The sequence below is a fragment of the Thamnophis elegans genome, chromosome 6 (assembly GCF_009769535.1).
Source record: "Thamnophis elegans isolate rThaEle1 chromosome 6, rThaEle1.pri, whole genome shotgun sequence".
Classification (NCBI taxonomy): domain Eukaryota; kingdom Metazoa; phylum Chordata; class Lepidosauria; order Squamata; family Colubridae; genus Thamnophis; species Thamnophis elegans.
In genome coordinates, this window is record NC_045546.1 from 68,976,900 (window position 1) to 69,121,078 (window position 144,179).

At 40.5% G+C, this 144,179-nt stretch overlaps 1 protein-coding gene across 1 annotated transcript; it reads right to left on the reverse strand.

The window, feature by feature from the left end:
- Window positions 1-49,399: 49,399 nt before the first annotated feature.
- LOC116510773 (protocadherin alpha-C2-like) lies at window positions 49,400-113,465 on the reverse strand. Its single transcript, XM_032220421.1, is given in 13 exon segments — window positions 49,400-49,754; window positions 49,757-49,819; window positions 68,581-68,669; window positions 71,986-72,044; window positions 110,850-110,930; window positions 110,932-111,027; window positions 111,030-111,220; window positions 111,223-111,494; window positions 111,711-112,280; window positions 112,282-112,814; window positions 112,816-113,106; window positions 113,108-113,213; window positions 113,215-113,465. Coding segments are annotated over 13 exon segments (2,847 nt in total). The 3' UTR covers window positions 49,400-49,509.
- Between the last annotated feature and the right edge of the window lie 30,714 nt (window positions 113,466-144,179).

Here is a 144,179-nt window from a genome sequence, read left to right on the forward strand (position 1 = left end):
GCCATTAGGTTGATATTGAGACATGGCATCTGTAGAACAAGATCCACGTTGTAAATTCCGTCTTTGTTCCTTTGCACATGAAGCCAAAAATATTGATTGGTGCTGAGTGTATCGTTTTGGATGCTGTTTTCTCCTAGATCCTCATCATCTGCAGATCCTAAGGGAAGTACCATATTTGCAGGAACATTTTCAGGCATTTCTATCTCAAATTCATTTTTAGAGAATTTGGGAGCGTTGTCATTTATGTCTTCTATTATTATTTCAATATTGTACGATTCCAAAGGGTTGTCAAGCACAATTTGAGATGTAAGTATGCAAGCATCTGTCTGGCTACACAGAATGTCAAGGGAATATCAAGGGAGAAATACTGCTTAGTGCTTTCAGAAATGAGATGGGCTCTGCGATCAATGAATTCCTGTACTTCCAGTTTCAAATCCTTCAACACTTTTGGTTTCTTCAGGTGTAGAATAGTAGACTGAAATACATAAGGCTCCAGGCAGACAAAGCAACCAAAAAAGATACATACCTTGTATACTCCTGATGATTCAGGACTCTCCTTAATTCTTGAACAGAATATAAATCTCCTTACTTTCATCCAGTTTTTGTCTCTCACAAAGAGATAATTTCCTGCTGCTTTACCTGACAGTTTTCATCTTTTCGTTGGTTAAATTCTTCTTGTCTCTTTGCAGAACCCTACTCTTTGTTCTCTTCCGCTCAAACCAAAATTCTGAGTTCCCAGTAATATGTTTGTCTATTCTGCCACCATGTGGCTGTTTGAGGAATCTGCCTCTAGGACTGCTTTCATGAATCTGTTCTAAAGGCAGTAAAGGCCTTACTGTTAAAGCCAGAAAATCATAGTTTTAAAGGCTCTCTATCTATTCAAAATATGAAGATTCCACAGGAAATGGTGGCTCTTAAGGTTGGTGTGATTCCAGTTACTTCATCCACAAAAAATAATATTATTGTTCAACAGGACATTGAGAGAGAGGGATACAACTCTAGCATTGCAATATAATTTTCCCTGAGGGTGCCTAGAAATAAATTATTTAAATTATATCAGAACAGAACAATAAGAGGAAAGGATCTATGTTAATAGATTTAACATAGATCGCATTTTACATTTAGATTTAACTAATTTTAGTCACAGAAAAATATGAATGAAGTCCTTATATGTAACTATAGGGAATCCTTACTTTGAAATTATTAGAGTTTTAATTTTTTTTAAAAATGAATGTGATCATAGTATTAGATCTAGGAAGAGAAGATAGGATGGATTATTTCTGAAGTAAGAGTTACTTTATTCAAAGCCTCTATGCTCCCTATCTGTTGCACTTTTCTTTCAAAGTAATCTTTCAAACTCAAAGAATCACATGAAATATGATTATGACTTCCTCAAAAATGGACAGGAATGAAGATTACAAAAGCAAAATATAGAGAAACAGTGAGAAAGGAAAAGAAAAAGGCAGCAAAGCAAAGCAAAGCAAAGAGATTTATTAAGAAATGCATACCAGACAAAGCAATCTTCTCAAAGATAAATCTTTTGTAGAATTAATCACAAGAAAACTGTTCTATAGTTGACAACATATTCAAGTAATAAAATATTATAAATTAAAATGTAAAACTGTTTGAAATGCTTTAATACTATTCCCACTTTGGTCATCAGTTTATCTTCCTTAATATGAGTTTTGGTTTTATGGGAATCTGTAGAATTTCTTGTATGCATTTGGATGCAAACAGGTTCCATTAAAAAAAAACCTAGGAAACAGGCCTCATTAAAAATCAACCAGTGAAACCTATCTCATAGTTGTATCAGAACTAGGATCGCCACCGTTTTCTTGCAAGTTGTGTTCCAAAATTACATTAGATATAGAATTAGTGCTGCCCATGAATTTCTGACCTTTCTGAAATTAGATTACAATTAACAATTAAGAAAGACAATTATGATAAAATGATTCAGAAAATTAAGAAAGATTTGGAAAATTGGAGGAAAATAGCAATAGCAATAGCAATAGCAGTTAGACTTATATACCGCTTCATAGGGCTTTCAGCCCTCTCTAAGCGGTTTACAGAGTCAGCATATCGCCCCCACAGTCTGGGTCCTCATTTCACCCACCTCGGAAGGATGGAAGGCTGAGTCAACCTTGAGCCGGTGAGATTAGAACCGCTGAACTGCAGATAACAGTCAGCTGAAGTGGCCTGCAGTACAAGTATTAATGGGAAGAATTGCCATTGTTAAAATGAATATCCTACCAAAAAAATTATTTTTATTTCAAGTGGTACCGATTAGCCTAGGGAAAAACTTTTTCATAGATTTAAACAAATTAATTGCACAATTTATTTGGTCAGGAAAAAACCATGAATTAAATCAATTTTTCAACAAAAAAATGGACGCTGATTTCTTCTCCGATGTTTCTAAGGGGTTTCTCTCATCCAGTAGGGAAGTTGCTTGCCTCCTCACCATCACTCACGCTCCCCCTCTCTCCTGTTGATCCCTCCAGGTTCAATTTTGTCCTTTTTTCAGGATTTTCACCACAGAAACTCAAGCAAAGCTAGTGGCTCTACCATTCCTTTGCCCGCTCCACCATGACGTCACCGCAGGAAGTCTACTGTATTTTTTCATTTCAATTGTTCCAGCAGTTCTCAATATTTCTGTGTAACTGAAATGATCTGAGTACTCTTTCTGATATTTGGCCAAAAGAATATGTAATATGATCATTGGTTTTGATGCCTGTGTTGCCAGCTTCCACTTTAGCAACAAAGATATCCAATTGTTTTCTCTTAATTTCACTTAGTAACCTGATTGTTCAACATAAGGACAATTATCATTAATGTCTAAAACATCAAGAGCTATGTTGTTCCAGTGGAAAGTCTCCATCTACAGCATTAAAACCAACTGTGAAATATTCTTACAATTTAATGATTTGTCTAGTATCAATTCTGCATATTTATTACCATCACTGTTATTTTGTGCTTCTAACCTAAAATATTCATTTTAATTAAATCTGTAGTTCTGAGCAGAACTTTCTCCTTTGTCTGAATCTTCAGTCTTTTCTGACAGCAAACAGGTGTTGGTGGAAACCAGCTCAGGTAACTCAAAAATGAATTCTTTTTGGGTGAATTTGGGGTAGTTATCCTTCACACCATCTGTTTCAACATCAATTCTGTAGCTGCAATAGATAGTTCAACAATTTCAGAGAGTAGAATACAAGGGTCAGTCTACCACATAGAACCTCTCAATTAATGTTATTCTTTATTATCACATTTCTTATATGAGGATCCAGATGAAAATACTGTTTGGAACACTTAGATCTCAGTTGGTTTTTCTGAAAAGAAAGATCCTTAACATCCACTTTAAAATCTTTTAATATGTTAGTTATCATAGAATAACATAGAATAACATAGTTGGAAGGGACTTTGGAAGTCTTCTAGTCCAATCCCCTGTTCAAGTAGGAGACCCTATACCATTTCAGGCAAGTGGCTCTCAAGGCTCGTCTTAAAAGCCTCCAGTGATGGAGTACCCACAACTTCTGAAGGCAAGCCATTCCACTGATTCATTATCCTCACCCTCAGAAAATTTCTCCTTAGTTTTAGATTGCTTCTTTCCTTGATTACTTTCCATCCATTGTTTCTTGTCTTGCCTTCTGGTTCTTTGGAAAATCAGTTGATCTCCTCTACTTTGTGGCAGCCTCTCAAATAGTGAAATAATGCTGTTATGTCTCCTCTAGTCCTTCTTTTCAGTAGACAAGATAAACCCAATTCCTACAACTGTTCTTCATATGTTTTAGTCTCCAGTTCCCTAATCATTTTTGCCGCTTTTCTCTGCACTCTTTCCAGAATCTCAACATCTTTTTTATATTCTGGTGCCCAAAACTAGATGCAGTATTCCAAGTGTGGTCTTCCTAATCAAGAATCCAGTTTTTGTTTCCTCGGGTACTGAATACATAATGGATTCACACATGGCTGAATACATGCAAAGATAAAGAAAAAAAAGCTGCTAAAACTTGCCTGCTGTTGAGATACATTTCCATTGTTTCAGGTTCACCTCATAGCAGATGGTTGAAAGAACAGGTTTCTAGGTTATCCTTTTGACATTTTATCTGTCCAGTTTTTACATTTTATAATAGGATTTTCATCAGTGTAGATTTTTTTTAAAGTAAATTCAGCTGTCTTTTTGTTGCTGTTGTCTTATGCCATTCCTTTTGCCATCTGGCTACAGTTCTTTAAGAGGGCAAGTACTCCCTAATCTGTTATTCTGCATTGTGATAGCACCACCTTGTGCTTGATTTGGATACAACTTCCATTAATACTGATCTACACAGAAATATAGTTTGTCTTTTGCAATAAATGTTTTTATAATATAAATGTTACAATGTAAACTTGTAATAATTAAGTATTAAACTACCTTTCTCAGTTTAGCTTATTTAATATGCAAACTCACTAGCATGGTATCTAATGTGGCCTCTAGAAGGAACCAAATGTTATCATTTAAATATAACAAAATTCATAGCATTAACTTGATATATATTTATTAATATGCATCCCATCTCTCAACTATATTTGCCTGACTGGGACAATCAGTTCTGCTAATGTATAAAACTGCCATCAATGCCAAGCTTGTCTCCACAACCCAGATTCTAAAAAGCAGCATAAAAAAGCAGCTACTGACAGCACTGGCTCCTGTACCATTAGGCATTGTTGACCATAGGTGAGATTGCCATTTGCCATGCTTCATATGATGAAGTAGTAGTATTACCTAATTGTAATTTAGGAGCTTTAATATATTGTAATCTATTGTCAATACCCATAAAGTTCCTAGTTCCATGCTTGGAGGGGTAGGGGAACTTAAAATGGCGCAGCCTTTGAAGAATATTCGGAGACTACAACTCATCCAGAATGCAGCCGCGTGAGCGATTGTGGGTGCACCTCGGTACACCCACGTTACACCTATCCTCCGTGAGCTGCACTGGCTACCGATCGGTCTCCGGATACGCTTCAAAGTGCTAGTCGTAACTTATAAAGCCCTTCATGGTATTGGACCTGGGTACTTGAGAGACCGCCTGCTGCCAATTATCTCCCACAGACCCGTTAGATCGCACAGGGTCGGCCTCCTCCGGGTTCCGTCTACCAGCCAATGCCATCTGGCTACCACCCAGGGGAGGGCCTTCTCTGTTGCAGCTCCGGCCCTTTGGAATGAACTCCCCGCGGAGATTCGGACCCTCACCTCTCTTCAGGCCTTCCGGAAAGCCGTCAAAACCTGGCTGTGCCGGCAGGCCTGGGGTTGATGAGTTCCCCTCCCCTCTCGACTTGTATGGCTGTATGACTCTTGTGTATTTTAATTACGTGTATTGTGTTTGTATCCCCTTTCCCCTTTTGAGTTGTTCACCGCCCTGAGTCCCTCCCGGAGAAGGGCGGCATACAAATAAACTAAATCTTAAATCTTAAATCTTAACAAGTAGGTAGTGATATTGTATACTCTTGGCTCTGCAATCAGACTGGAACATCACAGTAGCTGTTATTACTACTGAAGCAATGAGAACCCCCAAAGTCCTTCAAAGGAAGTGTAAACTCATTCAAAATAGGTAGAAGGTTATCCAGAGAAGAAATGAATTCTAAAAGAAGTTACTTTCCCATCATTACTATTTCTGAAAATGCTGCATTTAATTAGGAAAAATACTGTCAATTCTAATCAATGAGAGGTGGAAAGTAACAAGGGAAAAAATCAAGAAAAAGCACTATTTTCTCCGCTTACAATTCTATCTTGTCTGGATTTAAACTGGACTTAGAAATATCAAGCTGTATTGCTGGAAATCATCAAGTTGAAGAATATGGAGCCATTTGCCAGAGAGAAGAACAAAGAACAAAGAAAGTAAAGTGATTAAGATGGCTCCCCCTTCTCTTCATCTCCATTTTAGTTGAAATGGAATATAAACTGGATCAGAATTCCGAAATAAGAAGAAACTGTGGAACTGAAATTATAATTAACTGTATAACTAATCTCGGAACTGGACATTATGGAAAGGTGGGAATTTGAAGAATTATGTGAAATTATAAAACAAAATATGCATAAATCATTAAAGCTAAGTTTAAATAGAATCTTGAAGTTAGAAACTGAGGAGAGGCAGGAAATGAGGGAAGAAGAGGGGGAGGATAATGAAATGGTAGAAACGATGGAAAATTTAAAAAATAGACAAAAGATTTCACTGGGTTTGACAGTGGCATAGGGAAAATTGAAAAGAGGGATATGTCCCAACAAAGAAAAGGAAAGAGATAGTAATCGAAAAGAAAAAAAGGAGTGATAAGAGAAAAGAGAAAGAGAACACAGGGAGACAGAGGATATGCCAAAAATGCAGCAGTGGATGGAGAAGAAAGAAGACATACCCAGTAGACTTGCATTCCTTGACACAGCTAGAAGTGTCAACCCCATTGTACAAAAGCTGCCCTATAACTTACAAAAACAGTGAATCACACATGGCTCCAAATACAAAAGAGAGTACAATGTTCCAATTCTCCTTTCCTCTGTTTTTGTGGACTTCATGTGCCAACAAGCTAAAATAAGAAATGACCCCCAGTTTCACCATATCCTTTTCTTTCAATAAAGCATTCAGATCTATGCACACAGTCTGTTTTAATGGAGGAAAGATGGATTTAGCTGCATGTCAAACTGCACACAGAGTAATGTGTAGTGAGGACAGAACAGCTTGCTTCAACCTTACTGAAAGCTCACAAAAAGTGACATCAAACATCTAAAAAAAGAATTGGCACAAAATATTGGATACTATAGTTTTCCTTTTTACCTTCACTGGCTGAAAGCTCTCCTTTTGGAGCCATTGCCGTAATGATCATGGGACTATTTCTCTGCTTCCTCCACCAGTGTATTTCCCTTGCCCCAGTAGTCTGAAAAATTGCCTTCCATCTCAACAGACACCCAAGTAAGGATGCCAGCCAAATATCCCTCATGATGTGTCAGGTAGACAGGAAGTACAGAGACCATTCTGATAGGGCATAGGTTGGTCAATATATGTAAATATATATATAGCTCAAAAGGGAGGAATTGTGGGAAGCCCCCCCTCAGAGAATGAAATATTTTGGGGAATATTAAGAGGCAGAATATTATATTTCCCCCAAAGGATAAGAGAAGAAAAATGTTCTTAAAAGCAGAAGGCTCTAGGAAAACAGCCTCAAGCAGAAGTCTTTGGAAATGGACATTTTGTATCCATTAAGAAAACCAGGCCACCCTATTCATAAACAAAAAGCCTTCAACCACAGCTCCCACAGAAGGCTCAATCTGATGGAATTAAAAAGTAGAAAAACAAAGTCTCCTAAAATCTACGTTCCCCAACCACCCAGCTCCAAGGACAGGGCAAGACCTCCCAGCCACAGTGAAAGTCAGCCAACAATAATTAGAATATTAAAAAGGCACACTCAAGCACAGGTCAAAGTACATTTCACAATGAACAGACATCTCAATCATGAAGCCCCAAATAATGTGTAAAAGCCCACCTACCTCAACCCCAGGGATGTGCAGTCAGGGGAGGCAGGGGAGGCAGAGTCTCACCACTGTCATCATGAAAAGAAAAAAAATGTAAAAGGAAAAAGCGAGAGCTGAGGTCAGGCTGAGCTAGTTGCTGCCAGAGTCACCGTGGATGACCCTGTTTAGTGCTTAACTGTTTAAAAAAGCCTCTAAAAAAGTGCCCTCTACAGGAGGAGGCAGGAGAACAACATGCCTCATCTAGTCTGGCATTTTATGATCACTCGAGCAGAGTTGGGTTAAAAGCTGAAAAATTCCTGACGTAGATGAGGCACGTGGTTCTCCTGCCTCCTCCTGTAGAGGGCACTTTTTAGAGGCTTTTTTAAACAATTAAGCAGAGTCATCCACTGTGACTCTGGCAACAACTAGCTCAGACTGACATCAGCTCTTGCCTTTTACATTTTTTTTCTTTTCATGATGGCAGGCAAGAGCAGAGTTGAAATCCTCTATGAAACAGCTGGAAAAGGTATGTGTGGGTCGGAGGGAGGGGGAGGAATTCAAACTTCATCCTCCTGGTGTGGGGCTTTGGGCAAAGGCTGGAGGAAAGTGCTCTCCCTCCCCAAGTGTAGTTTGATTGCAGGCAGAGCAGGCAGAGCGTTGTCTTTTCAAACCTGTAATCAGTGAAGCTGGGCTTGATCCTTTCCCCTAGGGAAACGTATGTGTGCTGTGCTCCAGTATGACTCTTTGACTGGCTTCCTACCTCCTCCTGTGATCTCCCTGATTCCCTCCAATCCAACTTTGTGTTTGCGTATTTGAGGGGGGGAGGGAGGGAGAGAGGCAGAAAGGAGGGGAAAGGAGAAGAAAAAGAAAAAGAAAGAAGGAAACTTATTTAGCAAAGGAGGAAAACAAATGCTGTCGCTTTAAATTGGAACTGAGCATGCCTGGCAGTGGAATTCTGGGAGTTGAAGTCCACAAATCTTAAAATATTGCTGCCTCACCAGCCATAAACCTTACCGCACGTCACTGCTCAACCCCATTTTGTTGGCCACCCCAGAAGCATTCTGCTGTCACTGAAGTGCTGGGCTATCAAATAAACAGAGACTTTCTTTCCTGCAGCCTGCTTCCATTTTATTTCCAGAGTCTTTCTCCCACCTTAGAACCAGACTGGATTTTTCTTCCAACATCACTGATTTCAGTTCATTTGTAGTTTTTGCTTTCCTGACAAAGTTCTACAGCTTTGGGCTTCCTATCTGTATAGTATATATATATCCTTTCTATTTTTAGATCTTCACTAATTTTTTAGCTTCTTTTGCTGTTCCTCATCCCCCCCTTCATAGGAGTTGTTTACAGTTGGACTTTTAAGAATTTTCTTCTTTAAGAAATTCTCCTCCCCCTGCCATTCCATTAGCTTTTCTTGTCTGTCCTGGGTTCCTATTCATTGTTGCTCTGAGTTCATTACAAGCAGAGTTTCAATTTTATTTTCCTCTAATAGTTTTCCTAATACTGCTTCTGCAGCTAATCATCTCTGTTGATTAATAATTGATTAATATCAAGGATAGTGGATTCTCAGTATTCCTCATTGTCAGCAAGCCGAGTCAGAATTTCCTGGAAAGGACTATCTGTGAATATGACTGATGGTTGACAAGCCCAGAAAAACATCTTTTTCTGGATTATTGGTTTTATTTTCAATTTACTAACAGAAGGAACAGGCTTTACTTTCATTTATATGACTTTCCTAGGTTAGGGAGAGTCCTAGAATTATCCCACAAGATCCTCCATACAGCGATGGTTTTCGAGTAGCTTTAGGAGTTGTGCTTCAGAATAGCTTGTGAACTGGCTGCTGGGGAGGCTGCAACCACTTAGTTGATGGGAAAACAGCTATTCTGGAATTTATTTTTCCAATGTACAATAAGATGTTATTTTCATTTCCTAATCAATTTATGGGACTATTATCTTTATTAGCTAAAAAAAGCTCTCTTTAGTCATAGCCAATTGCTCCTTTTTGATGCTCTGAGCCATTTTTATTGTTAAAGGACAAGGAAAAAGATTGCTGGAGGCAAGCTGAAATAAAGAAGTGTGGTGTATCTATTCTTCTTAATTCTAAAGGAGAAACATAAGGATAGAAAGATGCGGTTCTATTTCACTATTTTCTAAAACAATATGTAGCTCCCGGATTGCTTTGTTGTGGGTGGCCTGTAATTCCCTGATTTTCATGAACTCTGACTGGCAAATAAGTAAACAAACAAACATGCTTTTTGACCACTAGAAGGTGCTACAAAGATGCTTAAACCTGAGTTTGAGTTTGTTATTAGGGAAGCCCTTGAAAATTATTTACATAGAATTACACATTTTGTAATGAATAGGTATTAAATATATCAATGATATTTATTTTTTTTTAAAAAGAGCAAGATGTGCAATTAGATATAGAAAATTGTTAACCCCCTGAGACAATTTCACAAATATCTGACAATACAAATAAGTAAACTGCAACTTTGGAATAAAAATATGACACCTTCTATTATGATGATGGCTTGAATACAACCCTCTGAGTGCATTTGAAACAAGATTTTCAAGTAAATTCACAACTCTTAAAAGGACAAGTTTGGAACATTTTCTTCATGGATACTAACAAGGTTGAGAATTCTTTGAAAAAAAGAGATCTGATAAACATCTCAGAGAAGATTATTTTATTCGTTGAGAAATGCTCCAAGTTAAACTAGAATTTTTAATAGAATAAATTAAATTTCTTGGTTATTAACAAGATCGATAATTTCTTGAGAAAAGGGACTTGGTAGATATTCCTGAGAAGAAAAATATTTTATCCTATGAGGGTAAGCTGGATTGGATGACTTAAATTTAATGAGTTAATCAGAGCTATGATAGATTTTTATAAGTCTGACATATGTATTGAATGAAAGCTTTGGTGTAGTTTGGTGTCTAAAAATGGGTTTGTATACAATGTTTGAATAATTCTCAAAGTTTACAAAATATTATTGAAATCATATCTGAAAATATGAATGGTTAGAAATACTTTTAAAGAGAACAAAAAAGCTAAACTGGAGAGAGAAACTTAAACTTAATGAACTAACTGGAGTTAATTGAATTTCTATTGATGTGATATATATAATTGAAAGACAACTTTAATTCAGTTTTGGAGTTTGGGTTTATAAAGCAGCTTTGAAAATGAAGATTTCTTTCCTTTATATATAATGTTTGAGTAAATTTTGTAAAATATTATTAAAAGAAAAAGATGTATTAGAACTTATTGATTTTAAAAATATTTTTAAAGAAAAGTTAACTTTTAAAATTTAGAAAATGTGTTTTCCCCCTTTATGTTTAAAAATTTGAAAAAAATATAGAATTCTATTAATATAAATTATGACTGTTTAAAGATTGATCAAACAGAAATATATCCTATTTCCCACAGCAAGGAAAAGCAGAGGTGGTTAAATTTATTTCTTTATCCAAAGAAGATAATATATTAATTTTGTTTCTATTTGGAAATTGCTTCTGGATTTTGTGCTTGTGATGGGAAAAATGAAAATTTGATTTTGGTTTTGCTGATTAGATAGGTTTATTATTATAGAAATGGCTAGTTTATTCTATTGTGTACAAGTAAAAAGTTGAGGTTGTATATGGTATTATCTAGAATAAAAGTCAAAGCTTTTATTTTCTTTTTGCCTTGCTATTCCACATTTTCTCTTTTTTCCTTTTTCTTTCTCCTAGTTTTCCATTATTTATTATTTTCCTTTGTATTTTATATTTTGGTAAACTAATAGCAATAGCAGTTAGACATATATACCACTTCATAGGGCTTTCAGCCCTCTCTAAGCAGTTTACAGAGTCAGCATATTGCCCCCACAGTCTGGGTCCTCATTTTACTCACCTAGGAAGGATGGAAGGCTGAGTCAATCTGGAGCTGGTGAGATTTGAACCGCCGAACTGCAGCTAGCAGTCAGCTGAAGTGGCTGCAGTACCGCACTCTACCCACTGCGCCACCTCGGCTCTAAAATTTGTAAACCACAGGAAATTCCTAGAAATACTAGGATGACTAATTAAAATCTCCTATTGCTATGATTTCATCTCTCGTTGAATAATCTGCTATTTGTTGAGGAAAGGCATCATTGAAAGGCATCAACCTGTTGTAGGGTTTTTGTTTCTCTTCATTTTAATTCAAATCCCTTTATAGCATTATCAAGTTCTTTTATTTGGATTTTTGAGCAAGAACTCACTTTTGTAACATAAAATGCAACTTCTCTTCCTTTTCCATTATTTCTGCTTCTTTGAACAGTTTATATTCCAATCAGTTGAAGTCATTCTGCTAGCATTCCATAATACCTAATCACCACACTATATGTGTATATGTACTGTATATATTGCTTTTCCACAGTAAGAACTCAAGCTTGTTTATTACACTAAACATAGCTATATATTTCATAAAAGTTATGAACTTCACCCAATAATGTTTTCCTCCTTTCTACTTGTTTTTTATATTGGAGCCACAAAGGATTCAGTATATGAATGGTTATTGAACAGAACAGCTCTGAGGATTAAAATATGGCTTCTAGGCTCAGGTATTTTCCAATGAAACAAACTGAGACAAGAAGATAATTTTATTACAATATATTCAGAACTTTCTGATTAAAAAGGATTCTTCTCATTCAAAGAAACCGGAAATCCAGCTTTCAATCCCTTTTATAGTTAATGTATCAAAGGAAATTGAGAAAAGAGAAAAGTTGATTGGATAGGACAAAAGTAACCCTTCCTTAGCATAGAAGACCAGTGTCAAGGCTGCCTCCATTCAAAACTCAAGAAAGAAAACCCCCAATTCCATTGAATTAGAGAAGTTTGAAATGATAGCAGCAAAAGTGAGGCAAGATCTGAATCACAATGAATGAAAGTTACACACTGAAAATCAACCCAAATCCCTCCCACCAGGGTTCAGCACAGAGAATCCAATCAATGTCCAGTATGATGTTACGGGAAAGCTCCTCTTCAGATATTTCTCGCATCTGAAATCTCAGGGTGGTCGGCCTTGACAGAGTATAAGCAATTCCTCTCAGCAGCACCATGAGTACAAACCTCCCTGCCAATTCTCATGAGACTACTATACATCAGCTTGCTTCCCATCCCAAATGTCTCCTCCTTGTTTCTATGACAGCTGATAGCAAACATGTTACAGAAACCCATGCTGGAGATCTGGCTGACAACCAGTTACATGGTGTTAAACATATTACATGAGACCACACCAGAGATGAGTTGCTCCTGGATCGGCCCAGATCGGGTGAACCGGCAGTGGCAGTGACGGGAGGCTCTGCCCACCCACCCGGACGCTTCTGTGCATGTGCAGAAGTATCACGCGCACATGAGAGTGCCTGCGTGAGTAAACCAGTTTAAAAAAATGGAAACCCACCACTGGACCACACATAACTCCATTTACATGAAATCTAATGTAAGCAGGGGTGTAAAATTTAAGATGTTAATGAGGGGAAAATATCATGTTAATAGAAGACGAACAAGATACCAATTAGCACTGACAGGCTATCTTTTATAAGGAGACAAATTCCAGATATTCCATTCTATGCTAACCTGGAAAACGAAGACATTTTTTCATTTGAAATTTAGGAATGTTAGAAGTTATCAATCAACCCATTAGCATCATGTAAAAAGAAAAAAATAAGTCAAATTAAAATACAAAATAACTGTTTGCAAGTACAATAATATTACAAAGTCTATGTTGGTACTACAAAGTCCATCCTTTGTGACCTCAGCTCTCAATGTAGCGTGTCCCTAGATTTGGGGAGAAGGGGTTGAAAGTCAAAATGGTGGCTGAACAAAAAAAGGGGCTGGGTTTCGATCAAGTTGTCATAGATATCATCTAGACCTCTTGACACATATACCCCAGAGATAATCTTGTGGTGAGGGTCATTCCACAGTGGGTTATCAGTTGAGCACAGGATCAGCCAGCTGGGTAAGAGGACTCCTCTGACATTATTTTATCTCCAAAATGAAAAACTGAAACTTTCATACCACCGTGCTGATAGAAAGGAAAGGAAAACATTTGTCCTTAAGGTTATGGGAGAATAAAGTTTTGGATATTTAGTTCTTGCCTAAAAACGTCTTTGAATTTACTGAGTTCCAATTCAGCTAATTTCATAGTTATAGGTTGACTTCTGAATAGTTCTACTTTCTACAATATCCTTTGAGGAAATAAAACTAACAGCAGGAAAAGCAGAAGAAGAAACAAATATTTATGAAAGCTGCATATGCCCAGAAAGTTTTTGTTTGAAAATATGCATAAAACAGTGTAACAACATACTACAATAAGTAAATATAATATGATGATATAAGTATGATTGTGATAAACACATATACTGTAAAATGTAATGTAAATTTAAAATGAGATGTTCTGTATTAGTCTGTGGTGTTATAATTTAAATTGAAATATAAACCAAACACTTTATGAATGGATGAATGAGGGGAATTAGTTGCCTCTTGACAAATATATAATTGTACACAAATATAGGCAAATATGAAGATTGTGATCAGAATTTATCAAGAATGCATTATCAACAAAAGCCATTACCTCTACTGCAGTGGTCCCCAACCTTTTTATCGCCGCGGACCAGTCAGCCTGTGATAATTTTACCGTGGCCCGCTGAGCGCGCGCAGGGGTGGGGGGGCGTTGTTCGCGACGACACATTGATTGTTTATATATCAGATTGTAAATATATGCCAAATAGATTGCAATCGCTTTCTGGACTTCCTCTAAATTTGCAGGTAAATGCTGCAATAGATATATAGCTCCCATCAGATTGATGATCACCCAAAAATGTTATTCATTGAATTCACTGTGAATCCTTTCTTAGTAAGTGCATTCAAGCCAGCCTACTACTAGCTGGTAGCCTCTCTGTCCATTCACCAAATTATCTGGGACAGGGGTGTCAGAGTGACATCGAAAATGTCAAGGTAATAGCCATGACTATGAAATTAAAAGCCTATTTATTCTTTTATTTGCATCACATAAAAACCAAGATGGTTCCCATCTTGAATTTTTCTAAATACATCCTACATACAACCATGATGCAGGAGTTTTCATTCAGCAAGAAAAAGGAACCGGTGACTTGAGCCAAGTCAACATCTGGAAATCTTATCCCAGTCATATCCAACCTAGCTTATTTTTTTGAGATCACCTCAAGGCGAGCTGGAGCAGGACGCGCTGCGCCACGAGTTGGAGAGCTTGGAGAGGCTGAGCGCGCAACTTGGAGAGCTGCGTCTCCGCCGCCTGGAGCCCGAGCTGGCCTGGCGGCAGCAGCAGCTGGAGGGGCTGTGGGCCAACTGCGCCGCTCTGGAGGCGCTGCTGGAGCAGCTCCTGGCCGAGCACGAAGGGCTGCAGGAAGCGCGCAAGCAGCGGCCGGCCGCGCTGCTGTCTGCCCCGCGCGTCCTCCGGGCCGGGCGCTCCGAGAAGCGGCAGCTGGCCTCCGACTACGCGCTGGTGCTGAGCTGGAGCTGCGCGCAGAGCCTGGAGCGATACGAGGCCGAGTTGCGGGCGCTGCAGGAGCTGGAAGGGGGCCGCCTGGGCCAACAGGACCTGCGCAAGCTGCGCACGCAGAACCAGGAGAGCCGCCGGCGCCTCGAGGAGCTGTGGCGCCGCTGCCGGGAGCTTTGCGCGCTGGGCAAGCGGCTGGAAGAGGAGCGGCTGGCGCAGCAGGAGAGCCACGGCGCCCAGCTGCAGTGATCATGGCCCCCGGCCGCTGCGCGGCCCGGTGCCAGGTACTCCGCGGACCGGCACCGGTCCGCGGACCGGGGGTTGGGGACCACTGCTCTACTGGATTTGAAGTCTGATTGCTGCATAGAGTAAAATCCAGTAGTGAACCACAAGGTGGCAGGCACATTTCCTGACTTCACTAATCCAGTCATAATACAGCCGGAGGTTTACACTAATTGTAAAATAAGTCAGTTCTGTCTAATTTATATAAAAGTATTAAAGATAATCAACATTTAAAAATAGTAATTAGGAAAGTATTTTAAAGATGATTACCATTCTAGCTCTGAACTTGTGCTTATATTTTCCTAGTATATAGTTTCCTAGTATGATTTGATTGCTTATTTAGTATCCTATGACTATCACTAAATGTTACATCTTATGATTCTTGATCAATGTATTTTTATGTACACTCAGACCAAAGACAAATTCCTTGTGCGTCCAATCACACTTGGTCAATAAAGAATTCTATTCTGTTCTGTTCCATTCCGTTCCATTCTATTCTATTCTATTCTATAAAAATAAGTTATGAAGGAACAACATGCGTTTATTTCTGCTTTCTGCAATTATATTTATTAAAAACTTCAGTTCCTTTAAGGAAAAACAGCAAAATAAAACTACAAAATTAGAACAAAGGAAAGATGAGGGAAAGGTACAGCTACTTTGGAAGGGGCAAAAAGGAGACCACTCAGTGGAGATGAAGTGAGGTAACATTCTCCTGCTTTTCCCAATTACTGCTTTGCCAAACCCATTGTTTCTGCCCAGATACATCACAGTTATGTGCAGTACACAAAAAGATGTATTTTGTGATACAGATTGTGAGTTTGATGTAGTACAAGTAATTGAGTTATACAGAGGATACACATGCACACATACCAGGGGTGGGTTCCTGCCAGTTCTAACCTCTTCTATAGAAGAGGTTCCACAAATCTATAGTGCCGTTTAGAACCGGTTCCAGCTCCCTCGCCCCGCCCATCTGCACATGATCAAGATGAAGAGTGAGAGGAGGAATTCTGGGAGTTGAAGTCCACAAGTCTTAAAGCTGTCAAGTTTGAACACCCCTGGGTTTTTTTTCTAAAGGGTTGGGGGTGCAAGGGTCTTGTAACTTGACAGCTTTAAGACTTGCATGCTTCAAATGCCAGAGTTTCTGAGCCAACATTTTGGTTGCTAAGCAAGAGCGTTGTTAAGTGAGTTTCACCACATTTTACAAGTTGGCCACGCCCACCCAGTCACATGGCTGGCAAGCCACTCCTACCCGGTCTCATGGCTGGCAAGCCACTCCCACCTGGTCACATGGCCAGCAAGCCACTCCCACAAAGCAGGCCACACCCACAGAAGAGGTTCTAAACATTTTTGAAACCCACCACTGACACATACACACTTATACACATACACACACAGAGACGTAGACACAGAGACAAAGACAAATATACAACAAATATACAATTTCCTTTAAAGTCATACTGTTATTTCTACAAGTTCTTTCCTATTGTTTAACCATTTTCTACAGCTTGTTGCATAGCCTAACAAAGCAGGTCATATATAAATAGCTGTGTTCCTTATTCAGAAGAAATATCTAAGAGGCTAGATTTTCTGAAGAAAAAATACACACACACACACCAAGACAGACACATTTAATTATCCTCAAATTGGTCTTTCAAACACAGCAAAATGTCTCAAGGGAGCAACAGTAGACTTTACAAAGCAAAGCAAACAGATATAGGACAGGAATACAGATTTGGTAAGCTACTTGGTGTCACTCCTGCCCTAGCTGGCTCTCTAGGAAAGAAAAATACTTGACTCCATCAGAAGGTTACAAGACTCTTTTACTAGAGACAAATGTGTACACCGAAAGCAAGGCCAAATCCAAAGAAAACCTGTGCAAATTATTACATTGTTTTGAACCCTTTTTCCATTTCCCAGTTCATTGGTGTCCAATAGGATGGTATCTGGATGTTATGAGAACAGAGCACTTTGAGAAGCAGTTAACATTCTGTCCTAACTCTGGGTGCCCAAAAGTCCTTAAAGTGGCAAGATGTTCGCCCACATAACACCTATCCTCCGCGAGCTGCGCTGGCTACCTGTTGATCTCCGGGTGCGCTTCAAGGTGCTACTTACCATCCATAAAGCCCTCCATGGTAGTGGATCTGAGTACTTGAGAGACCGCCTCCTGCCGATTACCTCCCTTCGACCTATTAGATCACACAGATTAGGCCTCCTCCGAGTTCCATCCGCCAGTCAGTGCCGACTGGCGACTACGCTAAGGTGACCAGATTTTCAGATTGGAAAAGAGGGACGCCCTTGACCGGGGGGGGAGGGGGGGGGCTTGATTTTAAAAAAAAATTTTTGTCAAAAGGTCACCCCAGGACACTGAAACCAGCATAAATACGAATCTGTTGCCAAACAAAATTTTGATCACGTGACCATGAGGATGCTGCAACGGTCGCTAAGTGTGAAAAATGGTCGCAACGGTCGCTAAGTGTGAAAAATGGTCATCAGTCACTTTTTTCAATGCCATTGTAACTTTGGTCACTAAATGTTTTCCCCCTCCTCGAGACTCCTCACTTAGCGACCATCAGAAATACGAATCTGTTGCCAAACATCAACATTTTGATCGCGTAACCATGAGGATGCCACAACGGTCGCTAAGTGTGAAAATGGTCGCTAAGTGTGAAAAATGGTCATCAGTCACTTTTTTCAATGCCATTGTATCTTCCTGATTATTAAAAGTGCAAATTCACTCAGTGTCAATCATGACTCCTGAGTCCATTTCAAAGTATTGTGCATAGAAATTTTTAAAATGGCTTGTTTCAATTTATTTTGGATAGAATCTTTTTTTAAATAGTCTAAGACAATTTAAAAAAAGAATCAACACAGAATACCACTATTTTAAAAAATCATATGCACAATAAATAAAATATTATTTTAAAATACATTGAGCCTATACTCCTTACAGTAAATGACTCATCTGGAAACAAGCCAATAGCAGTTTTGTGCTTTAAAATTTACAGATTTTCCAAAATCAGCTTAAAGTCCAAATATTTAAAGACCACCCCCCTCAAAGCTATCTTACCAGAGCTTTAAATATCTTCTGGGGAGGCCCTGCTAGTAATCCCATTCATGACAAAGGTAGGGCTTTCTCAGGAGGAAGGTCTCAGCTGGTGCCCATCCTTTGGAAACCTCCTCCAGAGCAGGGAGCCCTAACCTGCTGTCCATTCAGGAAGGCTGTACAAATTATTCTGTCTTCTAGAATCTAGAGCCATTGGGATTTAATATGGTTTTATCACTGGATTTTCTTTTTATTGTTTTTGTGGAATTGTTACAATGATTTTATAATAATATAATTTTATTTTGCATTTTTGTTGCTGTAAACTGCTGAAAGCCCCTGATAGAATACAAATTATTTAATAATAAATTAGGAAATGTGTAGCTGTTTTCTACACATTGGTTTGTTTGAACAGCTGAAATCAAGCCTGTTCACCCAAGGCAATTCTAGAGTAACATGTGCTTCAGGACAACCACCCTCTTAGACTGCTTTTTAAAAATGAATTATGCCTTGCTTTTTCTATATTATCTTCACTGACACTGTTAGTTTTATTGTTTTCTTGAAGAGATATTTTATTATTCTTTTGTAAATCCTTTTGGATTTTTTCATGAAGAATTCCAGTATAAAAATAAAAAAACAACACCATAGAGTAAGCTATCTTTTTCAAATACACTTGCAGTGGCAACCTATTACATATTACCTGGCAAAAGAAATCAGTGTTTCTTAAAATCTCTCCTTGGAGTCCAGAGGGTCAGACCCAATCAAGGGTACTCAAAATTCAAATTTGCCAGCCTATGTTGAAATCCCATCAAACAATTGTGAGAATCCACAGTAGCAGTGAATACTTAGATTTCAATATTTAATGCAATACATATTGATAAATATAACCCATACAAACAAATACCATTTTGGGATCCTGAGAGAAAATTTTTAAAACAAAGACAGTAATATAGATTCAGGCGGCTAACACATACAACTGTAATGTTTTGAACATATTTTTCTCTCTACACTATACAGCCTTCTGATGCATGAAATGAAACTCTTACTCTTAACTCTATAGGCACACAATCTTTCCAGTAGTTCACATACTAGTTGGTAACATCTTAATTTGAGGCTTGATTGGAACATTATACAGTTATTGAAAGACAGTAAAATGGACATCAACAATCTCACACCCTGCTCAAAGTTGTGACAGCAAGTTTAAATTTTTGACCTTAACTATCAAGAAAAAAAACAATTTTAAAACTGGCATGTCAGTGACTTCTTAAAAGTCAGGATGCCTGGTCAAGATTAAATTGCAGGTAGATTTCTTATCACTTTCTAAAAAGAGAAAAATTCAGAACATAACAAATAAAAGGTTGTGAATTTCACAGATGAGACAGAAAACCACAAATGGGCAAATATGATCTAGAAAGGCATGACTCTCCCATATTATGGGAATCCCATAAACCCTGCAGATGTTCATAATGAAATTATATTTAACTATTTGGGACAGAAAGACAACACAGACTATTTTTTTAAAAAATTCACCAATATCACACCATAAGATTCTTTATCTTTTCTTTGCAACAATTCCTAATGGCACAAGAAATCTCCATCAATATCTATCCCCAAGAAGAAAACTCTTCTTTGACAGCAAAATAATGTAGAAAAATTACAAACAATAACTCTTTTCAGCTTTATGCACCACCCCAGTAAACACAAATGTTTGATCAGAAAAAATATGTCCAAGATAGGAGCAATAAGCTATACACCATGATTTAGGAGTTTGATTTTTTTCAAAAATAAATGCTAAAATACTAAACTGTATATATGCACATTTAGGTAAATAGTGTTCTGTATACCCTCTCGGAGGCGGCGATGGATCCCAATCACGAACGGACGCCGCCAGCAGATAACTTCCACGCGATTCAGGGGCTTCTGCCAGGCGGCGGGACCCCCGGAAGCGAGAGGAAATTGTCTGCGGGCGGCTGGCAGTGCCCCAACCTCTCCTCCTGCCGCGCGGATCCATTTTGATTCACGAACGGATTCCGTGGCGGTTCAGGGGCTTCTGCCGGGCAGCGGGACCCCCGGAAGCGAGAGGAAGTTCCGGAAGCGAGAGGCTGCCCCGGCGATCGATCCCAATCACGAACGGACGCCGCCCGCAGATAACTTTCCATAACTTTCCGGGCGGCGGGACCCCCGCACGACGTTCTGTGCGGGCGGCAGCCGCTGCGCCCATGCTCTCGGAGGCGGCGATCCCATTCACGAAGAGGCAGCTCCTCGTGGGCGCAGCGGCTGCCGCCCGCACAGAGTGAATTCAATTGGGATCGCCTGCGGCCGCGAGGATCCCTGTACAAATGGACTCCTCGCGGCCGCAGGCGATCCCAATTCACTCAGCCGGGGCGGGCAATTTCTGCACAAACGGACTACTCCTCGCGGCTGCAGGAGGAGAGGGAGGAGGAGGGGGCAGCCGAGCCGCCCGCACAGAGTGAATTCAATTGGGATCGCCTGCGGCCGCGAGGACTCCTACACAAACGGATTACTCCTCGCGGCCGCAGGAGAGGGAGGAGGAGGGGGCAGCCGAGCCGCCCGCACAGAGTGAATTCAATTGGGATCGCCTGTGGCCGCGAGGACTCCTGCACAAACGGATTACTCCTCGCGGCCGCAGGAGGAGAGGGAGGAGGAGGGGGCAGCCGAGCCGCCCGCACAGAGTGAATTCAATTGGGATTGCCTGCGGCCGCGAGGACTCCTGCACAAACGGATTACTCCTCGCGGCCGCAGGAGGAGAGGGAGGAGGAGGGGGCAGCTGAGCCGCCCGCACAGAGTGAATTCAATTGGGATCGCCTGCGGCCACGAGGACTCCTGAATGAATGGAGTAGTCCTCGCGGCCGCAGGCGATCCCAATTCACTCAGCCAGGGCGGGCAATTTCTGCACGAATTGCCCGCCCTGGCTGAGTGAATTGGGATCGCCTGCGGCCACGAGGAATAGTCCGTTCGTGCAGAAATTGCCCGCCCCGGCTGAGTGAATTCAATTGGGATCGCCTGCGGCCGCGAGGACTCCTCACAGCCACAGGCGATCCCAATTCACTCAGCCGGGGTGGGCAATTTCTGCACGAACAGACTACTCCTCACGGCCGCAGGAGGACAGGGAGGAGGAGGGGCAGCCGCCCGCAGACAACTTCCACGAGGTTCAGGGGCTTCTGCCGGGCGGCGGGAGCCCCTGAACCACGTGGAACTTCTCTGCCGCGGGCGGCTGCAGCTGCCCCCACCCTCTCCTCCTGCCGCGGCGAGCGGAAAATTCAATTAGAATTAGATTACTCACCAGTCAGCGCAGCTGCAACCTCTTTCGTCTTTTGTCGAAAGGAAATGGAGACTCGCGCAGGCGTGCTGAAAATTTCCCATCCCAGCCAGCTCACTGATTGGCTGGAGTCCAGGCCAATCCAATCAGTGAGCGGCAGGCTGGGCTGGCTTAAATTTGTAGGTAGTAGGTAAAAGGCTAAAAGCACGCTTTTTTTGGCGCTCGCAGCTCCCGCCCATCAGCTGCTAGCTTGCTGGGCTGGCTCATCTGGTAGGATAGAGAACAGAACGATGAGCCAGCCCAGCAAGCTAGCAGCTGATGGGCGGGAGCTGCGAGCGCCAAAAAAAGCGTGCCTTTTAAAAAGGCGGGCGGGACGCGGGAAAATGCATTGGAAAGCGGTTGTGTCCCGCCAAAAGCGGGACGTCTGGTCACCTTAGACTACGCGGAGGAGAGCCTTCTCAGTAGCAGCTCCGACCCTTTGGAACGATCTCCCCGTGGAGATTCGCACCCTCACCACCGTCCAGACCTTCCGCACAGCCCTTAAGATCTGGCTATCCCGTCAGGCCTGGGGATAAGATTCTAATTCGCCCCACCCGAATGTTGAATGAAAGTTGTGTTTTATTGCTTTATTTTTTCCTCACTCACGTATTGTCTTATGTTTTGTCTTGCACTCCCCCTCCCATGAATTGTAAGCCGCCCTGAGTCCCCTCGGGGAAAAGGGCGGCCTATAAATCACAAATAAAATCTAAAATCTAAATCTAAATTCAAACCTCTGCTTCCTGTTCATGCTGGTCTCCCCCCTTTCCCCCCTTTTACAACAAGCATTCTTACTCCCCATCCCACTCCCTCTCAGGATTGTGGAAGGCTGCAGCACAAGCAATGTGGGGGGGGGGGGGCAGACTGACATGCTGTCCCCCTTCACAGGGACATTAGTCCTGGAAAGAGATATAGAAAGTGGTTAGTTTATGTTCTGTGGTTTATGTGGATATTGGTTATGGAATAACCAACTCTGGAGTAGTTTAGGAGCAGACACATGCTGTGTATCCATCTATTCAGTTTTAGAAGGGTAAAATGTTTTCAGATTATGAGATATTGGATTTTTCCTCTGTGCCTGTGGGAGTCAAGAATGTCTTTAATTTCAAAATGCTTTCCCTCTTCAATTAGTGTAGGGATTAGGGAGGTGGGGGACTCATGGTTCCAGCCCCCACCTCCCTAATCCCTACACTAATTGAAGAGGGAAAGCATTTTGAAATTAAGGAACCAAAGTGCCCTGCTATTTTTAAATCATGACTTTTCCCCAGAATCATAGTTGGTTGGCTCTTAGCGATGTATAGTTTCCCTCTAACCCACACAAGATGGTCACATAGAGTGAAGTCATTTTTATGGTTGTTAAACCAGTCATCGCCTTTTAGGACTCTTTTCAGAGTTTTGATTACTTCATTAGGTGTGTCAGTTAGTTTACTTTATTGATTTGCCCTTGAGCCACATCAAAGTACAGAGTTCCATACACAAATTATTACTAAAATCTGATAAAAACAATTTAAAATGAAATTGGAATAAAATGCAATAATTTACTATATAGATAAATAAAATATGATAAAATTATATTTCAGGATCAGCTCTATTATTTACCCCAATCAGTCCCACATTTGCCGATCTCAACCAAACCATTTTGCTCAAGTACTTGCTGGGTTAAATGTTACTTTCAGATTCTGGCTGCACATAAAGTAAGTCATTTTGATATGGGGATCCCAATGGGTCCTTTGTTTAATATATACTGAAGATCAAGGTATCTGCCTCTCACCCTCTTATACAGGCAACAATCAAATAGGATGTGAGCCAGGTCTTCTCCCTCTGCCACTCTGCATAGGCAGGGACCTCCATTATAGGGTACAGAATGGAATTTCTCATATCTGACCATTTGGTCAAGCTGTTTGTATCTCACTCATGTAAATATCTCCCTAAGATGTTTGGGCACTTGTAACTTTAAATAGCTGCTATTTGAAAAGTACGTTTGTATTTGTTCATCCATTTCAAGCAGTGGTGGTATGAAAATTTTTTACTACTGGTTATGTGAGTGTGGCTTATTTAGTGGGTGTAGCTTAGTGATCATGTGACTGAGTGGGCAGGGCTTTGTGGTCATGTGACTTCGTGGGCGTGGCCAAGTAAACGACCTATCAAAAGAAGAAACACAAAAAGTTAGTTTATTACTTCATGCACTTGCTACTTACATAAGAATAAAATAAGTACACAAAACAATAAAAGAGCTACACACTTAGAGAAGAAAGATGACTGTCTTGCCTGTCTTCAACAGTGACCACCACCTTGCTCTAATGAATGACCTGTACAAAGAGGAGATACAGAAAGGAAGTCTTTAATTGCATGCACTACGTAAGGATGAAACCAGCACACAAAAGAATAAAACAGCTACACACTGATACTTACAGAAGAAAGATGACTGTCTTGCCTGTCTTCATTGTCACTGACCACCTTGCCCCAATGAATGACCTGCACAAAGAGATACAAAAAGGAAGTCTTTAATTACATGCACTTACACCTTACATAAGAATAACACAATAAAAGAGAAACTACTTACTTGTGTTAATAGTCTTTTGGTTTAAGATGTTTCCACATCATTCTTTTGTTTGTGGCTTCCTCAGTTGCACTTTTCTTACTCTTCACCCTTGGATCATCGGCCATGTGATGTTGTGCTCTGAGCCATTTTTTGATGGAAAGAATTGGGTCCTCTTTGTTACAGGTGGGCCAATCACGCTAATTGTCAGCAAATTGCTAATGTTTGGAATAGTTAGGCAGGTTCTTTGTTCTGAACAAATGAGGTTCATTTTTGAAAACCCCCTTTCTGTCTCTACTGAATTCACAGCAATTGTCCTGACAATATCTCTCGCTTTTTTGATACTGTCAGGAATTGCATAGTTCTTTGAATCTTTTAGTACGTTTTCCACAAAATCTCTATAGATATTCAAATTAATTTGGTAATTTCACCAAATTCAATCAATTGTTCTTTAGCTTCTGGAATAACTACATCTTCAATGTTCCAGTAATCTGGCCCCAAAAACATGAGAAATCATAATTTATTTGAGTCTGGCAATTGGCTACCTATTTTTAGATGTTCACAATCCTTTAGTCTTTTCTTCAAATTGGTTATGATGCTTTCCAAAAGTTTTTCTTGAGGAAGTCCAGCAAACTGTTGATTTTGAACAAATGTTATATTTTTGAAGGCTTCTGAAGTTATCATTCCACCAACCCTTTTTTCATATGGGCCTGTCAGATCCCTTATGTGATACTGCCATTCAATTGGGAGGAGGGGGGCCTCGCAGTTAAATTACTAGCAGTACCTGTAACAACTGAGATTTACAACTGGTTTCCTGTTGCTGGAAGGCTGGAGGTCCCAGCACCTCTGGAGGGATGTTTATGATGGCCATGGGGGATATCTTACTTTAATGTCTAACTAGAGATAGCCATGGGAACGTGTGCTTTATTTGACTCTCATGGCAGAAGAGTTAAGGAAACATCTTCACACTTGTGTATTGGCCAGAATCTGCATTCTGACAAAGGGGAGGTGTCATTATCAGTTTAATCCCACTTGCATTGCCTAAAGGGTTTCAGATGCTGCTTTGCCTCTAACAGTTTGCATTCTGCTTAATTAAAGATTCCTTTTGAAATAATCCGTTTCAAGAGTCTTTACTTTCTTAAGTTAGGAGAGGAGCCATTACAGGGCCCTTTCCCTGTCTTAAGCATTTTAAGTGCTTTAATTGATCTCAACACAATTTTTTCGGCCTCAATGATGCCTGTATTTCTCCCTTGCAGTGCATTTGACAGAAAAGAAATTTCATTTAGAATGTCAATCATCAGGGCCAAGTGAGTCAAAAAATTTATATTTTCAAGATGGGCAGCCATACCTGGGTATTTTTTATTTCCATGAAAAAACTGATGTAGCACTGGATAAGCACGCTGCACAAGTATGGTTGACCTTAAACTACAGGCAACCCATCTTGGTCCCAAAACTCTGCCAATCTTCACGATTTCTTTAATAAAGTTTTTTATTTTTATACATTTCATTGCATGAATTATTTGATTCCTGGGAGTCATACAGTTCAATACCAATAAACATAACAGTATTATTCCTAGTAATTACATTTCATTTTCTTTTTTAGTTTTACTAACGCGAAATTTCTACTATCATCCTTCAATTCTAAACCTTCTCATAGTTCTTCTATACACTGTATCATCTTAACATCCATTTTTGTTATTTTCTCCATCTTATTTCTACCTCTATTTTAGCCCCCCTTTCCCCTCTTCCCATATCATTCTAATATTCAAAGAAATGATCCGTCCTTTTTTTCATTATTCAATATTTCAATATGCACTTCTAGAATCAATCATGATCTTTCAAGCATTTATCAAATTACTTAATCCTAGCTTTTCACTGTTAATCACATTTTATACAATTTAATAATAATCTTATACAAATTCTGTTTATCTAATTTACAAACTATTTTTCAGTCTCTATAATTCTAATACTAATATACATTACATTACTACCTTACTAATATATATTCCAAAATGATTTTTGTCTCACACCACATAAATAGCAGTATCCAACTTACATAGTTTTAATATTCATATACATTATAAGGTATTTTCATAAAATGTTGCTTTACATTCTTTTCCTTTCCCTTTATCCCTCATCTGCCAGCCTAAAATGGAGGCCTCGGGAGGCCAAAAACGGGCCCATTTTGGGGCAACAGAGTGATACCAGAAGCTGGGCAGGCCAAAAATGGGACATGCGGAGGGCTCCCGAAGCCTCCATGCATCCCATTTTTTGTCTTCCCTGGCCTCCAGAAGGTGGGTGGGGGCAGTGGGCAGGTGCGGCAATGTGGGCAGGGCAGCCTTGTGGTCCCACGCGGGCTGGATTAATGGCTTCGGCAGGTCATATCCAGCCCACAGGCCATAATTTGAGGACACCTGCTCTAGTACCAGTGTCACCACCCTCACTTTGGTTGCTATGTTATCCTGTATTGTTGCATGTAGGTCCAGAAGTGGGCAATGAAAAGTCCTAGGCCCTGGGGTCTCAGTTGAATTTCACCAGCAGAGGTGGGGCTCAGCTAGCCCGCCATCTGGGTTTGCTGTCTCATGCTGGTATGGCAGCTGCAGCTATTGGAGTAGCTGCTGGATGGGATACGGGCTTGGACTTAAGCTCTTGCCAGTCCCACTGCCATGCCTGCGACAGCCACTACTACTCCATCCCCCACTTGATCTCTTGGCACTGGAGCAACCTGCAGGCCAGGGCTTCTCATGCTTGAAGGTTGTCCATGGCGATTTGACCGGAAGTTCTTCAGCTGGAGAGACGAGGGAGGTGTGAGCTCTGAAGAGCCTTACATGAACTCTGTCTGACAAACCAATGCTGAGATCCTTTTTGATCAGAACCTTCCTGGGTGGGGCGGGGTGAAGAAGGGGGCAGTGTCTCATTAGACCCAGAGGGAGTGCAACAGGTCCCTCATAGGTCAGAGATTTTCTCTCTGAATTGGTGTCGGGGAGGCACATGGCAACAAGAGCTGGCTTCTGACAAAACCAACTGAACAGGAGTGTATAGGAGACAAGATGAAAAGCCTGGAAAGAAGATTTAATTAACCAACAGTCATAAATCAGAATGTGGAAAAGGCAAAGAACCTTGAGAGTATAAATAATATTGATGGACAGATCGGGATTTTGGAAGAAAGAAAGAAAGAAAGAAAGAAAGAAAGAAAGAAAGAAAGGAAGGAAGGAAGAAAGAAAGAAGAGGAAAAATGGAGGGTTAATTCACAAGCCCAAAAAGAGCAATTTGTTTCAAACAACTTGGAAAAAGAAAGGAGAAAGCAGAGAAGTGACAAACCCATTCAAACACAAACTTTGAATTTGGATTTGAAAAGATTGTGTCTTTAAAAGAGATTAGGAGGGTGAAACGGAAACCAAAAACATACCGAGATTTGCTTCATTTGAGTTTCTTCTAACTAACATATCTTAAGCAACTCCAATTAATGAGAGGTGGAATATAACAAGGGGGGGGGGTCAAGAAAAAAGCACTATTTTCTCACTTATAATCTAATCTTGTCTGTGTGGCAAATGGAATGTAAAACCCTGAGCAGGAAGTTTTAATTAATCAATTGTCATAAATCAGAATTTGGAAAATGCAGGAGGTGAAGAGAAACATACGAAGGAGATTAGCTATATTCAAGTTTGTTCTAATTGATATATTTTAAGCAACTCTAAGCAGTGAGAGATGGATAGTAACAAGGGGGGAAAATAAAGAACTGGGAAAATATAAAGGGGTTTTTTTTGCCAGAGGAAAAACAAAGGATCAAGATGGCTCCAGCTACTCTTCTTCTTCATATTAGCTGAAATAGCTAAATTTAAGGTGGGCCAGTACTCTGAAATAAGAACTGTAAAACTAACTGTAATTTTTGAACTGGACATTAAGGTAACAAAGGGGGGGGGGGTTTAAATAAAAAAATGGGAAAATAGGAAGGGTTTTTTTTGCCAGAGGGAGAACAGAAGATCAAAATGACTCCCACCTCCCTTCCTCTTCACGTTAGCTGAATTAGCTAAATTTAAGGTGGACCAGAAATCTGAAATAACTCTATAACTAATTGTAATTTTGGAACTGGACATTATGGAAAGGTGGGAATTTGGAGAACTATGTGAAATTATTAAAAAATATGCATAAATCATTAAAATAAAGTCTAAATAGAATTTTGAAGTTAGATATCGAGAAAAGCAGGAAGTGAAGGAATAAAAGGGAGGATAATGAAGGGGTAGAAACAGTGGAAAATAAAGAAGCAGACAAAAAACTTCATTGGGTTTGACAGTGGTATAGGGAAAATTGAAAAAGGGGGATGTGCCCCAACAAAGGAAATAAAAAGCAGACAAAAGATCTCACATAGGGAAAACTAAAGAGGGGAGTTATGCCCCTACAAGGGGAAATATGAAAGATTTCACTGGGTTTGACAGTGGCTTGGGGAAAATTGAAGAGGGTGGACATGTGAAAACAAAGAAAAGGGAGAAGACAGGAATAGAGAAGTGGGACAAAAGACTTACTAGGAAAAGATCAGACAATTAAAAATTATATGGGAAATATAAAGTTAAGCTATGTGGTTTACTCCTATATATGATAATTAAACTGCTAACTGATTGAATATGATAATGGAAAGATAATTAAATAAAGGTTAAAATATATGGAATATGGACAAATATGAAACTGTTATGTGGAGAATGCAAAATAGAGGTATGTGCTTCACTTTTATACATGATAATTAAACTGTTGCTAACTGATTGAATATGACAATGGAAGGACAATTAAGTATAGGTTAAAATATATGAAATATGGATACATATAGAACTCTTAAGATGATAAACAAAGGGAGGTGTGTATCACTTGTTATTCTACATAGTAGATTAATGGAATTGTAATGAACGTTGAACAGTATTAGGATTATTATTTAAAGACAATTAAGCTTAAGCTAAGTCAAGATATGGAAAAATGGAGGGGGACATGAAATATACTTATAATGGAAGATTATTGAGATTATAAAGACAGAACTACAAATTGGGGGCGTGTAAGAATGCATAACTATATAAATATAATGATGAGAATAGTTGGGATCATAACCAGGTCTACATCTTGGCCAAAAATAGGCTTGGGGGGGGGAATTAAAAATATAATTACTATATATGTCTACTTTTTTCCTTTAAGTAGACAAGAGAAGGATGACAGAGGGAAGAAAGGAGGTAGGGAGGAGGAGAGAGGGAGAAGAAAGTGATGGATGGGGTACAAATACGGTGTATGGAGAGCAGAGAGGCAATAATCATTTTTTGGGAGTTGATGGTAAGACGAATAGATGTAAACATTTAACAATATAATACATTGTTTGTTTATGTAATAGTATACATGTGGTTATTTGTTATGAAAATGAAAAAAATAACAAACTTTATAAAAAAGGTTGTCCACAGTCCCCCTCAAGGCTTCTATGGCTAGCTTGTTCAGCATGCCATCATGGTATGAGTCATGGAGGCCTGATTCCTCTTCAAACTCCATGCACAATTCTCTTTGATTGATTCCTCTGCCTCCCCAGAATAGGGTATCTCCAGAGAATTTTTCTTCTTTCTGGCCAATCCCCATCAACCACCTTGGTTTTGGTTGCTCATCATTAACCTCCACCTCTCCTGCCCACTCTGGTTGTGGCAGTGGTAGCTGCCTCTCCCCAAGCATTAGCCTCCTCTTGGTCACTCTTGTGAGACCAAGTTGCATGGTCCATACTCATTCCACATTCAAGTCTTTCTTTAACTTCTACTTCAACACTTCCAGTAAAGAGGAACCAATTATTTCTTTGGGTAATTTGTTCCACTGTCAAATTGCCTTTACTGAAATTTTTCTTTACATTCAACTAGAATCTACTTTTCCTTAACTGAAGTCTATTTTTCTGCTTCCTGTATTTTTCTGCTGGGAGGACAGAGACCTTTTGTGTGTCATTCTTTCAATACTGTCATCTGCAGAGTTCTATGATATCCTCCCATGCCCTTCTCCTCTCAGGACTAATCACCCACATTCACTTCTGTCCCTCTTCCAAGGCTATAGATGAGGCCTAAACAATTCAGTATTTAAAAATCACTTTTTTAGATAAGTAATTTGCTTAACAATTACTGAATGTATTTTGGAAAGTGGGTCTTAGTTGCATGGTATATATCTTTAAAACCCCTTTTTTTAGGCAGAATCTCTCTCCCTTTCCTAATTAAATGTGATTCTTTCACGGATTCAAACAGACAAAAATAATACCAAAACAATACAAAATTATGAACAAAGATTCACATCATATGGAATTCAGATGACGGATCAAAGTGAGTAACTTCCAATTTTTTTCATATCGAAAGATTTTTTTCAAGTTATCAATTGATCCACCAACCCAATCCGGTTGTCAGGACACACACCTACAGAAATTTTTAAAAAACCAAGAGTAGGTCAATTTCTAACTACCGTATTTTCACGACCATAAGCCGCACCGGATTATAAGCCGCAGTATCAGTTAACGTTAATTTTTCAAACTTTTTCCATATATAAAGCGCACCGGATATAAGCCGCACTTTTTTTTGCAATTACTAACGAAATCGCAACCTGCCACTCCTCGCACTCCGCACTACATGATACACCCCCCCCCCACCGTTCGTCCAGTAAGGTCGGGGAGGCGTTGGGCAGAATTGGGAGGGAGATTTTCAAAGAAGCGCACCAAATATCTCCCGCGAACTGAATCGGCTTTAATAAAGCAATTACCTGCTCAGCTTTAGTTCCCTTTGTGAAAGTTAGAATCCGCAGCTTGAACCCGAGAAACTATTAATCCTTCTCCCATTAAGCGCTATTCCATCGGACCTCCCCATTAAAACCAATCGGAGGAGAAAGCCTGGGCGCTGGGGAGGAAAACTGCTCAGACGGTGGAAGGGACGGGAGGCGCGAACGGAGAAGAAAGCCTGGGCGCTGGGGAGGGAAACTGCTCCATATATAAAGCGCACCGGGTTATAAGCCGCACTGCCGGTTTTTGATCAAATTTTAGGATTTTCAGTGCAGCTTATGGTCGTGAAAATACGGTATATGAATTGTCAGAATAGTGGTTACACACTCTGCTTGATAACTTGTCCTCTATAATAACTTTAGAAAACAAAAACAAATAGGGACTCATGCGTCTTTAGAGGAGGACATGGCTTCCTTGCACCTCCTTCTGCTCAGTCTTATGGTACAGAAGTACAAGGTCACCAAACAGCTCTTTATGCACTGGTGAGCTGTAGGTTATCATTAGGATATTTTGTCAATGAGTTTGATTGCTCTCAGCAAGCTCTCCCAAATCTTACAGTTCCTAACATTGACTATACTACTCATTGATCTAGCTATAAAATTTATTTGAAGCATGCCTTTATAATTACTGCAACTAAATCTTGATTTTTTTAAAAAAATGTTACTTTTTACTTTGGTAATATGATAATATTGCTGATGATATTGCCTAATACATACAGTGTTCCCCAAACCCCAGTTTCTAGTCCTATTAGAAATCAGGCCATGCAAACGGCAGGTGAGTGCACAAGCAAAACCATATCCTCTGCCCCCCCATTGCCACCACCACCACCATCACTGCCGCTGATCTGCAGAGACAAAAAGGTTGAGGACCACTGGTATAATATATGTTTTAAAAGATGAAAGACTTTTAATTAATTATTCATTTTATATTTTCTAAATTTTAGTTAGCCTGTTTTGTTCATTCTTATAATATTCATTTCAGAGTAAATCAGATGCAGCATATTGATCAGCTGGAATCAATGAAGAGAAAGAATTGCAGGAGATAAACAGCTTGAAGGAAATTAAATAAGAGAACAGGGAGTGAAATAAATATAATCTGGGGAAAGGAAGATGAGAGGATAAGGTTGAAGGCTAAAGATATAAATAATTTGTCAATGGTTACAAAAGGAGGAGAATAAATGGGGTAAACATAGGAAGACTGAAGGAGAATCTAAAGGATTGCAGGCCAGCTGGAAAGATTGTAGAACAGTCCGTAATGAGTTTATTTATAAACATTGATTCACTGGACATGTTGAATCAGAGGTTTCCAGGTATCAAGAATGTTTTAATTTGAATTCCAGTAATGAGCAAGAGGTTGGATCTGATCACCTAAATAATTACAAAGTCGCTTTGTATGAAATGTTTTTTCTGTTGTTCCCCTAGTTCTATATGTCAGTCTTGAACCTCAACTCTAAACTATTGCTTGACTAGAGTTTGCTAGAGTTGCATGTCTCCTTCTTTTCATTAAACTAGACATACCCAGTTCCCACAACCTTTCTTCATATGTTTTAGCCTCCAGTCCCCTAATCATCTTTGTTGCTCTTCTCTGCACTCTTTCTAGAGTCTCCACATCTTTTTTACATCGTGGCGATGAAAACTGGATGCAGTATTCCAAGTGTGGCCTTACCAAGCATTATAAAGTGGTATTAACACTTCATGTGATCTTGATTCTATCCCTCTGTTTATGCAGCCTAGAACTGTGTTGGCTTTTTTGGCAGCTGCTGCACACTGCTGGCTCATATTTAAATGGTTGTCCACTAAGGACTCCAAGATCCCTCTCACAGTTACTACTATTGAGCAAGGTACCACATATACTGTACCTGTGAATTTTGTTTTTGTTGCCTAAATGTAGAACCTTACTCTTTTCACCATTGAATTTCATTTTATTAGATAGTGCCCAATATTCAGGTTTGTCAAGATCCTTCTGTATCTTTAGCCTGTCTTCTGGAGTGTTGGCTATTCCTGCCAGCTTGGTATCATCTGCACATTTGATGAATTCCCCATTTATCCCCTCATCCAAATTATTGATGAAGATGTTGAAGAGTACTGGGCCTAAAATAGAGCCCTAGGGTACTCCACTGCATACTTCCCTTCATGTAGATGCAGTTCCATTGAGGACTACATGTTGAGTGCGGTTGGTTAGCCAGTTATGAATCCATCTGGTAGTGAAGCTTTCTAACCCACATTTTTCTACTTTATCTAGTAGTAGATTATGGTCTACTTTATCAAATGCCTTACTGAAGTCCAAGTAAATTATATCGATGGAGTTCCTCTGGTCCACTAATTTTGTCACTTTGTCAAATAATGCAATAAGATTAGTCTGGCATGATCTGTTTTTGACAAACCCATGTTGGATTTTGGTTATTACTTTTTTACTTCTAGGTGTTTGCTGATTAGTTGCTTAATAATGTTTTCCAGAATCTTCCCTGGTATTGAGGTCAGGCTGATAGGTCTGTAGTTTCCTGGATCTATTTTTTCCCCTTTTTTGAAGATGGGAACCACATCAGCTCTTTTCCAGTCCTCTGGCAGTTCCCTGGTGCTCCAAGATATCGTTCAGTGGTTCTGAGATCTCATCTGCCAGTTCCTTCAGAATCCTGGGGTGTAATCAGGAGTGGGTTCCAGCCAGTTCTAACTTCTTCTATAGAAGAGGTTCCACAAATCTACTGTTTAGAACCAGTGCCGTTTAGAACCAGTTCCAGCTCCCTCCCCCCACTCGTCCACACATCATCAAGATGAAGAGCGAGAGGAGGAATTCTGGGAGTTGAAGTCCACAAGTCTTAAAGCTGTCAAGTTTGAACACCCCTGGGTTTTTTTCTAAAGGGTTAGGGGTGCAAGGGTCTTGTAACTTGACAGCTTTAAGACTTGTGTGCTTCAAATGCCAGAGTTTCTGAGCCAACATTTTGGTTGCTAAGCAAGAGCGTTGTTAAGTGAGTTTCACCACATTTTACAAGTTGGCCATACCCACCCAGTCACATGGCTGGCAAGCCACTCCCACCAAGCAGGCTACACCTACAGAAGAGGTTCTAAAATATTTTGAAACCCACCACTGGGTGTAATCCATCTGGCCCTGGTGATTTGAACTCTTCTAGGATAGACAGGTGCTCACTTACCATTTTCTTCCCTATTTTAACTTGTGTTCCTAATCTGATTTTTGTTTTTGATAGATTGAATTGTTTTTTCCCTTTGTGTAAAGACAGATACAAAAAATGAGTTAAATTCTTGCCACTTTCTCCCAGCAATGGACCAATTGTTTCCTTGACTTTTTTCTTGCTTTTAACATGTTGGAAGAAGCTTTTTTTAATTATTTTTTTACTTTTGTCACAAGCCTTTCTTCATTGTGAGCCTTAGCTTTCCTCACTTCATCTATACAGGCTCAGGCTATTTGCTGATATTCTGCCTTAGTTATGTGCCCCTCTTTCCACTTTTTATATTTACCCTTTTTGTCTTTCAATTTGTCAGAGAACTTTATGCAGCCATGCTGATTTCTTTTGGGAGCTATTATTTTTCTTCTTCATTGGTATTGTGCTAGTCTGAGCTTTTATAATCTCACTTTTCAAAATTTCCCAAGCTTCTTGAGTTGTTTTCCCCTTGAGGGTTCTCATCTATGGAATCCTTCCCAAGTTCTCTCTAAGTTTATTGAAATTAGCTCTCTCAAAGTCCAGGACTCTAGTTTGACTTTGTTCTACTTGTGTTTGCATAATGTTGAATTCCAATATTGCATGATCACTTGCCCCCAAGGTTCCTTCAAAACCAAGGTAGCTTCAAAACCTTCTATCATTTCCTCTCTGTTAGTGAGAATTAAGTCTAATATGGCTGATCCCCTTGTTCCCTTCTCTACTTTTGGCAAACAAAGTTGTCTGCTAGGTTTGTTAGAAACCGGTTGGATCTTCCATTTGGTGCAGAGTTTGTTTCCCAGTTGATGTCACGGTAGTTAAAATCCCCATTACTATTGTGGTGTGCTTCCTGCATACCTTAGTTAGCTGACTAGCAAAAAGTTCATCTGTTTCCTCTGTTTGGTTGGGTGGCCTATAGTGTAGACCTATGGCAATGTCCTTCCCCCCTCACTTGAATATTGACCCCCAAAGCATTCAAGATAATTTTCATCATTGTTGTGCTCTATTTCTGTAGGGATGTAGTTATTTTTTATATATGGTGCAACTCCATCTCCTCTTTTATTTGGTCTATTCCTTTTAAACAATTTAAATCCTTTTAGCTGTATGTTCCATTTATGGGTTTCATCCCACCAAGTTTCCGTAATGGCAACAATATCATATCTGCCCTCATTTACTTGAATTTCTAATTCACTCTGTTTATTGCTCATACTCTGTGCATTAGTATATAGACATTTGAGTCCATTTTGATTGACCCTGTGCTTACTGTCTACATAACCTGTGTGTGCCTAACTACCCCTATTTTCTTGCCACTTGTTTGATTCATGCACATTTAATTCACTATTAAATGCTTGGTTTTGCTTGACAGCAGGGCTGATAATCTTTCCCGCACAAACATCTACATTACATGCACTGATAACCCTATTAATTTTAGATTACTGGGGACAGAAATGTTCTGTACCAATTAATTCTCTGTCCCCACTGTTCAGCTTAAATGTTTATCCAGAAAATCTGTGAATTTAATGCCAAGTAACTCAGTCCCTTTTTTGGATGGATGCAAACAATCTCTTTTGTACAGTTTTTCATTGGACCAGCTGCAGACATCATAATTAATACAACCAAAGCCTTCCCTTTTACACCACTCCTTTAGCCACACATTAAACTCCACTACACACTGGTTCATACCCCAAGCTCTGGAAATCATTCTGCACAGAAGGTACATCTTTTTGGGACAGATCATTTGTGCCAAGATGTATAATAGCATCAACATCACAGTCCTTACTTGAATTCTTGACTATCTTAATAATACGACTCTTGCCTCTGCTGGCAGTAGCACCTGGCAGACACATGACCTCTTTCAAAACCTCCATATCCTTTCCTAAATTTACATCCCTTATGATTGAATCACCACCCAGAAGGTGACTTCTCTTTTTGGATACCTTGCTCTTCTTGTGCAACTAATGTGTAATACCTGATTCATACTTTTGCCTTTCCAAAGTAAGTTCTTCATTTCGGACCACAATCCCCTGCTTATTTGAGACATCATTATCACAACAAAAAGCCTATGTATGGGGCACAACAATAGCGTATATGGTGTGGAAAAATAAGGAGAAAAGGAAACATAGATGCTATTAGAGGAGAAACTTAAAAAATTGGAGACTGCACTGCAAAAATAACTGCAGAATAATAAAATTATTTATTGGATTTCTACCCAAAAGACAATAAAGAAATAATACAAGAATTATAATGAACATACTAGAGTACTATGAAGCACATCCAGAAAAACAATTATTGTATTTTTCAGAGTATAAGACGCATTGGAGTATAAGACGCACCAAGGTTTTGAAGAGGCAAAAAAGTTTTTGCACTCTGCAAACCTCCCGAAAATGCCCATTTTTTACGAAAATGGGCCCGTTTTTTTTAAAGGCATGAATAGCCTTTAGGGAGCTTGCAGAGTGCTCCTGGCTGAGGGGGGGGGGCAAAATGAGCAAAAAATGGCCCATTTTTCACAAAAATGGGTCCATTTTCTGTCAAACAAATTGCATGCATAGCCTTTAGGAAGCTTATAGAGTACTCCTGGGGGGAGGGCAAAATTGAGGAAAAAACAGCCCATTTTTCACTCATTTCTGCCCTCCCCAGCCCCCAGGAGATCTCTGAAAGCCTCCTACAGGCTCTGCATGGCCATTTTGGTGAAGGAGGCAGGATTTTGGGAGGCAAAACATGCCATATTCAGTGTATAAGATGTACCCAGATTGTCAGCCTCTTTTTTGAGGGAAAAAGGTACGTCTTATTCTCTGAAAAATAGGGTAGCATTAGTATTGGTAGAGACACAAAAAGCTTTTGATAGTTTAAATTGGCAGTTTCTAATTACACAATTATCTACTATGAAATTTGGAGAAAAAATTATTACAATGATCAAGGCAATATATTTAAACCAAACAGCTAAAATAATAGTAAATGGAGAACTAACAGAGAAAGTTACTATAAATAAAGGGGTTAGGCAAGGATGTCCACTATCTCCTCTCCTTTTTATTCTCTCATTGGAGGTCTTATTAACACAGATTAGGGGGGGGGGAGAAGTAAAAGGGTTAAAAATCAAAAAGGAAGAGTATAAAACACAGGCATTCGCAGATGACATAGTTTTTATAATAGAACACCCCCTTGAATCAGGGAAAATATTAATTCAGGAAATAGAGGAATGTGGAAAAGTCACAGGGCTAAAAAAATAAATAAAAATAAAATGAAGATAATTACCAAAAATCTTACACAAAGGCAAAATGAGTAGAGTGGTTATTGGAAATACAGTTAGTAAAAAAAGTAAAATATCTTGGAATTTGACTGACAGCTAAATGTTCTACTATAAAAGAAGATAACTACTCAAAATTATTACAATAAATACAAAAAGATTTGGAAAATTGGGCTAAATTATATATAACTTTGATTGGAAGAATTGCGACCATAAGAATGAACATTTTACCAAAAGTTTTATTCTTATTTCAAACTGTTCCAATAAAATTGGGGATTTTGTTTTGTAGAATTAAATAAAATAATTTTAAAATTCATTTGGCTGGGGGGGAAAACCTAGGATAAAACTAAAACTTCTACAGGACTCTAGAATCAAAGGAGGGTTTGGCCTCCCAGATTGGGAACTCTACTTTGAGGCAGCAGCTATAACATGGCTTAAAGAGTTAAAAGTTCTCAAAAATAAAAGAATATTGATGTTAGAAGGAATGATTTACAGCTGGGCTGGCACGCCTTCATCTGCGAAGGAAAGCCCATAAATATTTTCAGAGACACCAGGTGAGAGATGCCTTATTAGAGATTTAAATGAAAATTAAAAGAAATTTCTACACTAAAATTCCTAGGTAGATGTCAGCCATGGAAGCAATGATTTATCCCAACATTATAAATTTGAACAGGATACTGACTTGCATAGAGTTATTGGATGGGCAAGGAAAAACCAAAATCAAACCAAGAGTTAAAATTGCAGGGAATTGAAATAGACTGGTGGCCGTACATACAGATACAAACAAGATGCAAAAAGGATTTGGAACAGTACATGTTTCAAAATGAACAACAAGAATTGGACAAAATACTAACAGGGACAGAAGAACAAATGATCACAAAAACATATAATTGCCTTTTAAAATTCAAAATAGTGGAGAAAACTGTGAAGGAAACCATGGTAATTTGGGCAAATTACCATCCCGGACCTAGGCCCTGACCATGTGGCATCCGTGGCCCGACCCAGCTACTCTCTGGCTCCCTTGTCAACTTTCTTGACTCCCCAGCTGTCGCAGCTCACCTAGGCCCTAAACCATGCAACATTTGTAGCCCAGCTGCTCTCTGGTTCCCTTGCCCACTTTGCTGACTCCCCAGCAATCGCAGCTCACCTAGGCCATAGACCATGTGATGCCCGCAGCCCAGCTGCTCTCTGGATTCCTTGTTCCCAACCTTTCACTGCTCCCTAGTTTTAGGTAAGTAAGTTGCTGTTTTACATGGTGTGAGTCAACCCCAGGGCCATTGCATGCATTCCCTCTGGAAAATATATGCTCGCTGCCCACGCTTGCCTAGAACCCCTGGCCTCAAACTATACTCCCATGGACCAAAGCAAATTATCCAGCCTGTGGCTTGCTGCACTCAGCCAAAGGGCCATGGGTCGGGCGGGACGTGACAAGGCTCAGCCTCGTTTTGGGCCCAGCCAAGCTCTCAGGTTCTGCACGGTCGCTGGCCAGGAAGCCCAAGACAAAGTGCCTGGTCTGGTGCTCCAGGAACCACTTTTGGGGAGCGGCCAGGAAGCTCATGATGGGGCTGGAAATCTCTGCCGTAGAGGGTGGTGCAAGGAGTAGCACAGCCCTTCCGGCCAGAGTAAGGTAATGGCACTGTTCCATAGAGCAAGGTAATGGAAACCCATAGAGATCTCTCTCCATAGTGCTGATGGTTTGGCTACTGTTTGCAAAAGCCCTGGAATTTTTCCCTGCCTTCTCTTTGCAATTGCACAGACCAGGCAACTGGCCACTTAGCTTTCTATGTCTTTTTTAAAAGAAAGCCACCAGATTGCCTTTTTGTCAAGTGCAGTCTTTTTATAACTTCGGCTAGTTTTGAATTGTGGCAAGCTTTCATGGGGTTGAGTTTCTGGCTAGCTGGGACATACAGTTTCTCTCCCATTCACACTAGGCCATCTTTTAGCAAGCAAGCGTTCTTATGAGCCTGGAACCATCGGTGAGGCGTGCCTGTTTGAATGCTTGTGTAGTAACATTGTCAGTTGGCAGATCCAGTTTTCCTTGTGCCCTGGTCATTACTTTAATGGCTAGTTGGGATGCCAAGAGCGCCTTATTAGAGATCTCTATGGGGGTGTGTGTTCCCTACCTCTGACTTGGTGCTATTGTACTGGGGCATTCTGGATAAGGCATCAGCCAGGAAGTTCTTCTCCCCAGGGAGGTATTTGAGAGTAAAGTCAAAGCTCTTGAAGCACTGGGCCCAGCATCCCAACTAGCCGCTAAAGTAACCAGAGCGCAAGGAAAACTGGACCTGACAATTGGCTAGGTCAATTTCCACTTCTTTTGTCAGAATATACCAATCGTGGAGGCGGCTTGGGGCTCTGCAGGCCAGACAGGCATGGTAGAGGTTATCATTTAGCCTGTCTTTAAACCAGTTCACCAGGATGTCTTCTGGCCAGTCTACTCAGCAGGCGAGGTCTCGGAACTCCTCAGTGTACTTGGCTACCACCCAGCAATTCATAGTTCTCATCCAGTCATGGGCCTTCCGATCTGCTAGTGGTCTTCGAAGATGATATCTCCCACTATGGGACCTGATAGAAAGAAGGAAAGAAGGAGCTTCTCAGGCTCTCAAGTTAGATGAATTAACAGTTGAGTGAGAGAGAGAAAAACTGTCTTCAGAACCTAGCCTTAAACTGATTGCCAACCATCTGTCAGAAGAATAAGTTGGGGTTCCAACTGGAGCTGGGGCTGTATAAGAATAAATAAAAAAGAGACTCAGACAGCTGTAAGAAAAGAAGAAATATTTATTCCTAAAAGCAAAACAGTTTGCACCCAAGAGCAAGCTACAGAGAAATGGGGTACAGTAGCAGATTTTTATAGGGGGAGCTTGTCCAGGGTGTCATGTCCTGATTCTAGAGTGACACTTCAGGTAGGTGTGTGTGTGGGTGTGTGTGTTTATTCTTTGAACATGCAGTTTTTTTGGGAGACATAATTTAAGTAACTGTGTTTGCAGACATTATCCTTTGATAGTTGGATTAGGTCTGGATAATTTATTTGGGGGATTAAGAACATTTCAGAAAGGGATTTTCCCCTTTGCTATTTTTACTTAATTAATTTAATTTTAGCTTGACTGTCAATTTTCTAGTGGAAACACTGATTCTCAGACCATTCTGGATTCCGTTAATATTTTAAAGGAAAATGGAAACAGTATAACGAGTAAAATATATTTTGATATAAAATTTCTCACACACCTGTTAAATCTTCTGGTCTGCTTATTAACTGGCAACTGTGTGCTTAATATTTTTATTGCAGCCTTGCATTATTACTACTGCCTTTCCCTTCCTGTTCTGTTTTTCCTTAGGTGATCACTATTCACCTTTGACCCAAGCTAATTTCTCTCGACCAGCTAAGACTTCCTGTCTTAGTTTCTTTTTGCTCAGAGCATTTTCCAATTATCTAGCTTGTTGCAGCTTCTCCCACTTTCCCTGTGTCAATTTCAAAGAAACTGGGTGATTGATTGAGCTGGGGAAAGAACCAGATCATAGTACATGGCAAATGTTGTTTGCATTAGTTTTGTTGGCTTCTGCACAAATCTATCTGAAGTTTTTTTACTGATGAAATTTGACCCCCAATAAAAATTGCAATTCCCCCCCCCCCGCCACAATTATCCAGAGAAATATTGGATGAGTTATAAAGAGAAATATTCTTCCTGTTTTAGTGGATAATGAAAAAGTATCATGGGAGGGGGGAAGTTTTTGATAAATAGAATGTTAATGGCTTAAGCAGAGAATTAAATTTTCAAAAAAAATGGGATTATGTAGATTTGATGAAGAGTATATGCTGTTAAACAGTTAAAAATTTTATTTTCTTTTTAACTGTTGGCAATTAAGCTTTCAATTATTGTTAAAGTATTTGAATAATTTATCACTTACAAATGTTATAATAAAATGTGGACAGAACTCTACTCAAAAAAGTATTGAAAATTTAAGACTCTCTTTAAAAAATTACAAACAAATCCCCTTGCAGGAGAGGCTTTGTTTGGGGGCACCAAGGCCAATTGGGTCTGATAGGATTAGGAAATTACTGTTTAAACCTGATCATGTCCAAAAGACAGAGAGGAAAAGGTGCAACCTCCGTTTTGCTTCTGAAATGTACTGTATTATCTCCACTCCATCTGGTAGCTTCTCTTGCAACAGAAACCACCTATTTCTTATTTTAGATTAGTATCACTTTGGTGATATTTTAAAAATATTTTATAGTATCAATAGGGCTTAGCACTGCAAATATTGAGTGGTTTTGATTAAAATTTCAAAGGAAAAACTATGTTGCTACACAAATCCTGTTCAGTTCTCACATTATTCTTTTTTTTTAAAAAAAGGTTTATTTTTGAACATACATGACCAAAAAATTAGTATAGGAAAACTATAGTAAGATTTATATAATCTGAAAAGAAACCAGAAACTGTATAAAATGAGAAAACTTTGCGACGGACAGGTGAGAAAAATCCCAAACTACCGGTATGCAGAATTTTAATTCTTTCCAGTGAGGTTTGCATGAACATATCTGGCAAGCAATATCATATATGACAGACTGGATCCATGTGCTGCAGTGATTAAAATATTGGAGGAAGACTTGTGTGACACTAGACCTCAAGAATGCACTCAACCCTGATCACCTTTAGGTCTGTTGTTCACAAAGCTCCCCTCGTCCGGGACTTAATTGTTGACGAGAGGGCAGACCTGGCATGTATTACTGAAACCTGGCTGGGCACAGAAGGAGGAGTCCCCCTTGTAGAGATGTGCCCAGAGGGATTTCAGGTGCTTCATCAGCCGAGAGCCCAGGGAAGGGGTGGCGGTGTGGCTATTATTATCCGGGAGTCTCTGTTACCTCGTAGGATCCCTGCTCCGGAGCTTGCCGGGTGTGAGTCCCTGCTGATAAAGTTGGACCTCAAGGGTCAAGTGGGTTTGCTGCTAACGTACCTGCCTCCCAACTGCGTTGCAGCATCCCTCCCCTTGCTCCTCGAGTCAGTAGCCGAGCTGGCAGTTGAGCTCCCCAGGCTTATAGTCCTGGGGGACTTTAATTTGCCATCGCTCGGTGAACGCTCTGACGGGGCGCAGGAGTTCATGGCTTCCATGACAGCCATGGGCTTGACCCAGGTAATCCGGGGCCCAACTCATACAGCGGGTCACATGCTCGACCTCGTATTCCTCTCGGAGCAGTGGATGCGTGATCTTGGTCTGAGGGGTAATGAGATCATACCCCTGTCGTGGTCAGACCACTGCCTACTGAGGCTTGACTTCCGGAGGCCAAACCCCCACCGTAGGGAGGAGGAACCGACCAGGTGGTTCCGCCCCAGGCGACTTATGGACCCTTTGAGGTTCCAGACGGAGCTTGGGGTAATTCCCGACACTCTCGCCCACAGTTCGGCGGAGACTCTGGTTGCCGCCTGGCATTCGGCGGCATCGGAGTCTCTTGACCGGATTGCGCCACTACGGCCCCTCCGGGTCAGCGGATCCCGGAGACCTCCTTGGTTCACCGAGGAACTCCGGGAGAAGAAGCGCCGGAGGAGACGCCTAGAGCACCTGTGGAGGTCCGATAAGTCCGAGGCGAACCGAGCACTTTTGACTACCTGCACCAAGGATTACATCCGGGCACTAAGAGTTGCCAAAAGAACGCATATCTCCGCCTTGGTAGCGTCCGCCGAGTCACGCCCAGCCGCCCTGTTTAGGATCACCCGCTCCCTCCTCAATAGGAGGGATGTGGGAGACCCCTTGCAGGGTAGGGCTGAGGACTATGCCCAGTTCTTGGCGGACAAAGTTGCTCGGTTTCGGTCGGACTTGGACTCCACCGCCGTAGATCCAGCCGAGACACAGGGGGATTACTTGGCAAACCATCTCTGGGTTGAGTTCCAGGATGTTGCCTCTGGGGATGTGGACAAGGCCATTCGAGCTGTAAGTGCCTCCACCTGTATTCTGGACCCGTGTCCCTCCTGGCTGGTTGCCAACAGCAGGGAGGTGACACATGGCTGGATCCAGGCGGTTGTGACCGCCTCCCTTCAGGAGGGGCACTTCCCCGCCGCACTTAAGACGGCGGTGGTGAGACCCCTCCTGAAGAAACCATCCTTGGATCCAGCCATTTTAAACAACTATCGTCCTGTCTCCAACCTCCCCTTTATTGGGAAGGTTGTTGAGAAGGTGGTGGCCTTCCAGCTTCAACGGGCCTTGGAGGAAGCTAGTTATCTTGACCCCTTCCAGTCCGGCTTCAGACCTGGCCACAGCACTGAAACCGCTTTGGTCGCATTGACTGATGATCTCTGGAGGGCCAGAGATGGAGGCCATGCGTCCATCCTGGTTCTCCTTGACCTCTCAGCGGCTTTCGATACCATCGACCATGGTATCCTTCTGCGACGACTGCGGGAGGTGGGGGTGGGAGGCACTGTTTTCCAGTGGTTCTCCTCCTACCTCTCGGACAGGTCGCAGTCGGTGTTGGTCGGGGGGCAGAGATCATCCCTGAGGCCCCTAACATACGGGGTGCCGCAGGGTTCGGTCTTATCCCCCCTACTATTTAACATATACATGAAACCGCTGGGCGAGATCATCCGAAGGCACGGGATAAAATACCATCAATATGCGGATGATACACAACTGTATCTGTCCGCCCCGTGCCAACTCAATGAAGCGGTGGACGTGATGAACCAGGGTCTTGAGGCCGTTAAGAACTGGATGAGCGCTAACAAACTGGTACTCAACCCGGACAAGACCGAGTGGCTGTTGTGTTTCCCTCCCAACAATTTGGCTGATATCCCAACACTCAGGCTGGGGGGTCAAATTTTATACCCCTCAGATAGGGTCCGTAATCTAGGAGGCCTCCTGGATCCACAGCTGACTTTTGACCATCAGTTGTCGGCTGTGACCGGGGGGCATTTGCCCAGGTTCGCCTGGTCTGTCAGTTACGGCCCTACCTGAACCGGGAGGCTCTCACAACAGTCACTCGAGCCCTTGTGATCTCTAGGCTGGAATACTGCAATGGGCTCTACATGGGGTTGCCCTTGAAGTGCATCCGGCGACTGCAGTTAGTCCAGAATGCAGCCGCGCGAGTGATAGTGGGCGCACCGCGGTTCGCCCACATTACACCCATCCTCCGCGAGCTGCACTGGCTACCTGTCGATCTCCGGGTGCGCTTCAGGGTATTGATGACCACCTTTAAAGCACTCCATGGTAGTGGATCTGGGTACTTGAGAGACCGCCTTCTGCCGATTACCTCCCTTCGACCGATTAGATCGCACAGATTGGGCCTCCTCCGGATTCCATCTGCCAGTCAATGTCGACTGGCGACTACACAGAGGAGAGCCTTTTCTGTTGCAGCTCCGACCCTGTGGAACGATCTCCCCGTTGAGATTCGTACCCTCACCACCATCCAGACCTTCCGCATGGCCCTTAAGACCTGGCTCTCCCAGCAGGCCTGGGGATAAGTTCTTAAATTACCCGCCCGAGTGTTGACTGTTGAATGCAAGTTGTGTTTTATTATTTTATTTTGTTCACTCACTGTTTGTCTTTTATTATTGCACCCCCTTCCCTGTGATTGTAAGCCGCCCTGAGTCCCCTCAGGGAGAAGGGCGGCCTATAAATCTTAATAAAATGATAAAAAATGATAAATGATAATCAGTTTTAGCCCCTTGTACTGTAATTTCCTAGGATTGTTACAGTATTGTTACAGTGCTAAATTAGCATACATGCTGCATTGAGTTCCTAAAATACAGGTTGCTAATTAATGCAATAAATATGTATATACAACCATTATATCAGTGGTGGGTTTCAAATTTTTTGGATACTGGTTTGGTAGGCATGGCTAGGTGGGGGGGATGTGACTGAGTGGGAGTGGCCAATTTGATGTCACTCAGGCCCATGCCCACTCAGCCACGTCCATAGGGAAAGGTAGGAATTTTTTTGAAATTTTGCAAGGTAATTAACAACTTCTCGCACTTGCAAGAAGTTTTTATTTACTGTGCAAGGGCCAGGAGTTGCTCCAAGACTCCAGGCTCTGAAGGGGGGAAAACACTGCCCGATTGTCCTCTCCCAAAGCAACCTCAGTGGTTTTCAAGCTCGTCTGGAGAGGCGTTTTTTAAAAAGAAAACCCCCAAAAAGTCACAAGATCCAGAGTTGCCAGTCTCCAATAAGATGCGCATCTAACGGTCTGTCCCACCCCACTCCATCCTGCCACCCCCAAATTGTGCTCCACTGCGAGAGTCTCTCAGCCATTGTGTGCAGAGAAAAACCTTGCACAATAAAGAAAAATTTCTCACGAGTGCGAGAAGTTGTTAATTGCCTTACACTCATGAGAAGTTTTTCTTTACTGTGCAAGGTGAAGCGAGTGAGCAAAGAGGTGGAGGAACTGCGGGGAGCCTCCCGTGTGTTGTACCCCATCCCAGCCTTTGCCCATGCCTCTGTGCCATTTTCAGGCAACCAGCTTGCCAGGCTGCCCTCATCCCCGCCGTGGCTGCAACAGTGGCAGCTTCGGAAGATGCTAGCCCAGCGCGGAGGGGCCCGCCCGGCACAGCAAGCTTTGTAGCCATATGGCTGTGAAACTTGCCGGGCTGCCCCCATCCCTGCTGTGGCTGCAATGGTGTGGGAAGGGGGGGGTAGGCTAGCACAAATGCTTACCTGGGTGTAGGCAGGAGGAGGCAGTTCTGTGGATGCATGTGATGAAGACAAGGCAGGGAGAACATCCGAGCTGGTTCGGGGGCATGGCCAGCTTGCTGTCCCTACCGGTTTGGCGACCCAGGCCCAATTTCCATTACCGGTTTGCCCAAACCAGTGCAAACCTGTAGGAACCCATCTCTGCATTACATATCCTCTAAGAACATACAATCACACAGAGATTGTGCAGATTTGGGGGACCATGTGACTGAACAGATTGATACTGAAAGGTTCAACTAATGTAAACATGTCATGTTGCAGTAGGTTATGTTGTTTATGTTCTGTTTAAGTCCTCTGGTGGTCTATTGGATTCTGAGGAGCATTTCTGCCCTTTGAATGCCAGGGTCCTAATTTAGATTGGCTTCACTTCAGCGTGAAGATGCAAAAGTATAGAGGAGCTCTAAAAGTTATACCACTGTGACTATGATAATGGCATGATGTTAAATTACGAATACAATGTTATGGAAACTTTAATTAATGCAAAGGATACCTCTCATATAGTATCAACTCAGGTTATCTGAACTTGAGATCTTAAGAGCCGAGGTGGCACAGTGGTTAAATGCAGCACTGCAGGCTACTTTAGCTGACTGCAGTTCTGCAGTTCGGCTGTTCAAATCTCACCGACTCAGGGTTGACTCAGCCTTCCATCCTTCCGAGGTGGGTAAAATGAGTACCTGGATTGTTGTTGGGGGCAATATGCTGGCTCTGTAAACCGCTTAGAGAGGGCTGAAAGCCCTATGAAGCGGTATATAAGTCTAACTGCTATTGCTATTGCTATAAGTGAGGGAAAAAGGAAGCCTAATAAGATAATTAAAGGAAACCTAAAAGTACTTCATTGTGGATTTACTTAAACCAAAAAAGGAAAATTGTAAGATGGCCAAATATAAAAATTCATTGCACAGGGCCCCAGAGCCTATATTTAAATAGATAATTAATTTATTTAAAAAACTTTTTTTGAAATGGCTAAATTAAATTTCAATTGGGTAGTAAAAAATAGTTTGGTAAAATATATATCTAAAAACTGCAGGAAATGTTTGGTGAATGTGTTGGCCAAGAGAGGTATGGTTTCACCTATTACTATCAATTATTAATAGACATGCACTTCTGTAATAGTAACAGTACAGGTAATCCTTGATCTACAATCACAACTAAGCCCCAAATTTATGTTGTTAAGTGAGAAATTTGTTAACTGAGATTTGCCTCATATTACAACTTTTCTTGCCACTTAACAAATAACCAAATCACTGCAATTGTTAAATTAGTAACACGGTTGTTAAGTGAACCTGGTTTTCCCATTGACTTGGCTTCTCAGAATGTTGCAAAAGGTAATACATGATCCCAGGATGTTGCAACTCATAAATGTGAGTCAGTTGTCAAATATCTGAATATAAACCATGTGACCATGGGAATGCTGCAATAGTCAGAAGTGTGAAAAAGTGTCATAAGTCTACTTTTTTCAGTGCCATTATAACATCGAATGGTCACTAATGAACTGTTCATTGTAAGTTGAGGAGTACTTGTATAGATTTCTCATATTTTATTAATGATATATTTTATAGAGGATTCTTGCCTTCCTTGTGGATTTTTAGGCAGCTTTATGTGCAGCATAATATCCAGGAAATTTATTTTGTTTGCTGTTTAGTTTACAAAATAGTCACAGTTCATATAATGGTCTGAGCTCAAAAAAGTACCTTGCAACTTACTGATTTCTTGATTTAGGAAAGGTATTTTACTTGTGTTTCAATTCATACACAAAAACTGGTTACTAACAGTGCTTAAAATATTAACGCTACTCCACTTGTTCACAAATGTACAAAAAATAATAAATTTACATTCAACTACTAAAGCTTAATGTCCACACTAGATAATAGTTGCATTGACATTCACATACATAAGCACAGAATAAATATTTTAGGATACTTATAAGAGCATGTTGCATACATACAGTATTTTAATTTACATAATAAGCAATAATTTGAAGGGTCAGAAATTCATAAAATCTTAGAGAAACTAAACCCAAGATCATGTAGGCAAATACATCAAGACACTGAACAGAGCTAGCAGATTAGTAAAGTTGCTTGGTGAGAAAGAATTTATTTCCACTTCCCCTGATTATTATTATTATTTTACAAAAGGAGTGTACTCGAAAGTGCAGAATAAGGAAAGCAAAATGAGAGCAAGAAAATCTTGTATTTCTTTAATGCATGCAAGAGGCAGTCCCCCATTCCCAATCTAGTGACCTGATATAATAAAGCGGTGATTGGCAGATATAATACAGTGTTTCAGGCATTTTTTCTAAAGCACTTTATTAGCAGCAATTATATTTTCTAATGGCTGTAAATTTACTTCGGTTTGGGGGTAAAGGACATAATATTTCTTCATTTACAGCTATTCTCCCTTTATAAATATATTAAATCACTAATAGCATGGATAAGACTACTTCCTTCTATATTTTTGCATATGTTTTATGGAAATACTCTGATATTTTCAGAGATGCTCTGTGCAAAGGAATGTTAAATAGAGTGGAAACAAGGGCATAAAGGAAACATCACAGTCATTTACATTCCTGAGATGCCAGCCCTTAATTCCTTTGTTAAACTCTGAGAGCTTTTCAGCATGGTGGTTTCATAACAGCCTTGGACAATGTCCCCAGCGGGACATTCAGTTGTCTGGATTATAGACACTTCTATCCACACAGCTGCATACAAGATAGGAATAAGGAATCCCCACTCTCCAAAGTTACTTGTGTTTTTTTTTCCCCAAGAGGGAGATTTTCCACACACCTTGTTAGCTCTACACTAGAGAGTCAAGGATCTGGGAGGTTGCCATGCAGACGTTCCCTGAGGGACATCCTTGCTAGGAGATCAAAGGCCTTGTTGCGGCAATAGGTCAATGGCTTGGAAGCAGACATACCTCATGGTTTCTCATATGAGTTGTCTGAGTAAACTTGGTTTTTTTTTTGCTGGAGTGTGCATATAAAATATAGAAAAGCTTGCACTCACAACATACATGAATAAATCTGATGGAATACAAAATAATCACAAATTTAAGGTAGATCTCCGGGCACATTGATTTAACAAGTAATTTGTTCATGTTTTATGAGTGCTTTTGCATCATATTAACCTGACCTTGCATCACCCAGCCAGCCATCAGTGCAAGGAGTTTTCAGTCAGTTACAGGGTGCACAATAACAAAACTGTTTAACTCTCCACCCCCATATATGTCATCAGGATAGGGTTACAGACTCCAATTTTGCTTGGGCTATGTTGTGAAAAGTTTCTTTTTCCAGAGTAGGAGAAAAGAAACAAATCTGCTTTTTTTAATAATCTGAAAATAAGACAGGGTAGAGAATAATAGTTAATGTCAGGTGTGATAAAGCTTTCAAGAAAAAACCTGTTAAGCAAAAGACATTGTGAATTCCCTGCAGATTTTGAAGTCTTGCACATACAGAAAATTAGTTAACAGTAGGAAGAAGTTGGGAGTTGCTACATGGGAGAGCTCTTCCAAATTGCAAAAATTGGCTAATCGATTGTTCAGTATAAACCCCTCACTGATCACTGTTGTCAGTGGTGTTGTTGGTCTTTTCTTTTTTATCCTGAGCCTTGTTTCCCTTCTTTTTTTTCTTTTTTTTCTTGGTCTCTTCCTTCTTGCCAAAGGTTATGAAGTCACTTTTATCAGTTTGGCTATTTGGTGGATCTTGACGAATGGAGATGATGGCAGGGGATCCTGGGATAATGAACTTGTCTGGCAACTCACTTGGGCCTGGCTGCTTGGAATTGCCAGGCCCATATTGAAAGTCCAGCTGTTGCTGTTCACGCCAGCTCCCACTGGAGGGGACACTTCACCAGCTTCAGGTTCTAAGGGGAAAAAAAAGGAAATACAATATAATACAATACAATAAAGCATTGAAATATTATTCAGCTAGAAATACATGCAGGTAACTTGCACCTGTTAGTACTCTTGAAGGAAATAAATAATAAGTTACTCTTTCATATGAAGTGTAAAATGTAACACAAAGGTGTGAGACTCTTGGTGCTGTTTTTCTTGATTGTAAATTTAAGCACAAATATAAGCAGTAAAGTCAATACAGGATGACTTGCTAAAATTCCTTTGACACTGAAATACAGACAACCACACCAATTGGTAACAACCGCCTCCTAAATTGAAATAACAAAAGAAGCACAGCTAAGAAATGGGGAGGGCTTCTTCTTTAGGCAATGATTTAGAAAGGTATAAATTGTATACTTGAAGGCTGTCTTTGCGCTCCTAGTATTCAAGCCATGGGGAAGAATCTGGGAGGCCGCGCTTGTAACCGCTTATTCAATTTCTTTGCAATAAAAACTTTTGAATTGTGAGCCAGACTTGTCTTTTGAATTGTGAGCATAAAAATTGGGTTTTAATATCTCACAATCTTGGCGGCCAACGTGGGGCTCGAGGGCTTCAATTGGGGGTGATCCTCAGTAATTCTGGGGCGGGCCTGTTGATTTCAACTGCCTAGAGTTATTTGAGATTTAACTTCCAGTTGCGGGCCCCGAGCCAACTAAATTGACAGCTCTGGTCTGCATTATCAAAAGGAAACAGAGGGAGTCAACAACTGAGACCTCAGGATTAGGCAACTCTGTGCACAGACCCAGGTAAGAAACTTTTGCTCCGAAGGAGGGAAACATGCAATTGTACCTGGGTGGTCAGGAGAGCGATTGTGGGAGGTTTTTCAATAACGGCAGTGTGTGTGTGCTGGACTGTGTTCTGGGAACACTAGTGGTCCAGAGCAAGTGCGAACCTGAAAGGTTGTGGTTCCTTACTTCTGCGAGGGGGAAGACCAGCCTGAAGGGAAGCGGACTGGTGATAGATTTGGGGTGGCCGTAAAATTGAGAACCTCAGGAAACCATAGGTAGGGAAACTCTCGAGAGAATGGGGAATAGTTGTAGTTGTTGTGTTAAACTTAGGGTTAAGTAGTTTGGAACTACTGTTTGAAACTAGAGAAAAAATTAGGGCTGTGTTAGCCCACTGGGACACATTGAAAAGTTTTCTTTAAAAAGAAAAGTTGAGTTCAAATTTGCGTGAAAGCCTTGGCCAGGTGCAAACAACATGTGAAAGTCTCTATACATCTTGATCTTTAAAGAGAAGCTGGGAGATTCAACAGAGATAGAAGGTTTCACCCCAGGGCAGAAATATGTAACAGCAATCAATTGCTTGAGGAGATAGAACAATGGGTATAATGTCAAGTAAAATTGAGAAATTACTAAAATATTAGGAAGAATCCTGAATTGTAAATAGACCCATATGTTGGGGCTGACCAAAGAAGATATGGTTAGCTTATGCTGTTATGTTTGGTAGGAAGACCTAGGAATAGAAGGAAAGAAATACTGCAGTGTTATAAAGATCTTGAGAATTTACCATTCTCAAAAGAGCTAGAAAATTCTGAAAGAACTAAGAATAAAGAAGAAAAGTTTATTGTTTTTCCCTACCCAGGGTTTAGCAGGTAATAAAAAAGGTAAAGCCTGTCTAAATGGGAAGGCTCTGATAATTTGACTTTTAACAATTTGATGTGATTTTTGTTAAAAAATTCTTAAATGTGCATCTAGAATAATAGTGTGAAGAATTGAATGCATTTAGTTTTGGTCACCACGATGTAGAAAAGATGTGGAGACTCTTACTCTTACAGTAAAGAACTGTTTTGTGTGTGGAGGAACAAAACATGGGAGAGCAGTGGCCATAGGAGGCTCTAGAAAGAGTGCAGAGAAGAGCAACAAAGATGATTAGGGACTGGAGACATATGAAGAACAGTTGCAGGAATTGGGTATGTCTAGTTAATAGAAAGAAGGACTAGGGGAGACATGATAGCAGTGTTCCAATATCTCAAGGGTTGCCACAAAGAAGAGGGAGTCAAACTATTTTCCAAGGCACCTGAGGGTAGAACAAGAAGCAATGGGTGGAAACTAATCAAGGAGAGAAATAACTTAGAACTGAGGAGAAATTTCCTGACAGTTAGAACAATTAATCAGTGGAACAGCTTGCCTCCAGAAGTTGTGAATGCCCCAATACTGGAAGTTTTTAAGATGATGTTGGATAGCCATTTATCTGAAATGTTATAGGGTTTCCTGCCTAGGCAGGCCGTTGGACTAGAAGACCTCCAAGGTCCCTTCCAACTCTGTTATTGTATTGTATTGTATTGTATTGAATTGAATGGGATTGAATTGAGTGTGATATGTTTGGCTGGTGGCAAATTGTGGGGAAAAAAATTCTCTGTTTGGGCTGAAGCTGTGTGAAACAGGCAGTGATTAGTGCCCAAAATCACATTTTTGATTAAAATCACTTCCTGAATTTTCCCACTACTTGAAGAATGAGCTGCCGATTGAACAAGGAATTTCGTCTCCACAGGCTGGAAATATGGGGGGTTGATGTATATGGGTGTGTATATGTTTGTGTGTAATCATTTCTAGACCTGAAACAATTGTAATGATTGGTTTGCATGAAATGGGATTTTTACATGGGAAATTAGTTTACATAAGCAGTGCAGTGATTGCAGTGCAAATGTTGAGAGTAAAAGTTGGTGTGAATGTACTGTGATACCTTTCGCTTAAAGAAACTGAGAAAATTATTTGTTGAGAGAATACAGAGTGGGAAAAAAGGAGTGAGATTCCTGTGTGGGCTATTAATTTTTTCCCCTTGTCCACGTTGGTTGTTAACTCAAGGACTTTTTTTTATTTGAAGAGTGAGTAGCAGGAAAGGGAAGGGGGAGTGCAGCTTTTCTGCTCCCTTTAACAATTTTTTTTTCTTTACCCTTCTGTCCGAGAACGGAGGGGCAAATGGGGTGAACTGCTCATGTAGCTTTGCCTTTCATTGTTTTGGTTTTCTTATATTTTCTTCTGCTCTGAATATATTTTTGATTTTGTTTTTTTTCTGGGAAAGCTTTGAGGTTTAAGATGTTAACTAAACCTATATAAAAAGAAATGATTTTGAAAGATTTTGTTTGCATTTGTACATGTTGTAACCTACTTAATGAGAATTTGATTCCATCTGAATGGAATCTGAACCTAACTCACATTTTACTAAAAGCAGAGAACTGACACAAAAGTTTAATCCAAATATATTTCAGAGCATGGACCCAAAGTATTTCATTTAGATTGTTTGTTTTATTTTGAAGCTGTTTTCTTACCCCTATTTTTCCCCTTCCTTAAATGTCTTTATGTTTGAGTACATTTTGAATGCTTTGTTTTGGGCATCACAAGTTGTTGCCTTTTAGGAAAAAACGTCTAAAAGATGGAATGTGAATGGAAATTGTGGCCAGAAACTCAGAAAGTATATGTGAATAGAGATGGACAAGATAGAAGAGAGGATAAGAAAGTGTTGTTGTCAGTTGTAGGAGTAATGATGGATAGAGGTTAGGAGACCGAAAAGACAGAGAAGGGACTTTGGAAATTGAGGATAACGGAGAAGAAGGTGGCAAGGCAGGGGAAGAGGAATGTGGGCAGGACAAAGTGGAAGAACTCAGTGTTTTAGATGTGAAAAGGACAGGACATTTTTTAGAAACTATGCCACAAAGGAAAGTAGAAAGAGAGAGGAACAGCAGTATATTGACTGATGGATGAGGATGAAGAATAGGATGGGGAGATGAAATATTTGTGGTTATTGTGGATCATTTGACTCGATGGTGGGAGAAATGGAAATGCAAACTACTGTTAGAATTTTGTTGGAACATATCTTTACCCAGAGGAAAGAAGGGGGAATATCACCATTTAAGATGTTATTTGGAATACCAAATATGGGGAGGGAAGGTTACCAAAAATTGAATTAAAAGACAAACTGTTTAGAAAATATGTACAGGAACTGTCCAGATGTTTTTCTCTCTTAAAACAGAAAGGCATTCATGCACAAACACCACCCTTGGACTTTGCTGTACACCAATATAAAGGAGGACAGTGAGTACTTATAAAAGCTTGGAAAATGAGAAACTGACTCCAACTTGGGGAAGGATCTTACATTGTGTTGCTAACTACTGAAACTGCAATTCGGACTGCTGAAAAGGGACTCATTACTTCTGAATGAGAGGGGCCTTGTGTCAGCCCTAAAGGAATGGAAGGTGGAATCTCACCAAGGAGACCCACTGAAGCTGAGGTTTCAATGGACTAAATTGGACTGTTGGACAATCATGCTACGATAGGAAGGGTAATATTTGCACTCGGACTAATTTTTGTGTTTTTGCTATGTAGAGCAGAGTGGTTGCCTATGCTCTTCCCTCAACTGCAGAAAACTATGATTGAACAAATTCCATTGCGTGCCCTCTCGGATGTCCCTGGTTTTGTAATTGTACTTGTGGATGTTGTTCTTCTTCTCATTGTATCAATTGTGTTTGTGTGTTGGGTGTAAGGTGTTTATACACCAATTAATCACTGGGAATGGAACACAATATAAAGAATTTGGAATTGGAATAGATGGAAAGGAAAAGATCCATAAGGTTTGCTAGTATTGAAAATAGAATCCACAAAACTAAAACCCAATACACAAAAGTATATTTAGTCATAATACCAGGAATTTGAAAAATTAGAATTGCCCTGAATTCCCCAAGAGAGTTGTAAATATGTTTGTACAATGGCTGAAGAAAAGAAAACTCTTACGGTAAAGAACTGTTTTGTGTGTGGAGGAACAAAAATCGGATGGGAGAGCAGTGGCCATAGGAAGCACATGAATTAAACCATGGTACAGTGGTAGAGATGTGGAACAATAAACTTTAACATTCACGAAAAGTAAAGAAGGAACATGGGCTTTAACTACTAATTTAGTAGGAAAGGTGTTATGAAGAGGAAACAGAAGGTAGCAGTAGGGGACATTATTGCTTGACTACATGGAAAATCGCAGTTGGGGGGAGGAAGTGGAACCACAAAGGAGGAAGCCTTAAGTGAAATAACTGAACTGGCTTACTTAACGGATCCAGAAAATGACACCCTGAAATGCGATTGCGCCCGGAGGAATGTATTGGTATGGGTAAATATGTGTATGGGGTTTCTATCCAAGGGGTAGTTTTGGATCTGCATATTAGGAATAATAAACCACGTTTTTTCTCCTCCCCATTGAACAAAACAACTGCTGGAATTAACGGTATATGATGATTGATCAAGTAGAAATTGAAAAAAAAGCTCTGTACAACCAAGGATATACAGGCTTGGAGAGTGGAAAGATGATGAATGGACTCCAAAGAAGGTAATCAATCATTATGGACCTCCCACATGGGCAGAAGATGGTACCTTAGGAGCTAGAGAGCCAATATATATTTTAACTAGGGTAATTCAATTAAAAGCCAGTGCTGGAAAGTATTGACTAATGACATGATAAGTACTTTAAAACATTTAGCTAAGGAGAGTGTAAAGTCTCGGACTTATATTATGCAGAATAGATTAGTTTTAGATATTTGCTAGCTAAATAATTGGTTTGGTGGTTGGTTCACAAACTGGAAAGAACCAGCGACATTTGCAATATTAGGATTTTTGGCTGTTATGTTCCTATCATGTTTAATTCCTCTCATACAACTGTTAATAACAAGGACCATGAAGAGTATGACCCTAATAACAACTTCACAGGTGTGGGAAAAAGGAGACAATGTTAATAATGAAAATGGGAAAATTAGAAAAAGAGGAATCAGAATATAAGAATTTGCTTCCACCTGAGTCCGAAGAAACGATAGGGAGTTATGAATTAATACAAGTATAAAAGAGTAATATAGGTAGAAAAAGAACAAGGCTGGATTTGAAGGAAATAAATAATAAGTTAGCTCTTTCATATGAAGTGTAAAATGTAACACAAAGGTGTGAGACTCTGGCGCTGTTTTTCTTGATTGTAAATTTAAGCACAAAATATAAGCAATAAAGTCAATACAGGATGACTTGCTAAAATTCCTTTGACATTGAAATACAGACAACCACACCAATCTGGTAACAACCGCCCTCCTAAATTGAAATAACAAAAGCACAGATAAGAAATGGGGGAGGGCTTCTTCTTAGGCGTCAAGCGTAATGATTTAGAAGGTATAAATTGTATTACTTGAAGTCTGTCTTTGCGCTCCTAGATTCAAGCCATGGGGAAGAATCTGGGAGGCCGCAATCGCAACCGCTTATTCAATTTCTTTGCAATAACAACTTTTGAATTGTGAACCAGACTTGTCTTTTGAATTGTGAGCATAAAACTTGGGTTTTAATATCTCACACTGCTTCTAAGAATATTCAAATAAGGGTCAAAATGATGCTACGGGTAAATATTAAGTTTTCACAAGGTGGGATTTATCTTCTCTAATTCAAAGAACCAACATTTCCGTAATGTTTTTTTTAAAGCCCTGGAAATCTATAATTTGAATTGCCAAATTACAATTAAGATGATATATTTATATTTATATTAATTTTATATTAATAACCACCTCATGCATCTTATCAAACTGGATTCTAGCCCACAAAGGCTTGTGTCCAATAGGTTGAATATTACTGCACATTAAAACTACCTCACAAAGATCAAAGCTGTTTCATTTGAATTAAGACCTGTAGTGGCACATTGGTGAGAGTGCCGGCTGCCTGCAAGTTCAAATCTCACCAGGCTCCAAGTTGACTCAGCCTTCCATCCTTCCGAGATGGGTAAAATGAGGACCCAAATTGTTGGGGCCAATAGGCTGATTCTATAAACCGCTTAGAGAGGGCTGTAAAGCACTGTAAAGCGATATATAAGTCTAAGTGCTATTGCTATTAATTTGTAATCTTCCATAGCTGATTAGTTAAAAATCAAATCAATACAAAATGGGAAAGACTGAAAGAAGTACACTTATTTGCATTAGCTCTTTGTGCTTGACAGACTTGGATTAAACAAAAACTAAGTAGTGCTCTATGTTTGTCATTAGGCTATAAATGGCAAAGAATTAATTCAGGTTATATCTGTACATCCTGAACTAGTACATGACACAAAATGCTTATTCCCCAGTGTTTATACATCTCCAATTTTTGTGATATGGTTTCTATGTTTTTTTTTAAATCTACATATATACTATTTTGCTGGATTATAAGACTGGAGGTGGGAATATACCATTATTCTAGCATGTTGCATAGAATTTTGCCCAGTGACATGTATGGTTGGGATGGTGCAGGAGAGCAAGAAAAATGCAGCCAAATGGAAACCCAAGCATGAATGAGAATGATGATTATGTGACAACTATTCGCTTAGAAAAGGAATATTTATTTCAAACAGTTGTTTAAGCATAGGTCTACTCAAACATACGAATAACAATGAAATGGAGATGAATCTAAAAACATGATTCATTTGATTGATTTTAATAAAAGAGTGAAAAGATCAAAGGTGATGGAAAATTCTGAATGTAGGACAGATCATTTTGGGTTGTATGACATGGGAGTCTTGTGGGGTTAAAAAAGGGCACAGAAGGGGAAAAAAAGAACACTGTAAAAATAGAATGACTGCAGGAATAGAAAATACAAGTCCTGGGTGGAAAAAATATATTGCAGAATGAATAAAAAATGAAAAAGAAACATGGAAGCTGCGTGGAACAGAGTGAAACGTGTTACAGAATTGCCATAAAACTACATGAATATGCTAATGAAAAATAAGAAAAAGGATGGTTTTTTGAACATTATAAAGACATGACTATTATTTAAAAGTTTGCATTCCTCTTGTACGAGAACAATTGTAACTAATTCATCTATAAGTAAATATTATATTTCTTTTTGTGTTTCAATATGAATTTCTACAGAAATTCTTTTGTATATAACATTTAATTTTTGCTAATATTACTTTCCAAAGAGTCCAGTGTTTCTAAACTTATTTTAATATTCAAATTATGTCATAATATGTTCAGCCTTTGCTGTACATTGTATTAATTCAATATTTTTCCATTGAAAAATATGATTAGTGATATTCAGAAAACCCAATATTAATTTTTTCTTATTGATATAAATATCCATTCAGAAGATTAAGATGCAAAATCCCCTCCATCATTGTTTAAGAAGAAGGGAGTGTCAGTATGTGGACCAGACAGGAAATCCAGCCACATAAGCTAAATATACCTTATTGAAAAGCTACATTAACAGAATCTTGCAATTCTGAAAGTGTAATGCTTCCACTGTCATCACCTTTACAATTTGATAATGTACAGAGGGTCCCTCCTGAGCCTCTTGCTCCAGCCACTATGCACTAAGCTATGCTTTCTCTTATCTGACCATTTCCTAAGCAGCATCTCTTTGCCTGGTCTCCCAGGATCATCCTCACATACAAGGAGGTGGGTTTCAATTTTTTTTACTACTGGTTCTGTGGGTGTGGCTAGGGCATGTGACTGAATGGGCATGGCCAACTTGGCATCACTCACATGACACTCAGTCACATGACAACACCACCACCCCCAAGCCACGGCCACTGAAACAGTGGCAAAAATTTTGGGACTCTGAGGAAGAGGGAGAAGAGAGAGGGAAAACTCCCCAAAATAGACTGCCAGAGGATTTAGGGTATGGAAAAGCCATATGTTTCCTAGAAGGAATCAAAGCATTCAACTTTGCAGCCCGGAGGCCATGCCTGTGTTTAAATCCAGCAGGTAAGTATGGGGGAGAAGAGAACAATGGGAAGGAAAGGGTGGGAGATAGGAAAAAATGTAGGTGGAGGTCAGGGAAATGCAATCAGGGGAGGCAGGGGAGACAGAGCCTCACCACTGACATCATGAAAGAAAAAAAATGTAAAAGGAAAAAGGCAAGAGCTGAGGTCAGGCTAAGCTAGTTGCTGCCAGAGTCACCATGGATGACTCTGCTTAGTGCTTAACTGTTTAAAAAAGCCTCTAAAAAAAGTACCCTCTACAGGAGGCCGCAGGAGAATGAGGTGCCTCATCTTGTCTGACTTTATGATCACTCGAGCAGAGCTAAGCAAGGGTTAAAAGCCGAAAAATTCCTGACATAGATGAGGCATGTTGTTCTCCTGCCTCATGTAGAGGGCGTTTTTTAAGAGGCTTTTTCAAACAGTTAAGCAGAGTCATTCACATGGTGACTCTGGCAGCAACTAGCTCAGCCTGACCTCAGCTCTTGCCTTTTTCCTTTTACATTTTTTTTCTTTCATGATGGCAGGCAAGAGTAGAGTTGAAATCCTCTCTGAAACAGCTGGAAAAGGTACATGTGGGTCGGAGGGAGGGCGAGGAATTCAAACTTCATCCTCCTGGTGCAACTTTGTGTGTGTGTGTGTGTTTGAGAGAGGGGGGAGGGAGCATATTGAGACAGTTCTTTAGTTTATGCACTATGTAACACTCTTAATACTATGCCTTTGGGTCTTCTGAAATTTTAATTATCCAATCATAAGCAAAAACAATATTTTCAGTAGAATGAATTTCCATTTCTACTTACACCTGACAGCCAAAATGCTGCTAGTGGTATGCTAACATGTGCTGAGGAGGAAAACCTAAATTTTCTGAATCCTGGTGCAACTTTGTATGTATGTGAGAAGAAAAAAAAAAGAAAGAAACTTATTAGCAAAGGAGAAAAACAAATGCTGTCGCTTTAAATCAGAACTGAGCATGCCTGGCTGTGGAATTCTGGGAGTTGAAATCCACAAGTCTAAAAAAATTGCTGCCTCACCAGCCATAAAACTCACCGCACATCATTGATGGAGGTGCTGAACTGTGCAAGCAGGGCAGGGGGAGGGAGGAAAGTTTGCCCGATCCTGGCTCAGGAGAAGGGGGTAGGAGGAACCAGCTGCAACCCCCCCAAAACACCCCCAGGCGCGATGGGAGTCATGGGAAATCACAGAGCCTGGATGTCAAAACTCCCTACCCCACCAATAGAGAAGTGCTGTCGGCATTTGCAGGCTCTCACTTTGCTCACCACCACGCATGACTGCAGGGCACAAGCAAGTGCATGCAATCTGATGCTGTCCCCACCCCACCTTAGGTTCCGCCTTTTGCATTCCATTTTTATGCCTTCAGGTGGAGGGAAGCAAGCCCTACATGGCATCCTGGCTCTGCGCTCTGCTCCACCCGAAGGCACGGAAATAGAACGCAAAAGAGGAACCCAGGGTGGGGGGGCGACACCAGATTGCATGTGTGCACTTGTGCCCTGCAATCGTACATAATGCCCCCACCCCAGGTTCCTCCTTTTGCGTTCCGTTTTCATGCCTTCAGGTGGAGGGAAGCGGGCCCTGCTTGGCATCCTGGCTCTGTGCTCTGTTCCAACCAAAGGCACGAAAACGGACACAAAAGGGGAACCCATTGGGGTGGGAGCACCATATGTGACTACAGGGCACAAACATGTGCATGCAATCTGGTTTTGAGTCCCACTGGCTGCAAAGTTGAATGCTTCAATTCCTTCTAGGAAACTTATCATTTTTTCTGGCTCTGTGCAGCCACCTGCGCCCTCCTTGGCTGGGTGCCTCCCATTGCCACTGCTCAACTTACGCATTGTAGGAATTTGATGAAGCTGAGCGGCTTCTTGGCGGGCCCCAGATCCAAACTATATCCAGACATTTCCAGCGGGGAGCAAATAGAGCACAAGGGAGGCGTCTCTTCCGGTTTCTCATCCCAGGACTTGGGGTGCCGCCCTCTCCTGCCACCACTGCCCTCTCCAGCATGCTACCCCATCCCCGCCATGGTGGCATTGGCAGTGGCTTTGGGAGACGCTGGCCAGTGGGAAGGAGGGAAGCTAGGCTAGTGGAAATGCTTACCAGTGTAGGCAGGCGACAGTTCTGTGGATGCATGTGGCGAAGGTGAGGCAGGGCGTGTGTCAAAGTGGGCTGGTTAGGGGGTGGGCTAGCAAGCTGTCACTACTGGTTCGGTGATCCACTTCCAATTATAACTACCGAACCAGGAGCAACCCACCTCTGAAGTAGCCTTGATGAAATTGCTCACAATAGCTGAGATCATGTACCTGATCCTGCTTTTATGTGCTAACAACACAATTACTTTAGTATAATCTTTTTTATGTGGCACATTCTAGCTAACTACTTTATTCACAAAATCAGCAGAAAAGATGAGGGAAGAATGATAGGAGAAGGGAAGGGATTTTTAAAAAACCAGAATGAATAGATAGCCCAGAAAAGATTCATTAATTATCTGTTTTGAAAAAAGTACAAATTGGGCAAAAACAGGCAGCAAAGAGTTACAGACCTCTATGTCTCTTTGTGGCTACTTGATGCTATGTAGTTTGAATTTCTGCAGCCCAGCCTTGGAAACCCTACCTCAAGATGGCTGCTTATCAAAGAAAGAGCAAAGCAAGAAGCAGAGGGTTAGGACTGCAGGGTTGTGGGAGCAACGCCAGAAATATATATTTTTCCCCTGTTGCTCTCCCTCCCTCCTGAAACTTTCTCTTGGAGGTGGAACAGGGCATACACTTATCATCTCTGCACAATCGTAAATCCAGTCTGTTATTTCCTAAATAAGGTGAGGCTGCAGCACAGAAATTCTGCTTCAGATCCCTCTGGTTTTCTATGAATACCTTTCTCTGTTTAAAAAGATTGAGCTTTTCAAAATCTGAAAGAATCAGGAACCATGTAACTGCCATTCCAAGCAGATATATTCTTTAGTTCATTGATTTTATTCCAGAATGCACGTCTCCACATCTTTTTTCAAGTCATTACATTGTATCTCTTCTCTGTCTCATATATTGTTGCTATAGCTCCAAAAGGCTATCATCTTCTTACCATCTAGAATTATATTAGGTTAAGCCATAACCATTTGAAAATATGCCAATATGAAAGGCATTTTTAAATCACAGGGGAGGAGGCGAGCTGGCAGGAAATTGCAAGAACCTGATTTTCCTATCTTTCATTGTTATGCTGGTTGCTGTTTTTTCCTCTGGCTGATATGATGAATATTTATTGTTACAAAGAAGTCATATATTGTCTGCATTAATTCTGAAAAGCTTGCAGAGCATAAACATAGCTGGGAGTGTGTGTGTGTGTGTGTGTGTGTGTGTGTGTGTGTGTGTGTGTGTGTGTGTAGTACATGGGCAATATGCAAATCATTGGATGATTTTCTCTGCAAATATTAAAAATAGTCTTTTTCTAAGCCTTTTCTGGATTAAATTTTCCATAAAAACTAGTTGCATATAAAAAAGTAATAAACATTGCAATTAACAGAAAAGTAGCTAAACGTATTACACTGCAATCTATTCACTCAGCCTTCCTAAAAAAGAGGACCCTTTTTAAAAGCAGATAGTTTCTTCTCTCTTGTGATCTCATGTCTTGTTCCGTGACTGACAGATGCCCTGAGGTCATATAGATGCTTATGGGATTACATGGAATTTCTCATCTGTAAACCATCTGGATCAGCTTTCATGGCAAGGATGCCAAAGGTTAGAGCCTGCCATCAGTTAGGTTTTCACTGTCCTCACGGAAGACCATCTGTGTGATGCTTCTATTTCAATAAATAATATTGAAATAATATCTAAAATATTATGAAATAATATTTCTAAACAGTTTCCAAGCCTCTTCTTGTCTCATTATCTCCAAACAAAATGTTCTACTTATTTCATATTAGCAGTGTGCATTAGATTGGAATGAAGCTTAAGGTTCAAACTAGAGTGGCTTCTTTGGCACAGATTAGGCATCACTCCATTTCAACTCTGGGGTTACAGAAAGGTCAGTCAATTATTGTCAAGCTTTATATGGTTTTCAAGAGAGGGAGAATACAAACTGAAAAGAAAAACAGTTTCCCTCAACCAAGCCTTCTGAAATATCTGAATTATTGCTCAGTCTAGGAAGCTATTATCATAGTAAATTCATTACACTCCATTTAACAGTAATTATAACAGAGATTTAGATTAGACTTCTAAAGCAAGTGCTTCAATATTCCATAATGATTATTTTGTAATTTGAAGTGATTATTCCGTTCATAATGATCAGGTTTTTCTAAACAATTTCCATCAAAAAACCAAAGAGACATGGCACATTTAAAAGTCAGATTGCTAGGGACTATCTCAAATTTATTTTAATGTTATTTCATTATTTTATTTAGATTCCATCTTTATTATGCTCATAAATAGCTCAAGGCAGGGAGCTATCTCCTACTCCTTACTCATCCCTTTTTTTCAACAAAAATGGGGGAGCTGAGAGTGACTGGCCCAAGATTTCCTAAAGCGGGATTAGAACTTGAAGTTCTCTGGTTTCCAGCCTAGCACCTTAAGTGCTAGAACAAACTTGCTCTTTTATTTAGCGGAACTGGCCACTCACATTTTGCTCTTTCCTGCAAATTTCATTCCATTATGGAAAAAAAAACACCCAGTCCCTGAATTTTTCCAATGAATAAATTAGATATCTATAATACTTATCACCAAAGCCTCTGGGTAGGTAAATGAATTCTGCATCAGTACTGTTCAATAACTTCATAAATGAGTTTTCATAAATTTTGATGGGGAGATAGAAGGGGAACTTGTCAGATTTACAGATGACACCAGGCTAAGGGGAATTGCCAACATTTTAGAAGATAGACTCAAGAGAATCTAGACTAGTGTTTCTCAACCTTGGTGACTTTAAGGACTTCAACTTCCAGAATTCCCAAGCCAGGATTCTGAGAGTTGAAGTCCACAGGACTTAAAAGTCACCAAGGTTGAGAAACACTGATCTAGACAGACTTGACCATTGGGCCCTATCCAACAAGATGCCATTCAGTGATGAGAAAGGTTTTGCACTTAGATAGGAAAAACCAAACATACAGGTATAAAGAAGATGGTACCTGGCTCAGCAGTAATGACTGTAAAAGGGATCTTTGTGCCACTTAAGTGGAGCACCACTTAAGTAGGAGCTAGCAGTGTATGGCAGCTGCCAAAAAGGGCAATACTGTCTTAGATTGCATCAACAGAGGGACAGCATCAAGATTATAAGAAACGATAAGGCTACTAAAGTCATTCTTGAAACAGTGTATCCAGTTTTGGTTGGTATGATACAAAAAGATGCTGAGCTTTAGAAAGAATGCAGAGAAGAGCGATAAATGATAAGGTGTTTGGAGGCTAAATTGTATGATGAATGGTTAAGAGAATTAGATATGTCTAGCCTATTGAAGAGAAAGGTTGCAGTTACATGATAGCTATCTTCTAATAAGAGGCTGTCACAGAGAAGAGGAGGATATTGTAATCTCCAAATCACCTGACAGCAGGACAAGAATAACAGATGTAAACCAGTGGTGGGTTCCTACTGGTTCGGACCGGTTCGGCCAAACCGGTAGTGGTTTGGCAGCCTGGGTCGCTGGAACCAGCAGCGACCCAGGCCTGCCACGGCCCCGAACCGGTTTTCCGGGCAGCGCCATCTTGTTTTTTGGTTCTGCGCATGCACAGCACAATTTTAATTGTGCTGCGCATGCACACGTGTGGTACGCATATGAGCGAACCGGCAGTAGTATTTGCAGGAACCCATCCCTGATGTAAACCTATCAAGCAGAGATACAACCTAGAACTAAGGAGACATTTCCTGATAGTGAGAACAATCAATCAGTGGAATGGCTTATCTCCAGAAGTTATGGATACTCCATCATTGGAGATTTTTAAGAAGAGATTGGACAGCCATTTTCCCGAATGGTATAGGTTCGCCTGCTTAAACAGAGATTCAGATTCAGATTCAGATTTAATTTATTTGTATGCCGCCCTTCTCCGGGAGGGACTCAGGGCGGCGAACAACTCAAAAGAGGAAAGGGGATACAAACACAATACATATAATTAAAATACACAAGAGTCATACGGCCATACAAGTCGAGAGGGGAGGGGAGCTCATCAACCCCAGGCCTGCCGGCACAGCCAAGTTTTGACAGCTTTCCGGAAGGCCTGGAGAGGGGTGAGGGTCCGAATCTCCGCAGGGAGTTCATTCCAAAGGGCCGGAGCTGCAACAGAGAAGGCCCTCCCCGGGTAGTAGCCAGATGGCAGAGGGTTGGAGTAGAAGTCTTCCACCAACCATGCTATTCTATACTTTATGTTCTAATACATTTCCAAGACATTTAAACAGATGTAATTAAATGAAGCAAATTTCTAATTCTGATTAAAGATTTTAGTTCAGAATTATGATTCTTTGTTCTGATGTTATTCACAGTTTGATAATTCCCTGACTTTATTCATCACCTCATTTATATGGTGCCAATAAATAGAAAGAACCACAGAAATTCTGAAACCCATAAGTATATTTTCAAATGATGCATAAATAGCATATCAGTAAAATTGCCTCAATTAAAGAAAAATAGAGTATAACATGCTAGATCTAACTTCCCATATTATTTCCAATGACAACTACTTGACAATTTGGCTTAAAAGATCCAAATAAGACATTTTTAGATCAATAGTCTTCATCTTGCCTGTTCAAGGTAAGGCAATTGTTTAATTGTTCTTTGCAATCATTCAGCCAATATTGCTCCCAGTTCAGCAGGAAATAAAAATGGCGGAAGATGCATTTTAATGAGAGACAAATGACTGATCCACACTTTGCACAAGAACAGGCCACCATTTTGGGAGAGCAGACATGGATAACATTCTTAGCCTACCCCTAGCCCAATAAGAAGGCAATATTTACCCAGTTTTCTGGTTCCAGATCAAACTGTTTTTTATCCTCTGCTGAAACAAGTACAGCAATTTAGTTCACCCATTGTACTTCTGTCCTACACAAATCTCCCTGTTCAGTGATGGGATTGCAGTAATGTAACAATTGGTTCTTCCTAATGAGTAGCTGGGTGGGCATGCCTGGGTGGTGATGGATTGAATGGGTGTGGCCAACATTATGTCAGTCGCGTGGGTAGTGCCTGTATGGGCCAGGGGGGGTTGGGAAGGGAATCCAGGGGCCTCCAGTGGGTTGGGCAGGAGGGAAAAAAGAAAAAACAAAGATCCAACCTGTGTCTGTGTGCACGTGCACGTGTGCGTGCACATACGTGTGTGTGTGTGTGTGTGTGTGTGAGAGAGAGAGAGAGAGAGAAGAGAAAGGTTGGATTGGATCTCTCTCTCTCTCTCTCTCTCTCTCTCCCCTCCCTCTCCTCTCTCTCTCTCTCTCCCCTCCCTCCCTCCCTCCCTCCTTTGCTCCCTCTCTCCCTCCCTTAGAAAGTCTGTCAGGCTGAGGGAAAGTGCTTATGCTATGGCATGCTGTGAATGCCCTTTGCTCACCTCTTTGCCCAGCTTTCCTCCTCCTGCTGCTTGTGCTCTACCTTCCCAGTCTAGCTTGATGCAGGGGGAAGTTCACAATTGCCCTTTCTAAGCCCGCTGTTGTAGAAGCTAGGCACCAGAGAGGGCTGGTTTTTTTGCCTAGGTTTGTCCGGCTGTCAGGGGTGGTGGTGGAATGGCTTCCTTCCCAGGCCCCTGTCCATTTCCCAGTGAAGAACAGGGCAGCAGTGGCAGCGACTTTTTCAGCACATTCAGCCAGCTGCCATGCTGGGAAGCGGCTGGCAAAGTAACAGCGGCTGTGAGGCTTCTCTGTTGCATCGAAAAGAGCTTGCCTTCCAGAGTCTGGACCAGCTGCTGAGGACAAAGGTAATCCTGAAGAAAGAGGCAGTTGTGGGGGAGGAAGCGGCTCTAGGGCCGGGGCCTCTGAAGGAGTGGAAACAGGACCGGCAAAGGGAGAGTAGGCAGCGTACAGGAGGAGGCCTCAGGAAGGCCAGAGCCAGGGAATGGCACATTCCCCGCCCAGGCCAAGGTAAATGGCAAGCAGGTGGAGGTTCCAGGGCCTCAGGGAATGGTGAGTATCTGGACCCCGGCCACCGAACCAAGGCAAAGGGCAAGCGGGTGGCATGCTTACTTTTGGTAAGCTGAGCAGAGCGGGTGATGCGCAGAGGTAACTGGCGAGGCAATTAGCTGGGCCGCATGGTGAAGGGAACATTTATAGGGCTGAGAAGAGCGGGGCAAGTAGGTGAGCAGGACGAGCATTGAGCTGGTGGGCAGGGTGAACGAGCAACCAGGTGGGCAGGGCGAGCGAGTGGTGACCGGTGGGCGGGGCCAGACAGAGGTCGCTACTGGTTTGGTGAACCAGATTAAATTTCCCCTACTGGTTTGCCCGAACCGATGCAAACCGGCTTAATACTACCTCTAAACTACACATCTAAATTTGCATCATCTCCAAAAATTGTAAAATGTCAATGGGGAACCTATGGTTCCCATGTGACTGGATTCCAACTCCTACCTTCACATGACTAGAGATTAAGGATAATGATAGCTAAACACTATATGTAGTAATGCTCTAAAATGAGTTTAGGTTAGTAATGTTCAAATTGCCCTGCATTTATTTGAAACAAATCAAGTTATATTTCAATGGTAACGTCACACTCCCGTGCCCTTAAATCTTTTCTAACATGAGGGAAATGTTTCCACCTGAGCTAATAAAACAAGAAAATATTTCTGTCCAATCCAATCCAACTTACAATTATTTGTAATATTGTATTATTTTGGCTCATTTCACAAAATAATTTTTTCACATTTAAGAAATGAAATGCTAATTTTAAGAAGGGGGTCTTCAATCAAATACATTTACCAACCATAAAAATGTTTCCTTCAAGCCAAAATTCCAGTACTGAATCTCCCCAAATTATCAGCTAATAAGATAGTGAGACTTCATTCAGCCAGTATCTACTACCTATTATCTCCTACCCTGTTCCTTGCGTTACAACATTTAGTGACTGTTTGAAGTTACAATGGCACAGAAAAAAGTGACTTATGACCATTTTTTTACACTTACGACTCTTGTAATATCTCCATGGTCACATGACCAAATTCAGATGCTTTAACAGTTGCAATGTCCTAGGGTCATGTGATCACTTTTTTCAATCTTTAATTTAATTAATTTAATAACCAATAATTACTAACTTAACAACTGAAGTGATTCACTTAACAACTGTGGCAAGAAAGATCACACAATTGTGCAAAGCTCACCTAATAACTGTCTTGATTAGCAACAGAAATGTTGGGCTCAATTGTGGTTATAAATCGAGGACCACCTGTAGTTATTCATTTATGAACAAACAAGTGTATGCTTTCTAAATCAGTTCAAAAGTACTCTTTACAGTAGCATATATATATAATATATATATATATATATATATATATATGTATGTATGTATGTATGTATGTATGTATGTAGTATATGTGTGATATACACACACACAAACATACATACATAGTCTCCCTTTATTTATTTATCAGCACAAATACTACACACATATATAGCTTCCTGTTAGCTTCCTCCCATAATTGGGGCTTACCAGGGGTTGTGACACTAAATAATATATTAAATATTTGGGCATACCGGGGTTGTAACTCTAAAATAAATGTATGTATGTACGCACGCGCGCACGCACGCACACACACACACACACACACACACACACACACACACACACACACACACACACACACACACATATATATATATATATAATATATATATATATATATAGTGTCACAACCCCTGGTAAGCCCCAATTATGGGAGGAAGCTAACTGCTTCCATTATCTGTCAATCGGCTCATCACAAGAGTCCATCACGACAGAAACCCAATATTTTTACTGTTGCCTTTGTTATATTTGTGTTATATTTGTGCTGATAAATAGTCTCCCTTTATTTATTTATCAGCACAAATATAACACACACACACACACACACACACATACATATACATACATACAAAATCAATCATACTGTTATTTCCTTACCAGTTGTTGCACTGGATACTGTTGGCCACTGTTGCTCAGGTGCTCCTGATCCAACACGCAGGCCTCCTGCCTCTTCCATATGTACAGCACTAAACAAATCACAAAGTTTAAATTACACACCTCTCAGAAAAAAGAGTTCCTTTTAATATAAATAACCAATCTGTACTCAGTAACTCTTTGAATCAACAGCTGATCACTTTCACCAAAGCTCTAGAGCAGTAGTCTCCAACCTTGGCAACTTTAAGACTTGTGGACTTCAACTCCCAGAGTTCCTCAGCCAGCTTTGCTTTGGGCTGCCAAAGCTCTTTGGGCTGCTTTGCTGGCTGAGGAACTCTGGGAGTTGAAGTCCACAGGTCTTAAAGTTGCCAAGGTTGGAGACCACTGCTCTAGAGCATGTAGCGAGCACATTTCCCAACTTGCAAGAACTATTCCCTCACCAACTTTTCTGACTCCTGGGATTCAGATCTTTCAAATGGAAAGGTGCCTTGGTTTGGTAATTTCCCCTCACAAGAGTTATTTTTGTATGTTATACCAGACAAATGCATGCAATAAAAATGGGGAGGGGGTGTGCAATAATTTTCATTTTAGGCAGAGTGGAGCTGAAGGATTTTTTCTGCAGGACCAGCAGTTCCAGCATTTAAAGAATGGCAGATTCAAAGGCTATTACAGATTACCTTCAAAGTGCTTTCAAGGAATTTGAAACTGGAAGTGCATTAAATGGTGGTTCAATTAAACAGGCTGAAACAATTTCAATCGTCTTAAGCTTCATCGGAAAATTAGAGAGGGAGAGACCTAGCTTGCATCCCAGCAGAAATAAAAGCTGTCAGACCACAAAAATAAAAATCCGTAAAACTGGTTTTCATTTATGAAAATACCATGTCTCCAAAGATCTGAAGCATTTCAAATTTCTAGCACAGTATATTTCTTGTTATTTTTTTAAATTATTATTATTATTTATTATGCAATTTCCTTTATTATATATAAAATTTCCATAACCACAATGGCAGTGTACTGTCTGGGTACAATCTTTTAAATACAAATAATAAATCTTATACAGACAATAGTTATAACCATTATTCTCAAAGTCTATTCACTATTATCTTCACTTATCCTTATTAAACATTTTCTGTTATTTAATTAAATGATCTGTTCCTTTTTGTCTATAATTAGTTAATAATATCAAATTTAAAACATCATATAAACATCACATTTGTAACCATTATCTTCAAAGTCTACCATGTTTTCCCAAAAATAAGACAGGGGCTTATTTTCTTTTGATCCCCTAAATAAGGGCTTGGCCTTATTTTCGGGGAGGTCTTATTATTTTTCAGGTGCAGGAGGCACAAAGCCCACTGGCCCCACCCTCTCCATCTCACTACCTGCTTGCCTGCGGCTGCAATGAGCCAGGTTCTCTGTGTGCCCTGGCCTTTGCCTGCCCTGCTTGCTGGTCTTGCTGCTAGCTGGCTGCTGAACACTGACTGCTCTGGCCTCGTGGGGGCTCTTCGCTCTCTCAGCACTGCTTCTCTATGAGGCCTCGCAGGAGACACAACGTGCACACAAATCAAAGTGTCGCGAGTCCGGATGTCCTTTCTATTTCTTCCCCATTCCTCTCTCATCCCTTCTCCCTCCCTGGGGACTGTGCAGGGAGAGGGGAAGGCCATCCCGTGGAAAGGATGAAGCAGCCCCACTGCCAGTGCCCAGAATTTTATGGCAGGAAAGCGAGGAGGGGGGGATTTCAAAGGACCTGGAGAAAAAGAGCAAAGCTCTTCTGTTTGTCATCCGAAGGGGATGCTGAGGCCAATCCTGCAGGAAGCAATCTGCTCCTCCACGCAAAACCTCACAGTGAAAGGAAGGAAGGGAGAGAGAGTGAAAGATCAAACCTCTGTGTATGTAGAGAGACAGAGAGAGTATAATGCCGCCAGCCCTGGTATATAGTAATTCTCCGAGATTGGATTGGACCTCTCTCTCCCTCTTACACACACACACACACACACACACACACACACACACACACAACCTCACATAACCCCACCCCCTCCAAGGCAGCCACATCCCTTCACTAACTTGCTTTCCAGCCTCATTCTCTGCTGCATGTGCAGAACAAGAAAATAGTCTGTGCGACTGTTGTGGCCCAGCAGCTGCCGTTGGAGGTGCCACCAGACTCTGACAGCGAGGGGCCCTATGTCGGCTTTGGAGGACCCTGGACAGGGTTCCAACTCCAAGCAGGGCGCAGAGAGGCTGGTTGGCCACCAGGAGGTGCCTGAGTATTGGACCAGTGGGGAGGAGACAAGGGAGTGTGATCCGGACGTCAGCAGTGGGGAGGAGCCAAGGGAGTTGTTCTTAGATGCCCGGCACCGGAGAGCTAATAGGCATAAGGAACAATTACGCAATTACAGGAGGTAATTGCACCCAGCTGGTGGTAATTAGGCTCCTCTCCAGACTATAAAAGGACTGCTTGTGCACACGCCCTTTTGCAGAAGTCAACGCAGGAACTAATGTCGGAGAACATTATTGTGAGCTTGGCAGGCTGGATTGCTGCCACGGTTTATCTGTGCTGGATTGCTGCCCAAGCTTGTCTGTGCCGGTTTGCTGCCAAGGACCTGTCTGTCTGTTAATTAAGTGCCGTAACTTATCTTTGGCTTGGAGTGTGTGTTGGTGTGGGACGAGGGGGGTCAGAACAGAGACTATGGTAGAAAAAATACAGAAAATACTTTCCAACTTCTCGCAAAAAAAAAAAAAAAAATCTCACGAAGTTGGAAGTAGTCCCATAAACCACTTTTCTTGCCCTACACGTGCCAGTGGAGAATGAAGCAAGCATCTTTCTTGTATCTTGATATTTCTTATTTTCACACAAATACAAAAGATTACACATAAAGAGAAAATAAAGAATCCTTCCTCTTTCACAAGGCTGTTGCTTGTACATTTTACAATCTATTGGTCATCTTCTATGCTCTTTGTTGTGTTTATAAAATGACACTGTTTTTTAAACACTGTGTTTTATAAAATTTGCTACAAGCTATTCATCTGAAATGTACAGGATTAATCCATGCAGAATGGTATTTTAGCTACTTTTGTTTTAAAACTCAGGGGGGAAAACACTGTTGTTGACTTAAGAAGCAATCTTGTAGCACCTCCATCTGATTTTTTGCCACTAACAGGACTAACAAAGCTCTCCTACAGCATTCTTGACTTCAATGTTAGTCAGATTTCTTAATTCTGAATTAGGTAGCCTCAAATTAAATATGTTTCCAAACTATTATATTTTACATTTGTATTGAATCTGATGATTGGTGCACACTTCTAATTTTCCAAACTTTTCCAGAGAACCACAGATAGGAGAACTACCTAGAGAATTATTTCATTTAAAGCAACACAATAGCCCAAAAATGTTGTTATTGTACATACCCTTGTATTCCAGCTCGTAAAGATGCAGAATAACGCCAATCAGGATTGGGTGGTTTTGGCTGCAAAGTGAAAAGAAACACATATCAGTGTTAATTTTTCCTCAACATGCTTTAAAGGCCATGTACAACACACTTCAATTTGATCACTTGTTTCAATTTTTCTTTCCCAAAAGATCAAATAAATGTACTTACTTAGTTGAATGCAGTAAAATCTGCAATCCCCTCATCCCCAATTCATTTAACAGAGAAAAACAGATGTTTTTAAAATGCTTTTATATTTAATTGGTAAAAAAAATAATTTTAAAAAGATCAATCAGCATTTTATCCTGTGATGACGAATCTATGGCACCATATTTGCTGGCACACGAGCTGTCAGCTCAAGCTGATTTTTGGCCTTCTGGAGGGCCGGGAGAAGATGTTTTCGATGCATTTCCGAACTTCCAGTTGGCCCATTGGGCCCATTTTATGCCCTTCCCAGGCTCTGGAGGCTTTCCTTGAGCCTGGGGAGGCCGAAAACGGCCTCCCCCAGCCCCCAGAGGAAAAAGCAAGCCCAGCTTGGAGGGAGCATGGGGGAGGGAGCATGGGGGAGTTTGTGCAAGCATGCACATGTGTGGGCAAGCTTTGCATTTTGGGCGCTAGCACACACACACATGCTATTGGGTGTGTGCCCTCGTATTTTTGGCACCCAACAATAGAAAGGTTTGCCATAACTGATCTAGTCATTTAGCTGATCTTAGGGAAAAAAACAAGGTCAGACATGATTAGCATTTGGAAAGCGATGACCAGCAGATTCCAAAATTGCACACTAAATGGAGAAAAGGAAAAGAAAAACCTCAGGCAAAAACTATTTCCTTGCTATTTCCAGAAATATTCTGCATGAAACTCAGTTTAGCTCTAGAGCTCAGGTCGCCTGAAGGGTGCCTTCAACTTTTTATTTCTATATGTTATGCTTTTGTTTTCAGAAAGGAAGTTGCTAAGAGATCCAGGCAGATCTTTTAAAGTGGTAGGTTTTACTCATCAAGAACCTACATCAGATATACTGTTTTATTTTGTTTGCTTGTTTGTTTAAGAAAATAAGAATAATTATACTCAAAGTATCTATAATTTCTTTTTCTTTTTAAATCAGGGTCCTATTTTGCAATTTGATCATAGGTACAGGTAATTCTCAATTTACCACCGTGATGGTTACATGACTGATCTCTCCCAAAAGTCAGTCACATGACCATGGGGCTGTGACCATCGTAATACTGAATCTGTGTTGTATGTAGACCCAAGGTAGGTCTGTCATAACTTTGAACTGTTACTAAGTAAACAGTTGTAAGTCAAGGAGTATCCGTAAGGTCTAGGATAAAGAGGAATAAAAACATAGAGTAAGAATTTAAAAATTTCTTAGAATTTCTTAGAAATTTAAAACATGTAATATGTTTAGGATCACACTAGAGACATATTTTCCTTTCTTACCAGACACAAAGCAAGAAAAATAAATTTGTATTATCTGAAAAGCTATTGACCAACAATTGCAAGGTAAATTGCATGGATAGAGCTGATAGGAGATTTTGCTTTTCTTTTGGTAAAAGAAAAGCAAATGTTCAGAAGCATAAATTTGCTGAACGGAGCTTATATTTTAACAATCCAACATCTTACTTTAAGAAAAAAGAAATATTCAGAATCCCAAGAAATTTAATCTCTTGGATTCAATATAAACTAACATTTAACAAGTTTCTCTAGATCTTTTCGAAGTATGATGTCTATATACAGTTCCTAAATATGTGTGTGGGAGACTGGAATAGGATTCTTTTTTATATTTTTTATATTTTTAAACAAACAAGCACGGACAGTGTGTTGATTGGTTACAAAACTTTTGTGCATCCTCACCATAGTCTTCACTTACAATTTATATAGAATCTCGTATTATCAATCTAATATATATACAATTATCATTGTTAATCATTTATTTGACTATAACTATTATTACTTCATTTTATGCAAAATATTCTAAATTTAAATAAATTCAAATTAATTTTATTATAACATTTCATTACATCATCCTATATCCATTCAATAGTAGTACAATCTTTTATCTCTTGCCATTTGTGGTATTTGTATTCTAATTGCTTTTTTAGTAAGTCTTGTATGGACATCTCTTGGCAACTTGAATTTCACTGCATATCTGTAAAGGCTCGAAACCCCTCAGCTTCCCTTTGGTTATCACCAATGCTTCTACCAGAATTTCTATCATTACTTCTGCCAAATTTTTTCCCTTTTCTTTTCTATAATCTGGAATCGAGGTAAAATTCTAGTCTGTCGATCTCCCATTCCAATATTTCACTCTTGTCTTTTTCAATCACACTGAATCCGCTGTCAATATCTCCAATTTTCTTATCTTTATTTTATGGATAGCTGAGCTCCATGATGAAGCGGCTCCTGAGCTAGATGCTGCCGATGGATTTGTTCAACTGATGCAAGTCAGATTCAACAATGTAGGCCATCAAGTGGAAATGGAACGCAAATCCAAGAGTTGAAGCAAGCCGGGCAACCTGTGAAAGAGCTCATTTGGAAGTTTCGAGGAAACTGGCTGGAAAACTATGAGACTGGCCAGAGCGCCAGAAAGAAGGCAAGAGGTCAAATTATTCTCCAAAGCACCTGAAGGCAGGACAAGAAACAATGGATGAAAACTAATCAAGGAGAGAAGCAACCTAGAACTAAGAAGAAATTTCCTGACAGTTGGAATAATTCACCAGTGGAATGGCTTGCATCCAGAAATTGTGGGTGCTCTATTACTGGAGATTTTTAAGAAGATTTTGGACAGCCATTTGTGTGAAATGATATGTCTTCTCCTTGAGCAGGGTGTTGGACTAGAAGACCTCCAAGATCCCTTCCAACTCTGTTATTCTATTATATAGAATAATACTGGAAATGCCATGAGCCAGAAAGGAATAAAGGTACACTACAGGTAGTCCTTACTGACAACAGCTCATTTAGTTACTATTCAAAGGCACTGAAAAAGTGACTAATGACTGTTTTTGACATTTATTATCATTGCAGCATCCGCATGGTCACATGATCAAAATTCATATGCTTGGCAACTGATCATAGTTATGATGATTTGTCAGGTCCACCATTATGTCCTCCATTCTTTGGGGGGTGGGAAGGCTTGCTGGCATTTTTTTGCATGCTTTTGATTTTGCTGTAACTGTTTGGGAATTAGGGAGTGGGGACTGTCTTTAGAGACAGAGCAGACTCTCTCCCAGCTGGTTCCAGCCTGGTTCCAAGGCCATCGTGCCCAGAAAGTGAACTGTAATCTGCCTTGTACCTCAGCATTCTCAAAATGCTGTGCTATCACATTGGCTGCTGCTGAACTGGTCAGGAAGAATTGCTTTGTACTTCACGCAGAACTTCGCCTTGCTCTGCTGCAACCACTGTCAGTAAAAGTTCTTTTGAGTCAACTTAATGGATTCAAGAGTTTTATTTTCCTGAGGGACCAGCTGGGGAGTCCTTACATTAGCAGAATCTACAAAGTCGTCAACCCGAGAGGCACACTGCCCAACTGTGGGGGTTGTGCACATGATGTCAGCCCAAGGCAGCAACCAGGAGGAAGCTGAGTGTGGAGGGAAGCCTCATCCAGAACCTCTCCAAGTGGATGGAGAGAGCGAGAGCCTGGGAGATTCATCAAGACCCAGTTTGTCCATTTGAGTTGGGAAGAAGGAAGACTGGGCAGGAAGAAGGAAAGGAGTGACCATCAGCCGAGGTGGTCAGCAGCAAGAAAGGCAACCAAGCTGGAAGAGCTTGAGGATGAGGAGAAGGAAGGTGGAGAACCGATCATGCCAACCTAATGATGAAGCGAGCCATGCAGTTCATGATTAACAACTTCCAAACCCTGAAACCATTAGGCACATGCCATGGATGTTACTAGCGAGGCTTAACAAACCTAAGAGGAAGAAGATGGGGGATGAGCATTGGCACTAGTCACCACAGCCTGAGTTTCAGTGACTTCCACAACTGCTATAGGCACAGTGCCAAGGGTGTGTGTGTGTGTGTGTGTTTGTGTGTGTGTGGGGCGCTGGGCTACTGCCCTGGTGGGAGTTGACTAGGTGAAAGCAAAGCACTGGAAGGCCCACCCCTTGGCATGAAGTTTGATGAGATCCCCAGCAGTTAAGATTCTTCTTAGTCCATGTTCTGATATACAAGCAAGAATATAGGCAGGAGATCCCTACCAAGGGTGCCAATGTGAGAAGCGTCATCCTGGCACTAGAAGGGGCCACAGCCTGCTGGCTGGTGACACTCCACAACAAGAATGCACCGGAGCTGAGAAACTTCAATCAAAGACCCCTAGCTGACTGCAAAGTGAGGAACTGCATCAAAACATGCATCAAGGCTGCAGAATGGTGGCAGAATACACCAAGGAATTCTGTGACTGACATGCTGACTTAATGACTGGTGGGGACATTCTCATAAGTTGCTTCAAATATAGATTAAACAATCACCTGTACAATGCATGCATCTGAAGATGAGCCCCTGCCATCCTTCACGACTAGTATGTCCTGGCTGAGGAAGTGGAAAACAACCGTTTGACCCAACCATGGAAGAATCACCCCGGAGAAGAGAGTGGCAAAACCACAAAACCCACAGCCCCTCTTGCTTCAAGTGTGGCTAGGAGGGGCACCGAGCAGCAGAGTGCAAGATCAGCGGCTAGTCAAGAAACTCTTCCTGGCCCTCTGGAAAAAGCCACCAAGGCTCCACAGTAGGCCAGAGAAACAATGCTGAAGGGAATGGAAGTCAAGTTCACCCCGTCACCAAAGCAAGATGAGGGAAATCTGACCCCACCAGCTGATGGCCAGGTGATGACTGATATTGACACTGACAATGACCCCTTGGTAAGTGGTCCAGTCACACCAGTGATGCTTCCCATAAACCTATGTTTCTAAACCTCAAATTAAAAGCCACCTTTAGACACAGGCTGCACCAGGTGGTTAACTCAGCCCTGGTTGAGAAGTTGGAGGCAGCTGAAAGTACCCATTGCATCTGCGAACTAGATGGATGAATAGCATCTCAGCAATTTGTTGCTGAACATGATGAGATGTGGATGGGCTCACTTTAAGCTGGATAATAGCCACAGGAATGAAAGCCCCTGGTATTAGGGCTGGCTTAGCTAAAAAGTATAACCCTTATGTAAACTGGAGAAGGAGACTGCTAAAAATCCAAATGAGTGGCCCTCCCCAAGAGCAAGAATCCGGAAGGCAGCATCTCCATGGTGGGAAATTGGGCAGAAGTACAGAGATGGGAGAAGGATCGTCCCACTATCCCCAGAGAGTATTGACATCTAAGAGAGGTGTTCAGCAAAAAGGGTTTGGGTGAACTCCCTCTTCACCAGTGGACTGTACTATAGAAATCTTATCTGGAGCTAAAGTATCTAAGCTGAAATGTATTCAATGACTTTGAGGGAGTTAAGGTGGGCCGTGCTTGTTCATTGACAAAAACCTTGCCTATAGGTTCACTCAACTGGCCCGAAGCCAGGTGGTGCCCCTGTCCTGTTCCATGAAAATGATGGGATGCTTCGTCTATGCATGAATTGGTTGGCCAAACAATTCTTGCATCATGCTATAGACTACATGGAGCACCCCAATGTATTATTTCAGACAGAGGGGTGCAATTCACCTCTATGTTTGGAGGATGTTTCTTACCCTACTTGGGACTGACCAGGGGCTTAGCTCAAGTCGCCATCCCAAACTAATGGGAGGTGTGAATGTACAAACTCAGTGTTGGAACAATATCTCAGGTATCTTTTTGGGGGAAAGTTTTTTTAAATTTTAATTTCATACATATAACCACAAGTATACATTACATCTAAACAGAACTTTTTTTGTATTGTCCATTATTATATCAGTCCCTGAACCCAGAACAGCTGTCATTTGCCTTCTGCTTTCAATACACCATATTATACCCTATTTCACTGCCATCCTATCTCCTGTCCCTCTCTCCTCCCTACCTCCTTTCTTCCCTCTGTCATCCCTCTTTTCTCTACTTTCCCTTCTCTCATCTTCTCTCTCTTCTCTTTCCACTCCTTCTCTCCTACTTCTCCTCTCCCTTCTATTTCCCTCTCTCCTATCTTTCTTCTTACCTCTACCTTTCCTTTCCACTCTCTCCAATTAATTTACCATAGTGTATTTCAGCATCTGAGCACACTTCATTGTATATTTGCTGGTACGATAATTAATTCAATAAACATCTTTCATATTTTAATTTTACATTCATCTACTTTTTAGTGGCATGCATATTTCAAAAGTCCATTATTTGATTTCCCCTCCCCCTGCCAAAAAGCCTATTTTTGTGACAAAGTGTGAGCCGGATTCATGTTTCCCGCTAACTCATATTAATTTTACTAGTATATATCGTTAAGCACCCTAATTTTTAACTCTCTCATTAGCGCTTCAGTTAATTATTCTCATTGGGCATATTTTCAATTCCATTGTATTTAATAACAATCCCCACATCTCGGATGTCTTCACTCTCAGGTATCTAATATTTTATATTAGTTATTAGCAAGATGATTGGACTGATTTGTGCCTTTTGCTGAAATGACATAAATAATTCTATGCATAGTAGCATGGATTCACTTCTTTTAGGGTGGCTACTGGATAGGACTTCAACCCTACATCTGAATTGCCCCTCAGTGACCCCCCCCTCCAGTTATATCACTGAAAGACTGGGTCTTCCAACTCGAACTACATGGCTGGTGGTGAAGAAGGTTCTGGCAGAGGCACGTGTCTTATAAGTAGTAAGCTGACAAGACGCATGAGGAACCCAAGCCATTTACGATTGGTGACCAAGTTTACCTTTCCACCCACTTCCTATAGTCTCTACAACCATCAAAGAAACTGGGATCCAAATTTGTGGAGCCCTTCCCAATCAAACACTCATTAACCCATTAACTGTAGAACTAGACTTGCCCAAGTCTCTCCGACAGATACACCCTGTGTTTCCCTGCAGCTTATTGAAACCTGATGTCTTCTCCCCTTAAACCTAAGCTTCCACCAACCCTGGAGCCATTAATGAATAAAAGGGGAGCAGCATTTTGAATCTGGGAATTCTAGATTCCCATAAGCATAAGGGAAATCTTCAGTACGTAATGGCCTGGAAAGATTTCCCAACAGTTCAGAATGAGTTGGATATCACCATGTTAGAGCCCCAAACTTGTCAATGCTTCCATAATCAGTGTCCTGATTGGGTCCAACCCAAATGACATTTCTCTTGTTTATGTTTCCTCTCTCCCTGTTTGTTTTGTTTTGTTCTCCATGACTAGTGTTGCTGTTCAGTGGGCGCATTCAGGTCCACCTGCCATTCTATTGGAAGGTGGGTAGAAGGAAGGCTTGCTGGCATTTTTCGCATGCTTTTGCTGTAACTGTGTGGGAATTAGGGAGGAGGGATTGTCTCAGAAATGGGCAGACTTCCTCCCAGTCAGTTCCATCCTTGGTTCAAGACCATTGTGCCCTGAGAGTAAACTGTTATCTCCAAGCACCTCAGCATTCTCTGAGTAACCTTGCATCATATTGGCTGCCGGTGGACTAGTCAGGGGGTTTGGTTTGGGGAAACGGAAGAATTGCTTTGTGCTTTATGAGTACTTTTCAGGTTCCGCTTTGCTCTGCTGCAACTACTTTCTCTCAGTAAAAGTTCTTTTGATTGAACTTAATGGATTCAAGAGTTTTACTTTCCTGAGGAACCAGCTGGGGCAGGTCCTTACAATTGCAGTGTCCCAGGGTCATGTGATCACTTTTTGTAACTTTCAGACAAAGTTAATGGGAAGCCACATTAATTTAACAACGTTATTAACTTAATAACTGCAATGATTCACTTCACAACTGTGGCAAGAAAGGTCATAAAACTCGTTTAACAAATACTCACAGCAACAAAAATTTGGGGCTCAATTGTGGTCGTAAGTTGAGGACTACCTGCAAAGTACTCTTCAGAGAATCTTAGGGATTAAATTCAAAATAAAACTTTTGTAACTGGTTATAATTCCAGAACATATCAATAAAGATGTGATAATTTTTAAGATGTATGCTTATGGCTGCAAATGTTTTGCACAATCTAGAAAAAAGGCATAGCACTGATGAAATGATCTTGGAGAAGATATAACAACAGCAAAAAAGTATACAGTACATACAAGCACAAATTTAACTAAATTCAAGCTAGAGTGACTCCATATATTATACATTATGCAGCAAGGCAAATATAAATATTTAGAGCATGACTTCTAAAGTTTACACCAATAGATGCTGAAATTAATAGGAGAACAAAGAAATGAAAGTTTTTAAAATCCAACATTTATTCAAATTTACTTTGTTCTCCCCCACCCCTTTCTTTTCTTTTACTATTTATAAATAGAACTTTTGTTACTAAGCTCAAAATGTTATATTTCTCTTTTCCTTTTTAATATTATGAAAGCAATTTATTTTGCTTGGTATCTTTTATTGATATTTCAGTAAGTACTCTCTTCAGCTTCTTCCTTCTAGTGTTCGGTTTCATCTGGTAGATACACTTCATTAATATAATCAGGCAGACTTTCCATCACCATAATCATCTGTAGTCAAAGAAACAAGTTTCCTCGTCATTCCTTTTAAGACCTCTCCTCTACCTTACTGTTGGATTAGTAGTGACACAAATATCTCCAAATGCCCATCAGCTCAAGCCTGAGTTCTCACTCCCATCATCTCTCCACTGTTATATGATCTGCACAACTAGTAAATACATGAATACTGAGAGCTGGGAGACATTTATGGATAAGGAATTGAAATGCAGCTCTAAATTTTCCCCTTAGTTTTTAAAGCAGATCCAGATTTTTTTTCCTCCAAATTGCTTTTGATATTCTGCAACTACACCTAGCTGGCCCTTCCTAAGAAAGAGAACGGAAGATGGCAGCAGAAGAAGGCAGGAGTGGAACTGATTTATCATTTAGGTACTGCAGCACATGCTGAATGGTAGTAGCAAGCCCTTTAGTCTTTTAAAGAGTTATGAATGGAGCAAAGCGCTGGATATGTGAGAAGCCCAACACTCAGGCAAAACGTCTTTCTTCCCCCTGCAAGAGATCCAGATTTCAATCTCAAAATGTTTCACTACAGAACATTTGCCAGAAGCGGAAATACACCAATGAGAGGAAGAGTGGGAAGCAGAGGAGAGAAGAAAGATGGGAAGAGAGGGATAGGAGAGAAGGTAAGGGGGGAAGATGAGGAGGATAAGGAGGAGTGGAATGTAGAGAGAGGAGAAGGAGAAAGGAAGGGGAAGTAGAGTAGGAAAGGATGTTGGAGGGAAGAAAGGAGGTAGGAGAGAGGTAGAAGAAAGAGGTGTATGGAGAGCAGAAGAGCTAATAATGGGTTTCTATCTTTCTGGGCGGTGATGACAAGAGGAACTGATGTAATTACTACTTAATACAATAGGATATTGGCTATGTAATAGTATACATGTGATTGTATGTTATGAAAATGGAAAATAAAAAAGTATATACAGAAGAACATTTGCCAGAACTTCTTGTCATCCAATATGTTAATCCTGTCCTGATTCCCCTGTTCATCAGCAGTGACGAACTTTAATTCTGGCATTACTGATATCCTGAGCCTTGTCTCTGAAGGCTCTGCTGCCTGGTGGATCTTGGCTTTAATGCCTCGAAATGCCTTTTTCTTCCCTTCCCTTTTCTTTTCTTCTTTGCAAATAAGCATCATGGTCTATTTTAATCTGTCACAGACAGATTAAACACTTGGGAACCAATGAATTATATGTATGCCCTTAGGGACATCATCACCAAGAATTCACACGCATGCTTAAGAAAGAAAGTATTTCTTCTGTTGTAGTTGATGCTAGGATTTAGCGAAAGACAAATCTAATTTTGAATTCCACAAAACCAAGATGCTTATTTCATATGTTTTAACACATATGCGATTATATATTTAGATACACTTGTATGTATTTATGTATTTACATGCTGAAAAGTGCAACTGAATATTCAGAGAAGTGTGAAATTGTACTGACAGCTGAATTCTGCTCTATTTTATTCTAAGGCAATGTGGATTGATGGCATTTTGCAAGTCACATAAAGCAAAAGCTGGTCTGTTAATTTAGAAACTAGGTCAAATGTCAAATTCAAAATGGCGCTGGTAGATGGAATTTCGTTGTTAGGATCTTAATTCCCTCCAGCTCCAAGATCACAAATGCCATTAGCCCCCATCTCTTTCTCACACCTAACAATGCCTCAATATGAGAGTGCTACAGTAGAAATACTGTGCTAGGTTGCATTAGACAGATACGGCCTTCTGCACTGGAATTTGCAAGATTCACTTTCTTTGCACTCAACACTCCATTTCTACTTCCCAAACTTTTAAAAACAGTTTGAAAATTACATACACTGTCGCTGATCTAACAATGCTAAAAGCAAAAAGCAAAAAATCCCTCCTCAGAGTTTCTTGAAAACAAGCATTCCTCCCCTCCCTCTCTCTCTCACACAGACAGACAAAGATGGGATGGGAATAGATAAATTGCTTGCAAAACATTTCCCCAATCAATGTCCTTGTTTCACACCACCCATATTTGCCAGATTAGCCATTTTTTTCTTGAAAAAACTGGAGCAACAGAAGGGCTCAGAAATGGAATGTGGGATCTGATAATATAGTAGTTCCAGAAAGTGGGAAAATGGATTGGTCAGAAGCCATGACCCGACAAAAGGGCGAACGACAAAACCATGCCCGACTAAACCGCATCGCTAAAACCGTGACGTCATCAACGCGGCGACAACAGCGCGGAGACAGAAGGGCGCTTTACAACAGCGCGTCGACAGAAAGCTGATTTAACTTAAGGTAAGGGTTAGGTTTAGGGTTAGGGTTAGGTTTAGGGTTAGGTTCAGGGTTAGGTTTAGGGTTAGGTTCAGGGTTAGGTTTAAGGTTAGGTTTAGGGTTAGGTTTAGCATTACGTTTAGGGTTACGTTTAGGGTTAGGGGTTAGGTTTAGGGTTAGGTTTAGTTTTACAGCGCGCTTCTGTCGCCGTGCTGTTGTCGGAGCGATTCAGCGCTCATTCGTCAGAGTGCTTTAGAACACACGGTTTTGTCACCGCGGTTTAGTCGGGCGCGATTTTGTCGTTCACCCTTTTGTCAGTGAACCGTCAGAAGCTCAGTAAAATCACAGTTCTGCAATTCAAACACTACCCTTGCGCCACTGGAGATAAAAAAAACACTCAGCAGTTAAAACCAGTGGTGGTCCTAAACTGACACAGGTTCTTTAAGTGAAATAAATTGGTGAAGTTAATGTTTGCCTGTGGAATTTTTTTTTTTTAATATTAAGTGAGCTGAAATGACTGAGGAAGCTTTTTATAGGGCATTCAAGCAGGAAGGTCTTCCTAATGGTAGGCGTTATTTTTATTAACAGTGGTGAAGGTTTTTTTGATTATGAATTGTTTTATTATGATTTTATGGAAATTTTAATTGATATATATTGTAAGCTGTTTAGAGTTACTATTTATTCTGATGTTGGAACTGTTAAATAGGATATTAGACAATATAGAATATATAGACAATATTAGAGTAAAAGGACTACAAAATAATGCACATTAGTACAAATTTATATTTTTGCTAATGGTTTGGTATTGATGGTATAAGATTCACTAGATAATATTGAATATGTTAAGAGGAAGATTAAAATTTTGGAGAGATGGCGGTTTAAAAATAACTAAACTAAAGATATCAACTTTGACTAATGCAGAAGACAAAACAAATTGGAATATAAACTGGTTTAAAAGTTCTGAAAAAACTACAGTATTCGGGGATGATTCTTACTAAGAAAATTTCTAAGTTATATAAAAAGAATTATGTTAAAATATGGAAGGAGATAAAGTTGGATTTAAGTAGATAAGGAAAACTAGATTTGTCATTGATAGGAAGAATTTCAGTAATTAAAATGAACGCATTACTAAGATTGTTATTTTTATTCCAGACCATACTGATATTGATTAAATACTATTTTAAACAGTGACAGAGATATATTTATCTAAATTATTTGGCAAAATTTAAAAAAAACCCAAGAATTAAATATAAGCTTTTGCAGAATGCTAAAGAAAGAAGAGGTCTGAATTTGCCAGATCTTAAATTATATTATGATGCCTGTTGTTTGGTATGGTTAAAAGATTGGATAATTTGATGACTCACAAGTGGATGACTCACAACTGCAGTGCCAAATCTGCTATGAATCATATTGTGAAGTATGCAGATGACATGGCAGTGGTAGGTCTTATCTGGGATGACAATGAAGATGTTTATAGGGAAGAGATGTAGGCTCTGGTGAACTGGCGCAATAAAAGTAACATGGTTCTAAACATTAATAAAACAAAGGAGAGGCGACTTCCTGGGAGGAGCTTGCTGGTGGAGGCAGCAAAAAATCAGCTGCCTCCGAATTCCTGGCTACGTACCTGTTTAGAGGATCTTCCATCTGACGTCTTATCAGGTTTTCTTATCCTTCAGGCAAGAAGGAAAGAAGAAACTTTTGCTGGCAAATGCTCTTCGATTTTTGCAGCTTTTGTGCTTGCAAGGAAAGGGGGGCTAGCCCAAGGCAGAACGGCTGTCCGTGCTGGGAACTTCAAACTGCCTTGTGCAGGGACAAAGTAAGTCTCCCCCACTCTGCTCAAAGTTTTGTTTGATTTAATCTTATCACGAGCTGAATCCGTTTACTGCATGGACAATAATTGTTTATCAACATTTTAGCTTCTTTTCTTTTTCTCCTCCGAAAAATTATTTACTTAGAGGCTTTTAAAATGGCGCCGAGCAGGCTGGTTTCTCCGGTAATAACGAACACTTTTTGCTAATCCTCACAAGAATTCAAAACAAAAGAGATTGCTTATCATATGTTTGGTTTCACAATAGAAGAATTTTACTCCTTCATTAACTTTGCTTATTTGGAAGTTAAATGGTGATGAATCTGCTGAACGGTTTTGATACAATGTTTACTCACTGAAAGTTTTGCTAAGCCTTAAACTTCAAAATAAAAGCCTCTTTACTTAAAGCTGCATCTTCAGGCAATAGAGTTCTACTAACTGCAGGCAGATAAATTTTGAAATGGCCTCAAAACCAAATATTAACTTGAAGTCGTCACCCTCTACTTCCAGGGGCACATCTTCAGTGCCTGGCACAAAGCTGCAGCCTCCGCTTCCTACGCCCCCTGCTGGGATGTGTTAACGAAAGAATTTTTCCTGAGTAATCTAAGCGAGGCTCTTAATGCACAGACAATTAAAATGGAAGATAAGTTTAGAGATAATAGAGAGGAGAGAAAAGAGGAAATAAAAGAAATGAAAGAAGAAATTAAAAGTGAAATAAAAGGACTTAAACAGGAGCTGTATGAGAAATTTGACGCTAAGGTTGATAAAATTAGAGACGACATGCTGAGTCTTGTAACTGTATTAACAGAACATATTTCTGGAATGGAAGATACTCTAGAGGTTCTTAATGATGCCAATGCTAACTTGACATTGAAAACAGAGGTGGTGGAACAAAAAGTGGAAAATGCTGAAAAAGAAATTATTATGATACAGTACCGACAAATGGAGTTCGCATTAAGAGTAAGGGGGCTGCGTGAGGAGAAACAGGAGAACCTGAAACAGATCCTATCGGAAGCTTTTGATCGCCTGATGGGAAGACCAGGGACCAACCAAGACTGGCAAATTGACAAAGCTTACCGCGTTAACTCCTGGCTGGCAAAGCAGAAGCAGCTTCCTCGAGACATCGTTATATATTTTACTACAAGAGAGCTTAGAAATATGGTACTGCAAGCGTCTTATAACACTAAGCTTCAAATTGGCGGTCAAGACCTGGCTGTTTTGAAAGAGATACCACCTCAAATGTTAAGAGCCAGGAGAGACTACGCTTTTTTGGTCGAAGAACTCAGAAATCGTCAGATACAGTATAGATGGGATGCGCCATTTGGCATCATATTTACATTTGATAAGCAAAGGTACCGCCTCAACTCTGTATGGAAAGCCCGAGATTTTTATTATAATATATTGAAGGCCGGACACCCTGCACCATCTGGACCCAGAGAAAGACCACAAGAAGGACAGGATAGACAGCAAACTACACAACCACCAGACAAGATGGAGCATCTCTCTTCTCTAGAAGTGCAAGGTGCTATGGAACTAAGACCTAGCCGCATGACTACTAGACGTATGGAGAAACAAGCTAAAAAGCAACAGCATCAACAATCATCAGCCATCGATCAAGGAACTACAATAACAAATCTGGAAGCAGTGGGAGGAGCTAGACCTAAGGTTAAACAGGCCGTGCAGGAAGCTCTAAAAATGCTTCAACCAACCAAAGATGACAACTAAGATTTTAACATGGAATGTCAACGGACTGAATTCTCCACAGAAGAGGAAGAAAATATTTCATTATCTCAAACAGTTTAAGAACGATGTAATTTGTTTGCAAGAAACTCATATCAAGTCAACTGATTAAAAATATTTGATCAACTCAAAACTTGGTCAACATTTTGCAGCTTCTGCTATGGAAAAGAAGAATGGTATAGTTGTATACTTAAGAAAAGATATGAAAGCTGAATTAATAGAAGCAGATCCCTTCGGAAGATATATTGCTTTAGACTTAATCTTAGAAGGGAAAAAGACATTACTTTTGGGAATTTATGCTCCCAATCAACAGCAAGATAGATTCTATAGAAATCTTCATGCTAAATTAGTACAGTGGGACTATAGTTCCTGTATACTATTGGGTGACTGGAATGGAGTGATAGATACTAAGAGAGAGAAGAAGATTTCCCGCCTAAATACCAAGATGCGAGCAAAGTTACCCAAATCTTTCTTTGACATTATGGATGATTTTGAATTGAGAGATATTTGGCGAGAAAGAAATGCAGAGGAATATGACTTCACTTTCTTCTCGGACAGGCATCAATCCCTTTCAAGGATTGATTTTATCCTAACCACTAATGATTTGCTTTCTAGGGTCAAGAAAACAAAGATTGCAGCTAGGGTCCTTTCGGACCACAACCCAGTTTGGATGGAGTTGGGAAGGGTAGTGCAGGCAAGAAGGTCTTGGAGATTGAATGAAAACTTATTTAGATATGAAAAGTATATTAATGATTGTAAAAAATTACTATCTGAATATTTTGTTTTGAATATGAATAAGGGTACATCTATGGAATTTGTATGGGACACAAGCAAAGCGTATATGAGAGGAGTTTTGATGAATATAAATAAAACACATAGAAATAAGCAAGGGTTAAAACGAACAGAACTGGAAGAGGAAATTAAGAGAAAAGAGCTGGAGTTAACAATGAACCCAGACGATACAAAGGTTAAGGAAGCTATTAACATATTAAAATCTCAATTTGACATGTTGATCTCTGACCAGGTAGCTACTAATTTATTGTATGCAAAACACAATACTTTTTGTAATGCAAACAAACCTGGCAGATGGTTAGCTTATCAGATTAGGAAAAAAAGGAAAACTCGAAATATATCTAAACTGATTTACAGAGGGAAGGAGGTGTTTCAACAGGAAGAGATTCAAAAGGCTTTCTGGGAATTTTTTACAGAACTGTATAAAGGGGATAAAATTAATGGTTTAGACATAGACAAATATTTAGACAAAGAGAAAATACCTTCAGTTAGAGAAGAACACAGGCAAAAATTGAATCAACCAATAACCTCGGGGGAAATCCTGCAGGTAATTAAGCAATTAAAGTCAGGGAAAGCACCAGGTACAGATGGCTTGACAGCGGTTTACTATAAAAACTTACAGTTAGAAATGGTAGAACCTCTTAGAGAATTATTTAATATGATTCAAACGGAAGGTAAAGTCCCTCCATCTTGGAAGACAGCGTTTATATCTTTGATACCCAAAGAAGATCAAGATACTACTCAACCCAAAAATTATAGACCTATTTCATTACTGAATGTAGATTATAAAATTTTTACTAAAATATTAGCAAATAGGTTAATGTTGGTCATTCAACAATTGATACATATGGACCAAACAGGTTTTATACAAGGGAGACAGATGAAAAGTAATGTTAGATTAATTATTAATGCATTAGAATATTTGGGAAAGAACAACCAGATCCCTGCTGCGTTTATATTTTTGGATGCTGAGAAGGCCTTTGATCGAGTTAACTGGCAATTTCTGCTGAAGATACTGCAAAAAATGCAGATAGGAGATAATTTTTTACAGTCAATTAAAGCAATATACCAACAGCAAACAGCACAAATTATAGTCAATGGAAATTTAACAGACTCTTTTCAAATTGGAAAAGGTACAAGACAGGGCTGTCCTTTGTCCCCATTATTGTTTATTATAACTTTGGAAGTATTGTTGAATAAAATACGGGGCTTGGATGGTTTAAAAGGGATCAAGATTAGGCAGCAAGAATATAGAGTCCGCGCTTTTGCGGATGATTTGGTCATAATATTGGAACAACCGCAGGAATCCAGTATGGTTTTAATGAATACGATTAATCAATATGGTCAAGTGTCGGGTTTAAAATAAACTTAGGAAAAACCAAAATATTAGCTATAAATATGAATATTAAACAAAAGGAAGAATTAGGAGTGATGCTAGGATGTGAGGTAGTTAAAAAAGTCAAATATCTTGGAGTTAACATTTTAACTTCAAATGGGAAATTATATAAGCATAATTATGAACCACTTTGGCATAGCATACAGACAGAGATGAAAAAATGGGAGAAATTGCACTTATCTTTGCTGGGTAGGATAGCGGCAGTGAAAATGAACATTTTACCAAAATTTTTATTTCTTTTCCAAATGTTACCTATACTTAAAAAAGATGCGAACCTTTTAGAATGGCAGAAGGGTATCAACAAATTTGTGTGGGCAGGAAAGAAGCCGAGGGTAAAGATGAAAATAATGCAAGATGTACGTGAGAGAGGAGGATTGAAACTACCTAATTTAAAACTATATTATGATGCAGTGGCATTATCTGTAATTAGTGATTGGACTCATTTAACCAATGATAGAATATTGAATATTGAGGGACACGATCTGGTATTTGGTTGGCATGCATACCTGTTATTCAACAAAAAATTGGATAAGAATTTTAAAAGTCATATTTTAAGAAATGCTTTATTGCGGGTTTGGAAGAAATACCAATATAAATTAAATGACAAGATACCCATGTGGGCAATTCCTAGACACGCAATTGAAAATATGAATACAGCACAAAAACAGGACAGAATTACTTACAGACAGCTTCTTACCTCGGAAAGGGGGGTATTACAATTAAAATCTTTAGAGGTATTAAAAGAGGAGAAGGTAGTTCAAACATGGTTTCAGTATGGGCAATTACAGGCTAGGTGGAAAATAGATCAAAAAATTGGTTTTATCCAAGTTGAGGATAATCTGTTTAAACAAATAAGAGATCAAAGCTTAATGCATATAAAGAGGATATATAATGTATTAATACAGATGGATTCGGAAACAGAATTAGTTAAAGATTGTATGATAAAATGGGCTCAAAATATTGAGGAACCAATAATGTTGGATACATGGGAAAGAATCTGGGTAAGAAATGTGAAATTTACACAAGCTCAAAATCTGAGAGAAAATTTTTACAAGATGTTCTATAGATGGCATTTAGATCCTAAAAAGTTGGCTTCTATGTATCCGAATGTACAGCCTAAATGTTGGAGGTGTGGTTCTCTCGATGCTACATATTATCATATATGGTGGACCTGCCAAAAGGTTAAGGCATTTTGGATAAAAATATGGTGGGTCATGCAAAATGTTTTTAAAAGAAGGATAAAGTTTATTCCTCAGTTATTTTTACTAGGTATATGTACTGACTTTACAGTGGTAGAGACCAATTTGATTCTGCACCTGATAACTGCAGCAAGACTGTTGGTGGCGCAATATTGGAAGAAGGAAGACTTGCCTACAATCCAAGAATGGACATTGAAAGTAACAAACTTAGCCGAGATGGCTAAAATATCGGCATATCTCAAAGATCATTCAAATGAGATATATAAACGAGACTGGAAAAAATGGATTGACTATATACAAAATAAATACGTGACTAAGAAATTCCAGTTAGCCTATGCTTAAGATCAGAAATGATTTAAACTGTTAAAAGTCAGTTCAGTAAGAAGCAGCTAAGGTCAATCTAGAATGTCATTAATTTCTTTATTTCTTTTTTCTCAATAGATTTTAGACTGTGTTAGTTAAAAATCCATACCGTGTACGGGTTCTGGGAAGTCGGGGGGGGGAAGGAGGAGGGGGGTGGGGGTGGAGGGAGGGAGGGGCACACACAACAAAAAAAAATTGTACTTCAATGTCTTAATGATTGACAAATGATGACATATTTGTGTTTTTTTTAAAGAAAAATAAAAAAGTTCTGTTTTAAAAAAAATAAAAAAAAATAAAACAAAGGAGATTTTAGAAAGACCCGGCATAGTCATACTCCACCCAGCATCAAGGATGCAACTACAGAGCTATAGAGGTGGTCAACACTATTAAATATCTGGGGGGGTGCAGATAACTTACAATCTGAACTGATCTCTCAACACATCACCCTTAGTGAAGTATGCAAACCAGCATCTGCATTTCCTATGTTGGATGAGGAGAGGAAGCACATCTTGCCCCTTCTGTCTGGCCACTTTTTACAGAGGCATGATTGAGAGCATTTTAACAAACTGCATCACTATTTGGGTGATGCAGTTTGGTTTGGTGGTAGCAGTGCCTCAGATAGAGAGTCCACACAGAGAGTAGTAAGGACAGCTGAGAAGATTATAGGAAGCTCGTTTCCCATTATTCATGATACTGCTTATAATCGCTATGTTCTTAGAGCTCAAAGCATTGTCAGGGACCCCACATATCCATTTTATGGTCTGTTTCTGTTGCTCCCTTCTGGGGAGTATTTCGAAGTACTTCTAATAGAACTACCCAATCCTGTAACAGCTTTGTTCCCTACACCATCCATCTGATAAACTTACAAAATTCATTTTTCTTGCTATGTACATGTATTCAACCAAATTAAATTGTGCTGTTCTCTGTGTCATATAATATAAGTGGGTATATGCATAATTTATTTATTTCTGTCATGTTTATGTAATGTGTATTGAAGGTGGTTTATATAGCATTATTGATAAATATGGTTGGGAAAGCTTCTAACTATTTGTAGACCCATCACATAAAGCAGGCGTGTCAAACTCAAGGACAGCGGGCAAGATCTGGCCCACCAGGTGCTTAAATCTGGCCCACGGGGCTGGCTTGGAAATATCAAAGCACTGGTCTGCAGTACCTCTGCACCCCCGCATGCCTCGTTTCCTCCCTCCATGGACTCATGAAGCACACTGTCAGCGAAAAACGGGATGCACAGAGACCTCCCCCCCCTCCGGCCTGTTTTCAGCCTCCATAGCCTCCTGCAGCAGTCAGGAGGCTTCTGTGTGGCCCAATTATAGCTGGCAGAGTGCTACAGGAGCCATGGAGGGTGAAAACAAAGTGGGGGAGACTCACACGGTCTACACACCCTGTTTTGGCAGGTAAAGTGCTGCAGGAGGCCGTTCAGGGCAAAAACAGGGCAGAGGGGCCCACGTGTGCCCCCCCCCCCATGACCCATTTTGGTCGGCAGGATGTGGCAGGAGGCATCTGTCCTGTCTCCCCCCCTCCCTCCCCCCCAACCCATGGAGGAGAACTAAAATGCAGATCCAGCCCTTGAAGATATCCAGTTTCACACCCTTGATGTAAGGGGAGGAGAGCCTATTGATTTTTTGGATTTTTTTACTTACTTTTCAGCATCCAGCCAGGATGAATTCTTTATGTTTAATGTTAGATTTATTTTGACATTTTGAATCTTTTTTCTTTTTTGTACACAAGCTTTTTCTTTTCATTCCCAGTGTTGTGTTTGTTTTTCTGTTTGTTTTTTTTGTTTTTTGTATTTTTGTAAATAAAAGAAAATAAATATGTAAATGGTAAACACTGTCATGGCAAATATATCTATCAATGAAAAACTCCTCCTTTGGACTTCTAGACTTGCAGTGCAAAGTACTGCAGGGAAAGGAATTGATTTAGCTGAATGCCAATGCCAAACTGCATGAAATCTTTTGTTCAGCTGGGCACCTGAAACTGTTTATGAAAAGATTTTCTGCCTGAAGATATTCCTGTTATATTTCGAGGCATCAGAGGAGAAACCACATACAAAATCAGGGTGGGAATTACCCAGTAGTGTTTACATCTATTATTAATGCAATGCCTGAATAGGACTGCTCTTAAAGGTTACCAAAGATATTATGGGCCCAATCCTTCCAAAGTGTCAGGTCTGCCATCTTCGGCTTTGCATCTTGCTGGCATCCTGCCATCAAAAGTAATGAGGTGGAGACAAGAAAATGTTATCGAAGATCTACCAATTTTTGACCTGCCAAGATACTAATGAAGAGATGGACAAAAGCCTTCTAATAGTATGGGAGAGAAACCTAGGTTATGAAATTGAAATGGGCAAATGGTGGGATCTATGGAGTAAGACCATTAAACTTACAACATCTACTGCATTCAAAGAAAACATATACAAGATGGTTTAGAGGTGGCACTTCCCCCCAACGAGGTTAGCCAAAATGTTTCCTGGGTTATCTCCATTGTGTTGGAAATGTGGAAGAAAGGATGGCACATTCTATTATATTTGGTGGTCCTGTACTGAGGCCACGAAATATTGGAAAAGGATTAAAAAATGGTTAAAAGAGGTTACCGGGGCAAACATTGAATGGAGACCTGAGAACTTGTTACTAAGCATCAAACCAGATAACATAAGCAGTTCAATATGGCATTTGAGCCTGCATATAATTGTGGCCGCAAGAATAACCTATGCACAATTTTGGAAATCCACCACTATACCGTCGGAAGATGCTATAGTTAAAAAGATCTACGAATGTGCAGAAATGGACAGAATGACGGGTTGGCTGAGGGACAAAGGAGAAACAGAACATTATCTTAGCTGGAACCTATGGTATATGTGGGCGACTAGGAGAACAGCAGGGACTTAAAATGGGGAAAGTTAACATAGATACCGTAATAGATCCCTGAATCTTGCAATGAGAAGATGTGGCTTAGAGACTTAATAATGAGGAAAGAAAGAAAAAACTGGGCTGTGAATGACTGTCACCGGGGGGGGGGGGGGGGTTGTATGTTTAAAACGGCATTTGTATCTGTATGTTTTACTTTATATTGTTATGTATGATTTGTTTTGCTTATGTCGTTGTATTTATGTCGTTGTATTTTTCTTCCTGTTTTTTAAAGGTAATAATGTTTAATAAAAATTATATTAAAGTCTTCCTGGGAGGAGCCTACTGGTGGGGGCAGCAAAAAATCAGCTGCCTCCGAATTCCTGGCTACGTACCTGTTTAGAGGATCTTCCATCTGACGTCTTATCAGGTTTTCTTATCCTTCAGGCAAGAAGGAAAGAAGAAACTGTTTTGCTGGCAAATGCTCTTCGATTTTTGCAGCTTTTGTGCTTGCAAGGAAAGGGGGGCTAGCCCAAGGCAGAACGGCTGTCCGTGCTGGGAACTTCAAACTGCCTTGTGCAGGACAAAGTAGGTCTCTCCCACTCTGCTCAAAGTTTTGTTTGATTTATTCTTATCACGAGCTGGATCCGTTTACTGTGGACAATAATTGCTTATCAACATTTTAGCTTCTTTTCTTTTTCTCCTCCGAAAAATTATTTACTCAGAGGCTTCTAAAATGGCGCCGAGCAGGCTGGTTTCTCCGGTAATAACGAACACTTTTTGCTAATCCTCACAAGAATTCAAAACAAAAGAGATTGCTTATCATTTGTTTTGGTTTTACAATAGAAGAATTTTACTCCTTCATTAACCTTGCTTATTTGGAAGTTAAATGGTGATGAATCTGCTGAATGGTCTTGTTACAATGTTTACTCACTGAAAGTTTTGCCAAGCCTTAAACTTCAAAATAAAAGCCTCTTTACTTAAAGCTGCATATTCAGGCAATAGAGTTTTATTAACTGCAGGCAGATAAATTTTGAAATGGCCTCAAAACCAAATATTAACTTGAAGTCGTCACCCTCTACTTCCAGGGGCACATCCTCAGTGCCTGGCACAAAGCTGCAGCCTCCGCTTCCTACACCCCCTGCTGGGGATGTGTTAACGAAAGAATTTTTCCTGAGTAATCTAAGCGAGGCTCTTAATGCACAGACAATTAAAATGGAAGATAAGTTTAGAGATAATAGAGAGGTGGTAAAGCAGGAGAGAAAAGAGGAAATAAAAGAAATGAAAGAAGAAATTAAAAGTGAAATAAAAGGACTTAAACAGGAGCTGTATGAGAAATTTGATGCTAAGGTTGATAAAATTAGAGACGACATGCTGAGTCTTGTAACTGTATTAACAGAACATATTTCTGGAGTGGAAGATACTCTAGAGGTTCTTAATGATGCCAATGCTAACTTGACATTGAAAACAGAGGTGGTGGAACAAAAAGTGGAAAATGCTGAAAAAGAAATTATTATGATACAGTACCGACAAATGGAGTTCGCATTAAGAGTAAGGGGGCTGTGTGAGGAGAAACAGGAGAACCTGAAACAGATCCTATCGGAAGCTTTTGACCGCCTGATGGGAAGACCAGGGACCAATCAAGACTGGCAAATTGACAGAGCTTACCGCGTTAACTCCTGGCTGGCAAAGCAGAAGCAGCTTCCTCGAGACATCGTTATATATTTTACTACAAGAGAGTTTAGAAATATGGTACTGCAAGCATCTTATAACACTAAGCTTCAAATTGGCGGTCAAGACCTGGTTGTTTTGAAAGAGATACCACCTCCAATGTTAAGAGCCAGGAGAGACTACGCTTTTTTGGTCGAAGAACTCAGAAATCGTCAGATACAGTATAGATGGGATGCACCATTTGGCATCATATTTACATTTGATAAGCAAAGGTACCGCCTCAACTCTGTATGGAAAGCCCGAGATTTTTATTATAATATATTGAAGGCCGGACACCCTGCACCATCTGGACCTAGAGAAAGACTACAAGAAGGACAGGATAGACAGCAAACTACACAACCACCAGACAAGATGGAGCATCTTTCTTCTCTAGAAGTGCAAGGTGCTATGGAACCAAGACCTAGCCGCATGACTACTAGACGTATGGAGAAACAAGCTAAAAAGCAACAGCATCAACATTCATCGGCCATCGATCAAGGATCTACAACAACAAATCTGGAAGCAATGGGAGGAGCTAGACCTAAGGTTAAACAGGCCGTGCAGGAAGCTTTAAAAATGCTTCAACCAACCAAAGATGACAACTAAGATTTTAACATGGAATGTCAACGGACTGAACTCTCCACAGAAGAGGAAGAAAATATTTCATTATCTCAAACAGTTTAAGAACGATGTAATTTGTTTGCAAGAAACTCATATCAAGTCAACTGATCAAAAATATTTGATCAACTCAAAACTTGGTCAACATTTTGCAGCTTCTGCTATGGAAAAGAAGAATGGTATAGTTGTATACTTAAGAAAAGATATGAAAGCTGAATTAATAGAAGCAGATCCCTTCGGAAGATATATTGCTTTAGACTTAATCTTAGAAGGGAAAAAGACATTACTTTTGGGAATTTATGCTCCCAATCAACAGCAAGATAGATTCTATAGAAATCTTCATGCTAAATTAGTACAGTGGGACTATAGTTCCTGTATACTATTGGGTGACTGGAATGGAGTGATAGACACTAAGAGAGATAAGAAGATTTCCCGCCTAAATACCAAGATGCGAGCAAAGTTACCCAAATCTTTCTTTGACATTATGGATGATTTTGAATTGAGAGATATTTGGCGAGAAAGAAATGCAGAGGAATGTGACTTCACTTTCTTCTCGGACAGGCATCAATCCCTCTCAAGGATTGATTTTATTCTAACCACTAATGATTTGCTTTCTAGGGTCAAGAAAACAAAGATTGCAGCTAGGATCCTTTCGGACCATAACCCAGTTTGGATGGAGTTGGGAAGGGTAGTGCAGGCAAGAAGGTCTTGGAGATTGAATGAAAACTTATTTAGATATGAAAAGTATATTAATGATTGTAAAAAATTACTATCTGAATATTTTGTTTTGAATATGAATAAGGGTACATCTATGGAATTTGTATGGGACGCAAGCAAAGCGTATATGAGAGGAGTTTTGATGAATATAAATAAAACACATAGAAATAAGCAAGGGTTAAAACGAACAGAACTGGAAGAGGAAATTAAGAGAAAAGAGCTGGAGTTAACAATGAACCCAGACGATACAAAGGTTAAGGAAGCTATTAACATATTAAAATCTCAATTTGACATGTTGATCTCTGACCAGGTGGCTACTAATCTATTATATGCAAAACACAATACTTTTTGTAATGCAAACAAACCTGGCAGATGGTTAGCTTATCAGATTAGGAAAAAAAGGAAAACTCGAAATATATCTAAACTGATTTACAGAGGGAAGGAGGTGTTTCAACAGGAAGAGATTCAAAAGGCTTTCTGGGAATTTTTTACAGAACTGTATAAAGGGGATAAAATTAATGGTTTAGACATAGACAAATATTTAGACAAAGAGAAAATACCTTCAGTTAGAGAAGAACACAGGCAAAAATTGAATCAACCAATAACCTCGGGGGAAATCCTGCAGGTAATTAAGCAATTAAAGTCAGGGAAAGCACCAGGTACAGATGGCTTGACAGCGGTTTACTATAAAAACTTACAGTTAGAAATGGTAGAACCTCTTAGAGAATTATTTAATATGATTCAAACGGAAGGTAAAGTCCCTCCATCTTGGAAGACAGCGTTTATATCTTTGATACCCAAAGAAGATCAAGATACTACTCAACCCAAAAATTATAGACCTATTTCATTACTGAATGTAGATTATAAAATTTTTACTAAAATATTAGCAAATAGGTTAATGTTGGTCACTCAACAATTGATACATACGGACCAAACCGGTTTTATACAAGGGAGACAGATGAAAAGTAATGTTAGATTAATTATTAATGCACTAGAATATTTGGGAAAGAACAACCAGATCCCTGCTGCGTTTATATATTTTTGGATGCTGAGAAGGCCTTTGATCGAGTTAACTGGCAATTTCTGTTGAAGATACTGCAAAAAATGCAGATAGGAGATAATTTCTTACAGTCAATTAAAGCAATATACCAACAGCAAACAGCACAAATCATAGTCAATGGAAGTCTAACAGACTCTTTTCAAATTGGAAAAGGTACAAGACAGGGCTGTCCTTTGTCCCCATTATTGTTTATTATAACTTTGGAAGTATTGTTGAATAAAATACGGGGCTTGGATGGTTTAAAAGGGATCAAGATTAGGCAGCAAGAATATAGAGTCCGCGCTTTTGCGGATGATTTGGTCATAATATTGGAACAACCGCAGGAATCTAGTATGGTTTTAATGAATATGATTAATCAATATGGTCAAGTGTCGGGCTTTAAAATAAACTTAGGAAAAACCAAAATATTAGCTATAAATATGAATATTAAACAAAAGGAAGAATTAGGAGTGATGCTAGGATGTGAGGTAGTTAAAAAAGTCAAATATCTTGGAGTTAACATTTTAACTTCAAATGGGAAATTATATAAGCATAATTATGAACCACTTTGGCATAGCATACAGACAGAGATGAAAAAATGGGAGAAATTGCACTTATCTTTGCTGGGTAGGATAGCGGCAGTGAAAATGAACATTTTACCAAAATTTTTATTTCTCTTCCAAATGTTACCTATACTTAAAAAAGATGCGAACCTTTTAGAATGGCAGAAGGGTATCAACAAATTTGTGTGGGCAGGAAAGAAGCCGAGGGTAAAGATGAAAATAATGCAAGATGTACGTGAGAGAGGAGGATTGAAACTACCTAATTTAAAACTATATTATGATGCAGTGGCATTATCTGTAATTAGTGATTGGATTCACTTAACCAATGATAGAATATTGAACATTGAGGGACACGATCTGGTATTTGGTTGGCATGCTTACCTGTTATTCAACAAAAAATTGGATAAGAACTTTAAAAGTCATATTTTAAGAAATGCTTTATTGCGGGTTTGGAAGAAATACCAATATAAATTAAATGACAAGATACCCATGTGGGCAATTCCTAGACACGCAATTGAAAATATGAATACAGCACAAAAACAGGACAGAATTACCTACAGACAGCTTCTTACCTCGGAAAGGGGGGTATTACAATTAAAATCTTTAGAGGTATTAAAAGAGGAGAAGGTAGTCCAAACATGGTTCCAGTATGGGCAATTACAGGCTAGGTGGAAAATAGATCAAAAAATTGGTTTTATTCAAGTTGAGGATAATCTGTTTAAACAAATAAGAGATCAAAGCTTAATGCATATAAAGAGGATATATAATGTATTAATACAGATGGATTCGGAAACAGAATTAGTTAAAGATTGTATGATAAAATGGGCTCAAAATATTGAGGAACCAATAATGTTGGATACATGGGAAAGAATCTGGGTAAGAAATGTGAAATTTACACAAGCTCAAAATCTGAGAGAAAATTTTTACAAGATGTTCTATAGATGGCATTTAGATCCTAAAAAGTTGGCTTCTATGTATCCGAATGTACAGCCTAAATGTTGGAGGTGTGGCTCTCTCGATGCTACATATTATCATATATGGTGGACCTGCCAAAAGGTTAAGGCATTTTGGATAAAAATATGGTGGGTCATGCAAATTGTTTTTAAAAGAAGGATAAAGTTTAGTCCTCAGTTATTTTTACTAGGTATATGTACTGACTTTACAGTGGTAGAGACCAATTTGATTCTGCACCTGATAACTGCAGCAAGACTGTTGGTGGCGCAATATTGGAAGAAGGAAGACTTGCCTACAATTCAAGAATGGACATTGAAAGTAACAAACTTACTTTCAAATGGCTAAAATGGCTAAAATATCGGCATATCTCAAAGATCATTCAAATGAGAGATATAAACGAGACTGGAAAAAATGGATTGACTATATACAAAATAAATACGGGACTAAGAAATTCCAGTTAGCCTATGCTTAAGATCAGAAATGATTTAAACTGTTAAAAGGCAGTTCAGTAAGAAGAAGCTAAGGTCAATCTAGAATGTCATTAATTTCTTTATTTCTTTTTTCTCAATAGATTTTAGACTGTGTTAGTTAAAAATCCATACCGTGTACGGGTTCTGGGAAGTCGGGGGGGGGGGAAGGAGGAGGGGGGGTGGGGGGGGTGGAGGGAGGGAGGGGTACACACAACAAAAAAAAATGTATTTCAATGTCTTAATGATTGACAAATGATGACATATTTGTGTTTTTTTTAAAAGAAAAATAAAAAAGTTCTGTTAAAAAAAAATTATATTAAAAAAAAAAAGTAATGAGGGACAGGCATGGGATGAACAAATGGGCAATAAACATGTATGGGAATGCGATGGGAAATAGGGAGGAGGGATGAGTGTAATGAAGACCAGAGACGCACAGAAAAGGTTTGTGCCAGCACTCAAGGCCATGTACCCTGAGAGTGGAATGTGAACTACCCCAAAACACCTCAGCATTTATCAAAATACCTATGCGTACTTCATTGGCTGAAGATGAACTGATAATGGGGGGAGGGCTGGGATGAGGGGAACAATTTGTAACTTTTACACATGGAAAAACTTATTATTACCATATTTTTCTGAGTATAAGACGTACCTTTTTCCCTCAAAAAAGAGGCTGAAAATCTGGGTGCATCTTATACACTAATACAGCATTTTTTGCCTCCTGAAGCCCCGCCCCTTCACCAAAATGGCCGTGCATAGCCTTATGAAAGCTTTCATAAGCTGGGGAGGGCAGAAATGAGCAAAAAATTGGCCGTTTTTTACTTCCCCCAGCCCCCAGCAGCACTCTATAAGCCTTCAGAAGGCTATGGATGCAATTTTTTTGACAAAAAATGGCCCATTTTCGTGCAAATGGGCTGTTTTTTGCTCATTTTTGCCCCTCTCCCCGGAGCACTCTGCAAGCTCTCCCCCAAGGTTATTCATGCATTTGGGGGGAGGGAGAAACAGACCCGTTTTCACAAAAAACCAGGCCATTTTGGGGAGGTTTGCAGAGTGCAAAAACTCTTTTTTTCACTTTTGGAAAGCTCTTTAACTGGTTGATGAGAATTACATTGACCAAGTGCTGTGCCAGCAGAAACAAAGTCTTAAGTGCAGCAGATTGTCAGCGATTTCTTTCTCCAGCACATGGATAAATACACCTGGAAATATCTACCTCCTACTACCTTCTCTCTCTCTCCCTACCTACCTACTGTATTTTTCTCTCCTCTCTATCTACCTACATACCTATCTACTCTCTCTCTCCCTACCTATCTACTGTATTTCTCTCTCTCTCTATCCCTCTACCTACCTACCTACCTACCTACTCTCTCTCTCTCCCTACCTACCTACTGTATTTCTCTCTCTTTCTCCCTCTCTAACCCTCTATCTACCTATCTACTTTTTTTAAAAAAATGCCTCTTCAAAATCGTGGTACGTCTTATACTCCAGTGCATCTTATACTCTGAAAAATATGGTAGTTCTAAGTCTGACTTTGCTGCAATTTAGTAAAAGAACTTATCACTTCAACCAAATGGAGTCAAGGGTCTTATCTAAGGGACCTACCTGTAGGAGGTCTAACACAAAGCATCAATGTACAGTCCTTGATATTTAGCACATGCAGTACCTATATTTAGTTTTTTTCAAATTTTTCAGAGAAAGACATATCAGAAATACCTCTTAGCAGCTTATTGCACAGTTAATGGCTGTCTTTAATGTAAATCTGTGTTCTAATATCTGATTATACATCCATTAATCCTGACAAGTTTCCCATAAATTCCATCTTTCAATTACTTTGTATTCTAATACTTTCTAAAAACACCAGAACCAGGTGATGTTGAAAGCTAGTTCCCTGTGTTTTGAAAAATTGACATCAACTTTCATGACCAGTCATGGAAACTCAGGTTCCTCTAGAATAGGATAGGATAGGATAGGGATAGGAATAGGGATAGATTAAGCTGGAAGGAACTTTTTCCAGCCGCCTGCTCAAGCAGGAGAACCTATACTATTTCAAATAAGTGACTGTCTAGATCTGTGATGGCAAACCTATGGCACATGTGCCACAGGTGGAACACAGAGCCATATGTACCAGGATGCGAGCCATCAGCTCTAGCACCGGTCAGCTGATTTTCAGCCTGGAGGCTGTTTTCACCCTCCCCAGGCTTCAGGAAAGCCTCCGGAGCATGGGGAAAGCCTCCAGAGGATGCCCAAGCCTTCTCTTGTATTACAAAAAATGGACGAAAGTCCCGAAGCTTTCTTCCAAAGGCTGGTTGAAGAATATAAAACCTACACCCCAATCAATCCCCTGGATCCTGAAAATGCCCACATATTATCCATGGCTTTCATATCGCAGAGTGCCCTGGACATTAAATGGAAACTCCAGAGGCAAGAAGGAGCTTTAGGAATGAATATGAGCCAATTAATGGAAATTGCACATAGGGTCTTTGTGAATAGAGGCAAAGTGGAAGAAAGGAAGAAAGATGACAGGATGCAACGTAAGGCTGAACTGCTGGCAGTTGTGTTGTCAAATAATTCCAAAACCCGGGATAGAGATAGATGTAATTGGTATAAGGAAGAAGGCCACTGGCAACAAGAATGTCCCAAGAGACTTGAAGTTGGAATAAGGGGACAAGGAAGTGGACAGAATAGAAGAGTGGACCATGGTCATTTGACTCGAGAAGTCAAGATTTATGATTCCCAGAGAGGAAAAAGGGGAGGAGGAATGAAGCCCCATGGATTCCAGGGCAAATGTCGAAGTCGGCACCAAAAAGGGACAGAAGCTATAGTCTTGGCCACAATAGATGAGTGGCTTGAAGACTGAAGGGGACCAGGGTTTAGTCAAGCCCCCTCTGAACTCTTGGTCCGAATGAAGATAGGGGCAATAATGTAACCTTTTTAGTAGACACAGGAGCATCTAGATCTGTGATTACAAAGCCCTTGGCTCCCTTTTCCAATAATGTATTAAATATCCAAGGGGTCGATGGTCTAATAAATCGTCGCCCTGTATTAAAGCCCCTGAAATGTTCCCTGAATGGAAGAAATATATACACCAATTCATCTATATGCCTGAGTGTCCAGTTCCTCTTTTGGGTCATGACATCCTATGCAAGATGGGAGACACCCTGTCCTTTGAGGAAGATAAGATGGCCCTGGTGATGAGGCACCCCCCAGATGAGATATGGCGAGTAATGGTGGCTCAAGAGAGTCAGGTCCCCGATACCTGGCAGGAGGTCAAAGTGCACCAGTTGTGGGCAGAAGATAATCCACCAGGCCATGCATCTCATCATGCACCGATAATTATACAAGTGAAGCCTCAAGCAGTGCCCATCTGCCTCAGGCAGAAAAGTTATCCTCATCCCGTTGCACAGGCGATTCAGGATCATATTGTCAAATATTTAAGAGTAGGCATTCTAAGAACAATACAATTCCCTTGGAACACCCAAATTCTACCCATACGAAAACCTGATGGCTCTTTCAGGCCAGTCCAAGACCTGAGGATTGTGAATTTAGCCACAATCACTGTCCACGCTATCGTTCCCAACCCATATACTCTTTTGAGCCTGATCCCAGCCTCAGCCAATTGATTCTCAGTGGTAGATTTGAAGGATGCCTTCTTGACCATCTCAATACATAGAGGCAGTCAGAAACTGTTTACTTTTGAGTGGGAAGACCCAGTAACAGGTTGAAAGAGGCAATATGCTTGGACTACGCTTCCTCAAAGATTTAAAAATTCACCCACCCTTTTTGGTGAAGCCTTAGCCTCAGACCTAGAAGATTTCCAGCCTTGCGAAGACGGAGATGTGCTACTCCAATATGTAGATGATATCTTAGTAACTGGACAGACGAAGGAGACATGTTGGGACAATACCAATCAACTGCTTCATCTGTTAATGGACAAGGGATATCATGCCTCAAGGCAAAAGGCTCAGTTGGTGAAGCCCCAGGTTAAATACTTAGGTTACACCATAAGTCAGGGACAGAGGGCAATAGGACATGAGCAAAAAGAAACTAGGTGCCGAATTGCCGAACCGATGACTAGGAAAGAATTACGGGGATTTTGGGGCACTGCAGGATTTGTACGATATGGATCCCTAATTTTGCTCTTCTAGCCAAACCCCTTTACGAATCCTCAAAGGGGATGAAAAAAAACCCTTTGTTTGGGGTTTGGAACAGAAGCGGGCATTTGAAGTCTTAAAGTCAAAATTATCCCAGACTCCAGTGATGGGATTTCCCAATCTGGAAAAACCCTTTAATCTCTTTGTGGACTCAAAAGGCAATTCAGCGCTGGGAGTCCTGACACAAGAAAAGGGAAGTTGGCAGCAGCCTGTGGCTTATCTGTCCAAGCAGCTGGATGGTGTGGCGAAAGGCTGGCCACACTGCCTTAAAATCCTGGCCGCCACGGCTCTTTTGATGGAGCAAGCTAATAAATTAACCTTTGGACAGCCAACCACTATCTATACCAGCCATGTAATTCAAGGAGTCTTAGAAACAAAGGGCCATTTACAGTTAGCGAACCCCAGAATTTACAAGTATCAGGCTCTCCTTACTCAGAATCTGCAAGTAACCTTGAAGCAAATGAATGCCCTAAATCTAGCCACTCTCTTGCCAATACCGGGACCTGAAATGGAACATAACTGTATGCAAGTCATTGAGAGCCAGTTTTCATGCAGGGCGGACTTAACTGATATACCGCTGAAACCTGCAGACCATAACTTGTTTACAGACGGGTCGAGCTTCATCTCTACAGGAGAACACTATGCAGGCTATATGGTAGTCTCGCTTGACCGAGTCATAGAAAGCGGACCACTTCCAAAAGGCACTAGCACCCAGGTAGCGAAATTGTGGGCTCTGATCCGGGCACTAGAAAGGACAAAGAATGAGAGCGTGAACATCTGGACTGACTCTAAGTATGCCTTCCTCATCTTGCATGCTCATGCAGCCATTTATAGGGAAAGAGGTCTCTTAACAGCCTTAAGAAAAGAAATCAAATACCCCTTCCTTATCGGCAACCCGACACGATCAGGGCCACCCTGACATGACCACTTATGTAGCATTGGAGATGCCGAAGGCAGAGGAACTCCAGGCAACTGTAGACTTGAGGGACAAAAACAAGGAGAGTGGTATATACTTCCATACAGAAGGATTTTTGTACCGGCTAACTTAGCCTGGCCAATAGTAAAAGACTCTCATTCAACAACGCATATGAGCAAAACTGCTTTAGACGAAGCGCTTCAACATATATCTTACATCGACTGCCTCCACTCACTATGTGCCCATGTGAGCGAGAGATGTAACACATGTACTCAAGTTAATTCAAGGCAAGGACCTAGATTCCCCACTGGAAGCCAACCCAGAGGATATTACCCCATGGATTCATTAGTTGTTGATTTCACAAATATGCCCAAGTGTGGACTCTATAAAGCTATGCTGGTTATGGTGTGTAATTATACACAAACACAAAGCAGGCATGCATGGCCAGAATCCTACTTAAAGATATTGTGCCCTGATATGGAGTTCCCTCATTCATCAGACAACAGCCCTGAGTTTATGCACCAAGTAATTCAAAAGCTAGCAAAATCCTTAGGGACCTGATGGAGGCTTGATTGTTCCCTACTCCGCCAAAGTGGGGTCGTGCTGAACGCGGGAACCGCACTGGTAAGGAAAAGATAACCAAGGTGTGCCTTGACACCCACCTTAAATGGGTGGAAGCCTTACCCTTGGCACTCTGGTCTGTGAGATGTACGCCATGCAAGGGACTTAAATTATCTCCTTTTGAAATGATGTTTGGAAGGCCACTGGTTATAAGCCCTAATTTGAAAAATCACATAGGGGACCTAGGACAACTGTGGACCTCATGGGTGAATCAAATGGTTTGACAATTAACTAAGCAAATACAAGAAATCCAGCAATACTGTGTTTCTCTTACCCCACCATTTCTGATGACTTCTAGTCATAATATTCAGGTGGGAGACCGAGTTTGGGTGAAACACTGGAAAGGGGAGAATCTAAAACCTAGATCAGTGGTTCCCAAAGTGGGTGGTACCGCCCTTGGGGGCAGTGGGATGACTTAGGGGAGCGTTAAGAGGCAAGGGTGGTGGCAAGGGGTGCTAAGAGGCAGGGGGCATCAGGGGGGCGCTAAGGAGACAACCCAAAGGGGACAACCTCCCAGCAGCATCTCAGGCAACTTTCTCTCTTGCCGAGGAAGGTGGGTTTTGCCTTGAAACTTGCTGTTCCAGCAATCTGAAGTGGACATTCTCCCAGGAGCGTCTCAGGCACCTTTCTCTCTTGCCGCGCAAGGAAGCAAAGCCAAATTTGTTTATTTAACCTCCCACTCCAGCCTCCCCTGTCCTACTGCATTAAGATCCCCACGCTTCCCATTTCTGCTGGAAGCATGCAGGCCATGTGAGCGAGCAGGCGCGCGAGGCCCCTCGATGATCTGAGGGGAGCCGGGAGGTGCCAAACTGCACCCAGCCATCCTCACTCCCTCGCGGCTATGGGTGGGAGCCCCTGAGATGCCGCTGGGAGAATGTCCCCCTTCGGGTTGCTGTGACAGCAAATTTCAAGGGAAAATGCAGCTGCTGGAATCAGTGCGCCTGCAACTTAATGCTCTCCAAGAAGCCTGCATTACCAGGAGTAGCAGAAGAGCAGCCGCAGGCGCCACTGCTACCCCTGGTGTCCAGCATCCTCCTCAGGAGCCTCAAGTTGCAGCCGTTTGCATGTCTCTCCCAAGCGTCTCTCGGGAGATGAAATGGCAGGCACCCCACTGGCAGATCCTGTGGGTGAAAGGCAAGTGAAGGGTGCAGTGACAGGAGAGGCTGGCCGTCCCTGAAGCCAGCTCTTGAGGAAGGAGGCAGAGATGAGGCCCGGGGCTCGCTTCCCTTCATCCTCCAAGAGCTGCAGGTGGCAGGGAAAACGAGGCTTCTTTGCCAGCTTCCCAACTGGCAAAACAGAATTTTTTGCCAACTGGAAGGTATGTGTATGAGAGAGAAAGAGTGGGGGTGAGAGAGAGAAAGAGAGAATAAAAGGAAGGAAGAGGGAGAGAGAGAGAGAAAAGAGAGAGAGACAAAGAGAAAGAAAGAAAGAAAGAAAGAAAGAAAGAAAGAAAGAAAGAAAGAAAGAAAGAAAGAAAGAAAGAAAAAGAAGGAAAGAGAAAGTAAGTGGGGGAGACAGACAAGAAAGAAAGAAGGAACAAAGGAAGGAAGGAAGGAAGGAAGGAAGGAAGGAAAGAAGAGAAAGGGAGAAAAGAAAAAAGAGAGAGACACACAAGAAGGAAAGAATGGACGGAAGGAAGAAAAAGAAAGGAAAAAAGGAAAGAGGGAAAGAGAGATAAGAAAGAAAGAAAGAAAGAAAGAAGGAAGGAAGGAAGGAAGGAAGGAAAGAAGGAAGGAAAAGAAAGAGAACTTATGATCGCAATTTTGGTTGCTAAGCAAGAGTATTGTTAAATGAGTTTCACCACATTTTACAAGTTGGCCACTCCCACCCGGTCACATGACCGCCAAACCATGCCCACAAAATAGGCCATAGGTACTAAAATAGGTTCTAAAAAATGTTGAAACCCACCACTGGTATATGTGTATGTTTGTGAGGGAGAGAAAAAATAATTAAAGTCATTGATCTAAAGATGAAAAACTTTAGATAAAAGACAAAAGTGTTTATTATCCATTTTGGGTTTCTTACAAGAACATCTTTTTGTGTAAGTTTGTGATATCTTAATGATATCTGTTGCAGTTTTGTGCTTTGTGATAATACCTTACTGAGATTACTTCTTTCAATATCTACACAGGAATTATCATATACTAAGAACAGTGAATAGTTACTAAATTTTTCTGAGTTTACTAAGTTACTAGTTACTAAGGTTCTTGATAAATGACTATCACACTTTGAAAACCTGGTATCACTGGATCATGTTCAACAATTTTGTTGAATTAACATTAACTAAATTGGATTTTGAATAAATGTGCAATTAATTGTTACAGTTTTGAATGTTACTGTTACTACCTTCCTTCCATCGTGCAAACCGCCGAGTCACATGACCCCCCCAGCCACACCCGCCAAGTCACGCCCACAGAACTGGTAGTAAAAATTACTGTCTAGAGTCACTTAATATTGAGATATGTGGCAAACAAATACAAAATCTATTAAACTTGCTAATACTATGTTTATCACAGTGTAGATTTATTTTCTTCCTAGCTGTTTACCATAAGTGCAATATCTACTTTTTTCAGATCAACAAGTTGTTGAATCATTGGTTGTGACAGGAATTGAGAAACCAGTTTGTTGTCTGATCCTGATGTCATGGAATGAGAGACTGGCCCAAAATCTCCCAGCCATGCCTAAAATAGAATTAAAACTCAGTTTCCTGGTTTCTAGCCTGATGCCTTAACCACTAGACTGGGGGTCAGCAACCTGCGGCTCTGGGGCCTCATGCGGCTCTTTATCTGTGGCTTTCTGCTGTGGCTCCCTGTTGGGTGATCCCACCACTGGCTGGTTCTGCCCCTCGCCCTCCCCTCCCAGTCACTCTTGCCTGGCCTGAGAAGGTAAGGATGACAGTGGGGATGGAGAAGCAGCTGGAGCTGATTCTCTGGTGCCTCCTTGTTGCTGGAGCTTCTTCCAGCCCTTGTTGGTGCTGGGCATGCCTCAGTCACTTGGGGTGATGCGCAACCCGACCTGGCCGTGATCAACACCAGCCTCGCTAACATGAGGATTGGCAGGGTGGTAATGGGATCCAGGAGGACGGAATGACAGAAAGGTGCCGGCAGCACCCAGCCACAGCTTTAAAACGGCTGTGGTGGGGCCAGGATGGTGCACACAAGTGGGTAGACCCTCCTCAAGTGAGTGCACACATGCTCCGCACACACCTTTGCTCTGCTTTGGCCGAGCCCGGTCACTCACTTGAGGAGGGCCTCCTGGTCGTGCGCACCCTCCCGGCCTCGCCACAGCCAAACAGGGGGTCGCGAGAAGAGAAGGAGGGGGAGGAGAGAGGAGGGTCACTGGAGCCTTAATGCAGGAGCAAAGTGGCCTTGTACTTGCCTCTGTACATGTTCAAGGCAGCCCTCACCTCCCGCCGCACAAGGGGTGAGGGGAGAGATGAGAGAAAGAAAAGGGAATTCTCTTGTTCTTTCTCTCATCTCTCTATGTTTCATGCGCGCACGTGCACACACAAATACACACACACACACAAGCAGGATACCCTCCTGGAGGTGGCAATGGTGACTCCTCCTCCCACTGCCATCACTGCACGCTCAGATGAGTAGCCAGCTACACTGCACAGGAGAGCCAGAGCTCTTCCCTTCCTGTATTCAGCAGCAGCGGCAGCACGAAGAGGACCACAGCTGGCACTCAGCTGTCCGCAAAGGATGCAAAATTGCAAAAAGCAGTCAATCGCAGGCAGGGCAGAGAAAACCCCAGGGGCACTAGGGTGCAAAAGAGAAATGAGAAAATGATGAAGGAAATGAATGAGAGAGGAAAGAGAAACAAATGAGAAAGAGAGAGAAGAGGAGAGGGAGAGAGAAATGAAAGAGAGCAGGAGGGTGAGAATGAGAGAGAGGAAGAAGAGAGGAAAACAAATGAGAGAGAGAGAGAGAAGGAAGAGAAAGAAAGAAAGAAATGGAGAGGAAAAAGAAAAGCAAATGAGAGAGAGAAATGAGAGAAAAGGTAGAAAAAGAGAGAAATGGGAAAATGATGGAGAGAATGAGAGAGAGGAAAAAGGGAAACAAATGAGAGAGAGAAGAGGGATGAGAGCGCTGAAGGGAGAGAATAAGAGAGGGAAATAAATGAGAGAAGGGTGAAAGAAATAAAGAGAAAGAACAAAAGAATGAACAAAAGAAAGAAGAGTGGGAGGGGAGGAAAAAAGAGAGAAAAACAGAAATGAGATGGAGGGAGGGGGAGAGAGAGACGTATTTCCCACATAAAACACCGGGAGCCACAAAGCTGGATAGGCATGACTGGGGGATGTCATGTGATTGGGTGGGAGTGATGTTGAATTAGCCATGGCCACCCAGGTTCTGAGGCTCCCCATGTTTTCTGTGGTAAATGGGACCAAATGGCTCTTTGAATGTTTAAGTTTGCAAACCCCTGCATTAGACCAAACTGGCCCTCAGTATAGATTAGGGTATGTGTTCTGACCCCACTCATCCTTCACCAAAGCACGCCGAGACAAAGATACTTCAAGGATTTATTAACACACAGACAGGACCTTGGCAGCAATCCAGCACAGTCCAGACCTTGGCAGCAATCCAGCACAGATTAGACATTGGCAGCAATCCAACACAGACTAACCTTGGCAGCTATCCAGCCTGCCAAGCTAGCCACAAAAGTTCTCCAGCTCTAGTGAATACGTTGACTCCTGCAAAGGGCGTGTGCACAATCATTCCTTTTATAGTCTTGAGAGGAGCCTAATTACCAACAGCTGAGTGCAATTATCTCCTGTAACTGCGCAACTGTTCCTTACGCCTATTAGCTCTCCATTGCCAGGCATCCAGGAACAACTCCCTTGTTTCCTCCCCACTGGTCCAGGGCTCAGGTGGCTCCTGGTGGCCAATCAGCCTCTCTGCGCCCTGCTCGGAGTCGGAACCCTGTCCAGGGTCCTCCACATCCTCCAGAGCCGACTCATAGGGCCCCTCGTTGGAGTCTGGTTGCAGCTCCAATGGCTCCTGCTGGGCCACAACAGGTATGTGTGTGTTAAATTATTTTTAAAAAGGAAGTTTTCTTAGAAAATGTGTCACAATGAAACAATCTCATTACAGAATATTTAGTTGGAGAGTTGTGGACAAGGAACTTACTTTTTTATAGACTGCTAATTTTCAATTACATTACTTTTATTGGTTCTATAATTATATAAAATATTGATATTGAACAGACTTTATTTTCTACTATGTGTAAAAAATGGGTTCTAAATAAGATTAATTATAAACAATTGATTGACTGTAATCCTATAGTATGTTCTAAAATAAGTGCCAAATATTTCAATGAACCTTATATTCTAATAAGTGGCTGTAAGACTTCAGCCTAAAAACAGTGATTATCATTCCATTCACTGAACTCAATGCTAGATGTAATCAACACACATTACTGTTTGGTATCGTAGAAACAGAAGAAGACTCTTTAAAATGGAACTGCTGTAGAAAGTGTATTCTATATTGTCGAGAATTAAATTCACCACTATGTATCACTGCAGAAGAGCTTGATCAATTAATGACCAGCTGTTGGTATTAAACCAGAATAACAGTTTCAAGTTACTATATGGCAAAGGACTCACCAGCACAGATGCTGAAATATGTGATTACTTTGAAAGGAACATGAAAGACAAGAGAAGAAAAATGATATGCACCAAGTTGAATAAATGCATTAGAATTCAGGATCATTTAAATACATAACCACAAAGCCTAATCTGTCCCTATTGTGACCTAGAAACCAAAATTTGAAATAAATAACCAAGGCTATACTGCTATGTACAGTACATATCCCTAGAAATAAACCCTGCTAGTAAATAGTTTATATTATAGATCCATTATATTGCATATTCATTGCCTGGCTGTTCCTGTATTGTATTCCTTTTACCTATATGTTGTTACACTGCTGAAAAGTCATTTCTCTGAGCTAACATATTAGAAGAAATTTAAACCCTAATAAAATTTTGTTTACCAAAATGATGAAAGGCAATCTTATTTTTTTTCACTTTCCAATTTTCCCACAACTCATTCAATCCTGAACATTCATTTTTAATGTTTCAAGGGAAACATTAATTTAATTAAGAAAATATCATATATATCTTTAAACCTCACCTCATTTGGAGCAATGAGATCACTTTTAAAAATGATAAAGTTTGGGGAGCTCAGTCCACTTTCTCCAGTTAGGTGTCTCTCTTATCATCACAGCATGAGGGTTAATTCCTGTGGCATCCCCTGGATGATAAAGCATGAAGGTGTCACTTTCTGAGCCAGCTGACACACAGGTTTTATATAGCAGTAAGTCTTGGAGAGAGAGCCATTGCCTTTCACTTCAACCAAATGAGATTGTGACATCCCAGTAGTAACACTGCTGTTTGTCTGTTTGTCTGCTTCAAATGGGCACCTTTCCTTAGAAGACCCGCAGAAACCTGTACAACAAGGGCCGATATATAGACTGTCCTTGTGGCACTTCATCACAAGAAGAACAAAGTTTTTTCAGAATAATTTCTGGAACCTGTAACGTGTCTTCCAAAGTCAGGAATGATTTGGGAAGCCCTGTTCACCACAACGATGACTGGCACAGAGGAAGATAAGGGTGGCTCTGCATTGTCCCTCACTATGATGGTAAGATTGAATGTAGCCTCTGTTGCCTCCCTCAGTTTTTCAGTAGTCCAAATTTCCCCACTGTGAACCTCTACTCTAAAGATGTCTGGAACAGATGTTTGGGCTAGATGAAAAAACAATAGCAATAGCAGTAGACTTATATACCGCTTCATAGGCCTTTCAGGCCTCTCTAAGCGGTTTACAGAGAGTCAGCATATTGCCCCCAACAATCTGGGTCCTCATTTTACCCACCTCGGAAGGATGGAAGGCTGAGTCAACCCTGAGCCGGTGAGATTTGAACCGCTGACCTGCTGATCTAGCAGTAGCCTGCAGTGCTGCATTTAACCACTGCGCCACCTTGGCTCTAAAAACAGCCATGCATTTTGTCCTGAGTCTCCATCAATGGCTATCACTTTAGTGATTAAGTATCCAGAACTGGCTGAGTCAGGAATCATCTCTATGGCTGTTAAATTATTCATAGAGATGGGGTACAAAATTTGTGGCACATGATCATTTTGATCCAGCACATAGATGTGTACAGTGGCTGTGCTGCTGAGAGATGGCATCCCTGAGTCTTTAGCCTGCCCAACAATCTGGAATTTCCTCAGTGTTTCATAGTCAAAGGATCTGACAGCATAAATGTTGCTGCTTTCAGATTGAATAGAGACATAGAAGGACGTAGGTAGCCCTTGGATTTCTTCCATTATCAAAGAGTAGGAAATGCAGGCATTTGCATTAGCATCACAATCAATGGCCTTTGTTGTGCATAGAGTAGATCCAGGAACATTGTTCTCAGGTATATAAATAGAGTAAGAGAGTTCTTCAAACTGTGGTGAGTTGTCATTGATATCAAAAACATCTGTTTTAATTATTTTATGGGAAGAGAGTGGAGGTGTTCCAGCATCTGTGGCAGTGATTGTAATGTTGTAACTAGAAGTCCTCAGTGACAAGAGTATAAGAATTTTTGAAAGAATTAAGTTTAAAAGGAAGGTTGGCAGGAATATTTATACTGACTTGCCTGTTCAGGCCAGAATCCAAGTCAATAACATTCAGCACAGCTACTATAGTTCCAACCGGAGCATCCTCAGAAACAGGGCTGTACAAGGAAGACAGCACCACTTCAGGGGCATTATCATTGGCATCCACAATGTTAATGAGCACCTTGCAGTGACCAATCATAGGAACAGAGCCCTTATCCGTGGCTTGCACATAGATTTCATAGGAGATGTCTTCCTCGTAGTCCAAAGATCCATTGACCCTCATCTCTCCTGATACTGGATGCACAGTGAACAGTTGACACACTTTCTGTGGAGTGTAGCTGCTGAAAGAATACAGCAAGTCACCATTGGACCCCTCGTCTGGATCCAAGGCCTTCAGTTTTACAACTAGCATGCCTGGCTCTATGTTTTCTAATAGGGTCACCATGTAAATGCTAAGATCAAATTCTGGGCTGTTGTCATTGATATCTAAGACCCCCCACAGAGATTTGAGCAGTGGCAGATTTATCAGGATTGCCTCCATCCAAGGCAACCAGCATCAACTTCTGGTGAGCGCTCTGTTCTCGGTCCAAGGGTTGGAGCAGTACCAGTTCCAAGAGTTTGCTGCCAGGCTTCAAGTTCTGCAGATCCAGCCTGAAGTGCTCACTGGAAGTGAGCTGGTAATTTTGGACCGAGCTGGAACCCACATCGGGATCTTGCAGGCTCTCCATAGGAAAGCGAGACCCCGGCATAGCAGATTCACTGATCTCCAAGCTGTACTCCTGCCGGGGGGAATCTGGGGTTGGTGTCTCTGATGTCCAGTAACTCCACTTCTACATCGTGAACATGTACAGGCTGCTTGACCACTAACTCCAAGCTAAGGAAGCAGGAAGTGCTGAACTTCCCGGTCGATTCGTTCCTTCACCACCAGGAGTCCGCAGCCAGGATCCAGAGATAAGTACTGCTTCCCACTTCCCGAAGTCAACCGGGCTCCTCTTGACACCAGACGTCGAGGCTCCAGGGCCAAATATTCTCCTACCTTGCCTTCCAGAGCGCCTCGCAATAGTTCTTCCCTTACATGGTAGACGAGCTGCCCAGCAGTGAGTCTTAGGTGCAGCAGCTGTGGCAGCAGCAGGAAAAGCCTATGCATTTCCGCCCGACGGCGGCACCAGGAGCCGGATATCATAAAAGAGGGGAAGGCGCACTCTCAGCTGCCCAGGAGCAGTGGGAGGGCGGCATTACCAAGCCCCATCTGTAGCCCCTGGCGCTGCCACCAATGCTGCTCTGCGCTGATACGCCCAGGTCTCTCAGTCCGGCATGCAGCTGCAATAGCCTCTAGTCCTTGAGTACAGCCTGGCTGCTCTCCGTTTCCTTCCTTCCTCGGCGGGTGATCTGTCACTGGCTTGTTCTTTTGCTGCTGCTGTTACCGCTGGGTTTACCAGGAGTGAGCAGAGAGGTGGGGTAACTCCGTTTCAGCACTTGGTCTGGGAACAGCAACGATCCAGACCAGCAGTGAGCAGTCGAGACACGAGGAGGAAAGGCAGGCGAGGCGCGCTCACTCTCAAAAAATACTTGAATGATCACTAAGATGCTGCTTCTCCGCTCACTGCACCTCACAGGCCAAATTATTCCTAGCCTTGGTCCTGGGAAGCTTTTAAGCTACAAACAGCAAGAGTTGAAGCGGAATCCTTGCCTACTGAGAGCTTTAGATATAGCAACTCCCTGCCCCAGACCGCGAAAGCCACCCCCTAGCACTTAAACTGCAAGTATTTGAGATTTGTATTGTGTCAGAATACAAAAAAACTGACATATTCAAACTGAATGTCTGCATATACTTGGGAAACAGATTCCTCTCCTCCCAGATCTCATTCACTCTCTTAATAATCCTGAAATCTATAAAAGATAAACAAGTTTGTTGTTTTCTACTGCCATTCTAACTTTTCAATGATCATTTTAAGATTTTTCCACATTTTTATTTGGTTTGTATAAAGTGGTAGAGTGGTGCATATAAATCCTGCAGGTGATACAAAAGTGAGTGGGAGAGTTAATGTTCTAAAACACCGAAATATTTTTATGAAATTAAAATAGGTAAGGGCAAATAGAAAGAGGTAGATTTTTATAGGTTTCCAAGCTGCATTATCAACAGGAATAACATTCCTAATAATTGGATCATTTTTTAAAATAAAACCTTATTAAGATGATGAAGATTATCATCCTATTATATTATATTATATTATACATCCTATATTATCTTATTAAGATAATAAGAAACCTTATTAAGATCAATGATGCATCCTCAGCAAAGTGGATGGAGGTATTATCTGGATGCTACAATCAAACATTTTCACTAATTATTTAGACTAAAGATGGAAAGAAATGTTCGCAGTTTGTGTTGGTTGATGTAACTAATATTTTTGAAATTAGAAATAAAATGGGAAGCAAACTTGATGAATTAGAGAAACGGCTGTATATAACAGAATTAGATTTTGATAGAGAAAAATGTAACACTCTTCATTTAGGAAATCAAATTCAAAGGTACAGATCAGGGACAGTGGATTCCTGGTTTCATATTTCTATTGAACTTCTACTTCTACTCACAGAGTGTGAGTCAACAATATAATGTGGCTTCCAGAAATGCAAATACTGATACAATCAATGTAGTTGATAGGAAATACAAATTCATTATTTGTAAATTATTTGTCTATTGTGCATGGTTTAGATTCCTCCCAAAGTATTTGGCCAGTTATGGGCCCCATATTTTGAGAATTCAGAGAAATCAAAATTATCTAGTTCAGCATACTGTAGTGGCCAACAAAGTATCATAACAGCTTTCTCCCATCCAAATTTCTATCAACTGATATTGAGAATAATGCAGTCCAAATATATTCATTACATGTAGCAACCATGTAATTTTTATAAATAACATTTTAAGTATATTATTTATGATGTTATTAAAATGCTAATTATAAATGAATATTTTTCTAAAACAAATTATTATATTTATAGATATCTTAGCTCCTATAATATACTTGATTATTTTCTCTTTTTCCCTATATGTACTTTATCAGAAATGAGAAGCAGCTTGTGAAAAAGCAATTCTTGGCCATGTACTGTTTTACAGGCAGTAATATTGCACATTTTATGACAAAGTTGACTGGTGCAACTAGTCTAAAGGGTTAGAGGATTCAAGATGGCTGCACACATGGATGCTGCGGCTGGGCACTCCTTTTTTCACTGTATAGTGTGGATTGGATTCCCCTCCCCCTTGATTGAACCCTGTGGGGCAAGGGGCATCTATAGTAGGCAAGCCTTTATTTAGCCTTTGGAAAAGCTGGCCACAACATCTCTAGAAGAAGAACACACAGAGGAGCTTAATGAAGTTAAGTGAATTCAAACTGCCATTCAAGATGCCTGTGCACATGGATGAATCCTGTGGGGCAAGGGGCATCTATAGTCGACAAGCCTTGTTACAAATTGGATTGAAATGTAAAAAGACTATTACAGACAATTTTATACGTTCTCATAAATGTTGAGGACTCGGAAAGTCCTCGACATATGACCTGATTGGCTGGGGTGCAGCATCGCCTGTTGCTAGCCGCTAGAGGCGTCCTGATTGGTTTAGGCGCAGCGTCATCAGTTGCCAGACGCTGAAAACGCGCCCATTGGTTATCCCTGCTCTGCAGCTCGTTTAAATAGCTGTCAAGCAGGGATGGTGCTGAATTGCTTGTAAATAGTTTGTGTGTTAAATAAACCTCTTGTTCAGCAGTCCTGGCTCTCGTCTCATCTTTCTGCCGATCTCCTAAAATAAAATACCGGAGGAGGCAGCTAGGCCTCTGGGGGAGCCATGGATTACTATCCCTGCAGGAGGAAGGAGGAGGCAGAGAAAATGGAGGGACAAGAAGAGAAAGAGAGGATGTCATGCAAGCATTCTTTTTAAGCTGAGTAGGTTTCCACACAAGCCTTCAATTCCAAGTATATTTCTTACCAATGCAAGATCTCTTACTAACAAAATGGATGAATTAAGGCTACATTTTGCAAAGACTAAATACATCAAGAACTGCTATGTTTTGCTAATCACAGAAACCTGGCTTCATTCACTCACTCTGGATGCAGCTGTTTAGCTGGAAAGCTACATAGCTCATCAGCAGGACAGGAATAGTGAATCCGGCAAGAGCAAAGGGGGAGGTTTAAGCCTTAATGTGAACAAAAACTGGTGTATCAATATATAGACTGTAAACAGCACTGTTCCGTGGATCTGGAGTACGTGACTCTTAAATGTAGACCCATATATCTTCCACAGAAGTTCACCGTGGTTTTGATTACTGTTCCATATCCCACCTGATGCCAATGCTACCATAGCTTTGGAATTCTTATATAACATTGTTAGTAATCAGCAGAATAAGTATCCTGATACTGTGCATATTATAGCGGGGGACTTTAATCAGGCTGATCTAAAAGCAGTGCTCCCTAAATTTGATCACATGTTAAGTGTGCTACTAGAGGAGCAAACATATTGGACAAAGTATATACCAACATTAAACATGGCTATAAGGTTATACAATTACCACATTTGGAACAATCAGACCATATATCACAGCTTTTAACACCAGCATACATCCTTCTTGGGAGACGGGCTCTGCCTATAATAAAGACAGTGAAATCTTGGCCAGAAGATGCTTCCCAACAACTTCAGGATTGTTTTGAGAACACAAATTGGGACATCTTTTACCACCCTGATCTAAAGGAGCACACTGCAACTGTTCTGTGCTATATTGAACACTGCACAGGCACTATCACTGTATATAAACTTATTAGGATCTATCCCAATCAGAAGCCTTGGATGACCAGAGAAGTCCTTTTGAGTAAGAGGACCAAGGCCTCTCACTCCAAGATAATGGGGCAAGATACAGTGTTCCAAGAGCTAGTCTGAAGAAAGGTATTCGGAAGGCTAAGACTGATTATAAGAGGAAGATTGAGGATAATTTTTATAGTAATGAGGCAGGTGTGGCTAGGGATTCAACAAATTGCCAACCATCAAACAACCAATGTCATTCCTGCTGAGGGGGAGGCTTCATTGGCAGAAGTGCTGAATCATTTCTTTGCTTGCTTTGAAGTAGAGACATCAGAGACAGCTATAATACAGCCACCAACCCATTGTAGCCCCCACCTCATTGTGGAGGAAAAGGAGGTGAGGAGCATTCTGAGGGCTGTGGACCCTGGAAAGGCTGCTGGTCCTGGCCAAGTGCTTAAAGACTGTGCTGATCAGTTGACTGGAGTCTTTACCAAAATCTTCAATCAGTCTTTATTCCAGCCCACTATTCCACCACTGTTCCACTACCAAAGAAGTTCCCTATCAATAACCTCAATGATTACAGATCAATGGCACTCACTCCTATCATCATGAAGTGCTTTGAGAAATTTGTCTGCTGGCACATCATTTCTGGACTTCCACATACATTTGATAAATACCAGTTTATATACAGAAGAAATAGATCTACAGAGAATGCTATAGCCATCACTCTTCCACCTTGCTCTGACACATTTAGAACAGTGGGGGGGGGGGGGCTATGTGAGGATGCTTTTTGTAGATTTTAGCTCTGCATTTAACACAATAATTCCACCTAGACTAGTGTCTAAACTTATGAATCTTGGGCTTTCGTATTCAATCTGTCTTTGGATTATATCTCTCAGATCATATTTCTTCAGCCCTTATTCTTAACACTGATACACCACAGGGATGCGTGTTGAGTCCCTTACTCTATTACGTGCATGACTGCATTTCCACTCATGCTAGTAACGCTATTACTAAATTTGCAGATGATACAACCGTGGTGGGACTAATCTCTGGGGAGGATGAGTCTGCCTATTGAGATGAGGTGGAACAGTTGCTTTCATGGTGTGGAGACAATAACTTGTTCCTTAACACAAATAAGACTAAAGAGCTTATAATGGACTATAGAAGGAATAGATCAGACATCCAGCCCTTGCTTATCAATGGAGACCGAGTGGAGCAAGTGGGAAGTTTTAGGTTTCTGGGTGTTATAGCAATAGCAATAGCAGTTAGACTTATATACCGTTTCATAGGGCTTTCAGCCCTCTCTAAGCGGTTTACAGAGTCAGCATATCGCCCCCACAGTCTGGGTTCTCATTTTACCCACCTCGGAAGGATGGAAGGCTGAGTCAACCCTGAGCCGGTGAGATTTGAACAGCCGAACTGCAGATAACAGTCAGCTGAAGTGGCTGCCGTACAGCACTCTAACCACTGCGCCACCTCGGCTCTTACTTATCTTAAAAGAGGACCTGACCTGGGGTACTCACATTGCAGCACTGATCAAAAGGGCCCAGCAAAGAATATACTACCTGAAACTTCTCAGGAAACAACAACTGAATGAAAAACCGCTGACTTTCTACCGCTACACCATAGAGTATTCTAACTTACTGCATCTTTTCTAATTGCATAGTGGCAGATAGGACAGCACTCCAGAGGGTCAACATCATTGCCCAGAGGATCATTGGCTGCCCCCTCTCCTCTTTGGAAGAGCTTTATAGCTCCCACTGTCTTAAGAAAGTTCAAAACATTCTCAAAGGTCCATCTCATCCTGGACACTTTCTATTTTTGAACTATTACCACCTGGCAGATGGCACAGGATAATAAAAACAAGGACAAACAGGCTGAAAAACAACTTCTATCCCAGGGCAATAACCAGACTGAATTCTACAGTATAGTGCAATATCGAGTTTTCAATTTCAATTATATGGAATGTAAAGGATGTATATTTGTGTTTTAATTTTTATAATTGTAATGTACACTGAAGATGGCATTTAACTTCGTTATATCATGTGCAATGACAATAAAGTAAACTAACTAACTAGTTCCTACTATGATAGCATACAGTATCTGCACCTATCTTATCAAGGTTTTGTTAGGTAAAACCACACAGAAATGCTCTTCCACTTAGAAAATAGAATGAGATATATGTTAGCTTTTCCTTGGCAATTTTCTTCTTTTCTTTATTGTATTATTTATTTCATTACTATATTAGTAATGAATTGTTTGCAAGCCATTATTTTCCAGGTTCCTTTCTACATATATCTGAAACAAAGGTTTACAGTTCAGAGAAAAATTGGAGAAAAGTCTGTTTTCCCATGAATCTAAATAGCTTCAAAATGTCGTAAATTGGGCATTGGTAATTACCTGATACACCTCTTCTCATAGTGGGGGAGGAGCATCCAGGATGGGTTGACCTCATCCTCTCATTGATTGGACTGAGTCAGATAAGCTCTTGGTATACGCCCCTGGTCCACCAGGCACCGCCCAATTATCGGCAAAGAACTCTATCTGACTCGTTGTGCCATCCACTCCAGACCTTTGTTATGGTTTCAAACTTTTTATTGAGTTATAACTTTAACATATTAGTGCAACAATCCCTCATAACACGTTACATTACCATGTCAGGGAGGGTCTGGATACTCCTCCCCCACTATGAGAAGAGGCGTATCAGGTAAGTATCAACGCCCTTTCTCCATAGTGAGGTGAGGAGTATCCAGGATGGGACATACTAAAGCCTACATGTCCCTAGGGAGGGTTACACATTTGAGTTTATGCCCAAACTTATGCCGGGTGAGACCTCTCCCCCACCTTGTGAACAGCCTGCAACACCCTATATCCGAATGAGGCTTCCGCAGAAGCAAAGGAGTCCAACTTGTATTGCCTCATGAATGGTGAGGGGGAAGACCCCGTGGCTGCCCTACAGATCTCAGATAGTAAGGCCTGCATGACCCAGGCTGCCAAAGTGGCCATGATGGTGTGTAGAATGTGCTGTGATAGTTTTCGGTGTTTGCAGGCCCTGTGCCTGATAGGCAGAATCCATACAGGTTCTTAACTACCTGCCTATTGTGGTGGAGGTCACCTTGTTACCCAGGGACTCCAGCTGGAAGGAAACAAATGGGGCTTCCGACTTCCTGTTCAACCTGGTTCTTCTGAGGTAAATCCTCAGAGCCCTCCTTACCGTCCAAGGTGTGCCACTTCCTCTCTAATGGGTGAGAAGGGTCCAGGCAGAAATTGGCAATTTCAGCTCCTGCGAGCAATGGAAACAAGAGTACACCTTGGGTATGAAGTAGGGGTCGAACCTTAGCACTACCCTGTCCTGGTGGAACACGCAGAGATCTTCCCTGGTAGACAGAGCCTGCCATTTGGATAGCCTCCTGGCGGAGGTGATGGCCACCAAAAAGGCCATCTTAAGTGTCAGGAACTTCAGAGAGACAGTACGTAATGGATCGAATGGAGGGCCTGCCCTCAGCGAATGCTGTCTAAAATCATAGGTTAACTGAGGTGTTTCTGCAATGTCTCATAGCCGGACATCCCATTCTGAGATTGTGGTGGGTTCCGGCATGGGAACCGGCCTGTTTGACCCTTTTGCCATGGCTAGAAGGGTGCTATGATTCTATGACTAGGATTAGTTCAAAAAAAGTTTTGAATGTATTATGAATTCTTTGAGTTCAATTCACTTGTCAGCCTCTAGGGTGCGTTGGCAGACTTTGTCGATGCAGGCACAATTCACGTGTCAGCCACTAGAGTGCATTGCAAAACTTTGTAGATGCAGACGCAGTTCACTGGTCAGCCACTAGAGTGTGTGTAAAGATGAAGTGAGGAAAGCTAAGGCTCACAATGAAGAAAGGCTTCCCATAAAAGTAAAAAAATTTTTTACAAAAAAGGCTTCTTCCAACATGTTAAAAACAAGAAAAAGGTTAAGGAAACAATTGGTCCATTGCTGGGAGAAAGTGGCAAGAAGGTGACAAGCCACAGGGAGAGAGCAGAACTATTTATCTCATGTTTGGCATCTGTCTTTACACAAAGGGATAAAACAGTCCAACAGCACCACAAAAATCAGATTAGGAACACAAGTTGAAATAGGGAAGAAAATGGTAAGTGAGCACCTGTCTACCCTAGACGAGTTCCAATCACCAAGACTGGATGGATTACACCCCAGAGTTCTGAAGGAACTGGCAGACAAGATCGCTGAACAACTGAACTATATCTTTCAGAGATCCTGGAGCACCGGGGAACTACCAGAGGATTGCTGATGTGGTTCCCATCTTCAGAAAAGGGAGAACAACAAATCCAGAAAACTATAGACCTATCAGCCTGACCTCAATACCAGGAAGATTCTGGAAAAGATAATCAAGCAACGAATTAGCAAACACTAGAAGCCAACAAAGTAATAGCCAAAAGTCAACATGTGTTTGTCAAAAACAGATCATGCCAGACTAATCTTATTGCATTCTTTGTTAATGTGCCAAAATTAGTGGACCAGAGGAATGCCGTTGATATAGTTTACTTGGACTTCAGTAAGGCCTTTGATAAGGTAGACCATAACCTACTGCTAGATAAAGTAGAAGACTGTGTGTTAGACAGCATCACACCAGATGGATTTGTAACTGGTTGACCAACCGCACTCAACATGTAGTCCTCAATGGAACTGCATCTACATGGAGATAAGTATGCAGTGGAGTACCCCAAGGCTCTGTTTTGGGCCCAGTACTCTTCAACATCTTCATCAATGATTTGGATGAGGGTGTTAGGTATATAAGCTAACAGTTGGGTTAGCAATATATAAGCCATGATACTGTTTCTTTAAGTACTGCTGTAAATGTGATTGGATGCTGTTACCTCAAGCGGCCATAAGATGGAGCCAGAATGACTGTTACCTCTCTGTTTGTTAAATGCTGATCAGTGGGGGAACTCATCAAATTTGTAGATGACACCAAGCTGGCAGGAATAGTCAACACTCCAGAAGACAGGCTTAAGTTACAGAAGGATCTTGACACACTTCAACATTGGGCACTATCTAGTAAAATGAAATTCAATGGTGAAAGGAGTAAGGTTCTACATTTAGGCAACAAAAACGAAATGCACAGGTACAGTATAGGTGGTACCTTGCTCAACAGTAGTAACTGTGAAAGAGATCTTGGAGTCCTAGTGGACAATCATTTAAATAGGAGCCAGCCGTGTGCAGCAGCTGCCAAAAAAGCCAACACAGTTCTAGGCTGCATAAACAGAGGGATAGAATCAAGATCACGTGAAGTGTTAATACCACTTTATAATGCCTTGGTAAGGCCACACTTGGAATGCTGCATTCAGTTTTGGTCACCATGATGTAGAAAAGATGTGGAGACTCTAGAAAGAGTGCAGAGAAGAGCAACAAAGATTAGGGGACTGGAGGCTAAAACATATGAGGAACGATTGCAGGAACTGGGTCTGTCTAGTTTAATGAAAAGAAGGACTAGGGGAGACATGATAGCAGTCTTCCAATATCTCAGGGGCTGCCACGAAGAAGAAATTTCCCGACAGTGAGAACAATTAATCGGTGGAACAGCTTGCCTCCAGAAGTTGTGAATGCTTCAACACTGGAAGTTTTTTAAAAAGATGTTGGATAGCTCTTTGTCTGAAACGGTATAGGGTTTCCTGCCTAGGCAGGGGTTTGGACTAGAAGACCTCCAAGGTTCCTTCCAACTCTGCTATAGTATTGTATTGAATTGTATTTTGCTCTTTGCCTAGTCGCTCCCATCCTTGAATGGACCTTCAGGGGTACTCTCTAACCTGATTGGAGGCTCTTCTGTGCCTGTGTCCTTCGCGCTGCAGGGGGGCGCCATCTTGGGCCATGTGGGGCCTCTCCTCCCACTTCTTTTCAAATGGCTCTGCGGGGCAAATACAATAGCCTTGCCCTTGGGACTTTGAAAAAAAAACGGCTTGTGCTACTAAGAGCTGCCGCTCTCACCTGTGGCCTCCTGCTGTTAACAGCAGATCGCTGAGAGTCTTCTTGCTCCACCCCCTTCCACTGTTTTCCTTTCTCTTCTTTAAAGGGGAAGTTTTTCCTTAAAGGGAAGATCTTCTTTAAAGGCGAAGCCTCAGCAATTATCTGAGTCTCGTTGCCCTGTCTGGGCTTCTCCGGCTAGTCAGGCACTCAGAAAAGGATTGAATAGGGCTTGCATAAATCGTGATAGCAAGGTTGCCGGAACACAGGATGACAAAGCTGAAGGGAATCCTCACCTGGAGGGAGGGGTCCCCTTCTGCAGCCCTGCCAGGTGAAGAGAAACCTGGTAATCTTTCCTCGGGTTCCAGGTTTTGGGGGGGGGGGTTCTTTGTGCTGCTGGCCTTGTGGCAGATGCCTCTGCTTTCATTCTTGGAGGTAGGCTTGGGGGGGGGGGATTGATCCACAGCCTGCCTCTTTACCCCCCTTGATGGAGATATGCCTCCTTTTGGCCTTTGCTTGCCTCCCCCCCCCTTGGCTAATGCCTCTGTGATGGTCTCTAACCTTTTTAAGGGCTCCTCAGTGCCTCCGGTGGTTGCTGCTGCAGGGTTGAGAGCTCGGCGCCTGCCGGCTTCCTCTGAGCTGCTGGGGGCCACCATTTTGGCCACGTGGTTTCAAAAATGGCCCCGGCTGCAAATTCAAAAAGCTCCTCTTTGCTGGAGGACATGGAAATGGCTTGTGCCTTTGTAGGCTGCCACGCGGCTTGCTGGGAGCTCTCTCTCTCCCCTACCCCTGCCTCCCGCAGCTCTTTCTGAGCCTCTCTGGCTCTCACCTTGTTCTCTGGTGATCACTGCAAGTGCAGGCACTCTGGGGCATTTTAAACAGCCGCCGCTCGCCTCTTGACCCTTGTGGGGAGCGGCAGAGTGCTCTGTGCCGCTGGAGCCTCAGCAGCGGGGTTTGCCTTTGGAAGGCTTGTGCCTTTTGTCTCCTGCTTGCCCGGCAGATTTATTTTCTGAGTGATGCTTGTCTCACTCAGAGGCCTGGGCAGTGTGCCGCCCCCTGGGGGGGGGGCTTTTGGCAATCGCTCGCAGCTCAGAGAGCTTCCAGTTCGCACGTGGTTGCTGCAGTAGGGAGACAATTGAATTTTTTTCCCTTTCTTCAAATATCTTCAAATTTATCGGAGATCCAGGATGGCAAACCGTCCAGTAGAGGGACTGAGTCGATAACTGGGCGGTGCCTGGTAGACCAGGGACGTATACCAAGAGCTTGTCTGATTCAGTCCAATCAATGAGAGGATGAGGTCAACCCATCCTGGATACTCCTCCCCTCACTATGGAGAAAATAATGGTTTTCATTAAGATTTTGTTTAAGAAGTTATTGTAGAGTACAAGATTCAGCCATATTAAGCAGCACAAATTAAATTTGGAACTAAAAAGTTTCTTATACTGGCATTATAGAATCGTTGCATCATTTTCTTCCTCAAAGTATCTGATTTTAAAAGTTTTTTATTTTTCCCTTTCAAATTCATTCATAGGTATACATTCTTATAATTACTATTTAACATTTGTCTATTCATCATAGTCTCTATATTCATTTTTACACACGCACATATATATATATATAATATTTGGGTCACCTTCTTGCCACCCCGTGCCTCCATCTTGTTTTGCAACACCTTTCTCCTTCCATCTTCTCAACCTCCCTTCTCTACCTTCTTCCTCTCCTTCCTTCTTTCTTCTTCCTCTCTCTTTCCCATCTCCTTCTCTCTTCTCTTTCTTACCCTCTCTCCTATTCTTAATTCCCCACCCTTACTTTCTCTGCTTTATCCTTTCTTCTTTTCCCTCCTCATCCCCCCTCCTTTCCGTTGTTGCCCTTGCTTATTTACTTTCTCTGATGGGTTCTCAGGGTGGCATTCCAACTTTATCTTTTTATACAAATACGTTTTATTTATTTTATTTCTAATATTAGTTCCACTTGTCATTTTTCCACGCATATTTACATTTTAATGTTTTCTTATTTCCTGCTCTCCCTAATTTAATGTGTCATCTGAAATATTTCATATTTTATTCCTTTCTCTTTCTATCTTTTTTAAACCCTTTTCCTTCAAAGTATCTTATTTCCCCTCTCCCTAATTTAATGTGTCATCTGAAATATTTCATATTTTGTTCCTTTCTCTTTCTATCTTTTTTCAACCCTTTTCCCTCAAAGTATCTGAACTCAATTCTTTCCTCTTAAATTGTGCATTAGCACTAATCTTTTACTCTCCTTATTTTTTTATCTCAAAGCTCATCTTTACTTATTAAAGTTGCAATGAACCTGAAAAAAAAATCACTAGTTACAATGTAAATTACTCATTTTGGGAAATCCTTTTATAGTTTAAGTATGGAGATTCCGTGCTCTTGTCCTTACATGTATCAACCCTTAAATTCAGCATACATAAGGTTTAGCTTAACCTCTAACTATAAATTAAGCTTTCAGTTATAAGCAATAGAATCAGAGTTGATAAAATCTAAAGCCTGTCATTGAGTTGCAATGCTGCATTAAAATGCATTTGAAAGAGAAGATAGCTATCTCTAAAACTCTACTCTCTTATTGTTCCTTTCTTCAACCTACTTCTCACATATCTTGTTCAGGTCATGTGCTACTTTACATTCATTTTCTGGTTGCATTAAGAGTAAAACATAGCGGACTTCCTGGGAGGAGCTTACTGGTGGAAGCAGCAAAAAATCAGCTGCCTCCGAATTCCTGGCTACGTACCTGATTAGAGGATCTTCCATCTGACGTCTTATCAGGTTTTCTTATCCTTCAGGCAAGAGGGAAAGAAGAAACTGTTTTGCTGGCAAATGCTCTTCGATTTTTGCAGCTTCTGTGCTTGCAAGGAAAGGGGGGCTAGCCCAAGGCAGAACGGCTGTCCGTGCTGGGAACTTCAAACTGCCTTGTGCAGGACAAAGTAGGTCTCTCCCACTCTGCTCTAAGTTTTGTTTGATTTAATCTTATCACGAGCTGAATCCGTTTACTGCGAGGACAATAATTGCTTATCAACATTTTAGCTTCTTCTCTTTTTCTCCTCCGAAAAATTATTTACTCAGAGGCTTTTAAAATGGCGCCGAGCAGGCTGGTTTCTCCGGTAATAACGAACACTTTTTGCTAATTCTCACAAGACTTCAAAAGAATTCAAAACAAAAGAGATAGCTTATCACATGTTTTGGTTTCACAATAGAAGAATTTTACTCCTTCATTAACTTTGCTTATTTGGAAGTTAAATGGTGATGAATCTGTTGAACGGTCTTGTTACAATGTTTACTCACTGAAACTTTTGCCAAGCCTTAAATTTCAAAATAAAAGCCTCTTTACTTAAAGCTGCATATTTAGGCAATAGAGTTTTATTAACTGCAGGCAGACAAATTTTGAAATGGCCTCAAAACCAAATATTAACTTGAAGTCGTCACCCTCTACTTCCAGGGGCACATCCTCAGTGCCTGGTACAAAGCTGCAGCCTCCGCTTCCTACGCCCCCTGCTGGGGATGTGTTAACGAAAGAATTTTTTCTGAGTAATCTAAGCGAGGCTTTTAATGCACAGACAATTAAAATGGAAGATAAATTTAGAGATAATAGAGAGGAGAGAAAAGAGGAAATAAAAGAAATGAAAGAAGAAATTAAAAGTGAAATTAAAAGTGAAATAAAAGGACTTAAACAGGAGTTGTATGAGAAATTTGAGGCTAAGGTTGATAAAATTAGAGACGACATGCTGAGTCTTGTAACTGTATTAACAGAACATATTTCTGGAGTGGAAGATACTCTAGAGGTTCTTAATGATACCAATGCTAACTTGACATTGAAAACAGAGGTGGTGGAACAAAAAGTGGAAAATGCTGAAAAAGAAATTATTATGATACAGTACCGACAAATGGAGTTCGCATTAAGAGTAAGGGGGCTGCGTGAGGAGAAACAGGAGAACCTGAAACAGATCCTATCGGAAGCTTTTGACCGCCTGATGGGAAGACCAGGGACCAACCAAGGCTGGCAAATTGACAAAGCTTACCGCGTTAACTCCTGGCTGGCAAAGCAGAAGCAGCTTCCTCGAGACATCGTTATATATTTTACTACAAGAGAGTTCAGAAATATGGTACTGCAAGCGTCTTATAACACTAAGCTTCAAATTGGCGGTCAAGACCTGGCTGTTTTGAAAGAGATACCACCTCAAATGTTAAGAGCCAGAAGAGACTACGCTTTTTTGGTCGAAGAACTCAGAAATCGTCAGATACAGTATAGATGGGATGCACCATTTGGCATCATATTTACATTTGATAAGCAAAGGTACCGCCTCAACTCTGTATGGAAAGCCCGAGATTTTTATTATAATATATTGAAGGCCGGACACCCTGCACCATCTGGACCTAGAGAAAGACCACAAGAAGGACAGGATAGACAGCAAACTACACAACCACCAGACAAGATGGAGCATCTCTCTTCTCTAGAAGTGCAAGGTGCTATGGAACCAAGACCTAGCCGCATGACTACTAGACGTATGGAGAAACAAGCTAAGAGGCAACAGCATCAACAATCATCGGCCATCGATCAAGGAACTACAACAACAAATCTGGAAGCAGTGGGAGGAGCTAGACCTAAGGTTAAACAGGCCGTGCAGGAAGCTCTAAAAATGCTTCAACCAACCAAAGATGACAACTAAGATTTTAACATGGAATGTCAACGGACTGAACTCTCCACAGAAGAGGAAGAAAATATTTCATTATCTTAAACAGTTTAAGAACAATGTAATTTGTTTGCAAGAAACTCATATCAAGTCAACTGATCAAAAATATTTGATCAACTCAAAACTTGGTCAACATTTTGCAGCTTCTGCTATGGAAAAGAAGAATGGTATAGTTGTATACTTAAGAAAAGATATGAAAGCTGAATTAATAGAAGCAGATCCCTTCATTGCTTTAGACTTAATCTTAGAAGGGAAAAAGACATTACTTTTGGGAATTTATGCTCCCAATCAACAGCAAGATAGATTCTATAGAAATCTTCATGCTAAATTAGTACAGTGGGACTATAGTTCCTGTATACTATTGGGTGACTGGAATGGAGTGATAGACACTAAGAGAGATAAGAAGATTTCCCGCCTAAATACCAAGATGCGAGCAAAGTTACCCAAATCTTTCTTTGACATTATGGATGATTTTGAATTGAGAGATATCTGGCGAGAAAGAAATGCAGAGGAATATGACTTCACTTTCTTCTCGGACAGGCATCAATCCCTTTCAAGGATCGATTTTATTCTAACCACTAATGATTTGCTTTCTAGGGTCAAGAAAACAAAGATTGCAGCTAGAGTCCTTTCGGACCATAACCCAGTTTGGATGGAGTTGGGAAGGGTAGTGCAGGCAAGAAGGTTTTGGAGACTGAATGAAAATTTATTTAGATATGAAAACTATATTAATGATTGTAAAAAATTACTATCTGAATATTTTGTTTTGAATATGAATAAGGGTACATCTATGGAATTTGTATGGGATGCAAGCAAAGCGTATATGAGAGGAGTTTTGATGAATATAAATAAAACACATAGAAATAAGCAAGGGCTAAAACGAACAGAACTGGAAGAGGAAATTAAGAGAAAAGAGCTGGAGTTAACAAGGAAACCAGACGATACAAAGGTTAAGGAAGCTATTAACATATTAAAATCTCAATTTGACATGTTGATCTCTGACCAGGTAGCTACTAATTTATTATATGCAAAACACAATACTTTTTGTAATGCAAACAAACCTGGCAGATGGTTAGCTTATCAGATTAGGAAAAAAAGGAAAACTCGAAATATATCTAAACTGATTTACAGAGGGAAGGAGGTGTTCCAACAGGAAGAGATTCAAAAGGCTTTCTGGGAATTTTTTACAGAACTGTATAAAGGGGATAAAATTAATGGTTTAGACATAGACAAATATTTAGACAAGGAGAAAATACCTTCAGTTAGAGAAGAACACAGGCAAAAATTGAATCAACCAATAACCTCGGGGGAAATCCTGCAGGTAATTAAGCAATTAAAGCCAGGGAAAGCACCAGGTACAGATGGCTTGACAGCGGTTTACTACAAAAACTTACAGTTAGAAATGGTAGAACCTCTTAGAGAATTATTTAATATGATTCAAACGGAAGGTAAAGTCCCTCCATCTTGGAAGACAGCGTTTATATCTTTGATACCCAAAGAAGATCAAGATACTACTCAACCCAAAAATTATAGACCCATTTCATTACTGAATGTAGATTATAAAATTTTTACTAAAATATTAGCAAATAGGTTAATGTTGGTCATTCAACAATTGATACATACGGACCAAACAGGTTTTATACAAGGGAGACAGATGAAAAGTAATGTCAGATTAATTATTAATGCATTAGAATATTTGGGAAAGAACAACCAGATCCCTGCTGCGTTTATATTTTTGGATGCTGAGAAGGCCTTTGATCGAGTTAACTGGCAATTTCTGCTGAAGATATTGCAAAAAATGCAGATAGGAGATAATTTTTTACAGTCAATTAAAGCAATATACCAACAGCAAACAGCACAAATCATAGTCAATGGAAGTTTAACAGACTCTTTTCAAATTGGAAAAGGTACAAGACAGGGTTGTCCTTTGTCCCCATTATTGTTTATTATAACTTTGGAAGTATTGTTGAATAAAATACGGGGCTTGGATGGTTTAAAAGGGATCAAGATTAGGCAGCAAGAATATAGAGTCCGCGCTTTTGCGGATGATTTGGTCATAATATTGGAACAACCGCAGGAATCCAGTATGGTTTTAATGAATACGATTAATCAATATGGTCAAGTGTCTGGCTTTAAAATAAACTTAGGAAAAACCAAAATATTAGCTATAAATATGAATATTAAACAAAAGGAAGAATTAGGAGTGATGCTAGGATGTGAGGTAGTTAAAAAAGTCAAATATCTTGGAGTTAACATTTTAACTTCAAATGGGAAATTATATAAGCATAATTATGAACCACTTTGGCATAGCATACAGACAGAGATGAAAAAATGGGAGAAATTGCACTTATCTTTGCTGGGCAGGATAGCGGCAGTGAAAATGAACATTTTACCAAAATTTTTATTTCTTTTCCAAATGTTACCTATACTTAAAAAAGATGCGAACCTTTTAGAATGGCAGAAGGGTATCAACAAATTTGTGTGGGCAGGAAAGAAGCCGAGGGTAAAGATGAAAATAATGCAAGATGTACGTGAGAGAGGAGGATTGAAACTACCTAATTTAAAACTATATTATGATGCAGTGGCATTATCTGTAATTAGTGATTGGATTCATTTAACCAATGATAGAATATTGAACATTGAGGGACACGATCTGGTATTTGGTTGGCATGCTTACCTGTTATTCAACAAAAAATTGGATAAGAACTTTAAAAGTCATATTTTGAGAAATGCTTTATTGCGGGTTTGGAAGAAATACCAATATAAATTAAATGACAAGATACCCATGTGGGCAATTCCTAGACATGCAATTGAAAATATGAATACAGCACAAAAACAGGACAGATTTACTTACAGACAGCTTCTTACCTCGGAAAGGGGGGTATTACAATTAAAATCTTTAGAGGTATTAAAAGAGGAGAAGGTAGTTCAAACATGGTTCCAGTATGGGCAATTACAGGCTAGGTGGAAAATAGATCAAAAAATTGGCTTTATTCAAGTTGAGGATAATCTGTTTAAACAAATAAGAGATCAAAGCTTAATGCATATAAAGAGGATATATAATGTATTAATACAGATGGATTCGGAAACAGAATTAGTTAAAGATTGTATGATAAAATGGGCTCAAAATATTGAGGAACCAATAATGTTGGATACATGGGAAAGAATTTGGGTAAGAAATGTGAAATTTACACAAGCTCAAAATCTGAGAGAAAATTTTTACAAGATGTTTTATAGATGGCATTTAGATCCTAAAAAGTTGGCTTCTATGTATCCGAATGTACAGCCTAAATGTTGGAGGTGTGGTTCTCTCGATGCTACATATTATCATATATGGTGGACCTGCCAAAAGGTTAAGGCATTTTGGATAAAAATATGGTGGGTCATGCAAAATGTTTTTAAAAAAAGGATAAAGTTTATTCCTCAGTTATTTTTACTAGGTATATGTACTGATTTTACAGTGGTAGAGACCAATTTGATTCTGCACCTGATAACTGCAGCAAGACTGTTGGTGGCGCAATATTGGAAGAAGGAAGACTTGCCTACAATCCAAGAATGGACATTGAAAGTAACAAACTTAGCTGAAATGGCTAAAATATCGGCATATCTCAAAGATCATTCAAATGAGAGATATAAACGAGACTGGAAAAAATGGATTGACTATATACAAAATAAATACGGGACTAAGAAATTCCAGTTAGCCTATGCTTAAGATCAGAAATGATTTAAACTGTTAAAAGTTAGTTCAGTAAGAAGAAGCTAAGTTCAATCTAGAATGTCATTAATTTCTTTATTTCTTTTTTCTCAATAGATTTTAGACTGTGTTAGTTAAAAATTCATACCGTGTACGGGTTCTGGGAAGTCGGGGGGTGAAGGAGGAGGGGGGATGGGGGGGTGGAGGGAGGGAGGGGTACACACAACAAAAAAAATTGTATTTCAATGTCTTAATGATTGACAAATGATGACATATTTGTGTTTGTTTTTTTTAAAGAAAAATAAAAAAGTTCTCTTAAAAAAAAAAAAAAAAAGAAACAAGAGTAAAACATAGCTTATCGTAATTTCAAACAAGGCAATCGTAATTTCGGTCATGAGACATGAATTGTTTTAATTATGAAAAACAATTACAGTAATTTTCCTAGTCAATTATTACAAATAAATGTACTGTTTATTTACAAATTTGAATGTAATCATAAAACATCAAATATTGCCATCAAATATTGCTTAACAATTTAGTTTCCCATTCCGTTCGTTTGTCTTTCATTGGCAGAAGGATTACTGAGAACCTTTCCACTCTCATAAATATCTTACATAAAAATCTTTCTTGCAGATTTCATCTCCGGTTAGCAAGATTTCATCTCCTGCCCTTCCTGATACCTATGCAGAGTTCCCAGCAACAGGCAAAAAAAGACTACGGAGGTAGAGTATTCATAAACCAGATTGTAAAGAATGAAATTCAAAACCTCGGCATTTATTTTTAGGACATCTGAAATTGTAAATTTACCTGGTGATAATCTAAATGATAAAAATATAAATTGTTCTTTAAACTGAGCTTTACTACTGGTGATTTTGATCCTAAGTAGTGATGATTATTTTTCTACCTGGGCACAGTGAATAATTGCAAACTCTGCATTTGCGACAGGAAGAGCATCCGGCTAGTAAACCCACAGCTCCATTCAGCTGCCCTGACTCCACCCCGATGTAAGGGATTATCGGCTCATTAAAAGACCCCAAAAAATTTCCTTGAAAACCCACTACATTTCTCAAGTATTTCAACTTAATTTTAATTAAATTGTATTATTTAAAATAGCTTCCTCTTTGATATCAAAGTGATGAAAAAAGGCAATATTCTAAATTTTTGTGGTCTATTGCTACATATTTAAAAACATATCCAAATGTCCTATTGATTAATATTTCTCTGGAAATGTACTCCACTAACCTCTTGAGATATTATTAAAAGATTTGATAGAATGGAAGCTAATTGTGTTTTTAAAAACCTAGGGGGGGCATTGAATATAAATTAACTTTTATAAGGGATTTGTACTAGAAGACTTCCAAATTCCCTTCCAGCTCCATGAGTATATGTAAGCTCATTTATAACAAAATTAACAATATTGCTGGAGATGATTATGATAATGATGATGATATTGACATTTCTACTTTGTTTCTCTTTTATTGTTATATTGTATCTCCCAAAGTCTTTCTATGTCTTGTTTTTATTGTAAATGTCAGCTTCTCTGGAATATGCAAATTTTTCAAATCGTTTCAGTACTTATTTGTTAGCAACCGTCCACTGTGTTTCTGCTGTAGATATCAACTTATCATTGGCAGGAATCATACTAAGTCTGTCAGATCCCTAAAAGTGATACTGCCATTCAATTGGGAGAAGGGGAGGGGGCTTGGATTCAATTCATTAATATTGCCTGTGACAACTGGTATTTTATAACTTCTATCCTGACGCCGAAGCACCCTGAGATCTTCTCACCTCTTGGGGAATGTATAGGAGAAATGGCCATCTGGGTTGAAAGATAGCCATGGGAATGTATGCTTATTCAGTTTCTCGGGGTGGCTGGTCGGATGGCATCTTCACACCTGTGGATTGGCTAAATTTGCATTTGGCTAAAGGGAGGGGTTTTTACTGCTTTAATTCTACTTGTCTTGTCTGAGGGGATTCAGATGTTGCTTTGGATCCATTGCTGTCACGTCTGCTTAATAAAAGGTTCCTTTTGAAATACTTCATTTTAAGAGTCTTCACTTTCTTAAGTTAGGAGGAGAGGCAATCTGTACAGAAAGCAACATCAGCAAAATGGTCAACTCAAAAAAGCAAATTTGGTCTACCGAGGGGACCCTGCAAACCATGTCTGAGCAAAACAGTGAGCAGGGAGAAGCCAAATGCTGGGGGGAGACATCAACCACCACCCAGCCAGATGTCTGTACTCCTGTACTCCATCGGAGAAGATGAGGTGACCCTGGAGGACTGCAAAAAGCCCTACTGGTAGATTGGCATCGGGAAGAAAGACAGCTGGGATGGGAGAACAAGAGGAGTCACCCTCACCCGCAGTAACCAAAAACTGGGGTGGAAATTGGAGCTAGAAGCCCTCTTTGACCAGGAGGAACTAAATGAAGCATCGCTGAGAGAGGATCGTCTGAAGAGACATATAACCCAGTTGATGATGGAGACTTTGGAAAATCTCAACATCAAAGGGGACAAGAACAGCAGCAAAGGAGTACTGAAAGGGCAGCAACGGTGGATGATGCAGGGAGGCACCCCCCTCCGGGATCCGCCGGTCAACTGGTGGTGCAGCAGCAGCAACAAGGGGCCCAGCAAACCCTCCCATGGGCAGCACACACACTAGGGTCCATTCCCCATGAGCCCCGCAACTCAAAAGAAAAACTCCGCCCCTTGGGGTGAAGTTTGATGGGGATCTGCAACATTTGGGATTTTTTGTGGCATACCTGCTACCTACATGCAAGAGTATGGGCGTGATTTTCAAACCCAAGGATCCCAAGTGCAAGTTGTTACCCTAGCCCTGGAGGGAACCACTACCAGATGGATGGTGACCCTACATACTCTGCCAGTGGCAGAGTATATAGAAGGATTCGGAGATCTCGCATTTCGGGTGAACTGGCCCGAGGATATCCTAGTAAGCTGTTTGAAGGATGGGCTGAGTGATGACCTCTACAATGCCTGCCTAGCCCAAGGTGCACCGAATCACCTACATAAATGGTATCTCACCGCCGAAGAAGCTGTGATCAATATGGCCAGAAACCAGTACTGAGCAGGACGAGTGTGGAAGAAATCCCCACCTCAATGGAAGCAAGAGTCATTCAACCGCAATTTCGCCGAAACCCTCAGCCTGTGGAAAGGAGGGGCACCAAGCTGCAGAATGTCATTCTCAAACACCCACCCAGAAACCAGAATGCCCATCGGGGGAGAAACCTGCAAAACCTGGCCAGCACGGGAAGGAGACTGCCCTGAGGAGCAGGGAGACCATAGAGTTTCCACCCCCTCAACATCTTTGGGGAGGAAACTCCAGCACCTCAGCAGGAAGAATCAAACTCATTCGGGAGCAATTCAGAGTATGAATCACTAGTAGGCAAGCCAATTAAACCGCTTACCTTCCCCTTAAGACTGTTTATCCCCAACAGGGACAGGGAGATTAAAAAACTCTGCTTTAGTGGACTCAGGGTGCACCCACTGTTTGATCAGCCCAAACCTGGTAGGAAAGTTGAGGATTAACATAAGGAAGCCTTTTGTCAACTAGATGGGTCAATAACAGAAGGGGAACCAGCTTCTTTTGCCAGAGCCTCTACAGATAGGCATTGTGAGCCACAAAGAAATACTTACATTTATAGTGGCTTCTGGCATGGAATGGCTGCTAGTCTTGGCCGTTGCATGGCTGAAAAAATGGAACACCAAAATTAATTGGAAGCAAGGCATCATAAAATTCCAGATGCACATGTTTTTTGCTGAGAATCCACATAAAGAAACTGAGGGGGCAGAGCACCAAGAAACAGCAATGCCTGGTTACACCATGCCAACCCATGGCATACCTAAAGAATACCAGGACTTGCCTGAGGTTTTTAGTGAAAAAGCCTCTGATGAGTTCCCCCTCCCCACCGCTCCACTGATTGTGTGATAGAAATTCTACCAAGCGCCAAACTCCCTAAACCCAAGATGTATAGCATGTTCCCACGGGAGCTGGAAGAACTGAGGGCATTCATTGAGAAAAACCTAGCAAGGGGTTTCATTGAGCTAGCCCAATCAAAATCGCAGCCCCAGTTATTTAGAGAGGAAAAAAAGATGGCTCAAAACGTCTGTATGGATTTTAGAAATTTAAATACAATCAGTGTGGAAAACATGTATTCCTCTACCCCTTATGAAAGATATGCTAGCACACCTCGCTAACGGGAACATTTTCTCAAAGCTGGACTTAAGGAAGGCTTACTACCAAATCAGAATTAAGGAGGGGGACGAGTGAAAACGGCCTTTAACATTCCCCTTGGGTGCTACCAATTCCAAGTGCTCCCATTTGGGCTACAAGGGTGCAGTGTTTATGCAATTAATAAATAAAGTGCTACATAAGCATTTGTATAAGAGAGTCCTAGTTTATTTGGGTGACATTTTAATATATACCGAGACCAAAGCAGAACACGTAAAACTAGTCCGGGCTGTTTTAAACAAACTCCACTCCGCCAAACTTTATGCTAAACTCTCTAAATGTGAATTCCACCAAGAAAAAATTGACTATTTGGAGTAACACGTTGTTCACACCAGGACATAGAAATGGACCCTCAAAAAGTGCAGGCTGTACATGGTTGGGAACTGTTAAGTATATCTCCTTTGGGAGACTAGAGTTGAGTAGCAGAAGGTAGCAAGGAATGTACCGCTGAATAGTCACACTATCATTCACAGCCGCCGAAGTTAAAACAAGGATAACTTTACTTGCGTTGACAAAAATAAAGTAGGATAAACATTCTCCAAAACAAGCGATAAGTAGTCTTGAATTATATACACAGTCTATGATACAACACATTGGTTTACAGATGCTCAACTCACGATTCACCATGTAGACAGGTAACTAATATACAGAGTAGTCACCATCCAATATTCAGTATTCAACTCCAATAATAAGCATGGAGAACATATAGGAACAACCAGGAACAAACAGTAGTAGTTCCCACTCCCTCTTATGGCTTATTAAAGCAACAGCATCCATTCACATCTCACTTGAACATTTAAAGTGACAGATACATTATTTCAATCATGGCATATATCTATGTGTATGTATATGTATGTATGTGTATGTGTGTATGTATATGTGTGTTTGCATGTATGTGTATATGTATGTATATATGTATATATGTATATGTATGTATGTATGTATATATGTATGTATGTATATATGTACGTGTATACATATATACACACACACACACACAAACACATATACATATATATATATACACATACATACATACATACATACACACATACATACATACATACATACATACATATCCAACCCAAGATTAAGATTACATCCCTAACAGGAACCACCCCGCACACATATACAGTTACAAAGCTTGCTGAGATTCACCAACTTTTACTACCAGTTTATCACTACTTTCGCTCAGATTGCCCTCCCCATTACCAACCTCTTAAAAATGAAGGGGGGGACCCAAAACGGAAACAGCCTTTGAACTGGACAATGGAATGCCAAGCTACATTTGAAAAACTTAAACAGCTGTTCTCAGCAAATCCAATTCTAAAGCACTCGGACATAGAGAAACCATTCATCATACAAGTAGATGCCAGTGATGTGGCAATAGGGGCAGTCCTGCTTCAGGAAAATGAGCAGGACCAACCACAACCATGCACTTACATATCCAGAAAGTTGAATGAAACTGAGCAAAGGGGGGCCATTTGGGAGAAAGAGGCTTATGCAGTTCGGTGGACGCTTTTAACCTGGAGGCATTTCCTAGAGGGGAGTAAAATCCATTTCCAAGTCTGGACTGATGACAAAAATTTAGAAGCCCTCAAAAAACCACAAGGAAACTCTCCCCAAAACAAATACAGTGGGCGCAGTACTTTAAACAATTTGATTTTATTCTCAAATACCTCTCTGAGGGGGAATTTTTTCTGGCAGATGCACTATCCAGAAAACCACAATACAATAGTGCAAAGCCAGATGTAATCAAGCCCATAGTACAAAACAATCAACTAGCTGCTAAAGTAATTACTAGATCCCAGGCAAAACAAGAAACATTGATGGACAATGACACCACCCAACTTTTAAAAAAGCATTGGCAACTGATGGTTTGTGAGCCACAAAGCCAGTTGTCTGATGAATTTGGTGCCACAACTCTAAATTAGCTGGACACTTTGGTTTTGTGAAAACCTTACACCTAATTAAAAGACGTTTTGGTGGCTATCACTAAAAAGGGACATAGAGACCGAGGTAGCTAGCTGCCCCATTTGTGCAGCAGCAAAAAGACAACAGAATCATCTCTGACAGAGGGGTCCAATTCACCTCCAAATTTTGAAGGGCATTTTTGAGCTTACTTGGCACTGCCCAGTGGTTGAGCTCATCACATCACGTGTGTACTAATGGCCAATCTGAGAGGACTAACTTGGTGTAGAACAATGTCTAAGATGTTTTATCACTTTTCAACAAGATAACTGGACTGAACCTTTACCTTTTGCTGAAGTTGCATTCAATAATTCTGTACACTCAAGTACTGGTTTTACCCCTTTTAGAGTAGCAACAGGCCAAGATTTCATGCCTGAACTACCCACAGAAGAACCCACTATCCCCTCACTCAAGGAATAGATGGATACTTTACAAAACACATGGCCAGTAGTTAGATTAGCTTTAAAGGAAGCTAGGGAGGCTGTCAAAATTCAAGCTGACAAGAAAGGAATGGAACCCAACCCTTTCCAGGTTGGAGATAGAGTATTCTTATCTACAAAATCTAATTAGCTTCCTTTAAAGCTAATCTATTTAATTTTAATCTAATCATTACAGCCATCAAAGAAATTAGGGCTGAAGTTCATTGGACTTTTCCCTATCACTAGTATCATCATTCCAGTAACAGTAGAACTACTCCTTCCAAAGACACTCAGGCATGTCTACCCAATATTTCATGTTAGTTTATTCAAACGAGAGGTAATCGCATCCCTCAGACCACCTGAATCTACACCACCTGTTCCCACCATAATAGAAGGTGAACAAAACTTTGAAATTAAGGAAATCCTGAACTCTAGGGTCCACAGAGGGAAAACCCAATACTTAGTTGCTTGGAAACATTTACCCTCATTCCAAAATGAATGGGTTGCTAAAAACCATATTAGGCTACCTTACTGGAAAAAATCCATTCCAAATAACCTAACAAACCTTGTTAATATACTATAATGGAATTTTTTTGTTTCTATCTTTTCACAGGTGGATCTCTTTTTTCTAAGGAATGCAGCATGTCATATCCCTAAGTGATACTGCCATTCAATTGGGAGAAGAGGGAAGCTTGGATTCGATTCATTACTATTGCCTGTGACAACTGATATTTTATAACTTCTATCCTGGCACTGAAGCACCCTGAGATCTTCTCACCTCTTGGGGAATGTATAGGAGAAATGGCCATCTGGGTTGTTTTACTTTGATAGCCAATGGAAGATAGCCATGGGAATGTATGCTTATTCTGTTTCTCAGGGTGGCTGGTCGGATGGCATCTTCACACCTGTGGGTTTGCTGAATTTGCATTTGGCTAAAGGGAGGGGTCTCTACTGCTTTAATTCTACTTGCCTTGCCTAATGGGATTCAGATGCTGCTTTGAATCCATTGCTGTCACTTCTGCTTAATAAAAGGTTCCTTTTGAAATACTTCATTTTAAGAGTTTTCACTTTCTTAAGTTAGTAAGGAGAAGCAATCCTTACAAAGTCACTAAAATATGCCATTTCAATTTCTCCCCCCCCCCAGCCGCCCCAAAATAACCATTTTTGGAAAATTATTCATTTTTACAGTCTTATTTCTGCAGTTCCTGAATATGATTACAGTAGATAATAAAAGGTAAATAAGTGAAAGTGTTTTATATACAAAACAAGATTAACATTTTAATCCTTTACTCATCAAAAAAAATATACATTATGACCCAGCTTTTTTATCATAATAGATGCATATTATTTCGAATGAGATATATATTCATTCTGAATGTAATCTTGTTTTTATGTAAATAAGGACATCTATACAGGTGTTGTATTTACTAGTGTACATAATAGGAGGAGAAAAGTGTGTTTATATGTTCACTTCCTTGAGTTATTTGTAAAAATAATAAAGGAGGGATATCAATCAATCAATCATAAACACTGAAACAAAATGTGATATGCAGTTCAGAAGAAATTGTTTAAACTTCATGGAAAAAAGCCCTGCAGGTTAAAAACGTTCAATTTATGCTAGCAGTGTTGCAAGTTCAAAATCTATCCAAGAGTTATTGTTCAATTGTTTAAAACATCTGTCCAGAAGAAATGGAAACCCCAGACTACTTAATTCTTTTTATTTGATATCGGGAGTAAATATGCTTTATTCTTCCTTCATACAGCTATAAGGAAGTCTAGCACTGAATAAAGTCATAAACTGTATCTGGACATTTCAGTGCAAACATTGAAAACCTCACTATGAATTGTTTAGAGCAGTGTTTCTCAACCTTGGCAACTTGAAGATGTCTGGACTTCAACTCCCAGAATTCCCCAGCCAGCGAATCTTCAAGTTGCCAAGGTTGAGAAACACTGGTTTAGAGGCACACAAAAAAAAAAAGGCAAGGAACATGCTGTATCAACAAACTCATTATTTTTATTTATAGTTCTTCCAATGGCATGTTTAATAATATTTATTTATTTATCTGTTCATCATAATTGTCTTTTGGTAATGATAGCAAGAATAAATCAATAATTAATCTAGAAAGATATGGTCTGTATAAGGTATAAAAACTGTACAATCCATGCAAAACAAAATGCATTTCCCATTTATTTTCATGGAAGAGAAGAGCACATGCTAAAATTTGCCCCACAAAGCAATAAAAATAAATGAATACCCTGATTCTTTGAGAAATTTAAATGTACATGAACACACAGCTCATCAGTCAGATTCAAAAGATTTATTTCCGTCACAGACTATAACAAATGTAAATAAACACAATTGGAATTAAACAAGAAATATAACAATACATAAGTTATTTATCTAAAATATATAAATTATAAATAAATAAAGTTATTTGTATCATTTCACTGCCAGATATCTATAAGGATATAGCAACAAAGATACCGAGTAGTGGCAACAAAAGATACTCGCAATCTTTATTACTTGAATACCTTTACACAGATTTACTGTACCACCATCATGATTCACCGTATTTGCTATTAATGCTATAATAAAGACTTCTATTATCTTTTAATAATATCACCATATGGCCTTTTATGTTGCTATTATTATTTTGTTAATCTTGGATTAGCCTTAAATCTACAATTGAAGAATAATAGAAGTGGGCGTATACTGCAATCAGTTAAACAAATAAATAAATCACCAAGAACATATTAAAATGTCTTATATGAGTAAATAACAAGTGCAATATATGTTAAAAACAAATTTATGAGTCAAATCAATTATGAATTTTCTTGGAAATCTATTTTCTTTGCCTAAGTTTATAAAATGTGGGAGGGCATTAATTTTGATCAGTTTTCATGACTGCAGTAGTAAGGATTATTGAGATTTTTTTAAAATCCTATCTTTATTATTAAAGTAGTGAACGTATCTAATACACCTTCCCATTTTCGCCATAACAACATCCCTGGGAGGTGAAGTGAGTCACCGAGCCAGATTTCATTTCATGCCTAAGGCTAAACCAGTTTCTAGCTTGATGTTTTAATCACTAGGCCAAAGTGGCTAACTTTGAATGAAATTTTGAATGAAATGTATTATAACACCTTCACTTCAATGCTACAACAGTACTGAGGATAATTCTTATTGCTAGTGTAATCTAGCATCATATTTTGTGTGAATATTAACACAAACTGATTTCAGTTGTATGGACTGTGATTATATCAATTCTCTTGTTCAACAAAATGACAACTTCAGTGGATGTCACAAAACAGACTCTTTAGGGAAGTCAAACTAAGAGTATTAATTATTAGATGTTATTTAATGTTTTATCTCTGTTGATGGATGAAAACTCAAATACCAATCCTAGATTGGTGCAAACGTGGAAAAGCCCTGACTTTTATCTTAAACTATGTTTTAATTTTGTAAAGTTAGTATTAGTAGACATGATTTTACCAATGCAACACAAAATTGAAGGACAACCAATTTTTGTTTTATTCAAGCTCTTTATTGATGAAATATATTTCACCTTTTGTCCAAAGTTTTAATAAACTCATTCCCATTTCTGGAACTTAAATTTAGAAAAATGCAGCACTTGTTCTTGCTGGGAGGATTCTTGACATATAATTTAAAAAATCCATCGTCCCTCAGAGCACTTTCTTTAACTTATTCTTCAAGAGAAATTATTGGAACCCAGTAGCTATATGCAGTCATACAGTGGGGCAAAAAAGTATTTAGTCAGCCACCAATTGTGCAAGTTCTCCCACTTAAAAAGATGAGAGAGGCCTGTAATTGACATCATAGGTAGACCTCAACTATGAGAGACAAAATGAGAAAACAAATCCAGACAATCACATTGTCTGATTTGGAAAGAATTTATTTGCAAATTATGGTGGAAAATAAGTATTTGGTCACCTATAAACAAGCAAGATTTCTGGCTTTCACAGACCTGTAACTTCTCTTTAAGAGGCTCCTCTGTCCTCCACTCATTACCAGTATTAATGGCACATGTTTGAACGTGTTATCATATAAAAGACACCTGTCCACAACCTCAAACAGTCACACTCCAAACTCCACTATGGTGAAGACCAAAGAGCTGTCGAAGGACACCAGAAACAAAATTGTAGACCTACACCAGGCTGAGAAGACTGAATCTGCAATAGGCAAGCAGCTTGGTGTGAAGAAATCAACTGTGGGAGCAATAATTAGAAAATGGAAGACATACAAGACAACTGATAATCTCCCTCGATCTGGGGCTCCACACAAGATCTCACCTTGTGGGGTCAAAATGATCACAAGAACGGTGAGCAAAAATCCCAGAACCACACGGGGGGACCTAGTGAATGACCTACAGAGAGCTGGGACCAACGTAACAAAGGCTACCATCAGTAATACACTACGCTGCCAGGGACTCAGATCCTGCAGTGCCAGACATGTCCCCCTGCTTAAGCTAGTACATGTCCGGGCCCATCTGAAGTTTGCTAGAGAGCATTTGGATGATCCAGAAGAGGATTGGGAGAATGTCATATGGTCAGATGAAACCAAAGTAGAACTGTTTGGTAGAAACACAACTCGTCGTGTTTGGAGGAGAATGCTGAGTTGCATCCAAAGAATACCATACCTACTGTGAAGCAAGGGGGTGGCAACATCATGCTTTGGGGCTGTTTCTCTGCAAAGGGACCAGGACGACTGATCCGTGTACAGGAAAGAATGAATGGAGCCATGTATCATGAGATTTTGAGTGCAAAGCTCCTTCCATCAGCAAGGGCATTGAAGATGAAATGTGGCTGGGTCTTTCAGCAGGACAATGATCCCAAACACACCGCCCGGGCAACGAAGGAGTGGCTTCGTAAGAAGCATTTCAAGGTCCTGGAGTGGCCTAGCCAGTCTCCAGATCTCAACCCCATAGAAAACCTTTGGAGGGAGTTGAAAGTCCGTGTTGCCCAGCGACAGCCCCAAAACATCACTGCTCTAGAGGAGATCTGCATGGAGGAATGGTCCCAGCAACAGTGTGTGCCAACCTTGCGAAGACTTACAGACAACATATGACCTCTGTCATTGCCAACAAAGGATATATAACAAAGTATTGAGATGAATTTTTGATATTGACCAAATACTTATTTTCTACCATAATTTGCAAACAAATTCTTTCCAAATCAGATAATGTGATTGTCTGGATTTGTTTTCTCATTTTGTCTCTCATAGTTGAAGTCTACCTATGATGTCAATTACAGGCCTCTCTCATCTTTTTAAGTGGGAGAACTTGCACAATTGGTGGCTAACTAAATACTTTTTTGCCCCACTGTATACGCCTACCCATTTTTTTAAAATTAGGAAAAGTCTTCTAAATCTTCAGCATGAGTGTTGCACAATCTCTCATAACATCTTGTACTGAAATATTTCCTTGGTCTTTGGCCACAAGAACTAACACGCTTGAATCACATCCACAACGTTTTCAAAGCAATCAGTAATTGTTTCTGAGTGCAATTTGACTGGTCTACTGAAGGATTTGCTAGTTGATCTCCTGTACTGCCCAACATCAATTCTATTATTTCACCAGCCATCCTAAAGGTCTGAGTTACATAAATCCAATAACGAGCAGATGCAATTGCCTTCCCTCCTTTATCCTTCCCACAAAGGTGGGTTGCTCCCGGTTCGCCTTAGTTCAGCCAAACCAGTAGTGGAATTGAGGCCTGGGTAGCAGAACTGGCAGCGACCCAGGCCTGCCATGCCCCTAAACCGGTTCCCTTGCCATCGCTGGGCCGCCGCCATTTTGGATTTTAGTGACACGTGCAGGTTGTGAACTGGTAGTAAAACCGGCAGCAACCCACCCCTGCCTTCCCACCAAGGAATTTTGATAAGCACATACCAAAATCTTCATGTTCTCCCTTTTCAGAGTCCTGTAGCACCAGAAAAACCAAAGTTATCATGCACAACTTTGTAGAAGTTTTCTTAATTGGGGCAGGGCAAGGTGTCATTTGTTTAGTCACTGGACAGTACACATTTGTTCTGAATTCAGGCTTTGTCTTAAG